Source organism: Trachypithecus francoisi, unplaced genomic scaffold (genome assembly GCF_009764315.1).
Source record: "Trachypithecus francoisi isolate TF-2019V2 unplaced genomic scaffold, Tfra_2.0 Lachesis_group10, whole genome shotgun sequence".
Classification (NCBI taxonomy): Eukaryota; Metazoa; Chordata; class Mammalia; order Primates; family Cercopithecidae; genus Trachypithecus; species Trachypithecus francoisi.
Window position 1 is genome coordinate 82,424,959 of NW_022681455.1, and position 137,829 is coordinate 82,562,787.

The window sequence follows — 137,829 nt, forward strand, 5'->3', positions numbered from 1 at the left end:
ATTTTTTGTAGAGATGAGGTCTCACTATGTTGTCCAGGCTGGTCTCGAACTCTTGGGCTCAAGTGATCCTCCTGCCATCAGCCTCCCAAAGTGCTAGCATCACAGGCGGGAGCCACCACATGCAGCCAGAGGTGGCCATTTTAGTTAGGGTGATCAGGGAAGGCCTCACTGAGGAGGTAACATCCGAACCGAGACCTCGGCTCAAAGCTTGGTGGAAAACACTTGGTTTTATACTTGGTGAAAAAGTAAGTGTGTGTTTAGTTTGGTTCAAAACTGCTATACTCTTTTTCCAGAGTGGCTATACCATTTCACATTTCCATCAACAAAATATGAGAAACCCAGTTTCTCCACATACTCACAAGCATTTGGTGTTAGCGTTCTCATTTTAGCCATTCCAAGAAGTGCATAGTGATGAAAGTGATTGTGGCTTTAATTTGTATTTCCCGAATAAATAGCTAATGATGTTTAACATCTTTTCATGCGCATATTGCCACCTGTGAGAGCAGTGAAATGTCCATTCATATCCTTTGTCCATTTTCTTTATTTCAAGTTCTGGGATACACGTGTAGGATGTGCAGGTTTGTTACATAGGTAAACGTCTGCCATGGTAGTTTGCTGCACACATCAACCCATCACCTAGGTATCAAGCCCAGCATGCATTAGCCACTCTTGCTAATGCTCTCCCTCCCCCCACCCAACCCCCACCCCACAGACCCCCAAGTATGTAGGTCCCCTCTCTGTGTCCATGTGTTCTCATTGTTCAGCTCCCACTTATAAGTGAGAACGTGTGGTGTTTAGCTTTCTGTTCTTGCATTAATTTGCTGAGGATAACGGCTTCTAGCTCTACCCATGTCCCTGCAAAGGACATGATCTCGTTCCTTTTTATGGCCGTAGAGTATTCCATGGTGTATATGTACCACATTTTCTTTATCCAGTCCATCATTGATGGGCATTTGGGTTGAGTCCATGGCTTTGCTATTTTGAATAGTGCTGCAATGAACATACTCGTGCATTTATCTTTGTAATAGAATGATTTATATTCGTTTAGGTATATACCCAGTAATGAGATTTATGGGTCAAATGGTATTTCTGGTTCTAGGTCTTTGAGGAATCACCACATTGTCTTCCACAATGGTTGAACTAATTTACATTGCCACCAACAGTGTAAAAGCATTCTACCTTCGGCCATTTTCAAACTGCATTGTCTGTTTTACAAAAATCACTCCAGCTGCTTTAAGGAGAATTAATTAATTAAAGAGCCGAGTCGACACTGTGGAAGTTCAGGAGAGGTGATGGGAGCTGGAACGGAGTGCTAGCGCTGGAGATGGAGAAAAAGGGGCACATTCTGGTATAGTCAGCACATTGGAAGTAGAGTTTACGGGACTTGCAGGAGGACACGAGAATCAAGGACTTCCAGGTTCCTGGCGTGTCCTTTACAGAGGGAGAAAAAGGTTTGGGGGAAGGGGAACCAAGGCTCTGGACATAAATCTGAATTGCCTGTCACCGTCCGGGTGGAGGTCACAGATAGAGCCTGATCTAGACACAGGCGGAGAGGAGAGGAGGGATTTCAAGGCGCTGGGAAGGGGAAAGGGGGGCCAGCAGGAAGCGGTGACTGGCTGAATAACAAAATGGGGGTGGGGACGTGCAAGTTTCAGACTCCGACTAACTACACGGGGACTTCGAAGCGCTCAGAAAAATGAAGCCGACCCGGCCCTGCCCCGAGGGACACTCCACGAGGGCGGAGGTGCAGGGAGGGCCCCGCCACAATTCGCTGTAACGCAAGCCAGGCTCGGGCGGAAGGGCGGCCGGAGCCGATCAAAGGCTGGCTCCGGGCAGGGGCAGCGAGGGAGCGAGGGGGAGCGCTCGGCAGGCCGGTGTCCTGGAGGAGGCAAAATTGGAGCAGGGCTTCCGAGGTCACGGAGAGGCGCCTGGGAAGACGTCTTAAGGATCCTCTTCGGGGCTTGAAACGCAGGAGTACTCCCAAACCCCGCGACCCAGCCAAGAAGAGCCGGGGCGGGGCCTGGGCCGGGGGCTGACTCGGGAATCTCCGGCCGAGGCTCGGCAATCCCTCATCCTCCGTCCGGGGCCTCCAGCCCGGGGCCGATCCGGAAACAGCCGAGCGGATCCGGAAACAGCCGAAAGGACCCGGAAGCGGTGAGCTCTGTCACCAGGGAGTGCGGGAATCCGCCGTTTGCTCTGAGGCAATGGCGGCAGCTGCGCCGGTGGCCGCGGACAACGACGAGCGGCGGCGGCGGCCGGGGGCTGGTACGTGAGGGGGCGTCCGTGCATGCAGAGGGCGGTGAAGCTGGGGGCGGGGCCGACCTAGACACCTGCGGATGGGGGGTGGAGAGGGGTGATGGAGGAAGGGGCGGGGCCTAGAGCTCTCGGCGAAGGGGGCGTGGCCCGGCCATTCAAGGGGTAGAGCCAGTGACAGGTGCGAGGTGGGGCCCGGTGAGGAAGGGGCGCGGCCATTGGGAGGGCGGGGCCAGGTTGGACTGAAGAGAGGATTGAGTGAAACTGGCCACCGCGAAGAGATGGAATGTAGGCAGCACCCGGCAGAGCGAGTGGAAAGGGGGCGGGGCAGGGGCGGGGCCAGGTGAGCGGGGCGGGCCCAGGTGAAGGCGGTCCCGGGTGAAGGCAACAGTACTAGGTTGCAGGACTTGCTAAGCCGGTAGGTGGCCTGGGGTGTTAAGAGATGGGAAGAGAAGCTTATCCCTGTCCCCCACAGCACTGGAGGACCCCCAGCCCCAGGAAGGGGCAAATGGTGAGGCCGAGTCAGGTGAGCTCAGCCGGCTTCGGGCTGAGCTGGCAGGCGCCCTGGCAGAAATGGAAACCATGAAGGCTGTGGCAGAGGTGAGCGAGAGCACGAAGGCCGAGGCTGTGGCTGCGGTGCAGCGGCAGTGCCAAGAGGAGGTGGCCTCGCTGCAGGCCATCCTGAAAGGTGAGACGGGGGAATCACCTAGACTCCCCATCAGCCCCATACTGGGGAGTGCATGACGAGAAAAGGATGAGGGGGCACAGATAAGCTGTGGGATAAGTTAGCAGGGCTGCCTAGCTCTGGGCATGCCTGTGGCCCGGAGGAAGGGCCGCCCTTTTAAAATTTGCATAGAAGCACTCCATGTGATAGCAGCAGCTCTGTCAGTTACAGCTAAGTTTAGCTCCCAGCTTCTATCTGTTGCCTTGCCCATGTCATTTCTTGTCCCTCACTGATGATTGATCAACCCTGAAGATGGGTGAGAAACTTCTCAGTTCCCCAGACCAACCTCATTTTAGTCTGGACTTCTGGGAAATAGAATCAGCCCTGGCCCAGTCTTTGTGAGTCTAATGCTCTGCTCTCTAGCCTTCCCCAGACACTCCCTCCTCCACCCCACGCCATGCACCAGCTTCCCTGCCTCCACCCCATGTTCTCTGTACTTGCTCCTCTGGCTCCAGAAGCCCCAGCTGCTCATCCTGTTTTCTACTCTCCTTCCTCTAGCAGAAGCCAGAGCCTCTGAAACAGATGTCAGAGCTGCCCCCGCTGCTCTGCCCCCGCTGCTCTGCCCCCGCTGCTCTGCCCCCGCTGCTCTGCCCCTGCTGTGGTGGGGCTCTTGTCAACTCTCTCCTGGACTTTTGTCCTAACTTTCTCATGGATCTCCCTCTATAGTCTGGCCTTGACGTTGGCTTCCAGAGTAAACTTCCTAAAATTCCCTTCCCACCATGCGATTTCCCTTTCTAACAGCCGCTCCTGGAGACTTCTCTGGGGCTGTATTGCCCACATTTCAGGATCCACGTGCCTGTGCAATGTAGATACATCCTTGTACAACTTACTCTGCTATTTACTCAGTATTTGTTCTTTAAATAGATCCACATTTTAAAATTTTACATACATTTATTAAGGGAAACTTGTTATCTCTTCTATATAAGAAAAACCAGGTGTGTCCTAAATAATAACAATAGCTAGCTTTTTTTTTTTTTTTCTTGAGTCAATAAGAGTTTCACTCTGTCGCCCAGGCTGGAGTGTGTCACATCCCGCTGGTGTGATCTCAGCTCACTGCAACCTCCAACTCCTGGGCTCATGTAGATCCTCCTACCTCAGCTTCCCAGGTGGCCGGGACTACAGGTGCATGCCACCATGCCTGGCTATTTTTTGTACTTTTTGTAGAAACAGGGTCTCACTATGTTACCCAGACTGGCCTTGAACTCCTGAGCTCAAATGATCTGCCGGCCTTGGCCTCCCAAAGTGCTGGGATTACAGGTGTGAGCCACCGCACCTGGCCAGGTAGCATGTTTTGAGCACTCACTGTGTGCCAGGCACTGAGCTAAATGCTTTATGAGTAACTAATCTTCATAACAAACTCTGTGAGGCAGGAACTATTATCCATCTCCATTTTACAGAGGAAGCTCTGCGGCCGGGAGAGGTTAAATAACTTGCCCAAGGTCATACAGCTGGAAAACAGCCAAGCAGCCTGACAGCTGAACTTTTTTTTTTTTTTTTTTTTTAAAGATAGAGTCTCACTCTGTTACCCAGGCTGGAGTGCAGTGTTGCGATCTCAGCTTACTGCAACCTCTGCCTCCCAGGTTCAAGCGATTCTCCTGCCTCAGCCTCCCAAGTAGCTGAGACTACAGGTGTGTGCCACCACGCCTGGCTAATTTTTTGGGTTTTTTTTTTTTTTTTTTGAGATGGAGTCTTGCTCGGTCACGCAGGCTGGAGTGCAGTGGCACGATCTTGGCTTACTGCAGGCTTCGCCTCCCAGGTTCACACCATTCTCCTGCCTCAGCCTCCCAGCTAGCTGGGACTACAGGCACCTGCCACCACGCCTGGCTAATTTTATTTTAATTTTATTTTTAGCAGAGATGGGGTTTTACCGTGTTAGCCAGGATGGTCTCGATCTCCTGAACTCATGATCCACCTGCCTTGGCCTCCCAAAGTGCTGGGATTACAGGCGTGGGCCACCACACCTGGCCCCATTTTTTGTATTTTTAGTAGAGATGGGGTTTCACTGTGTTAGCCAGGATGGTCTCGATCTCCTGACCTTGTGATCCACCCGCCTTGGCCTCCCAAAGTGCTGGGATTACAGGCGTGAGCCACTGCACCCGGCCCAGCTGAACCTTTACTTCTACTGTTAGTGCACGGTAATAGGTCAATCCCTATACAAACAAAAAATGACCAGATTCTACCAAAAATAAAACAAGTCCATGTTACTCAGGTAAGAGGATCAGTTGAGGTCAGGAGTTTGAAACCAGCCTGGGTACCAAAATGAGACCCTTAGCTGGGTATGGTGGCAAGTGCCTGTGGTCCCTGCTACTTGGGAGGGTGAGGTGGGAGGTTCGCTTGAGCCCAAGAGTTTAAGGCTGCAGTGAACTATGATTTCGCCACTGCACTCCAGCCTAGGTGACAGAGGGAGACCCTGACTCTCTTTTTTTTGTTTTCTTTTTTTGAGACAGAGTCCTGCTCTGTCACCCAGGCTGAAGTGCAGTGGCACAATCTCGGCTCACTGCAACCTCCGCCTCCTGGGTTCAAACAGTTCTCCTGCCTCAGCCTCCCAAGTAGCTGGGATTACAGGCGCCCACCACCACACCTCATTAAATTTTGTGTTAGTAGAGACAGGGTTTCACCATGTTGGCCAGGCTGGTCTCAAACTCCTGACCTCAGGTGATCTGCCCACCTCGGCCTCCCAAAGTGCTGGGATTACAGGTGTGAGCCACGGCGCCAGGCCCTGACTCCCTAACAACAACAACAAAAAAAAAGTCTATATTCTTTTTTTTTTTTTTTTTGAGACGGAGTCTCGCTCAGTCGCCCAGGTTGGAGTGCAGTGGCGCGATCCTGGCTCACTGCAAGCTCTGCCTCCTGGGTTCACGCCATTCTCCTGCCTCAGCCTCCCAAGTAGCTGGGAATACAAGCGCTTGCCGCCACGCCCGGCTAATTTTTTTGCATTTTTAGTAGAGACGGGGTTTCACCGTGTTAGCCAGGATGGTCTCGATCTCCTGACCTTGTGATCCGCCCATCTCGGCCTCCCAAAGTGCTGGGATTACAGGCTTGAGCCACCACGCCCGGCCAAAAAAGTCTATATTCTATCCAGCATCACCTCCATCTCCTGCTGACCTGTAGGATAAGTTCCAAACTTCTTGGCGTCACATGCAAGGCCCTGGGAGCCACCTACTGCCTCCTTTCCAGTGTCTCCTTGGGTGCTTTTGCTGTTCCAACACCTCCAACATACCTCACCATGCCGCAGCCATGCCAGCCGCTCTTCCGCTGCTCACACTGGTCCTGTTAAACTCATGCATCCTTTCCCTCCTTCACTGTCTACCACTGTCCTCTCCTGACTGGCCAGGCAGGCAGAGTGAGGGCTCCTTCCTCTGCGATCTCCAAGCCCAGGAAGGGTCCTCTCCTTTACCTCTTCCCATACTGCATCCTAACTATTGCCACAGCCGCCCTCTTCATTGGACTGTGAGTTCCCGGTGGCAGGCTTTGTGTTGGATTGATTTCTGCATTTCCAGAGTCCAGCTCAGAGTCTGATCCAACGTAAATATTTATGACTATGATTAAGGGCCGGGTGTGGTGGCTCATGCCTGTAATCCCAGCACTTTGGGAGGGTGAGAGGGGAAGATTGCTTGAGCTCAGGAGTTCCAGACCAGCCTGGGCAACATGGTGAGACCCCATCTCTACAAAAAATGCAAAAATTAGCCAAGCGTGCTAGGGTGTGCCTGTAGTCCCAGCTACTCGGGACACTGAGGTGGGAGGATTGCTTGAGCCCAGGAGGCTGAGGTTGCAGTGAGTCATGATTGCGACACTACACTTCAACCTGGGCGACAGAGTGAGACCCTTTCTCAAAAATTAAAAGAAATGAGGCTGGGAGCAGTGGCTCACACCTATAATCCCAGCACTTTGGGAGGCCAAGACAGGTGGACTGCTTGAGGTCAGGAGTTCAAGAGCAGCTTGGCCAACATCGCAAAACCCCATCTCTACTAAAATAGAAAAATTAGCTGGGTGTGGTGGTGGGCACCTGTAATCCCAGCTACATGGGAGGCTGAGGCAAAAGAATCGCTTGAACCCAGGAGACGGAGGTTGCAGTGACTGAGCCAAGATTGAACCACTGCACTCCAGCCTGGGTGACAGTGAGACTCTGTCTCAAAACAATAATAATAATAATCAAAAAAAATTCTTAGTGTTCTTAAATATTGACTGTTCCTGGTATATATTAATAGGAACAGTGTCACATCTTCTGTGTGTCTGAGAAAGGGCTGGACACCTTGCCTGTGTCATCTCATCTATTTTTATTTTTTATTTTTTTGTACACTATCTTAGATATGTCATCTCATTTAATCTGTAGCCACAAGAAGGATGATCCGTAGTTTCCCCATTTTGCACCTAAGGACACTGATGCACAGAGAGGCTGAGTGATTGCCCAGGTCAATTTCTGCAAAGCCTGCCATGGCAACCGCTATGGTAGATTGTCTCACAGAGTCAGTGCATCAAGAGTCCCCTGCTCGCCCACAGGCAGGGCCGGCTCATTGACCCTCCCTCTCCCCCACCAGACTCCATCAGTAGCTATGAAGCCCAGATCGCCGCCCTGAAGCAGGAGCGACAGCAGCAGCAGCAGCACTGTGAGGAGAAGGAGCGGGAACTGGGCCGCCTGAAGCAGCTGCTGTCCCGGGCCCACCCCCTGGACTCCCTGGAGAAGCAGATGGAAAAGGTTGGGGTTGGGATGGTTTCCCCACTGCCCTGGGATTTGGAAGGATGTTAAGGACTGTGGATGTCCCATTGCCTAGTCATGGGGTGCAGGGCACCCAGCAGTGATTCTAGGAATAGCACAGAGTTACCAGATGTTGTTGAGAGCTTGGCTCTATGCTCCATAGGGTCCTGGCTTGCCCCTTATTAGTGGGTGACCAAGTTGGCTTAGCTCCAAAATTAAGTTATGTAGAGGAAAGGAAACTTACACTTAAGGGTAACAAAAAAATTTCTTACTGTTATTAAATATTGACTGTTCCTGGTGAACATTACTGCTTGGTGATATATTGTTACCTCCTGGCTTGGTGCAGTGACTCACATCTGTAATCCCAACACTTTGGGAGGCCAAGGCAGGTGGATCACTTGAGGTCAGAAGTTCGAGACCAGCCTGGTCAACATGGTGAAGCCCTGTCTCTACTCAAAATACAAAAATCAGCCTGTAGCGCACACCTATAATCCCAGCTACTCAGGAGGTTGAGGCAGGAGGATCACTTGAACCCAGGAGGCAGAGGCTGCTGTGAGCTAAGATTATGCCACTGTACTCCAACCTGGGCAACAGAGCGAGACTTCGTCTTAAAAAAAAAAAGATGGCCGGGCACGGTGGCTCAAGCCTGTAATCCCAGCACTTTGGGAGGCCGAGGCGGGTGGATCACAAGGTCAGGAGATCGAGACCATCCTGGCTAACACGGTGAAACCCCGTCTCTACTAAAAAGTACAAAAAACTAGCCGGGCGAGGGGGCGGGCGCCTGTAGTCCCAGCTACTCGGGAGGCTGAGGCAGGAGAATGGCGTGAACCTGGGAGGCAGAGCTTGCAGTGAGCTGAGATCCGGCCACTGCACTCCAGCTTGGGCGACAGAGCGAGACTCCGTCTCAAAAAAAAAAAAAAAAAAAGATGCCTCTGATGCTTTAGGCACTGTGCTTAGTGCTTGACAGAGTTAGCCTCCCCAGTCCATTCCCTGTAAGGGAGATCTATTAGATCCATTTATCAGATGAGTATGGTAAGGCTCAGGGAAATTCAGTACTTCTCCTGTTTATGCACATAAAAGGGAATGGAGTTGAGATTTTACAATCTAAGCAGAAGCCTGACTCATGCTTATAATCCCAGCACTTTGGAAAGGCAAGGCAGGAGGATCACTTGAGGCCAGGAGCTTGAAGCTGCACTGAGCGATGATCTCACTACTGCACTCCAGCCTGGGCACCATAGCAAGATCCCATCTCTAAAAAATTTTTTTGTTAAATTAGCTGGGCATGGTGGTGCACACCTGTAGTCCCAGCTACTCAAGAGGCTGACATGGGAGGATCACTTGAGCCAGAAATCAAGCCTGCAGTGAGCTATGATCACATCACTGCACTCCAGCTTGGGTGACAGAGTAAGACCCTGTCTCTTAAAAAAAAAAGTCTAGGCAGGCTGTTTTTTTTTAACTGATTTATTTATTATTGAGAGAGTCTTGCTCTGTCACCCAGGCTGGAGAACAGTCGCGTGATCTCGACTCACTGCCACCTCTGCCTCCTGGGTTCAACTGATTCTCCTGCCTCAGCCTCCTGAGTAGCTAGAATTACAGGCACCTGCCACCATGCCCGGCTAAATTTTTTGTATTTTTAGTAGGGGTGGGGTTTCGCCGTGTTGGCCAGACTGGTCTCGAACTCCTGACCTCCAGTGATCGGCCTGCCTCCGCCTCCCAAAGTGCTGGGATTGCAGGCGTGAACCACCACGCCCGGCCCAGGCTGGTTCGAAAGTGTTCTTAATCTCTATGATATGTCACCTCCTTTATTATTGCTGTTATTAACAATTATAGGAAGCACATATTTATTATCACATGCTTCACCTTTCGAAGCAAATTTGCATTGTTACTTCATTTGATCCTACAGCAGACCTGTGAGATAGATACTTCAATTAATATTCTTATTTCATGCATAAGGAAACTGAGGCTCAGGGATGGTGTCAATTACCTAGTTAGAAAGACAAAGATGAAAACAGGAGCCCATGAAACAAAGACCTTCAAGCCACATCTTTCCAGCATCCGGGCTGCCCCGTGCATCCGGAATGTTCCTCAGGGAACACCTCAGCAGGTTGGTAAAGGACAGGGCCCCGCTCAATGAAAGCCACCCAACACAGTGAAGGGAGCATCAGGGCTGGGCATGGTGGCCCACACCTGTAATCCTAGCCCTTTAGGAGGTTGAGGTGGGCAGATCACTTGAGGTCAGGAGTTTGAGACCAGCCTGGCCAACATGGGGAAACCCTGTCTCTACTAAAAAAGTACCACAATTAGCCAGGCATGGTGTCGGGCACCTGTAATCCCAGCTACTCAGGAGACTGAGGCAAGAGAATCTCTTGAACCCAGGAGGCAGAGGTTGCAGTGAGCCGAGATCACACCACTGCACTCCAGCCTGGGCAGCAGAGCAAGATTCCATCTCAAAAAAGAAAAAGAGATTTGGAGGATTAAACTGAGCTTGCTTGAGAAGATTTCAAGTGATTCAAGGAGTGGAAAGGGCATGAACTAGAAGTGGGGAGTGCCGGGGACAGGGATGACTGGCAGATTTCTGCCTTGAACAGCTTGTGGCCAGCAGGGCCGTTCTCGCTGGCTGAGTGCTTGTGGCAGGAAGAGCAGCATCCCTGAGTGGTTTGTTTTGGATGTCTACGATTAGAGGAGCCTGTGGAACATATAAGTGGAGATATGTAGAGGCTGTTGTCTGTTCAACGTCAGCAGGATCCTAAGCTTGAAAAGAGATGGGAAAATATGGTCAGCTCTATGGTGGTGATGGGAGTGTGGGAGAACAAATCGATTAGGATGAAATTTGCCTGCATGTGATTGAAAACCCAAATTAACAGTGGCTTAAATGCGACATCTTTTTTTTTTTTTTTTTTTTGGGACAGAGTCTTGCTCTGTCGCCAGGCTGGAGTGCAGTGACACCATCTCAGCTCATTGCAACCTCCGCATCCCAGGTCCCGGTTCAAGCAGTTCTCCTGCCTCAGCCTCCCAAGTAGCTGGGATTAGAGGCACGCACCACCACACCCAGCTAATTTTTCTATTTTTAGTAGAGACAGGGTTTCACCATGTTGGCCAGGCTGGTCTTGAACTCCTGACCTTGTGATCCGCCCACCTTGGCCTCCCAAAGTGCTGGGATTACAGGCGTGAGCCACTGCACTTGGCCAGAAATTTTTTTTTTTTCGGAGATGGAGTATCACTCTGTTGCCCAGGCTGGAGTTCTGTGGTGCAATCTCGGCTCACTGCAACCTCTACCTCCCGTGTTCAAGCTATTCTCGTGCCTCAGTCTCCCTGAGTAGCTGGGATTACAGGTGCCCACTGCCATGCCCGGCTAATTTTGTATTTTTAGTACACACAGGGTTTTGCCGTGTTGGCCAGGCTGGTTTCAAACTCCTGACCTCAGGTGATCCATCCGCCTTGGCCTCCCAAAGTACTGGGATTACAGGCGTGAGCCACTGCACCTGGCTCAGAAATTTGTTTTTTCCTTCAAGTCCAGAGGTAGACATTTCAGGACTGGTAAGGCAGCTCGACAAGTTGTCAAGCAGGCTCCTTCTATATTGCTGTTTTGCCATAGGTAATATATTGCCTCATGGTCCAAGATGACTGCTTGAGTGCCAGCCATCATGTCCACATTCCAGCCAGCAAAAAGGAGGAGAAGGAGGAATAAAGAAAGGCACAACCTCTTCCTTTAAAGAGTTGTCCTAGGCCAGGCACAGTGGCTCACGCCTATAATCCTAGCACTTTGGGAGGCCGAGGCGAGCAGATCATTTGAGGCCGAGGTGGGTGGTCTCAGAAGTTCGAGACCAGCCTGGCCAACATGGTTAAACCCCCTTCTACTAAAAATACAAAAATATTAGCTGGGCGTGGTGGCATGCATCTGTAATTCTAGCTACTTGGGAGGCTGAGGCAGGAGAATTGCTTGAACCTGGGAGGTAGAGGTAGCAGTGAGAGGAGATAGTGCCATTGCACTCCAGCTTGGGCAACAAAAGTGACCTTTTTTTTTTTTTTTTGAGACGGAGTCTCGCTCTGTCCCCCAAGGCTGGAGTGCAGTGGCGTGATCTCGGCTCACTGCAAGCTTTGCCTCCCGGGTTCACGCCATTCTCCTGCCTCAGCCTCCTGAGTAGCTGGGACTACAGGCGCCCGCCACAGCGCCCGGCTAATTTTTTGTATTTTTAGTAGAGATGGGGTTTCACCATGGTCTCGATCTCCTGACCTTGTTATCCGCCTGCCTCGGCCTAAGAGTGAAACTTCTTATCAAAATAAATAAAAGTTGTCCTGGGCCAGGCATGGTGGCTCACACCTGTAATCCCAGCACTTTGGGAGGCCGAGGTGGGTGGTCTCAGGAGTTCAAGACCAGCCAGGCCAACATGGTGAAACCCCATCTCTACTAAAAATACAAAAATTAGCCGAGCGTGGTGGCGGGGTGCCTGTAATCCCAGCTACTCATGAGGCTGAGGCAAGAGAATTGCTTGAACCTAGAAGGCGGAGGTTGCAGTGAGTCGAGATCATGCCAGTCCTCTTTAGCCTGGGCAACAGAGTGAGACTCCATCTAAAAAAAATGTAATAATAATACAAATAAAGAGTTGTCCTGGAAGGTCCCCTTAGCTCATCTGTTTCTATCTCAGGAGCTGGAACTTAGCCAGATGATCTGTTTAGTTGCAAGGAAGTAGATAAATGTGGATGGTATTCTAGGATTTAGACCACATGCCCAACTAATAATGTGAGGTGCGCTGGACATTGGTGTAATCCCAACCCAGATGTTGGGAATTACACTTGTAATGCCAGCACCTTGGGAGGCTGAGGTGGGAGGATCACTTGAGTCCAGGAATTCAAAACCAGTCTGGACAACATAGCAATATCCTGTCTCCACAAAAAATATAAAAATTAGCCCATTGGTGCACATGCCTGTAGCCCCAGCTACTCAGGAAGCTGAGGCAGGAGGATGGCTTGAGTCCTGGAGATGTAGGCTACAGTGGGACGCGATTGCACCACTGCACTCCAGCCTGGGGAACGGAAAGAGAGCTCATCTCTTTTTTTTTTTTTTTTTTTTTTGAGACGGAGTCTTGCTCTGTCGCCCAGGCTAGAGTGCAGTGGCCAGATCTCAGCTCACTGCAAGCTCCGCCTCCCGGGTTTACGCCATTTTCCTGCCTCAGCCTCCCGAGTAGCTGGGACTACAGGCGCCTGCCACCTCGCCCGGCTAGTTTTTTGTATTTTTTAGTAGAGATGGGGTTTCACCGTGTTAGCCAGGATGGTCTCGATCTCCTGACCTAGTGATCTGCCCATCTCAGCCTCCCAAAGTGCTGGGATTACAGGCTTGAGCCACCGCGCCCGGACGAGAGCTCATCTCTTTAAAAAAGTTTTTCAAAAAGCCGGGTGCGGTGGCTCAAGCCTGTAATCCCAGCACTTTGGGAGGCTGAGGCTGGCGGATCACGAGGTCAGGAGTTCGACACCAGCCTGGCCAACATGGTGAAACCACGTCTCTACTAAAAATACAAAAATTAGCTGGGCATGGTGAAGCGTGCCTGTAATCCCAGCTACTGGGGAGGCTTAGGCAGGAGAATGGCTTGAACCCAGGAGGTGGAGGTAGCAGTGAGCCAAGATCGTGCCACTGCAGTCCAGCCTGGGTGATAGAGCAAGACTCCATCTCAAAAAAAAAAAAAGATAAAGTTCTATTACAAAAGGAAAAAATGGATATTGGGGAAGGAAGATATGGTGAGTGACAGGGCCACAGGAAGAAGTCGTGACCTTCATCCTTGCCCTTATGCCCTGGGGCAAGTCGTGGAAGCTTCTAGAGCCTCTGTGTTCTTATCTCTGGAATGATGGTAGACAGCACCTTCTAGGGAGGATTAGGAGAGCTGATGTGCTTGGAGAGGAAGCTCTGAACAGACCTGGGGCTTCAGCACTCGGGAGGGGGGAACTACTGCTGCCAAACGCCACTCCCTCCAGGCCCACGAGGACTCGGAGAAGCTGCGGGAGATCGTTCTGCCCATGGAGAAGGAGATCGAGGAGCTGAAGGCGAAGCTGCTGAGGGCCGAGGAGCTGATACAGGAGATCCAGGTGAGGGCGCGGCCAGGGGGCTCTGGGGAAGGAGGGGTGCCAGAGGACCCTGGCCCCCCAGCCTCTTCCCTGCCCCCTTCCCTAGAGACGTCCCCGGCATGCCCCTTCCCTGCACGACTCCACGGAGTTGCTGCCCCTGTCCCGGGACCCATCGCCCCCGCTGGAGCCTCTGGAGGAGCTGAGCGGAGATGGGGGTCCGGCAGCTGAGGCCTTCGCTCACAACTGCGATGACAGCGCCTCCATCTCCTCCTTCTCCCTTGGTGGTGGGGTCGGCAGCAGCTCCTCCCTGCCCCGCAGCCGCCAGGGCCTGAGCCCTGAACAGGAAGAGACGGCCTCGCTGGTGTCTACGGGCACCCTGGTTCCCGAGGGCATCTACCTGCCCCCTCCTGGCTACCAGCTTGTCCCAGACACCCAGTGGGAGCAGCTGCAGATGGAGGTGAGTGTTGTGGGCAGGGTGGTGGGGTGCGCCATCCCCCTCTCTGCTGGATGCTTCCCCTGCACCACCTGTGTTCAGACCCAGAGCTAGAGCCAGAGCTTCCACAGGGAGAAGAGAGGCCCCCCTCGTAGTGAAGGCAGGCAGATGTAAACATGCACAGGGGCCAGGTGCAGTGGCTCACACCTGCCATCCCAGCCACTCGGAAGCTGAGTGGGAAGATTGTTTGTGGCTAGGAGTTCAAGGCCAGTCTGGGCAACATAGTGAGACCCTGTCTCTTTACAAAAATTAAAAAAAAAAAAAAAAAAAAGCCAAGTGTGCACCTGTAGTCCCAGCTACTTGGGAGGCTGAGGCAGGAGGATCGCTTGAGCCCAGGAGATTGAGGCTGCAGTGAACCAAGATCGTGCCACCGCACTCCATCCTGGGTCACAGAGTGAGAACCTGTCTCAAAAAGAAAAGAAAAAAGAAAAGGCCGGGCGCAGTGGCTTATGTCTGTAATCCCAGCACTTTGGGAGGCCGAGGTGGGTGGATCATCTGAGGTCAGGAGTTCGAGACCAGCCTAGATAACATGGTGAAACCTCATCTCTACTAAGAATATAAAAATTAGCTGGGTGTGGTGGTGCATGCCCGTAATCCCGGCTACTCGTGAGGCTGAGGCAGGAGAATCGCTTGAACTGTGGAGGCGGAGGTTGCAGTGAGCCGAGATCCTGCCATTGCACTCCATCCTGGGCAACGAGAGTGAAACTCTGTCTCGAAATATAATAATAATAATAATAGTAATGTGATGCAAAAAAATGAATTGTACATTTCACATGGGTAAATTATATGGTAAAGAATTTATAACTCAGTAAAGGTGCTTTTAACAAAAATGCACATGGATGCATGGGGAAGACATTGTTACCAGGGAGATGCCCAGAAAAAAAACTAAACAGGGTTATGGGATAGAGACTGGCAGTGAGGGAAACTGACCTGGGTTCAGGCTGGAGCTGAGACCCAGATGGTAGGAGGAGGAGCTCTTAAAGGGCAGGCTGGGCATGGTGGCTCACTCCTGTAATCCTAGCACTTTGGGAGGCCGAGGCGGGCAGATCACCTGAGGTTGAGAGTTCAAGACGAGCCTGACCAACATGGAGACAGGCGTGGTGGCGCATGCCTGTAATCCCAGCTACTTGGGAGGCAGAGGCGGGAGAATCGCTTGAACCCAGGAGGTGGAAGTTGCAGTCAGCTGAGATCGCGCCATTGCACTCCAGCCTGGGCAACAAGAGAACAAGAGTGAAACTGTCGCAAAAAAAAAAAAAAAGACCAGGGCACAAGGACCTGTGAGTTCAAAGGCCCTGAGGATGGAGAGACCACAGTGTGTCTGAGGAACAGGAAGGCCACCGGGGAGGAGAGAAGAGGAGACCAGAAAGAAAGGCAGGACCACATGAGTCCGGCCTTGGGGGCTGATTGTGCATTGTGCATCTTAGGAGATGTAGGAAGCACCTGCAGGGTTAATTTTAAGCAAGGGGAAGCCTCCCAGCTCCAGGCTTTCAAAAGCTCACTTGGGGCCAGGTGCAGTGGTTCACGTGTGTAATCTCAGCACTTTGGGACGCTGAGGTGGGCGGAATGCTGGAACCCAGGAGTTTGAGATCAGCCTGGGCAACATGACGAAACCCTGTCCTACAAAAAAATACAAAAAAGTAGCTGGGTGCGGTGGCATGCCTGTGATCCAGGCTACTCTGGGAGGCTGAGGTGAGAGGATTGCTTGAGCCCAGGAGGTCGAGGTTACAGTGAGCCAAGATCGTGGACCACTGCACTCCAGCCTGGGTCACAGAGTGAGACCCCATCTCAAAAAAAAAAAAAAAAAAGAAAGCTTACTTAGGCATGTGTTGGGGTAGGGGCCACAGGAGAAGCTGAGAGGCTGGGACTGTGGTGTACGGGAAGGTGATACCTTGGACCAGGGGATGGCCACAGAAGACAGGAAGAAATGGGTGGATGTGGAATCCACTTTATTTTTTTTTAGATGGAGTCTCGCTCTGTCGCCCAGGCTGGAGTGCAGTGGCGCAGTCTCGGCTTACTGCAAGCTCTGCCTCCTGGGTTCATGCCATTCTCCTGCCTCAGCCTCCTGAGTAGCTGGGACTACGGGTGCCTGCCACCATGCCTGGCTAATTTTTTTGTATTTTTAGTAGAGACAGGGTTTCACCGTGTTAGCCAGGATGGTCTTGATCTCCTGACCTCGTGATCCGCTCACTTTGGCCTCCCAAAGTGCTGGGATTACAGGTGTGAGCCACCGCGCCCAGCCAGAATCCACTTTTTTTTAAAATGGAGTCCCGTCCTGTCACCCAGGCTGGAGTGCAGTGGCCCGATCTTGGCTCACTGCAACCTCTATCTTTCAGATTCAAGCGATTCTCCTGCCTCAGCCTCCCCAGTAGCTGGGATTACAGGGGCCTGCCACCACGTCCAGCTAATTTTTTTGTATTTTTAGTAGAGACTAGGTTTCACCATATTGGTCAGGCTGGTCTTGAACTCCCGACCTCGTGATCCGCCCACCTCAGCCTCCCAAAGTGGTGGGATTATAGATATGAGCCACCGTGCCCGGCCCTGTTTTTTTTTTTTTTTTGAGACAGAGTTTTACTCTGTCACCCAGGCTGGAGTGCAGTGGCGCGACCTCGGCTCCCTGCGACTTCTGCTTCTGGGTTTAAGTGATTCTCTTACCTCAGCTTCCCAAGTAGCTGAGATTATAGGTGTCCCACCACCACACCCAGCTAACTTTTTGTATTTTTAGTAGAGATGGAGTTTCACCATTTTGGCCTGGCTGGTTTTGAACGCCTTACCTCAAATGATCCGCCCGCCTCAGCCTCCCAAAGTGCTGGGATTACAGGCATGAGCCACTGCACCTGGCACTGTGGAATTCACTTTGGAGATGGACCCGGCAGGGCCTGCTGATGGGTGGGGAGTGAAGGGAGGAGAAAGGATGGCTGGGCCTGTAACTCGATGGACTGTGTGGATGAGGGCACCTCCCTGCAGAGGTGGGCCACGAGAAGTGTGGTGAGGGGGTCCTAAGTTCCCAGGAGATGCAGGCTGAAGGCAGGGTCTGTGGCAGGGCCGACAGCTACAGAAGGACCTGGAGAGCGTCAGCCGCGAGCGGGACGAGCTCCAAGAGGGCCTGAGACGGAGCAACGAGGACTGTGCCAAGCAGGTGGGTCCCTGCCGCCACTGCAGCCCCAGCCGGGCCTCTGGTTGCCTTCCGCCCCCTGACATCCCCCTGTCCTCACTTTCACCCTCCCTCCAACCCAGATGCAGGTGCTCCTGGCCCAGGTCCAGAACTCAGAGCAGCTGCTGCAGACCCTGCAGGGGACTGTGAGCCAGGCCCAGGAGCGGGTACAGCTGCAGATGGTGAGTACCTGGGAGCCCCGGGGAAGGAGGGTGAGGAGTCCAACAGGAATCAGTTGCGTGTGGTGGAAGGGGGCACGTGGGAAGTCAAGGCACCTGTCCTGTCTCCAGCTGCTCAGGCCGCACCCTGGAACTGGTGCCAGGTAGGTAAGAGGGTTTTGGGGCAGCTGGTGCCGTGGCCAGAACAGGGCCTTTGCAGCCACACAGAGCTGTTTGATCTTGAGCTAATCCCAGATTCCCAGCCTCTGTCTCACCATCTATAAAACTGACATAGTGGGGCCTAGTTTGCAGAGTCATGAGGATTAAAAGCAAATCTGGCTGGGCAAGGTGACTCATACCTGTAATCCTAGCACTTTGGGAGGCCTAGGCAGTTGGATCACCTGAGGTCAGGAGTTTGAGCCTGGCCAACACAGCAAAACCCCATTTCTACTTAGAATACAAAAATTAGCCAGGCATCGTGGTGGGCACCTGTAATCCCAGCTACTCAGGAGGCTGAGGCAGGAGAATCGCTTGAACCCAGGGACAGAGGTTGTAGTGAGCCAAGATCACACCATTGCACTTCAGCCTGGGTGAAAGAGCAAAACTCTGTCTCAAAGAAAAAAAAAAGCAAATCAGATGCTGACCAAGACTGGGGAGGAGACATACGTGATTGAACAGGGCCAGGTGTAGGGCAGGAGGGCAGTGGGCAGCCTGGAACCAGAGGTTCCTGCAAGGTGCTCCTGCCTCTGGGCTCTGCTGACTGTGGCCACCTAAGAACACAGGTTCACTGTTGCCAGATTTTCTGATTTTTCAAGAGAAACCAAAAATATGAATATTTGTGTATTGTCTCCTATTTTTTTTTTTTTTTTTTTTGGAGACAGAGTCTCGCTCTGTCGCCCAGGCTGGAGTGCAGTGGCCGGATCTCGGCTCACTGCAAGCTCCGCCCTCCGGGTTTACGCCATTCTCCTGCCTCAGCCTCCTGAGTAGCTGGGACTACAGGCGCCCGCCACCTCGCCCGGCTACTTTTTTGTATTTTTTAGTAGAGACGGGGTTTCACCGTGTTAGCCAGGATGGTCTCGATCTCCTGACCTAGTGATCCGCCTGTCTCGGCCTCCCAAAGTGCTGGGATTACAGGCTTGAGCCACCGCGCCCGGCTGTCTCCTATTTTTTTTAAAGAGTTGGTGTGTTGCTCAGCACCCAGGCTTGAGTGCAGTGGTACAATCATAGCTCACTGAAGCCTCAACTTGCTGGGCTCAAGCAGTCCTGCAGCCTCAGCCTCCTAAACAGCTGGGACTACAGGCTTACACCACCATGCCCAGCTAATTTATAAATGTTTTTTGTAGAGTTGGGGTCTCAGTATGTTGCTCAGGCTGGTCTCAAACTCCTGGCCTCAAGTGACCCTCCCACCTTGACCGCCCCCCTAGCCAGGATTATAGGTGTGTAGCACCACACCTGGCTTGTCTCTCAATTTTTAGAGTCGGCAACTACTTTAGGGTTTAAGAAATATATATGGGCTGGGCACAGTGGCTCACACCTGTAACCCCAGCACTTTGGGAGGCCGAGGCAGGTGGATCATCTGAGGTCAAGAGTTTGAGACCAGCCTGACCAACATGGTGAAACCCCTTCTAGTACAAATATTAGCCAAGCATGATGGTGGGCACCTGTAATTCCAGCTACTTGGAAGGCTGAAGCAGGAGAATCGCTTGAACCCGGGAGGTGGAGGTTGCAGTGAGCTGAGATCATGCCGTTGCACTCCAGCCTGGGTGACAGAGGGAGACTCTGTCTCAAAAAAACATTTTTTTTTAAATTTAAATGTATATATATTTAAATAAATGTGTATGTGTGTGTGTGTGTGTGTGTGTGTGTGTATGGACCAAATAAAATACCCAGCTTGGGCCCTGGCAGCAGCCTATAACCTGCGTGTTAGCAGGGACGGGGTGTCTGAAGAGCTTGGTAGCAAAAAGTGATCCTTCCTTGCTCAGGAGCAGAGGGGGCATGGGCTCTCTTGCTGTCAGTCTGGGAGGAGGGTTCAAGGAGGTTTGGCCTCCTACGGACTGGAGACGCCTGTCCTCTTCATTACTTTGTACTAACTGTCCATCCACAGGCAGAGCTGGTCACCACCCACAAGTGCCTGCACCACGAGGTAAAGCGGTTGAATGAGGAAAACCAAGGGCTCCGGGCCGAGCAGCAGCCATCCTCAGCCCCCCAGGGCCTGCAGCAGGAGCAGGGCGAGGAGGAATCACTGCCCAGTTCTGTGCCAGTAAGCCGAGTGTGGGCACTGAGAGCCTGGAGCCACCGTGAGGGCCCCTCCTCCCCAGGCAGAGCAGAGCATTGGTCGGGACCAGCCAGGGTGCTGTATATTTGCTTGGCCAACTCGTTTGCCTTCTCTAAGGCTCAGTTTCCTCATCTGCGAAATGGAACCATACACCCTTTCCAGCATTGGCATCAAAAGAAAATGAGTTAACAGAATGCTTGGCAGGAAGGAAGCAGTCATTTGGTTGGTTTGCTATTTTTAAGTGACACATGAGCCACAAGATTGAATTCATCATAATCTTTGGTTCATAGCAAGCTGCCATCATGGATCTATGTCTGGCCTTTGTCAACTTAATTTCTTTATAATATGGCTTATTAGCCAGGCATGATGGCTTACACCTGTAATCCTAGCACTTTGGGAGGCTGAGGTGGGCAAATCACTTGAGGTCAGGAATTTGAGACCAGCCTGGCCAACATGGTGAAACCCCATCTCTACTAAAAATACAAAAAAATTAGTCGGAGCCGGGCGCAGTGGCTCACGCCTGTAATCCCAGCACTTTGGGAAGCCAAGGTGGGTGGATCACCTGAGGTCAGGAGTTCGAGACCAGTCTGCCCAACATGGTGAAACCCCATCTCTACTAAAAATACAAAAATTAGCCTGGTGTGGTGGCGGGCACCTGTAATCCCAGCTACTTGGGAGGCTGGGGCTAGGGAATCGATTGAACCCAGGAGGCAGAGGTTGCGGTGAGCTGAGATTGCGCCATTGCACTCCAGCCTGGGCAACAAGAGCGAAACTCTGTCTTAAAAAAAAAAAAAAAGGCCGAGCGCGGTGGCTCAAGCCTGTAATCCCAGCACTTTGGGAGGCCGAGACGGGTGGATCACGAGGTCAGGAGATCGAGACCATCCTGGCTAACACGGTGAAACCCTGTCTCTACTAAAAAATACAAAAAAACTAGCTGGGCGAGGTGGCGGGCGCCTGTAGTCCCAGCTATTAGGGAGGCTGAGGCAGGAGAATGGTGTGAACCCGGGAGGCGGAGCTTACAGTGAGCTGAGATCCGGCCACTGCACTCCAGCCTGGGCCACAGAGCGAGACTCTGTCTCAAAAAAAAAAAAAAAAATTAGTTGGGCGTGGTAGTTCATGCCCATAATCCCAGCTACTCGGGAGGCTAAGGCAGAAGAATCACTTGAACCTGGGAGGTGGAAGTTGCAGTGAGCCAAGATGGCGCCACTGCACTCCAGCCTGGGCGACAGAGCAAGGCTCCATCTCAAAATAATAATATGGCTTATTAATAAATTGATTAGAAATAGATCACCTGGTGGCTGGGTACAGTGGCTCACGCCTATAATCACAGCAGTTTGGGAGGCTGAGGCAGGAGGATCATTTGAGCCCAGGAGTTCAAGACCAACCTGGGCAACAAAGCAAGATCCTGTCTCTACAAAAAACTAAAATAAAAGTATTAGCTGGGCTTGGTGGCTTGTGCCCATAGTCTCAGCTACTTAGGAGCCTGAGACAGGAGGATCACTCGAGCCCAGGAGTTCAAGATCAGCCTGGGCAACATAGTTGAGACCCCATCTCTACAAAAAATACAAAAATTAGCCGGGTGTGGTGGCCTCCACCTGTAGTCCCAGCAACTCAAGTGTCTGAGGCGGGACGCTTGATCCTAGGAGGTTGAGGCTACAGTGAGCTGTGATCGTGTCACTACACTCCAGCCTGGGCCACAGAGTGAGAGCCTGTCTCAGAAAAAAAAAAAGCAAAAGACAAAAAACAATAAAAAAGATCCCTGAGGCGCCCTCCCCACTCTGAGATCCGTCCGCTTCCAGGCACCTCCTCCCCATTCCTTGACTCTGCTTTGCCCTCGCGGTCTTCTTTGGTGGTGTTTTCATTACATGTATAGCGTGGTGCTTAACTTTCATTGTTCTTGAGTTTTACGAAAGGGTTTATTTTATTTTATTTTTAGAGACAGAGTCTTGCTCTGTCGCCCAGGCTGGAGTCTAGTGGCGCCAGCTCGACTCACTGTAACCTCCACCTCCTTGGTTCAAGCGATTCTCCTGCCTCAGCCTCCTGAGTAGCTGGGATTACAGGCACGGGCCACCAGCTGCCTTTTTGTTGTTGTTGTTGTTTGTTTTTGTTTCTGTTTGAGATGGAGTCTTGTTCTGTCGCCCTGGCTGGAGTGCAGTGGCACGATCTCAACTCACTGCAACCTCCGCCTCCTGGGTTCAAGTGATTCTTCTGCCTCAGCCTCTCGAGTAGCTGGGACTGACTACAGGCGCACACCACCACGCCCGGCTATTTTCTGTATTTTTAGTAGAAACAGAGTTTCACCATATTGGCCAGGCTGGTCTCGAACTCCTGACCTCGTGATCTGCTGGCCTCGGCTTCCCAAAGTGCTGGGATTACAGGCGTGAGCCACCGTGCCCGGCCTAATTTTTGTATTTTTAGTAGAGACGGGATTTCATCTTATTGGTTAGGCTGGTCTCAAACTCCTGACCTCACATGAGCCGCCCACCTTGGTCTCTCAAAGTAGTGAGATTACAGGTGTGAGCCCTCGCACCCGGCAAGGGGCTCTTGCTGTAAGTAATCTGCTGAACTTTCTGGTTGGGACTCTTCCTGAGCGCCCTCCACGGTGTGGGGCATGACCGTGTGTCCTGAGCTTCCTCCGCTGGGCCGGAGCGCGCCTATCCGCCTCCCAGACGATGGGCATTTTGGGGTCTTCCCTGCTTTAGCCATTTGCTTCCATCCTTCCTTCCTTCCCCGTTCCTCCCCACAATCCCCGTCTGGCTGATGGCCCCTGCCCTGCTGCCTTCCTGCCCCGGCCCAGCAGGTGACTCCTCGCGTCCCTTCCAGGAGCTGCAGCAGCTGCTGCGCCGCACGCGGCAGGAGGCGAGGGCCCGGCTGCAGGCCCAGGAACACGGGGCAGAGCGCCTGCGGATCGAGATTGTGACGCTGCGGGAGGCTCTGGAGGAGGAGACCGCAGCCAGGGCCAGCCTGGAGGGGCAGCTGAGGGTGCAGCGGGAGGACACAGGTGAGGGGAGGGGCACGAGCCCCCAGCCCCGGGCCCAGGGCCCCTGTCGGCCCTGCAAGGAGCCACCGGGGCTCCTTGGCAGCAGCGGGGAGGGGACACAGGCGGTGGTGCACCGCTGGCCTTGACCTCTCTCTCTTTCCTTCCCACAGAGGTGCTGGAGGGTGAGTGTGTGCTGGAGGTGATCTTGGGGCTCGCCCACCCCGGCTGGGCTAGGTGGGGAAAGGGAGGAGGCGTGGCCCTGACGTCTCGCCCTGCCCTGACTTCCCAGCCTCCCTGTGCAGCCTGAGGACGGAGATGGAGCGGGTGCAGCAAGAAGAGAGCAAGGTGAGGGGAAGGGCAGGGGGACTGGGAGGAAAGGGACCCTCCCCCACCCCTCCCGCCCTCTGTGTCTCCCTCAGGCCAGGTGGGAGGAAGCCCTGGGGCAATGGCTGGGCTTGGCCGAGCCAGACAGAGGAGGTTGGAGTCAGGAGCGGTGTAGAAGGGGCTACTGTGTTGGGAACTCCCGTGCTGCGGCCACACACCCTCCCATCTGGCCCAGGCTGAGCCAGGCCCAGCTCAGTGTGGTGTCTGTCCCCGCAGGCCCAGCTCCCAGACCTCTCAGAACAGAGGGCCAAGGTGCTGCGGCTGCAGGCAGAGCTGGAGACCAGTGAGCAGGTGCAGAGGGATTTCGTGCGACTGTCCCAGGCCCTTCAGGTACGGCCTGTCCCAGCCCTGCCGGACTGGCTGGCTCCAGTCCGGGTGACCTCTCCTGGGTCTTGCAAGGACAGTCCCCTGGTTAGGGGAGTCCTTTCTTCCTCCTGGGGCTGGCATGGTCCTGTCCTGAGCTATTGCTCAAAAAACCCTGAAACTCTCACGTGCACGTTGGTCAGTCACCTGAAGCCCTCAGTACAGGGCATGGTGGACGCTCAGGGCATTTGTGGCCTCAGCCCCACAGAGGTGGCCCCTGGGTCCACTGGTCCCAGGCCCTGCCCTTGGGGGCTAGCAGGTGGGGTAGAGGCTGCATTTCCCCACCAAGGCCGTCTGCTCCCCTCGTCTGACCGCACAGGTGCGCCTGGAGCGGATCCGCCAGGCAGAGACCCTGGAGCAGGTGCGCAGCATCATGGATGAGGCGCCACTCACGGACATCAGGGACATCAAGGACACCTGAGGGGGTCAGGGTGTCCCCACCCCCGCCCTGGGAAAGACGCCTTTCCCCACTCCAGAACTGTGAGGCCTGGCTCTGGGGTCTTGGGTGGCTTCTCCACCGTCCCTGAGCCTGGGGTTGAGGGGACTGATGGGGCCACCACTGCCCTACCCTCCAGGGCCTCCTCCCAGGGTGGCTGGGCCTCCTGCTCTCAGGGATTACACCTGGGTGAGGGGCCCAAGCCCCTCCTGGAACCAAAGGTGCAGGCTCAGGCCTGCGACTTTCTGGCTGCTGTGCTGCCTCCTGGGCTCCAGCCCTCCCCTGGCCCTAGCCCATCCCCTGCCCAGGGCACAGCTGAGCCATGGGGGCTAGGAGTCCCCATCAGAGGCAGTAAGGTGGGCCCTGGCCTGGGACAGGCAGCTGCCTTCTGGTCTGCATGACACTAAGACGTTTGTCCACAGCGGCGACCCACGCCTCCAAGCACGCACAGAAGCAAGGCCAGACTTTTCTGTCATTTATTTTCAATAAATAAGCAGCTCAGCGCAGTCAGTCGCCTTGTCCCTGCAAGCCCCTCGGGGTTGGGAAAGGGGATTTACAAGGTTGAGAGGGAGGTGGGTGGCCGAGGGGGAAGGAAAGGGAAGGGGTCGTGTTTATAAACAGACACATGACGGGGGTGTGGGGGACAGGACAGGGGTCTGTGCCACAGCTCTGCCTGAAGATGCGTCACTATCAGGGTGGGGAGGACAGGGCAAAAGGACGTTCACTTCCTTCTTTCATCTTCTGGATCTGGAAGGGGAAAGAGAAGGGATGAGGCGGACAGCGAGGTCCCTCCCAGGTGCATCTCCCAGGCACGTACTTACCTGGAGGCTCAGAAGCTTACCACCCCACCAGTTCCTCCCTTACTCACCTGTGTCCCCAGACACCCCACCCCCCCACTGCAGCCCCACAGCAGAGACAGCCCAGCACACAGCCAGCGCAACGCAGCGCAGCAGACGGGCCCAGAGGCTGGCACTGCCCAGGGCCTGGGAGCCGAACTGACACCCAGTGGGAGGCCAGCGGCCCACCCCGACTGGAAGCGCAGCAGCAGCAGCGGCAATGGCTCCAGGTGGAGCTGCGAGCGCAAGTGACCTTGGATGCGATGCGCAAGGGGCTGAGGGGCGCGGGTGGCAGGGGCACAGCAGCTGGGGTGAGGGCAAGAAGGGGGTGATACCTGTGACACGGGCTCAAAGAGATGGAGGAGGGGGAACGGTTATCCTATGGCCAGAGAGGACAAGAGGCACTGTTATCAAGGTGGGGAGGCAGTGTGGGGGCTGTGGGGGCTGAGGAGGCAGTGGGGCTGCCCTGGAGACGTGGCCCCTGCAGGTGCAGGGGGAACAGGTGGACACGGGTCCTGCCAGGGCTGAGGAACTTACCACCTGCAAAGTAGGGGGCGGGGTGGGGCAGGGGCAGCATGGAGGGAAGGGCTGTGGTGGAGCCAGGGCTTGGGGACAGAGAGGGCACTCCTTACCCTCTAGGTAGTTCCGAGCAATGAACTTGAGGATTTCGTCGAGCCCAATGACCGGCAGTGAGATCTTGAGGACCATGAGCCAGTGGGCGAGGTCCAGGGCCTGGAGCTTGAAGATCATCTGGGGCAGGGGACAAGCGTCCTCTCAGGAGCGGGTGGGCAGGGAGCCAGAGACTCGCACTGCCCAGCCCACTCCTACCAGCCTCCCACATCGGCATCCCTGGTGGGAGTGGTCATGCCGTGGGCTCCCCAGGGCTGGGGTGGGTGGCCCTGGGCGGAAGAAACCTCACCGGCAGGGGGTCAACGTAGAGGATGAGGAAGTGCAGGGACATGGAGAGGCAGATGGAGCCCACTAGCCAGATGTTCACCCAGGGTGGCATCCGCAGCAGGGACTGGTTCTCGGACAGGCTGCAGAGAGAAAGGGGAGGGAGAAGGCGCAGTGAGGAGGGAGGAGGCAGGTGGCACAGTGGAGGATAGGGGCAGTGGCCTCAGGGGAGGGTGGCAGGCATAGCCGGGGAGGGCCCACCTGTTGAGTGCGTTGCACATCTCGATGGTCACCAGCACGGACAAGGCCATGGTCATGGGCTCAGAGGCCTCGAAGACCTCACAGTCTATGCCCTCGAAGTGGGCGTTGTCCTCGGTGCACTGCATGAAGTGAGTCTGCAAGGAAGGTATGGGAGACTGAGGTCCAGGGCCACCTCCATGCCACCCTCCTGGTCCCCTCCTGCATCCCCGCACCCTCCTGGTCCCCTCCTCTGTGGCCTCCCCCTACCAGCTGGCTGTAGTTGACATGAGGCCCGTCCTCAGCGTACATGAACCACCAGGCAGCCGCTCCCACGGTGGCTGCACCCACATAGCCTGTGGTGGAGAGAGGGGAGTTGGGGGTTAGGGCTGGGGAGATGGGGGGCATCAAGGGTTGAGGGCCTCAAGTGGCCATGGACAGGCTGGCCAAGGAAGAAGACCCTCTCAGCACCTGCGTGGGGAAGCTGGTGTCCCAGAGAGGGGGTTAGTCCCGAGGGGTGGGGAGGATCAAGGAACCCCTCCAGCTCACCCCCGATTGCCATGTAGCGGAAGAAGAGCCAGCCACTGATGAGAGGCTCCTTGGGGCTCCGGGGGGGCCGGTCCATGATGTCCAGGTCTGGTGGGTTGAAGCCCAGGGCTGTGGCTGGGAGCCCGTCGGTCACCAAGTTCACCCACAGCAGCTGCACCGGGATCAGGGCCTCGGGCAGCCCCAGGGCAGCAGTCAGGAAGATGCTGTGGGAAGGAGGTGGTCACATCTCTGTCCTGCCTCCCAGACCTGCAGCCACCCCACCCTGACCCCGGCTTCCTTCTGGACGCCCACCCAGCTGCTCACCAGACCACCTCGCCCACGTTGGAGGAAATGAGGTAGCGGATGAACTGCTTCATGTTGTTATAGATGGCGCGGCCCTCCTCCACAGCAGCTACGATGGTGGAGAAGTTGTCGTCGGCCAGCACCATCTCAGAGGCAGTCTTGGCCACAGCAGTGCCAGATCCCATGGCAATGCCAATCTCGGCCTTCTTCAGGGCAGGGGCATCATTGACGCCATCACCTGTCTGAGGGAGGAGGAGGAGGTGGGCTTAGGGCACCTTCACACATCCCTCCTTTTTAAAAAAGTTTTCATTTTAGGGATGAGGTCTCACTGTGTTGCCCAGGCTGGTCTCGAACTCCTGGGTTCAAACAGTCCTCCTGCCTCAACCTCCCAAAGTATTGGGATTACAGGCATGAGCCACCACACCTGGCCAAAAGCTCAGTTTAGAACAAGATTGACACACTTTTTTTTTTTTGAAACTGAGTCTCACTCTGTCGCCCAGGCTGGAATGGAGTGGCGCAATCTCGGCTCACTGCAAACTCGGCTCACTGCAAACTCCGCCTCCCAGGTTCAAGCAGTTCTCTTGTCTCAGCCTCCTGAGTAACTGGACTACAGACACGTGCTACCATGCATGGCCAATTTTTGTATTTTTTGGTAGAGATGGGGTCTTGTCATGTTGGGCCAGGCTGGTCTCATCAACTCCTGACCTCAGGTGATCTGCCTGCCTCAGCCTCCTTAAGTTCTGGGATTACAGGCGTGAGCCGTTGTGCCTGGCTTTTTTTTTTTTTTTTTTTCTGAGACGGAGTCTCGCTCTGATGTCTAGGCTGGAGTGCAGTGGCGCCATCTCGGCTCACTGCAAGCTCCGCCTCCTGGATTCACGCCATTCTCCTGCCTCAGCCTCCCGAATAGCTGGGACTATAGGCGCCTGCCACCACGCCTGGCTAATTTTTTGTATTTTTAGTAGAGACAGGGTTTCACTGTGTTAGCCAGGATGGTCTCGATCTCCTGACCTCGTGATCTGCCTGCCTCGGTCTCCCAAAGTGCTGGGATTACAGGTGTGAGCCACTGCGCCCGGCCTTCATTTTTTTTTTTTTTTTTTTTTTTGAGAGAGGGTCTCACTCTGCTGCCCAGGCTGAAGTTCAGTAGTGCAGTCATAGCTCACTGCACCCTCAAACTACAGTGCTCAAGTGATCCTCCCACCTCAGGCTCCCAAGTAGCTAGGACCACAAACATGTGCCACTGTGAGGCTAAATTTATTTTTAAAGTTTTGTTTTAGTAGAGATGAGGTCTTGCTGTGTTGCCCAGGCTGGTCTCGAGCTCCTGACCTCAAGTGATCTGCCCATCTCAGCCTCCCAAAGTGCTAGGATTACAGGCCCAGCCCACATACCCTCCTTTAGACTCTTCCTTCAGGATCTGAATCCCCACCCTTCTTGCATCTTACCAGGGCCCTCCTGCCCTGGGCCCCATTCTCCCCAGCACAGTCATCTGGTCATCTCCATGAACACTAAGGCCCAGCCGCCTGGGGCCTCTCACCATGGCTGTGATCTCATCGAAGGACTGCAGGTACTCCACAATCTTGGACTTGTGCGAGGGCTCCACGCGGGCGAAGCAGCAGGCACGTCGGCAGGCTTCCCGCTGTTCAGGCAGAGGCAGGTCATCGAACTCTCGGCCCGTGTAGGCGCGATCGGCCACCTCCTCGTTCTCCCCAAAGATGCCAATTCGCCGGCAGATGGCAATGGCTGTGCCCTTGTTGTCCCCAGTGATCATGATCACCCGGATCCCAGCGTCACGGCACAGCTGGATGGAGCCCATGACCTCCTTGCGTGGAGGGTCCAGCATGCCCACCACGCCCACGAATGTCAGGTCCGTCTGGGGAGATACAGCAGAGAGCCACTGGTCAGATGGGGATCTGGAAAACTCCCCTGGAGGAAGCTGGTAGAGGGTAGGGATGGGGTGAAAGGTCAGGAAGTGGTGGTGGGGGACAGGAAGACTGAACCCTAGACTTGCGGCCTCAGGGCCTGGTGTCACACCTCAGTGGGGCCTTGGAAGCTCAGAGGCAGGAAATGTCTCATTCATCTAAGCACCTGCAGGTGCTGATGGTACCAGGCCCATCATGGGTCCAGATCATACTTTTTTTTTTTTTTTTTTTTTTTTTTTAGAGACAGGTATTGCTCTGTCCCTCAGGCTGGAGTGCAGTGGTGCAACAGAGTGATCATAGCTCACTGCAGCCTCAGTCTACCGGGCTCAAGCGATACTCCTACCTCACCCTCCCAAGTAGCTTGGACTACAGGCATGCACCACCGTGTCCAGCTAATTTTTTTTTTTTTTTTTAATTTTTAGTAGAGAAAGGATCTTGCTGTGTTGCCCAGGCTGGTCTCAAACTCCTGGGCTCAATAGATCCTCTGGCCTCAGCCTCCCAGTGTGCTGGGATTACAGGCATAAGCTACCATGCCCAGCCCAAATCGTGTCTCTTTCCTTTTTTTCTTTTTTGGCTTTTGAGATGGGCTCTTGCTCTGTCACCCAGCTGGAGTGCAATGGCAATGGCACGATCTCAGCTCACTGCAACCTCTGCCTCCCGAGTTCAGGCGATTCTCTGCCTCAGCCTCCTGAGTAGCTGGGATTACAAGTGCGCACCACCATGCCTGGCTAATTTTTTAATTTTATAGTACAGACTTGGTTTTACCATGTTGGCCAGGTTGGTCTCAAACTCCTGACCTCAAGTGATCTGCCGGCCTTGGCCTCCCAAAGTGCTGGCATTATAGGTGTGAGCCCTGATACGTGGCCCCCAAATTGTGTCTTTTTTTTTCGGGATGGAGTCTCGCTCTGTTGCCCAGGCTGGAGTGCAGTGGTGCAATCTCTGCACACTGCAACCTCCACCTCCTGGGTTCAAGCGATTCTCCTGCCTCAGCCTCTGGAGTAGCAGGGATTACAGGTGCCCACCACCACGCCAGGCTAATTTTTGTATTTTTAGTAGAGACGGAGTTTCACCATATTGGCCAGGCTGGTCTCAAACTCCTGACCTTGTGATCTGCCTGCCTTGGCCTCCCAAAATGCTGGGATTACAGACGTGAGCCACCACACCCAGCCAAAATGTGTCTTTCATAGAAAGAATGTTAACTGGAAGTGAGGTACTGCTTTCTGCTTTTGGCAGTGCCACTATGTGACCCACAACTTAAAAGAAATCCCCTGTATAAAATGAAAGGAGGAACTGGTGCCGTTCCGGGTGCTGGTCCAGTACAAGTAAGGAGTCTTTGCCAGAACACAGATCAATTGCCTCAAGACAGTCTCGCTACAGAAAACACAACAGCTGAACCCCCTATGTGCTCAGTGGCATTGGCTCATGTTCTGGTTCCAGTGGCTCACCTTGTCACCGAGCACAGATCACATTTAGAGTAACACTGGGCTAGACGATTACCAAGGTTCATTCTTTCTTTTTTTGTGTGTGTGTGTTTTTTTTCTATTTTGTTTTTAGAGACAGGGCCTTGTTTGTCATGCAGGCTGGAGTGCAGTGGTGTAATCATGGCTCACTGCAGCCTCCAACTCCTGGGATCAAGTGATCCTCCCACTTCAGGCTCCCCAGTAGCTGGGACTACAGGTGTGTGTCACCATGTCCAGTTCATCTCTTTTCTTTTAACATTTTTAAAAATTTATTTTACTTTTTACCCAGACCCCCATGAATTTAACCAGCTAATTAAAAAAAAAATTTTTTTTTTTTTGAGACAGAGTCTCGCTCTGTCGCCCAGGCTGGAGTGCAGTGGCGCGATCTCGGCTCACTGCAAGCTCCGCCTCCCGGGTTCACGCCATTCTCCTGCCTCAGCCTCTCGAGTAACTGGAACTACAGGCACCTGCCACCTCACCCGGCTAGATTTTTGTATTTTTTTTTTTTTTAGTAGAGACGGGGTTTCACCGTGTTAGCCAGGATGGTCTCGGTCTCCTCACCTCGTGATCTGCCCGTCTCGGCCTCCCAAAGTGCTGGGATTACAGGCTTGAGCCACCGCGCCAGGCCAAAAATTTTTTTTTTATAGAGATGGAGTCTCACTTCATTGCCCAGGCTGGTCTTAAACTCCTGGGCTCAAGTGCTGTTCCCACCTCAGCTTCCCAAATTGCTGAGATTACAGGTGTGAGCCATTGCACCTGGGCCTTCCAAGGTTCTTTGAAACTCTAGTGTCCTGTGATTCCATGGCCTGCACTAAGGAGCCATCGACTTGACTGACAAGGTAGGAAATGATCTGGGTGGTGGAGCTGTGAGTGGATGGCTGGGACCCGGCCCTTCACCAGCTTCATGAGAGTGGGAGGCTCCTTACCTCATATTCTAGGAACCTGGCAGAGTCATCCAGGATCATTTCCTCTCGCTTCGGGGGGGTGTCCCTTGTGGCCAGGGCCAAGCAGCGCAGGGTGTCCCGGCCAGTGCCCCACTCCTTGATCACTGCCATGATCTTCTCCTTCACTGGCCCCGTCAGTGGCACCCGGGTGGTGCCAACTCGCACATAGTTACAGCGGTCGATGACGCCCTCGGGGGCACCCTAGGAGACCAGAACAGCATTCAGAGACCACCACTTTCCTTCCAGGGCACAGTGACAGGGGCCAGGAGTAGGAAGAAGAGGGGGCTGAGGCGCATTCTGATTTCTGACCTTGACAAACATCTTGTTGCCCACAGCAGCCCGGGAAGATTTGGCTGGGGAGCAATAGACAGACATGGACTTCCTGTCTCGGGAGAACTCCAGGGTGAATTCCTTCTTCATTAGCTGGCGGATCACCTGGAGAGGAGACAGGGAGGAGAGACCAGGTCTCTTAAAAATGGTCAAAAAGAGGCCGGGCGTGGTGGCTCAAGCCTGTAATCCCAGCACTTTGGGAGGCCGAGACGGGCGGATCACGAGGTCAGGAGATCGAGACCATCCTGGCTAACACGGTGAAACCCCGTCTCTACTAAAATACAAAAAAAAAAAAAACTAGCCGGTCGAGGTGGCGGGTGCCTGTAGTCCCAGCTACTTGGGAGGCTGAGGCAGGAGAATGGCGTAAACCCGGGAGGCGGAGCTTGCAGTGAGCTGAGATCCAGCCACTGCACTCCAGTCCGGGCGACAGAGCGAGACTCCGCTTCAAAAAAAAAAAAAAAGGTCAAAAAGAATCTGGAGGTCAGAGCAGACCCCAAGCTAAGGCTGAGACGAATGCTAAGTCTGGTCCCTACAGCACAAAAGGAGAAGATCCCAAGGCTAGTGTTGCCATGGTGCTTCAGGGTCCCAGGTTAAAGTACAGGAGAAACAGGATGGCCTATTGTGGCACTGTCCCATAGAACTTTCATTATCAGCCAGGCGTGGTAGCTCATGCCTGTAATCCCAGCATTTTGGGAGGCTGAGGCGGGTGAATCACTTGAGGTCAGGATTTCGAGACCAGCCTGGCCAACAAGGTGAAACCCCATCTCTACTAAAAATACAGAAATTAGCCGGGCACAGGTTTCAGTGAGCCAAGATCACGCCATTGCACTCCAGCCTGTGTGACAAAGCAAGACTCCATCTCAGATAAAAGAAAAAAAACTTTCATTGTTTGCTTATTTTTATTTACTTATTTTTTCTTTAGAGACAGGGTCTTGGGCTGTCTCCCAGGCTGAAGTACAGTGACGTGATCATGGCCCACTGCAGCCTTGGCTCTGGCAATCCTCCTGCCTCAGCCTCCCAGCCAGCTGAGTAGCTGGGACCACAGGTGTATGCCACCACTCCAGGCTAATTTTAAAAAAGTATTTTAAAGATAGAGTCTCCCAGCCGGGCGTGGTGGCTCAAGCCTGTAATCCCAGCACTTTGGGAGGCCGAGACGGGTGGATCACGAGGTCAGGAGATCAAGACCATCCTGGCTAACCCGGTGAAACCCCGTCTCTACTAAAAATACAAAAAACTAGCCTGGTGAGGTGGCGGGCGCCTGTAGTCCCAGCTACTTGGGAGGCTGAGGCAGGAGAATGGCGTGAACCCGGGAGGCGGAGCTTGCCGTGAGCTGAGATCCAGCCACTGCACTCCAGCCCGGGCGACAGAGCAAGACTCTGTCTCAAAAAAAAAAAAAAAAAAAAAAAAAGATAGAGTCTCCCGGCCGGGCGTGGTGGCTCAAGCCTGTAATCTCAGCACTTTCGGAGGCCGAGACGGGCGGATCACGAGGTCAGGAGATCAAGACCATCCTAGCTAACCTGGTGAAACCCCGTCTCTACTAAAAATACAAAAAACTAGCCAGGTGAGGTGAAGGGCGCCTGTAGTCCCAGCTACTTGGGAGGCTTAGGCAGGAGAATGGCGTAAACCCGGGAGGCAGAGCTTGCAGTGAGCTGAGATCCGGCCACTGCACTCCAGCCTGGGTGACAGAGTGAGACTCTGTCTCAAAAAAAAAAAAAAAGATAGAGTCTCCCTATGTTGCCCAGCCTGGTTTCACTCCTGGCCTCAAGCAATCCTCTTGCCTTGGCCTCCGAAAGCATTGGGATTATAGGCATGAACCACCACACCTGGCCCTATAACTTTCAGTAATAATAGAAATGTTCTGTGATCTGCACTGTACAATTGGTACAACTGAGCAGTTGCTGTGGAGCATTGGAGGCGCTCTGTATGTTATTTAATTTGAATTAATTTTTATTTATTTATATTGAGATGGAGTCTTGCTCTGTTGCTCAGGCTGGAGTGCAGTGGCACAATCTTGGCTCACTACAACCTCTGCCTCTCAGGTTCGAGTCATTCTCCTGCCTTAGCCCCCCGAGTAGCTGGGATTTTAGGCACACGACACCACGTCCAGCTAATTTTTGTATTTTTTAGTAGTAGACCAACCTGACCAACATGGAGAACCCCCGTCTCTATTAAAAATACAGAATTAGCTGGGCGTGGTGGCACATGCCTGTAATCACAGCTACTCGGGAGGCTGAGGCAGGTGAATCACTTGAACCCGGGAGGCGGAGGTTTCGGTGAGCCGAGATCACACCATTGCACTCCAGCCTGGGCAACAAGAGGGAAACTCTGTCTCAAAAAAAAAAAAAAAAAAAAAAAAAAAAGAAGGCTGGGCGCAGTGGCTCACGCCTGTAATTCCAACACTTTGGGAGGCTGAGGCAGGCGGATCACAAGGTCAAGAGTTTGAGACCAGCCGGGTGCCGTGGCTCAAGCCTGTAATCCCAGCACTTTGGGAGGCCGAGACGGGCGGATCACAAGGTCAGGAGATCAAGACCATCCTGGCGAACACGGTGAAACCCCGTCTCCACTAAAAAAAAAAAAATACAAAAATCTAGCCGGGCGAGGTGGCGGGCACCTGTAGTCCCAGCTACTCGGGAGGCTGAGGCAGGAGAATGGCGTAAACCCAGGAGGCGGAGCTTGCAGTTGCTGAGATCCGGCCACTGCAGTCCAGCCTGGAGACAGAGCGAGACTCCGTCTTAAAAAAAAAAAAAAAAAAAGAGAGACCAGCCTGACCAACATGGTGAAACCCCATCTCTACTAAAAATACAAAAATTAATTGGTGTGGTGGCACATGCCTGTAATTCCAGCTACTCAGGAGGCTGAGGCAAGAGAATTGCTTGAACCTGGGAGGTGGAGGTTGCACTGAGCCAAGATCACCCTACTGCACTTCAGCCTGGGCAAAAGGAGAGAGACTGCGTCTCAAAAAAATAACCTCGTCTTTACTAAAATACAAAAAGTTAGCTGGGCGTGGTGGCTTGCATCTGTAATCCCAGCTACTAGGGAGGCTGAGGCGGGAGAATTGCTTGAACCTGGGAGGCGGAGGTTGTGGTGAGCTGAGATCGTGCCACTGTACTCCAGAATGGGTGACAGAGCAAGATTGTCTCAAAACAGACAAACAAAAAGAATGAAAGCCTTTTTCACCAAATGTATCATGGATACTTCTCCAAAAAATAAAACAAAAATAAAAGGAATAGAAAATCAATAGCCAGGAGAAATGGTGCATGCCTATAGCTTCATCTACTTGAAAGGCTGAGGCAGGAGGACCACTTGAGGCCAGGAGTTAAAGGCCGCAGTGCATTATGATCATACCTATGAATAGCCATTGTACTCCAGCCTGAGCGACAGGCCAAGACCCCATCTCAAAAATAAATAAATAAAAATGTATGTTTGCATTATAATTTATAAAATTTTTAAATTAATCCTCTATTGTAAGTATTTAAGTTGCTTTCAGTTTGTTTATTTTTAAGACAGGGTCTCCCTCTGTTGCCCAGGCTGCAGTGCAGTGGTGCAATCACTGCTCACTATAGCCTTGACCTCCTGGGCTCAAGCAGTCCTTGCACCTTAGCCTTCCTAGTAGCCAGAGGACAGTTTTTCACCACCACACCCAACTAATTTTTTTCTTTCTTTATCTTTTTTTTTTTGAGACGGAGTCTCGCTCTGTCGCCCAGGCTAGAGCACAGTGGCGTGATCTCAGCTCACTGCAAGCTCCGCCTCCCGGGTTCACGCCATTCTCCTGCCTCAGCCTCCTGAGTAGCTGGGACTGCAGACACCTGACACCACGCCCGGCTAATTTTTTGTATTTTTAGTAGAGATGGGGTTTCACCATGTTAGCCAGGATGGTCTCGATCTCCTGACCTCGTGATCCGTCCACCCCGGCCTCCCAAAGTGCCGGGATTACCGGCGTGAGCCCCCGCGCCCGGCCCTTTTGTTTGTTTGTTTGTTTGTAGAGATGGGGTCTCACTATGTTGCCTAGGCCGGTCTTGAACTCCTGGGCTCAAGTGATCCTCCCACCTCAGCCTCCCAGAACGCTGGAACTACAGGCGTGAGTCTCTGTGTCTTACCTGCTTTTTTGTTATATTAAATAAAGTAGCAATGAGCATTTTGCATATATAAAAAAAGAGAGAAAGAGAGAAATGTGGGGAATATAATTCACCAGAGAGAGGCGCTTAATGGAGACATTCAGCAAGTATCAATAGCAATAACTGGGAGTGACAGTCCCAGAAGTGGCCAGGTTCATCTGGGCAAGGAAAGGCTTTCCCTGTAGGTGCAGCAGCCACATTTCCTAAATCCAAAGTTAGGACTCATGATCTGCTGAAAACAAGTATGCTTCTAGAAACAAAGGGATAACAGATGAAGTTGGGGCTGCTCCTGGATGGGTCCCTTGTAGTTTCCGTGTCCAGCTTTGTCCACTTCAACTCAGGACACAGCAGGCAGAAGTGATCATAGATCCATCAAGGGCATAGCTGCCAGGCAGCCCCAGGGACAATGGGTCCCACCCACATCAGCCTGCGGAGAAGCTGCGGGGGGCCGTCCACTGCCTAGGTGGGGTCCCAGCACAGGCACTAGGCTCTACTCAGTCCAACCAGGGCCTCTGCCTTCCTCTGGTCTGTGCAGCATAGAGTGGAGATGGCCCTGTGGCAGGGGTTCTGCAGGCTCACCGAGTTGCAGGCGTTGGCTCTCTCCACCTTCGAGAGGTTTCTCACATCTGTGTTGAATACATTCATCTTCTCCACCAGGGTGGTGAGTGCTGTCTCGGTGGCCTCGCCAACCTTCTCATAGACACCTTTGGCCTGAGATGGGCAGAGGAGGAAGAGGAAGTCGGTGCCCCAGGCTCCCACCTGTCACACCCACCTTCCACCTAGTGTAAGAAGGAAGCAAACCACTGCCTCCCTTGCACGCTGGCAGAGGACTGGGTGTACTGGGTCCCCTTCCTCCAACCCTTTCCTCCTGGCCTTCAGAGGAGGCTCAGACTCTGAGCCAACTGGAAGGGGAAGGAGAGGTTACCTCGTTGAAGTCCAAGGAGGAGTCATTGCAGAGGGCACAGATGGTGGCCAGCTCCACCAGCCCGTCATACTGCCCTGGCCGGACTGGCTTATCATTCTTCAAGCTGGCAGCAGGGTCGGAGGAGGAAGGGACAGAGACAGTGGAGAAGAACAGGGAATGAGATGCGGAGAGGGCACAGGAAGAGCAGGCAGCAGAGGGTCAGGAAGGACAGTGGGGAGAGCCAACTTGGATATCAGGAGAGAACAAGCTCAGGGAGGAAGGGGAGAGTGAAAGGAAAGCAAAGCCACATGGAGGGCCCCAGGGAAAATGGGGGTGTGGGGAGGGGCATGAGGAGCTGGGGAGAAGTTGCCTGGGTGACTTACACCTCTCCCTCTGGAGCGTAAGTGGAGCCAGTGATGGAGAACTCATTCAGGAGGCAGATGTCCCCATCCACCTTATCAATGATAAACATCTGCAGGGGAGAAGGGCAGGCACACAGATGTCCACCTCTCCCCATGCCGAGGCGGGCACCTGCATCAAAGGAGGCCTATGCTGCCAACACCTACCCTCCCACCCTCCTACTCACCCCTCCCTGTCCCCCACCCCCCGTATACCCTACCCACTTCCCACCAAGCTGTTGCAATCATTCTCCATCAACAGCCTTAAAACAATCGTTACTGAGACTGGGCGAGGTGGCTCACACCTGTAATCCCAGCACTTTAGGAGGCTGAGGCGGGTGGATCACCTGGCAGGAGTTCAAGACCATCCTGGCCAACATGGTGAAACCCTGTCTCTACTAAAAATACAAAAATTAGCCAGGCGTGGTGGCACGTGCCTGTAATCCCAGCTACTCCGGAGGCTGAAGCAGGAGAATCGCTTGAAGCTGGGAGGCAGAGGTTACGGTGAGCCGGGATCATGCCATTGTACTCCAGCCTGGCAACAAGAGCCAAACTCTCAAAATAAAAATAAAAAGATAAAAATAAAACACACACACACAAACAAGAGTGACTGCAGGCTGTGCTGGAGCTTCTGTAGATCAGTTAATAAAATAAGATGGAACACAATAAGGTGTGGTGGGGACTGTGGCAAAGAGCCGACCTATTGGCACCTGGACCATCTATAGCTCCAGCTGCATGTGGCCAGATCTTCCAGTTTTGCAGGAAGAGCTAGAAATTCAGGTTACCTTCCTATGAAATCTCTTGACTTTTTCTTTCTTTCTTTCTTTTTTTTTTTTTTTTGAGACAGGTTCTTGCTCTGTTGCCCAGGCTAGAATACAGTGGTGTGATCATAGCTCATTGCAGCCTCAACCTCCCAGGCTCAAGTGATCCTCCCACCTCAGTCTACCCAAGTAGTTGGGGCCACAGGCACATGCCACCATGCCTGTCTCTCTCGCTCTCTCTCTCTTTTTTTTTTTTTTTTGGTAGAAATTTGGTCTCACTATGTTGCCCAGGCTGGTTTTGAACTCCTGGGCTCAAGTGATCTTCCTGCCTTGGCCTCCCAAAGTGCTGGGAGTACAGGTACCCACCATGATGCTGGGAGTACAGGCATGCCCAGCCTCCTGACTTTCAAAAATATGGGCAATTCTTTTTTTTTTTTGAGATGCAGTTTCACTCTTGTTGACCAGGCTAGTGCAATCTCAGCTCACTGCAACCACCGCCTCCCCGGTTCAAGTGATTCTCCTGCCTCAGCCTCCAGAGTAGCTGGGAGTACAGGCATGTACCACCACACCCAGTTAATGTTGTATTTTTAGTAGAGACAGAATTTCGCCATGTTGGCCAGGCTGGTCCCGAACTCCTGACCTCAGGTGATCCACTCACCTTGGCCTCCCAAAGTGCTGGGATTACAGGCGTGAGAATTCATTCATTTTTATGAAACACGACAGGAGCCAAGTCACACAAGTCTGTGGTCTGGCTTTGTGGCCTGTGCATTAGAGGGATGTGGAGAACGCAGTGCCCAGGAGGAGTGGCCTACCCTGAACCCTGGGCAAACGCAACAGAGACTGGGCTTTTCATTCCCGAGAAGGGAGATTGTTAAGATGCGTTCCAAGACAAAAAACTTCTGTGGTCAGAAAAAAACTTGGGAACCTCTGGGTTAAACAAAGCAGAATCCGTCTTCTTTACACAGTCAGCCTCCTCTAAGGCTTTCAAATACCAGCAGGTGTTGTGGGTCTCTCCCAGGAGCCAAGGTTACAGCCTTTCTCGCCCTGATCTGACCACACAGACCTCGCTTCTCAGAACAGCAATTTCTAGTTCATGGGTGTAGTCTTCCACAAAACTCTGTGTAGGGCAGGGGTTCTTGGCCTGAGGTCAGTGGAAGACCCCTCAAGGAGCCCAAGAACTGAGACAGCCAAGAAAAAAATGACAGCTTTTCTTGTTCTCAAGCTGACATTTGACATTTCCTTCCAGTTATGCATGTTGTCAACAGACCACATTAGTATTAGCAAAACCTGTGACTGTCACCAATTTAATCACAGATACTTTCCTCCTATCACATTACCACTGTTGCAGATCTCTCAAAATAGCATAATTTATGCTCACCACTGCTTCAACACTATGATAGTGCTTAGACCCACTGCAAGAACTCCCTATTTAATGCCTTAATAAAGAAGCATGTATGTTGCCAAATTACAAAGTTGTTTTTAAAATATTTGATAGAACTATATTTCACAATCATTGGTTTCCTCTGTAACCCTATGTATTTTTCATGTGTATTTTTATATTTTTTACTTTGTTATTTTCATTTTATTTTATTATTATTATTATTTGAGACAACGTCTCTCTCTGTTACCTAGGCTGGAGTGCAGTGGTGCAATCTCAGCTCACCGCAACCTCTGCCTCCTGGGTTCAAGCGATTCTCCTGCCTCAGCCTCCCAAGTAGCTGGGATTACAGGTGCCCACCACCATGCCCAGCTAATTTTTTGTATTTTTAGTAGAGCTGGGGTTTCACCATGTTGACCAAACTGACCTCAGGTAATCCGTCCGCCTTGGCCTCCCAAAGTGCTAGGATTACAGGTGTGAGCCACCGCATCTGGTTACTTGTTTTTTTTTTTTTTTTTGAGACAGAGTTTTGCTCTTGTTGCCTAGGCTAGAGTGCAATGGCACGATCTCGGCTCACCGCCTCTGCTTCCCAGGTTCAAGTGATTCTCCTGCCTCAGCCTCCCAAGTAGCTGGGACTACAGGCATGTGCCACCACGCCCAGCTAATTTTGTATTTTAGTAGAGACAGGGTTTCTCCATGTTGGTCAGGCTAGTCTCGAACTCCTGACCTCAGGTGATCTCACCTCGGCCTCCCAAAGTGCTGGGATTACAGGCGTGAGTCACTGTGCCTGGTCTTTTTAATTTTTTTTCGAGATGGAGTTTTGCTTTTGTTGCCCAGGCTGGGGTGCAATGGCGCGATCTCAGCTCACTGTAACCTCCACCTCCTGGGTTCAAGCGATTCTCCTGCCTCAGCCTCCTTAGTAGCTGGGACTACAAGCATCCGCCAACACACCCAGCTAATTTTTGTATTTTTAGTAGAGACGGGGTTTTGCCATGTTGGACAAGCTATCCTCGAAATTCTGACCTCAGGTGATCCACCTACCTTGGCCTCCCAAAGTGCTGGGATTACAGGCGTGAGCCACCGTGCCTGGCTTCCTATGTATTTTATTTTATTTTTTTTAGATGGAGTCTTGCTCTGTCGCCCAGGCTGGAGTGTGGTGGCACAATCTCGGCTCACTGCAAGCTCCACCTCCCAGGTTCACGCCGTTCTCCTGCCTCAGCCTCCCGAGTAGCTGGGACTACAGGCACCCGCCACCATGCCCAGCTAATTGTTTGTATTTTTAGTAGAGACGGGGTTTCACCGTGTTAGCCAGGATGTTCTCGATATCCTGATCTTGTGATTCGCCGGCCTCTGCCTCCCAAAGTGCTGGGATTACAGGCATGAGCTACAGTGCCCTGCCTCCTATGTATTTTTAAAATAGAATCCTGGCCAGACGCGGTGGCTCACTCCTGTAAACCAGCACTTTGGGAGGCCGAGGCAGGCAGATCATTTGAGGTCAGGAGTTAGAGACCAGCCTGGTCAACATGGCGAAATCCCGTCTCTACTAGAAATACAAAAATTAGCTGGGTGTGGTGGCGTGTGCCTATAGTCCCAGCTACTTGGGAGGCTGAGGAAGGAGAATTGCTTGAACCTGGGAGGTGGAGGTTGCAGTGAGCTGAGATTGTGCCACTGCACTCCAGCCTGGGTAACAGAGTGAGACTCCATCAAAAAAAAAAAAAAAAAAAAAAAAACAGAATCCTGTTTTATTTATTTTTTAATTTTCTATTTTATCTTTTTTTTTTTTTTTTTTTTTTTTTGAGACGGAGTCTTGCTCTGTCGCCCAGGCTGGAGTGCAGTGGCTGGATCTCAGCTCACTGCAAGCTCCGCCTCCCGGGTTTTAGGCCATTCTCCTGCCTCAGCCTCCCAAGTAACTGGGACTACAGGCGCCCGTCACCTCACCCAGCTAGTTTTTTGTATTTTTTTAGTAGAGACAGGGTTTCACCGTGTTAGCCAGGATGATCTCGATCTCCTGACCTCGTGATCCGCCCGTCTCGGCCTCCCAAAGTGCTGAGATTACAGGCTTGAGCCACCGCGCCCGGCCTCTATTTTATCTTTAAGAAGATGTGGTCTCACTGTGTTGACCAAGCTAGTCTAAAATTCCTGGGCTCAAACAATCCTTCTGCCTCAGCCTCCCTAAGTGCTAGGATTACAGGCATGAGCCACCATACCTGGCCCTATTTTATTTCATTTTTTGTGTGTGTGAGGGTCTCGCTCTGTCGTGCAGGCTGGAGTACAGTCATGTGATCACTGCTCACTGTAGCTTTGACCTCCTGGCTCAAGCAATCCTCTGGGTTCAAGTGATTCTCCTGCCTCAGCCACCTGAGTAGCTAGGACTACAAGTGCGCACCACCACATCGGGCTTTTTTTTTTTTTTTTTTTTGGTAGAGATGGACTCTTACTATGTTGCTTAGGCTGGTCTCGAACTCCTAGGCTCAAGTGATCCCCATCCTCCCACCTTGGCCTCCCAGAGAGATTACAGGCGTGAGCCACCACCCCCGGCCTGTTTTATTTTATTTTATTTTATTTTACTTCTTTTCATTTCATTTTATTATTTAAGACAGAGTCTTATTCTGTCACCCAGGCTGGAGTGCAGTGGAGCAATCTCGGCTCATTGCAACCTCTGCCTCCTGGGTTCAAGCGATTTTCCTGCCTCAGCCTCGCCAGTAGCTGGGATTACAGGCATACACCACCATGCCCAGCTACTTTTTGTATTTTTAGTAGAGATGGGGTTTCACCATGTTGGCCAGGCTCATCTCGAACTCCTGACCTCGTGATCTGCCCACCTTGGCCTCCCAAAGTGTTGGGATTACAGGCGTGAGCCATTGCGCCTGGCCTGTTTTATTAGTATGCATTTGAAATATCATCCTGAGAAGAGCTCAACTGCAAAGGGGTGTGAGGCACAGAAAAGATTAAGAGCCCCACTTTAGGAAATGCTGTTCACGGTCAGTGTTGGCAGGCTGGGCGGGCCCTGTCATGAGTGACCATTCAGGAGGGCCATCCACTTCACAGGCAGAAGTTTTGGGGCCACACAGACTTGAGTTTGAAACTCAACTCTGTAACTTATTAACTGTGCATCTTGGGGGAAGTCATGTAATCTCTGAGCCTTTTTCCTCTTCTAAAAAAAGGAAGTTAGATTGGGTGCTGTGGCTCACACCTATAATCCCAGTACTTTAGGAAGCCAAAGAGGGCACAACACTTGAGGCCAGGAGTTCAGGACCAGCCTGGCCAACATGGCGAACCCTGTCTCTATTGAAAATGCAAAAAAATTAGCCAGGCATGGTGGCAGACACCTGTAAGTCCCAGCTACTAGGGAGGCTGAGGCAGGTGAATCGCTTGAACCCAGGAGGCAGAGGTTGCAGTGAGCCAAGATCACACCACTGCACTCCAGCCTGGGTGACAGAGTGAGACCCTGCCTCAAAATCATAATAATTTTTTTAATTAAAAAAAATGGGCCGGGCGCGGTGGCTCAAGCCTGTAATCCCAGCACTTTGGGAGGCCGAGACGCGTGGATCACGAGGTCAGGAGATCGAGACCATCCTGGCTAACACGGTGAAACCCCGTCTCTACTAAAAAATACAAAAAACTAGCCGGCGAGATGGTGGGCACCTGTAGTCCCAGCTACTCGGGAGGCTGAGGCAGGAGAATGGCGTAAACCCGGGAGGCGGAGCTTGCAGTGAGCTGAGATCCGGCCACTGCACTCCAGCCCGGGTGACAGAGCAAGATTCTGTCTCAAAAAAAAAAAAAAAATGAAGTTAATGAGACCGTCCTCTGAATGGGCTATTGTGGGGGATGAGAGACAATGTGTGGTAGTGCCTGGTGCATGGATGGTGGTCGGAGTGAGCTGTCTGGCTGGAACACAAGGGTCCTCTCTGATCCCCTTCATGGCAGACAGGATGGTATTCTACTGCCCTTTGAGCATTTTGCAAGCCCAGATGAGAAGCCAGCAGTGATGAAGGGAGACATCTATCTTTGGAGGGCCCATTTTACCCCCACAGGCAGCCTTCTGACTGAGTGCGCTGCCCACACTGCTCCTGACCTTGCAGACAGACATCTGGTTGGTGGTGAGGGTGCCTGTCTTGTCGGAACAGATGACAGAGGTGCAGCCCAGGGTCTCTACGGAGGGCAAGCTCCTTACAATGGCATTCTTCTTTGCCATCCGGCGGGTACCCAGGGCCAGGCAGGTGGTGATGACTGCAGGAAGACCTGTGGGGAGGGAAGGAGGGCGTGAGGGAACCTGCAAGGGGAGGGAGGGTGTGGTCTATAGTCTGCTAAATAGTAGCCCCCAGCTGGGCACGTTGGTGCACACCTGTAATCCTAGCACTTTGGGAGGCTGAGGCGGGAGGATCGCTTGAGGCCAGGAATTTGAGACCAACCTGGGCAACACAGCGAGACTCCTCTGATAATATTTAAAAATTAGCTGGGCATGGTGGTGATTGCCTGTGGTACCAGCCACTTGGGAGGCTGGAACAAGAGGATTGTTTGAATCCAGGAGTTTGAGATTACAGTGAGTTATGATTGTGCTACCATGCTCCAGCCTGGGCAACAAGAGTGAGACCCTGTCTCTATTAAACAAACAAACAAACAAACAAACAATAATGGTCCCTAAAGATACCAGATCCTAATCCCTGGAGCCTGTAAATGTTACCTTACTTGGAAAAGGGGTCTTTGGACCAGGCGTGGTGGCTCATGCCTGTAACCCCAGCACTTTGGGAGGCTGAGGGGGGTGGATTGCTTGAGCCCAGAGTTTGAGACCAGCCTGGCCAACATGGTGAAACCCCGTCTCTACTGAAAACACAAAAATTAGCCAGGTATGGTGGCGTGCACCTGTAATCCCAGCTACTTGGGAGGCAGAGGCAGGAGAATCACTTGAACCCAGGAGGAAGAGGTTGCACTGAGCCGAGATTGCGCCACTGCACTCCAGCCTGGGTGACAGAGAGAGACTCGATCTCAAAAAAAAAAAAAAAAAAGAAAAAAAGGCTGGGCACAATGGCTCACGCCTGTAATCCCAGCACTTTGGAAGGCCGAGGCGGGCAGATCACGAGGTCAGGAGATTGAGACCATCCTGGCTAACACAGTGGAACCCGTCTCTACTAAAAACACAAAAAAATTAGCCAGGCGTGGTGGCGTGCGCCTGTAGTCCCAGCTGCTGGGGAGGCTGAGGCAGGAGAACCGCGTGAACCCGGGAGGCGGAGCTTACAGTGAGCCGAGATGGCGCCACTGCACACTAGCCTGGGCGACAGAGCAAGACTCCGTCTCAAGGCCGGGCGCGGTGGCTCAAGCCTGTAATCCCAGCACTTTGGGAGGCCGAGACGGGCGGATCACGAGGTCAGGAGATCGAGACCATCCTGGCTAACACAGTGAAACCCCGTCTCTACTAAAAATACAAAAACTAGCCGGGCGAGGTAGCGGGCGCCTGTAGTCCCAGCTACTCGGGAGGCTGAGGCAGGAGAATGGTGTAAACCCGGGAGGCGGAGCTTGCAGTGAGCTGAGATCCGGCCACTGCACTCCATTCCGGGCGACAGAGCGAGACTCCGCCTCAAAAAAAAAAAAAAAAAAAAAAGACTCCGTCTCAAAAAACAAAAAAGAAAAAAATAAAAGAAAGAAAGAAAGAAAGAAAGGAAAGGAGTCTTTGCAGATGGGATTGCAAATGGGAGGAGAAAAGAAAGGCTTCCGTACCTTCGGGGATGGCAGCCACAGCCAAGGCCACGGCAATCTTAAAGTAGTAGATGGCCCCGCGGATCCAGGAGCCCCCATGGACAGGGTCATTGAAGTGGCCAATGTTGATGAGCCAGACAGCCACACAGATGAGGGAGATGACTTTGGAGAGCTGCTCCCCAAACTCATCCAGCTTCTGCTGCAAAGGGGTCTTGTCCTGTTCTGTGGCAGCCATTTGGTCTCGGATTTTCCCAATCTCAGTGCTCACACCGGTGGTGGCCACAATGCCCAAGGCCTTGCCAGCTGCAATGTTGGTGCCCTGGGAAGGGAAAGAGGAGGCAGGGAATCAGGCAAGAGGTGACCTTCATGCCGCATCCCCCCACGCCATCTCTTCTCACACTGCCATGTTTCTCTCCAACCCAGGCACCTGGCTTGACTAAGCGTGTGACAGCTGGTCCCAGATTGCTCACCGAGAAAAGCATGTTCTTCTTGTCCTGGTTGACAGCTCGGGGGTCAGGAACGGGCTCCGTGTGCTTGATGACAGATACAGACTCGCCTGTGGAGAAGGGGCCAAGGGGTTTTCGGATGACATCATGTCCTTCTCCCAGGCTTCCCGCGCCTAACTCCCTGCTCAGCAGGACAGCTCCTGGTAAGGACCAAGTAGCCATCCTGGGGGATGTCTGGACTCTAGAAGAAGCCACTGAAGGCAGTTAGGAAGTCCATTGCTCCTTTTTTTTTTTTTTTTTTTTGAGACAGAGTTTCGATTTTGTCACCTAGGCTGGAGTGCAGTGTCAAGATCTCAGCTCATAGGCCGTGCGCTGTGGCTCAAGCCTGTAATGCCAGCACTTTGGGAGGCCGAGACGGGCGGATCACGAGGTCAGGAGATCGAGACCATCCTGGCTAACCCGGTGAAACCCCGTCTCTACTAAAAATACAAAAAAACTAGCCGGGCGAGGTGGCGGGCGCCTGTAGTCCCAGCTACTCGGGAGGCTGAGGCAGGAGAACGGCGTAAACCCAGGAGGCGGAGCTTGCAGTGAGCTGAGATCCGGCCACTGCACTCCAGCCTGGGCGACAGAGCGGGACTCCGTCTCAAAAAAAAAAAAAAAAAGAGATCTCAGCTCACTGTAACCTCTGCCTCCCAGGTTCAGGCAATTCTCCTGCCTCAGCCTCCCAAGTAGCTGGGATTACAGGCACGTGCCATCACACTTGCCTGATTATTTTTGTATTTTTAGTAGAGACAGGCTCTCACCATGTTGGCCAGGCTGGTCTCGAACTCCTGACCGCAAGTGATCTGCCCACCTCAGCCTCCCAAAGCGCTGGGATTACAGGTCACCGTGCCCGGCCAGAAGTCCACTGCTCTTAAAAAGACTTTGACCCGAGCCCAGCTTGACCACTAACAAGCTGTGTGACTTTGATCACCTAACTTCCATGTGCTCCTCTGTAAAATGGGGACAAGGACATGTATACTGCAAAACAGTATCTTGGGTAAAAATCAAATAAGTGGACATATTTGGAACCACACTTTCAACTGTCAAGCATGTTTCTGGGAAGAAGGGGGACCCACCCTTAGAACCATGCCTCTCTCACCCTAAGAGCAAGGGCTCAGCAGCAAGCCTGGGCCAGCCTAGCCCTTGACCCCTGGGACCATGGGGAATGTTTTCTGCCTCTTCTTCGCTTCTCCCTGCCAGTGCAGAAGCAGCAGCAGCTATGGTGGTTTTATAGAGACAGGGTCTTGCTCTGTTGCCCAGGCTAGAATGCAGTGGTGTGATCATAACTCACCACAACCTCAAACTCTTGGGCTCAAGTGATCCTCCCACCCCAGCCTCCCAAACAACTGGGACTACAGGTGTGCAGTACAATGCCTAACTAATTAAAGAAAAAAATTTGGCCGGGCGCGGTGGCTCAAGCCTGTAATCCCAGCACTTTGGGAGGCCGAGACGGGCGGATCACGAGGTCAGGAGATCGAGACCATCCTGGCTAACACGGTGAAACCCTGTCTCTACTAAAAAAATACAAAAAAAAAAAAAAAACTAACCGGGCGAGGTGGCAGGCACCTGTAGTCCCAGCTACTCGGGAGGCTGAGGCAGGAGAATGGCGTAAACCCGGGAGGCGGAGGCCGCAGTGAGCTGAGATCCAGCCACTGTACTCCAGCCCGGGTGACAGAGCGAGACTCCGTCTCAAAAAAAAAATAAATAAAATAAAGAAAAAAATTTATAGAGATGGGGTCTTGCTCTATTGTCCATGCTGGACTGCTGTGGTAATCATAGCTCACTGTGTCCTCAAGCTTCTGGGCATAGGCAATCCTCCCACCTCAGCCTCCCAAGTAGCTGGGACTACAGGTGCACATCACCACACCCAGCTAATTTTTAAAACATTTTTTATAGTGATGGGGTCTCGCTGTGTTGCCCAGGCTGGTCTCAAACTCCTGACCTGAAGTAATTCTCCTGCCTCAGCCCCCCAAAACACTGGGATTACAGGTATGAGCCACCATGCCCGGCCTAGCAGCCATGGTTTTCAGTGTATCTGAACCCCCTATCTTGTCCTAGAATCTCATGGCTCCTCCCTGGAGGATTTTTGAGGAGGCTGAAGGAGACAGGACAGTTCTCGAGGTGTGTGTGGCCTTATGTCCATGTGGAAGGGGTGGGCTTGCGGCTATCTAGAGAGTGGGCAACAGCGTCCAGCCTTCTCCCACTACCCGTCCCATTTCAGGCTTGGGACAGAATGGAAATGTCAAGCAGGCTGGACGCAGTGGGTGGCTCACACCTGTAATCCCAGCACTTTGGGAGGCTGAGGCAGGTAGATCACGAGGTCAGGAGTTCAAGCCCAGCCTGGCCAAGAAACCCTGTCTCTACTAAATAGAAACCCTGTCTCTACTAAATAGAAACCCTGTCTCTACTAAAAATACAAAAATTAGCCGAGTGTGATGGTGGACGCCTGTAATCCCAGCTACTCCAGAGGCTGAGGCAGGGAATTGCTTGAACCCGGGAGGCAGAGGTTGCAGTGAGCCAAAACTGTGACACTGCCCTCCAGCCTGGGTGACAGAGCAAGACTCCATCTCAAAAAATAAAAAAGAAAACGTCAAACAGTGCTGCCACTGCCATAGCCACTGCTAGTGAGCCAGGGGGAGGCCCCAGTGCTGGGTTTTTGTTTTTTGTCTTTTGCTTTTTTTTTTTTGAGATGGGGTCTTGCTCTTGTTGCCCAGGCTGGAGTGCAGTGACATGATCTTGGCTCACTGCAGCCTCAGCCTCCTGGGTTCATGCAATTCTACTGTGTCAGCCTCCTGAGTAGCTGGGACTACAGGTGCTCGCCACCATGCCTGGCTAATTTTTGTATTTTTTGGTAGAGACAGGGTTTCACCATGTTGGTCAGGCTGGTCTCTAACTCCTGACCTCAGGTGATCCGCCCACCTTGGCCTCCCAAAGTGCTGGGATTACAGGCATGAGCCACCTCGCCCAGCCTTTTGTTTGTATTTTGATAGAGACAGGGTTGCCCAGGAAGGAGTGCAGTGGTGTGATCACAGCTCACTGCAGCCTTGACCTCCTGTACCCAGGTGATCCTCCCGCCTCAGCATCCTGAGTAGTCAGGACTATAGGCACTCAACAACATGCCCAGCTAATTTTTAAAATTTTTTTTGTAGAGACAGGGTCTCTCTATGTTGCTCAGACAGTGAGGGTTCTCTGTCTTTCCACTCACCTCCCCCTTGTTGTCTCTTCCTCCCCACATCCCACCCCCATGCATCTTCCCACCCAGGCCAGCAGACCTGTCAGGATGGACTGGTCCACCCGCAGGGTGGTGGATTTGATGGCGAGGATTCGGATGTCTGCAGGGACTTTGTCTCCCACTGTGGAGAGAGTAGGGAAGAGGGAGGTCACTTGGGAATGGAATTTTCTTCCTTCCTAAGAAAAACCCAATCTGTGTCTGACTCATTCTCCTCATCCATCCTTCAGGTCTCAGGGAGGCTCCCAGGGCTTGCATCAGGCCCTTGGCATGAGCTCCTGAAGCTGGCAACCACCCATCGTGACACCCATCCCTCTGCCCCTGTGTCCATGGCGAGCTAGAGTCTCGTTCTGTTCTCAGGTTGTTCTTGAATTCCCACATCTCTTCCCACTCGCTGTGAGCCCTGAGAAGCGATGGGCAGGCATACTGCTCAGCACATAATACATGCTAAATAAATGCCCACTGAATGACTGGAGGGGAAATTAAGGACAGTCCAGCTGTAGGACAAGAAGCTAGAATTGAGAATGGGAGACAGGAGTGAGAAAGGCAAAGAGGAAAGGCAAGGAAAGAACTCAGGGAAAACAGGGTGTGTTAGAGAGAAGGGGTATTGGGGTGAGAGAATGAAGTGGACAGCCAGGAAAGGCAGGGAGAAATGGGAAAATATGGAAATTGAGATAATCAAGGGCAACCAAGAGAACAGTGGAGGGCAAGGCAGGAGAGGAGTGAGCGGAAGGTATGAGTGGGCAGGACTTAAGGCAGCAGGGGACGTAGGGTGGTCATGGAGGGGACCACATATCAGGAACCTGACAGCTCTGTCTGAGCATCTCAGGGAGGCAGGGAGGTGAGGAGCTGGGGAGAGTAAGCTGGCAACATGGACAAGACAGGACGGATGGGGCGAGAGAGAAGCGGGGCGTGAGCAGGAAATAGGTGTGGAGAAGTGGGGCGGGCAGCACAGGCTGGAGAGTGAATGGGTGGAGGTGAGGCCAGGGAGATGCACAGGTGGGTTGGCAGGCACATGGAAACCACCTTGGGGGCAGCTAGAGAGGTGGATGCCCAGCCAGACTCAGAGACCTTAGGAGGAGCCTAAGAACCTCCCAGGGCCGCTGCCTAAGTCCACACTGGTCCCACGGATGATACTGGGGACAGGATCCAATCGCTTTCCTTTCCCTCTGTTTCTAAGGCCCCCTCCTGTGCCAGAGGAAATGGACCCAGGAGGGAGGAGGGAGGTCGGGATGGAGTCAGGCGGGACGCCCTGTCACCCAAGCCCGTGTGATATTTATAGACATTCATGGCGCTGACTCCACGCTGTCACGGCGGTAATGGGGCGCCGGGGTCTTCGGCCTGCCCTCACTCCCTCTCCCCAGGCTCCCTGGGGTAGTGACTTGGGTGTCTGCTAGAGGGAAGGAGGCCTCAGAAGAGCCATTCCCCCTGGCAGGGGCCTGGAGCTTCAGGAAGGCCTGCTCAGGGCAAATATAAAAACCGCTGAAGGGGGCAGAATCCCAGTAATCTTAGCCACCCAGCCCCCACCCCTCCCTGGCCAGGCATTAAGTGTCCCTTGCCTCGGGCGGGGCCCTCCTTGAGCTCCCTCCTCCCCAGTCCCGTGCTCCGTGCAGGGCCTGAGTTTCCCTTACATGGCCGGGGGCTCGAGCCTTCGGCCTCCCTCCTCCCTTCTGCCCTCACTCCTTCCCCTTTGAGAGGCCTCAAGGGCACGGAGAGGTCAAGACTGAAAGCTGACCAAGCTTGGGGTGGGTGGAAGGAGGGGGAAGCCAGGCCCCGGGAGGGGGTGGAGACGGGGCCGTTGGCAGGGATGGGGTTCCACCTGTTGCCTGCAAGTGCTAGTGCAGGGTGAGAGGATGGAGAGCAGGGGGTCTGCCTGCAGCCTCAGGGACAGGACTGGCTGTTCCTGCTGAGACTCTGCTGGTGAAGGGGGGCCGTGGCCGGAGTGGCCTGGGATGACCTTCTGAGGAGTCGGAAAGAGAAGCAGACTCCACCATCCTCCTGGACACCGGGATCTGAGCCTGACCAGCCCCCAGCGTCTCCTAGGCCTCGGCCCCAAAGCTTCGCATCCTGGACCAGCCGTCCCTGTCACTCACCAGCCACCTCCACGATGTCCCCGGGGACGATGTCCCGAGCCTTGATCCTTTGCACTGCCTTGCGGTCAGCCCGGTAGACCTTCCCCATCTCTGGCTCATACTCCTTCAGGGCCTCGATGGCATTCTCTGCGTTCCGCTCCTGAGGAGACAGGGTGGAGGAGGCACGGTTATGTACAGGAGGCAGGGTTATGGAGTTGTGGCTTCTGGCACAGGGGAGGCAACAAAACCCCACACGGGCAGGGGTGTGTGTGTGTTGAGGAAACTGTCACCTACAGCTGAAAACAGGTGAGAGGGTTTTGGGGAGAGAACAAAGAAGAATCAAAGAAAGTCAGGCTGGGCGCGGTGACTCGCGCCTGTAATCCCAGCACTCTGGGAGACCGAGGCAGGTGGATCACTTGAGGTCAGGAGTTCAAGACCAGCCTGGACAACATGGTAAAACCCCATCTCTACCAAAAGTACAACAAAACAAAACAAACAAACAAACAAACAAAAAACAAAGCCTGGGGTAGTGGCACGTGCCTGTAATCCCAGCTACTTGGGAGGCTGAGGCAGGAGAATCACTAGAACCCGGGAGGCAGAGGTTGCTGTGAGCTGAGATCACACCACTGCACTCCAGCCTGGGTGACATAACAAGACCCTGTCTCAAAAAGAAAAATCTAAATAAAAAATCAAAGAAAATCAGAGGCTGCCCTGCAGATGTTGTCCTAGACCTGCCAGCACCACAGACACAGTGGCTCTGCTGTACCTGTAACACTGGGGCAAAGAGAAAGTGCTGTTTCTTCTTTTACTTTCTTTTTTTTTTTTTTTGAGACAAGGTCTCACTCTGTTGCCCATGCTGGAGTGCAATGCAATGGCACAATCTTGGCTCACTGCAACCTCCACCTCCCCGTTCAAGTGATTCTCCTGCCTCAGCCTTCTGAGTAGCTGGGATTACAGGAATCCGCCACCATGCCCAGCCAATTTTTGTATTTTTAGTAGAGATGGGGTTTTACCATGTTGGCCAGGCTACTCTTGAACTCCTGACCTCAAGTGATCTGCCTGCCTCGGCCTCCCAAAGTGAGAAAGTGGCTATTTCTATCCTCAGTGTTCAGAAACCAGTGAGCACCAAAAAATGGCTTATAGCCTGACATTTCTTAGAACCAAAGCAAGGTAGCATTTGGGTTTTCACTTTGGAAACGACCTAAAACAAAACAAAACAACAACAACAACAACAAAAACCAGGAAGCAGAGGACAGGACATGTAGAGGGTGGTCAGGTCAGAGGAAGAAGGAAATCAAGCTAGCGTCTATTGAATTCTTACTGCGTGCCAGGCACATCCATCATCTTAGTCGATTTCACACTGGATTGCTAGCCCCATTTTATGGATGAAGAAACTGAGGCTCAGAGGGATGAAGGAACTTGCTCAGGGTCACACAGCCAGGAAGTGACAGTGGGTCACAGTCTCCCACCTCTTCCCCACACTCCATCCCATTCCAGACCAGGGGATAGGACCACAGGAAGAGGCAAGTATGGGGGAGGTGATGGAGGAGGAGGAGACTGGAGGGAGGGTTGGCCTCTCCTTCAGTGTTGGGACATGAAGGGGTGAGGAAGGGTCAAAGCTAACCTGCCAAACCCCCACGATGGCATTGGCAATGAGGATCAAGAGGATGACAAAAGGTTCAACAAAGGCAGTGATGGTCTCTTCACCTTCCTCAAACCAGGCCAGCACCTGGAGAGCAGCGGAAAAGAGAATGACAGGTAATGAGGCACCGAAAGGGGTGGAGAAAGGAAGTGGCCCACTGCAGAGGGGAGAATTGCGCAGGAGCCAGCAGGGGGGCCGGGTATCGTGGGGGCGCTGTGGCCCCACATTCGTCTGAGGGTCTGTCCACCCACTGCAGGCCCTGCCACCGCCTTACTCAGCGGGATGGGCGCGCACAGACTTGCACCACTAGAGGGATTAGCTGGGAATGCTTTCAGGTTTCCCTGACCAAGCTGCTGGCTTAGAAGCGAAGCTCGGTCCAACTCCCTGCACAGCCACATCCATCCCCGAGAGGAAAAACCCTGTGGTCTTCGCAGGCCGTCTGACCCCCGCAGCCCTCCCCCTCGGCCAAGGCAGGGAAGCTCCGGTTTCACGAGGGAGCCAGAGCGGGGATAGGGTTACGGGGCCTCCTGCGTGCGCCCCGCCCCAGCTGTTGCCACCGCCAGGCAGCAGGCAAATGTCAAGGAGCAAATCTGAGAAGGGAGAGGAGAGGCCCTGCCAGCTTGTGCTTAAGGCGACGGGGCCTGCGTTCGGAAACCAAGGTACAGGCAAGCTTTCGTTGCCTCCAGAGGCCCCAGCAAGACTCATGCTGCAGAACAACCCGCGATACGCAGATGGACTGCGGGATGGGAAGTAGCCCCCAGGGCGGGAGAGGAGGCAGGGCCCTGGGGATGCCCCGCGGCGGTGGGGGGGGGGCTAGGAAGCGCGGGGAAGGGCTAGGGCCAGGCTGGGCGGGTGAGGCGAGGGATGCCAGTGCCCTCCCTCACTGGGCGCCGGGCTCCTTGGAGTCATCCTCGCACCGCCGCGCTTTCCCGCCACTAGGAGCCAGTCCTCTCGACCAATCAGCGTCAGGCGGCCGGGGAGGGCAGGGAAGGGGCGCCGGCGGGCGCGGGGATTGGTGGAACGGCCGCCTGCCCGGGGCATGCCGGGAGTGGCAGTGGCCCCTGAGCTGCAACCGGCATTGCTGCGGGACCCGGAGCCCGGGGCTCGGGGGGGTAACCCGAGCCCTCCAAGCTCTTGAAGCCGCGAGGGTGGCTTAGCTTCGGTGTTTTGGCTGAGAACACCCTTAAAGCTTAAAATAAAACCCGCCTGTGGGGTGCGGGGGAGGAGAGAGGAGGAAGCAAATCACACCCGCTGCTGCCCCCGAGCCCACTCCGTCTGTACAATTGGATGCTCGGGGCTCGGACGGGAGGATCCAGTGACTGCGAACCCCGCATTCACCCGATCCCAGCCTCACACCCCCAGCCAGCCCCCAGAGACCCTCCCACACTTACGAAGGAAATGCATGCGGCCAGGAGGAGGATCCGCACCAGGAGGTCTTCAAACTGCTCTATCACCAGCTCCCACAGGGTCTTCCCTGGGGGAGGAGGCAAGGGGAGGGCCCCGGGTTAAGGTCTAGGGGGTGAAGGTCTGGGATGGAGCGCCCTGGACTCCAGCCTTCAGTGAAGAGGCTCTAGGGTGGTGAGCAGGCAGCTTGGTGCCCAGAGAAGGGCTGAGAATCTCGCCTGGAGTCCAGAAACAGACTCCGCAAAGTGGGGAGCAGTTCAAGAGTTGGATGCTTCAAGGAGAAAGTGCCTGGGAGACTTCTGCCCTGGACAGGCTTCTAACCTTTAGGGAGGGAGATTTGCCTTTTGGGAAGGGGTATTTGCTCAAGGAATCTAAAGAAAAGGCAGGGAGGAGGGAGTGGGACGGGGCGGGGGAGAAGGGTGGTCATCTATGAGAGTCCAGGGATTTCAGTAACTTACCTTCCTCAGCAGGGAGCTCTACCCAGGAAAAAGAAGAAAAAGACAGATTCATTTGGGGTTCACCCTCATGCCCCCCACACCCAAGACTTTGTGACTAAGGTAAGAGAATCAGGCCACCTTGAGGTTCATCAAGGTCATCCCATTAAAACCTCCCAAAACTCTGGATCTCGGAACTCTGTTTTCTCAGTATCCTCTTACCCCTGCGAGCATTGGACAACGGCCCAGCTCTTCCTTAAGATACCCTGAAGGGAGAAACGCGTGCGTGCGTGTGCGTGTGTTTTGGGGGTGCAGGAGGGCATTAATTACCAGCCTCTCTTCCAAGGGACACTTACCATTGGGGCCGTATTTCTCCAGATTGCGCTTAACTTGGTCCGGGGTGAGGCCCGTGGTCTCACTCACCCCAAAATAGGCCAAACATTCCTCCGTGGTTTTAGCGTGAGCGGCCTCCATTGCGCTCCCTTCCTGGGGGCCGGGGCCGGTGTGTTCCTTCCAAGGGGTTCCCACTCGTGGGGGGTCTTCCTCAGTGTGTCCAACTGCCTGTCTGCCTGGGTTTCTTCTTTTTACTCTCCTGCTCCCTCCAGGTTTTTCTTCCTTCCACAAAGCTCTGACCCCCGTCCCACTTGAGCAGCCGGCCACCCCCCGGCCCCCGGCGGGTCCTTATGAGGGAGCAGGGGGGAGGCCGGGCTCCCCCCTCCTCCAGATCAGGGATTGGCTGGCTGAGACTCCAGCAGGAGGGGTCAGAAGAGAGATATTTCTGCTGACAGAGGGGGAACAGTGGGGCTGCAGCCTGAGATGTCACTCATGAGGGACGCAAAGGTAGCCCCAGCCCCAGGGAAGTGGGGTAGGGAGACTTCACTTTCTGTCATCTGCTACTGACCCCGCCACCCCATTGCCTCGACTTCCCCAGTTGCATTGGATTTCCCATTCCAAACTCATCCCCCCAGTTCTTCCCTGAGCCCTCTTCCATCCCCGGCCTCACCTGTCCCTTTCCTCACACCCGCTTCCTGCCTCATCTGCCCGGAGCCTGTTTCCATTGCCGCAGTCTCCTTCCTCCTCACCTGCTTCGCTGAAGGAGTAGCAGAGATACCCCAAGCCTTTGGGGGACTGATGAAGGGAGACATCTTTTGGGGGCTAGAGGAAATGGCTCCTAGAGGGACAAGGGGAAGTGAAGAGGGGAGAGAGTCAAGGGGACAGGGCCGAAGATGGTAACCCTACCCTAGGGAGGGGTTGCCACAGCCATCAACAAGGGATTTAGTGTCCAGGCCCTGGTGAGCACTGCCTGTCTCTCCCCAAAACTGCCCCCCCTTCCCCATCGCTCTAACTCAGCCTCTGGGAACAGAGCCCTCAGGGCCGCCCCATCCTGGATAGGGAATCCCCACCCCCCCCAAGAAAATGGGACACCAAGGCAGCCAAGTAACCCAAGAGGCTACAGAATGTGCTGATGGCAGAGGGGGAGGGGTAACTGTCTCAGGATGGGGGCAGGGGTCACCCCAAGTCATGCACTGAGGGTCACCTCATCCCACACTGTGCTCTAATCCATGGGGTTTCCATGGCCAGCCCCAGAGGCCTGTGGTCTGTGCTGCACTCTGCCCTGCTGCATCTGCCCATGAGGGGAACAGGATCAGGCCCATGCTGTGTGTGCCGAGGAGCTGGGCAGGCCCCACAGAAAGGTGTCGGGGCCTGGGGAAGCCAGACCAAGAAGGGGTTCCAGATCAAAGGAATGGGGAAGGGTGGACTTCTGGGGACAGGTCTGGGGGAAATGAGGACAGATTAGACCTAGGGGGAGAGGGAGCAGAGACACAGAGTAACCAGGGTCGGAGGGAAGTCTGAGGAGCAGTGGGGAAGAGGGACAGCAGGGAGCCAGGTGGGCGGGGACCCCGGCGCTGGGTGCAAAGCCACAAGTTGTTGCTGAACACTGGCCTTGGTGTCAGCTTCCTCAGAGAAGCAGCTGCTTTGAGCTGCTCCTCCCCACCCCTGCTCCAGGATGGGGGCGTCTCTTGGTTACCACCAGGGCAGCAGCTGAAGGAGCTAAGGGAGGGTACCGTGGTGCAGGAAGGGGAGGACAGGCAGGCAGAGGCTGCATGAGAGTCAGTGTGAAAGGTCGGTGAGGGGAAGGGGCCTGGTGCCCTGGGCTCAAGTCCATCCTCCGTCTAGGCCTGTTTCCTGAAATGAGCAGAGGCGTGTGGACTTCCTAAGTGTGGCTTCTTAAGGCTGCTTTCCATTCTGGGGCTCAAACACCGAGGCAGAGGACAGAATAGGAGACAGCAGAGCAAAGAAAAGGGAGGCCTCCACTTTTGGGGAGGGGGATGGCAGCAGGGGTGGATGGAACTTGAGGGTTCAGCCTCCCAGATGCATCTCTTCTGCCTGAACTTGGGGGAGGCGCGGCCTCCTGGGTGAGTTGAGGACAAGGCGTTCCTTCCCGCCTCCTTTTCACAGTTCCAACAAACCCCTCCCCTGAAGCAGAGTCCTGCTGTGACCTGAGGGGAGTGGGGGACAGTGGGCTGAATTGAGGGTGCAGGAGGGTATTAATTAGCAGTCTCTCTTCCAAGGGACACAGCCCCCAGCACCTCCACACAGCCCAGCACCCACCATCTCCGCTGGACTCAGACTCACACCCGCCAAGGCTTTTGGCGCTGGCCGGTGTCTCCCCACCAGCACCTGGAGGAGTGACAGGGGCTACTGTCTTACAGCAGTGGGAATGCCCAAACATGGAGAGGGGCAGACGGAGAGATGGGCAGCTTCAAGGGAGTTAAGAGCCTGAGACAGAGGGCAGGGGGCAGGCTTGGCAGCACATTCCTGCCAACAGGCCTTTAAGGTTATTCATTTCTACCTCCCCCAGCTTCCCAGAGGGGGAAATAAGCCAGGGAGGAAAAGCCATCCGCCAGGAGTGCGGAAGGGCCACCCTCGGGGAGGCTGCGGATGTGAACTGCCATGGAGGGAGGCTGAGCCAGAGGCGCCCTTGGGGATCCCTTCCCATAGGGGTCTCCAAGCCCAGGGATGGAAAGTGATCCTCCTATCACACCTGAGGGCTGGAGCTAAAAGCATGGGGCACGGAGACAGCCTGGCCAGTCCCTGATGAGTGCAGAACTCTGGTTTAACCATCTGTAAAGAAAGTCTTAGAGCGAAAGTCTCTCAGGCCCCAACAGCCAAGATGTGCCGGTCTGAGAAGTGGGTGGGTGTCCCCGTCCCCCTCCCCTGCCCATCTTTGAAAGGCAGGTCCCTGGCAGGGCTGGGGGAGGGGAGCCTCAGAGCACCAGTTGCTGCTGGAAGATTAGGAGGGGATCAGGCCCTGCTTACCCCAGGGCGCCACAGCCTTCGCTGGTCATCTCACTAAGAACACAGCACCCGGCTCTCCAAAGCTTCCCCCACTTTCAAGGCTGGTCCTATCCCCAGTCTCCTGAGGCCAAGGTTTGGGGAGCCCCAGGAATTAGAGTAAGCAGGAGAGCCAGCAGGCTTCCCTCAGCTAGCCCCCCGCCTGGGTGGCCTGGAAACCCAGCTGTCTCCTGTCCATCTCCCGACAGGACACAAGGCCCAGAATAGCAAGGTCATGAGCGTGGGTAGGGCCTCCTGGAGGTGGGGGCTGAGGCTGAGGGGCATGAGGGTGTGGGCTCCATGCTGCCTGGGCGGGGGAGTGAGGCAGGATGCTGAAAGGCAGAGCTGGACAGTGGGGAAGGGAGAGGGACTAGCTCAGCGGGTGGGATTCTTCAGCCCTAGGCCCCTCCTTGTTGGCACCCACTGCTCCCAGAGCTGGGAAGCCCAGGGGTGCCCTCTGTTGGAGGGCACAGCCGCGGATCAGGAAGACTGATTCCAACAGCAGAGCCTGTGTTTAATGGGGTGGAGGGGTGTGCCACAATGTGGGTGGTGTTATAAACTCAAATGCCCACAAGGCCAGGCCTCCCAGGGAGCAAAGTGAGCTGGTGGGGATGGGGCAGATGTGGAAGTGGACCTGCACCACTGGATCTTCTGATTTTCAAGAGAAGCCAGTGATTTTTTTTTTTTTTTTTATACAGAGTCTCGCTCTGTTGCCCAGGCTGGAGTGCAGCGGCGTGAGCTCCACTCACCGCAACCTCCACCTCGTGGGTTTAAGAGATTCTCCTGCCTCAGCCTCCTGACTAGCTGGGACTACAGGTGCATGCCACCATGCCCGGCTATTTTTTTTTTTTTTTTTTTTTTGAGACAGTTTTGCTCTTGTTGCCCAGGTTGGAGTGCAATGGTGCCATCTCGTCTCACAGCAACCTCCGCCTCCTGGGCTCAAGCCATTCTCCTGCCTCAGCCTCCTGAGTAGCTGGTATTACAGGCGCACACCACCACGCCCAGCTAATTGTTGGTATTTTTAGTAGAGACAGGGTTTCTCCATGTTGGTCAGGCTGGTCTCGAACTCCTGACCTCAGGTGATCCACCCACCTCGGCCTCCCAAAGTGCTGGGATTATAGGCGTGAGCCACTGCGCCCGGCCTGTGATCTGAATTTTTAATGTGAAACTCAAATGGACACCATGTCCAGGCCAAGCAAACCATGTCAGCAGATGAAACTTCATATGTCACAGATGAGGATGCTCAGGCCCAGCGTAGCTACGCCTTGCCCAGGCCAGTGAGTAGCAAAACCAGGACAGAAGCCAATGCTCTCTGCCGTCCACCCTCCAGCCTGGCTCTGAGAAGGGGGGCATCGGGCCCCTCTGCAACTGCCACATTAATCTCCCAGCACAGCCACCGTGTCCCCCATCTCTCGCTGCCAGCTCTCTCTAGGGTAGGAAGCCATAACTCAGGAAGGGCCGCTGGAGATCCCTATGCCTGCCATTCACAGCACCGTCCCATGACAAGAACTCACAGGAGACCCCAAGAGCATCATTTAGCACTCCACAAACAAGGCTGTCAGAGACAGGGATGGCACCGAAAGCACAGCACTGCATAGTGACAGGGACTCAGCCTGGGCCAGCCCTCTGGCCTGTGGGCACTGAGTGAGCCGCCTTCCCAACCCAAATGCCCCAGTCCCCACAGCAAACACTGGCCATAGGCATCACGATAGAACCGAGATAAACCTTTTTATTTATTTATGCTTCTCCATTTTGTTTAAAACAACAACAACAACCACCTTAATATAACTGACAGCCCTTCCCCCTCACCCTGCCTCGGGCTGGGGGTGGTTAATGGGGAAATGGCCCCCAGGGTGGGGCTGACCAGAAGAGCCCCTCAAGGAGCTCATAGAGCCCAAATCCCCCGCCCTGGGGAGGGGACCTGTAGTGTGTGACGGGAGCCTCTCTTGAGCCTCTGCTTGTACCATCGAAGATGCCCTTGGCCGACAAGGGTCAGGAAGCATGGGGGAGGGATTTTGGCCTCCTCTGACCCTACTCAGCCCAATCTCACGAGCAGGGCTGGGGGGCTTAGAAAGGGTGGAGTGGGTGGGGTCGGCTCATACGAAGGAGTACTGGTTGTTAATGGCCCTGGGGTGGCCCCCTTCCTCTCCATCACCCCCTAGTGGTGACTGCTGCAGCTGCACCATTGGGGGCACCCCCGCCTCCCCACCAGACCCAGCGCCCTGGGCCTCCGAGCCTGGGGCTATGGCCTCTTCCAATTCAACCACGGGGACCAGCTCAACCACGGGGACCAGCTCTTCCGGGACCCCTCCACCGCCCGCTTTCTCTTTCTCTTGCCTCTCTTTGGCTGCTGCGGCTGCTGCTGCCGCCACTTCTGGCGCCCTCGACGCCTCTTCTGCCCCAGGCTGTGGGGGATCTGTCCATGAAGGGGGTTCAGGGGGCTGGGGTGGGTCATGGGAGGTGTTCGGTTCTGGATAGGAATGGTAAGAAAACAGACCAATTGTGGGAGGCAGGTGAGCTCCTGCCGCAGCCTCCCCTTCACTCTGCCCTCCAGGAGCGTGGCTGTCTCCCCACATCCCATCTCCTGAGCAACCCCCCATCCATGGAAGATGGATCATGGGCGGTGGTGAGAGGAGGACCACACTTACACACAGTCACTCGCTCCGAAGGGCATGAGGGTGCAGGAGGCATCGGGGTGGCATCCATCTCCCTCGCACACCCCCGCATGGCTCCCAGCCTGCTCCCGGCCTGGGGGGAGGGGCAACGTGGGGACAGATGGGACGGTGGGGCAGGGGAAAGGGAGAGATCAGACAGGGACATGAGACATTGAGGGAGGAGGGAGGGGGATCAGACCGAGCGACCCCGGGAAGGGCAGGCCCAAGGCCAGGCTGCAATGGCGGGCAAAGACGAGGCCAGGATGGGTCCAGGAGACAGACAGACAATGGAACAGAGGATCCGATGGAATGGGGATGCGCCCGCCCACCTCTCAGCTGCCGCCCCGGCTCCAGCCAGGAGCCTTCTGCCTTCCTCTGTCCTATCAGCGTATTTCTTTCCCTTCCAAACCCCCAGGCACAGCAGCCTCCTCTACCCTGCTCTCCCAAGCAAAGCTTCTCCTTGTCATAGCCCCCCCACCCCATCTTTCTGGCACACACACCTCACTTCTTGGGTGCACGGGCACCTCCTCCCCTGCAGACCTGCTCTGCTCACCCTGCTGTCGCTGGGAGGATGGGACATAGCTGACAAGGACAACATCACTGGAGCCTCCTGACTCCAGAGGGATGGGGTGCACCCGGAAGTGCTCGAGCATATCGAAAATGGACTGGAACCACAGGTGCTGGACCCGGCACTGACCCTCCTCATTCAGCGACAAACGCAGGTGCTGAGGGCAGGACAGGTGAGGTGAGGTAGGAGGCAAAGACCCTGCCAGGTACAAACCCCCTCCCCCGGCAGCACTCCGCCACCCCACCGCCAACTCCGCACAGAACAGAGCCTTTCCTGGAGGGTGGCTCACCTTGGCCTTGCCCTGGAAGTTGAAGGTGAGGACGTATTCACCCCGCCTTGTCTCACTCTGGCGCACCAGGAAGACACCGTGGGAGCCAGTGCCGCCAGTCAGCACCAACTGTGCAGCCTTGAGCCGAGAGAGCATCCCGTGGAACCAAGGATACCCCGAGAGGGGCTGGTCCCCCTCACCGCCCTCTGGCTCCCCCTGGAACAGGAAGGACCCTTCAGGAAGGAGAGAGGGAGGGAAACCAGGGTGTCAGGGCAGCCTCCCCCATCCTGGGAGAAAAAAGCCTTGCCTTCCCCTCGAGGCGCCTGCTCCCCACATGCGTCCCCAACTCCCCTGGGCCAGCTCCCTCGGGATCCCAGGAGAGGTGGTCAGGCCTGGAGACATGCACACTCACACCTCCGGTACCTGTGGCTGTTTCCGGAGTGTCCAAGGGAGGGTAGGGGGCTGAGAGAGGATGAACTGTCCCTGCGGGGGGTCCCTCTTCAATGGGGATGCGGGGGGGCAATTCTGGGGGAAGCAGTTCCATCGAGTCAAAATGGGAGGCGGCAATGGAGGCAGAGCTGGGGGAGATGGACGCCGAGGGGCGGTCTGAGAGGCCCCCGTATGCCCCTGGAAAGAAAAAGGGCAAAGCTGAGAACCCAAGAAACTCCTCTTCTTAAGGACTGTCCTGGGCCCATTTCCTCACCAGTAGTCTACCCTGTGTGCAGTCGCTGGCCAAGATGCCAAACAGCTCTGTGGGTAGTGGCCCCTGATGCTTTTACCAATGGCTCCCAACTGATGCTTCCTGTGCTGCTGAGGAACTGCAGTTATTGCAAGGAGGTCCTAATGTCCAAATGTGTCTCTTTTTCTGAATCAACAGCTGAGAGACTATTGCAGAAATGGAGGGTAGAATGTCTTAAATATATACATACGTGTTTTTGTAGAGAAGGGGTCTCTCTATATGTTAGCCCAGGTCGGCCCTGAGTTCCTGGACTCAAGTGATCTGCCCACCTCAGCTCTGGGGTCACAGGCGTAAGCCACCATGCCCAGCTGCCTCAAATATTTTGACATTCAAAAGGAGTCCTGGGCCGGGCGTGGTGGCTCACACCTGTAATCCCAGCACTTTGGGAGGTTGAGGTGGGAGGATCACTTGAGGTTAGGAGTTCGAGAGCAGCCTAGACAACATGGTGAAACACCGTCTCTACTAAAAATACAAAAATTAGCTGGACATGGTGTGCATACCTGTAATCCCAGCTACTTGGGAGGCTGAAGCAGGAGAATTGCTTGAACCCAGGAGGCGGAGGTTGCAGTGAGCCGAGATTGTTTCACTGCGCTGCAGCCTGGGTGACAGAGCAAGACTCTGTCTCAAAACACACACACACGGAATTCTGGCTGGACACAGTGGCTCACGCCTGTAATCCCAGCCCTTTGGGAGGCTGAGGTGTAAGAATGACTTGAGCCCAGGAGTTCAAGACCAGTTTAGGCAACATGGTGAGACCCTCTTACAAAAAAAAAAATTAGCTAGGTGTGGTGGTGGCGGCACACGCCTGTGGTCCCAGCAACTTGAGCGGCTGAGGCAGGAAGATGGCTTGAGCCAGGGAGGTCAAGGCTGCAGGAAGCTGTGATTGCACCACTGCACTCCAGCCTGGGAGACAGAGCGAGACCCTATCTCAAAAACAAAAACAATAATTTTTAAAAATAAAAAAAAATTTTTTTTTTTTTTTTTGAGAGCGGAGTCTCACTGTGTCGCCCAGGCTGGAGTGCAGTGGCGCGATCTTGGCTCACTGCAAGCTCCGCCTCCCGGGTTCCCGCCATTCTCCCGCCTCAGCCTCCGAGTAGCTGGGACTACAGGCGCCCGCCACCGCGCCCGGCTAGTTTTTTGTATTTTTAGTAGAGACGGGGTTTCACCGTGTTAGCCAGGAGGGTCTCGATCTCCTGACCTCGTGATCCACCCGCCTCGGCCTCCCAAAGTGCTGGGATTACAGGCTTGAGCCACCGCTCCCGACCAAAAATAAAAAAATTTTTAAAACACACAAGCAAAAAAAAAAAAGTGTCTTTTGTTGAACTATAGGACAAAGCCCCCTAACTCTAGGAGGCATCAAAGATGCTCCTTCTATTACTCCCCCAACCCACACCAACTTGATTTTTACCTTACCTTGTATTCATGTCTCTTCCACTTTAACCCAATTATCCCATCCAATTTGTCCCCATATCCTTGGCCCTCCCCGCAGGTCTCTGCTCTTGCCCTTTGCGTCCCCAGGCATGTCCTCTCCTCTCCTCGGCGTCGCAGTCCGTCTCTCCCACCTTCCTCTGCTCTCTTCCTCCCCTGAGCTCCCAACGTGCTTCTTGCTTGTGCTGCTCAGGGGACACTAAGCTTTCTACAGGGAATGATGTGAACCCAGCTGAAAACCTCGAGGACAAGGAGCTCATCTCAGGCATCCTAGCTACCCCATCCTGGCCCGGGACACAGCGCAGGGCCAGGTATGCACTAGGGGCATCCTCCAAGTCTGTCCAATGGGCAGGCCACAAATGTCACAGGCAGGCAGTGCTCAGAACACAGGCATGTGGTGCACAGACAGCATGGCTTGGGAGACAGGGTGGCACAGCCCCTGTCTTCCTCAGTGACCCTCAGGTGTCCTCTCCCTGGTCTTAGCTACTGAGATCTGATGAGATGCAAGGTCCACTCTAGATCTAAGATTCCATGATTCATGTGTTCATTCACTGAATACAGCCTGTGTGCTAGGCACTATGCAGCTAGAACTCAGAACAGAGGGTCAGCAGAAAAGGCTATAGTGGAGGCCTAATCTGGAGATATGAGTTGGGACCAGGCAACACATCTTTGTGTGTATGTGTGTGTAGGTTGGGCATACAAAAAGTACAGAGTCAAGAGAAAATGTAGTTGCCCCTGACAGACACAGAGATGCAGAGTAAGAGCAAAACAAAGATTTCTACGAAGTATTCCAGAAGCTTGGAGAAAACAACCATTATTTCCAGCTAGAGTGCTGGCCGGCAGGAAACTGACTGAAAAAGTGACAAGGCTGGGCGCAGAAGGCTGGCTAAGGTTTGCTTGGGGCCTGCGTGGGGTCGCGATGATTCTAAACAGCAAACTGTGGCTGTGTTCAGGGACAAAAGGCCAACATTTGGTGGGGTTGGGGTGGGGCATCTGGAAAACAGGGATGGGGGCACAGTAGAGTCTGGAGAGGTCATGGCGCCTGACAGCAGGGGCCCCGACGGCAGGTTCTGAGGCTCCGAGCTCTCTAAGGCTCCACCCTTACCCTGCGACAGGCGGTCATTGCTCTCGCTGGGTCCAAGCAGCAGGTCCTGGCTGGGTAGACTCTCCGAGTGATTCAGGCAGGACAGCTCCAGGCTGTCTGTGTTCTCCCTTGTAAGGAATGAGGTCCCAGGGGCCAGAGGGAGGGTCATGGGGCGGGGACTGGTAGTAGGGCAGGGTCTGCAGAGACAGGGAAGATGGTGCTGGGAGGAAAGTCACCAGGTAAGAGGCGCGAGGCTGCTCCCCAACCCCACCCTATGTCCCTCAGCGACGGAAGTCAGGCTCCTCACCCTGGGCTCAGGCATTCTTGGATGTCAGACACCCAGGCCTTCACATGCTGGGCGTCCACTGTCTCCAGGATATACTCAGAGGGACCTTCTACCTACAGAGACGAGACGACGCCTCAGCTTGGGCAGGGGCAGGGAGGCGGCTTAATCCACACCTAATGAGAGCAATGTATGTAGGATGTCTAAAAACAAGATGCATTCCAATTCTTTCTGGAGGCCGGGTACAGCAGCCCACACCTGTAATCCCAGCACTTTGGAGGCCCAGGAGGGCGGATCACAAGGTCAAGAGTTCGAGACCAGCCTGGCCAATATGGTGAAACCACGTCTCTACTAAATACAAAAATTAGCCAGGCATGGTGGCAGGTGCCTGCAGTCCCAGCTATTCAGGAGGCTAAGACAAGAGAATCGTTTGAACCCAGGAGGTGGAGGTTGCAGTGAGCCAAGATCATGCCACTTCAACTCCAGCCTGGGCAACAGAGTGAAACACTGTCTCAAAAAAATAAAAAATAAAAATAAAATAAAATAAAATAGGCCTGGTGTGCTGGCTCACACCTATAATCCCAGCACTTTGGGAGGCTGAGGTGGGCAGATCATGAGGTCAGGAGATCGAGACCATCCTGGCTAACATGGTGAAACCCTGCCTCTAATAAAAATACAAAAAATTAGCTGGGCATGGTGGCGGGCGCCAGTAGTCCCAGCTACTGGGGAGGCTGAGGCAGGAGAATGGCGTGAACCCGGGAGGCAGAGCTTGTAATGAGCTGAGATCGCACCACTGCACTCCAGCCTGGGCGACAGAGCGAGACTCCGTCTCAAAAATAAAAAATAAAAAAATAAAATAAAATAGGCCGGGCGCGGTGGCTCAAGCCTGTAATCCCAGCACTTTGGGAGGCCGAGACGGGCGGATCACGAGGTCAGGAGATCGAGACCATCCTGGCTAACCTGGTGAAACCCCGTCTCTACTAAAAAATACAAAAAACTAGCCGGGCAAGGTGGCGGGCGCCTGTAGTCCCAGCTACTCGGGCGGCTGAGGCAGGAGAATGGCGTAAACCCGGAAGGCGGAGCTTGCAGTGAGCTGAGATCCGGCCACTGCACTCCAGCCTGGGCGACAGAGCGAGACTCTGTCTCAAAAAAAATAAAAAATAAAAAATAAAAAATAAAATAAAATAAAGTAAGGCCAGGCACAGTGGCTCAGGCCTGTGATCCCAACACTTTGGGAGGCCAAGGGGGTGGATCACTTGAGGCCAGTTCGAAACCAGCCTGCCCAACATGGCAAAACCCCATCTCTGCTAAACATACAAAAAAATTAGCCGGGGCCAGGCGTGGTGGCTCAAGCCTGTAATCCCAGCACTTTGGGAGGCCGAGACAGGCGGATCACGAGGTCAGGAGATCGAGACCATCCTGGCTAATACGGTGAAACCCCGTCTCTACTAAAAAATACAAAAAAAAAACTAGCCGGGCGAGGTGGCGGGCGCCTGTAGTCCCAGCTACTCGGGAGGCTGAGGCAGGAGAATGGCGTAAACCCGGGAGGCGGAGCTTGCAGTGAGCTGAGATCCGGTCACTGCACTCCAGCCCGGGCGACAGAGCGAGACTCCGTCTCAAAAAAAAAAAAAAAAAAAAAAAATTAGCCGGGCATACTGGTGCACGCCTGTAATCCCAGCTACTCAGGTGACTGAGGCATGAGAATCACTTGAACCTGGGAGGCAAAGGTTGCAGTGAGCCAAGATCGCGCCGCTGCACTCCAGCCTGGGCGGCAGAGTGAGGCTCTGTCTCAAACGTAAGTAAATAATAAAATTAGCCAGGCATGGTGTCACATGCCCGTAGTCCCAGCTCCTTAGGGGCTGAGGCAGGAAGATCACTTGAGCCCAAGAGTTCGAGGCTACACCAGACTACAGTGAGCTATGATCAGCCTAGGCAAAAGAGGGAGACCCTGTCTCTCGAAAACCACAACAAGGCCGGGTGCGGTGGCTCAAGCCTGTAATCCCAGCACTTTGGGAGGCCGAGACGGGCGGATCACAAGGTCAGGAGATCAAGACCATCCTGGCTAACACAGTGAAACCCTGTCTCTACTAAAAACTACAAAAAACTAGCCGGGCGAGGTGGCGGGCGCCTGTAGTCCCAGCTACTCGGGAGGCTGAGGCAGGAGAATGGCGTGAGCCTGGGAGGCGGAGCTTGCAGTGAGCTGAGATCCGGCCACTGCACTCCAGCCTGGGCGACAGAGCAAGACTCCGTCTCAAAAAATAAATAAATAAATAAATAAAACCACAACAAAAACCCCACCGTTCTCTTTGAAGTGGAGGCATTATTCTTGAGTAAGAACATTTCCCTGTCTTCCCCTATCCCAGAAAAGCTGCAGCCCCAGGGACACACTCTCAAGGCACTGGACACATATACATACCTCCTTTCAGCGACGCCACTTGCTTAAATGCGCTGAGGGCTTTCTCCTTAACACACTTAAGCACTGCCGGTGGGTGGGAAGTTGAATTCCTACCTTAACCACAAACGTATTCTCCCGGTCAGGCATCTCCAGGGCTGTGGTTGTCCGGACGTCTGTGATAGAAGAGCAGGGGATGCTGAGTCGGGGCCGAGAGGCCTAGGTCAGGAGAAAGAAATAGATCCGGGTGTTTGGTTTGCAAAGACCACCCTTCCCTTCCCTCTAGACATTCATCTTTCCTTCTACATCTTCGGGAAGTTAGACTAAAGGCAGCCACACTGCTTTCTCAGTCCTGCCCACAGCTGCTAAGAGAGCCAGGAGCCAGCTTTACAAACAAAAAGTGAGCGATGCCAGGGCCGTGGGTTGGTAAACCCCAGAGCTTATCTACAGGGCTGTGACCACTCTGAGCACTCTCTCCCTCGCTCCCAGTCACCCACCCTCCATGGGGCCTCACCTTGGGCGGTACAAAGAACTCCAGGCGACTTCCTCCTCCTCCTTCTCCTTCACTTCGAAGCAGCAGGCGACACTTCTGCCACTGAGGCTGCCCTCCTCCCCCTGAAGGAGGCCCAGCCGCCCCTCCTCCCCGGCCCACTCCGGCTGGGTCAGGGGCTGCCTCCTCAGCCCCCATGAAACTCAGCAGCTCTTCCCTCTGCACCATCCCTGCTCCATCCTTCAAGGCGCCCCCGCCCCGACTGAGTCTCAGCCTCTCAAAACGGTGAGTCCATCTTTCCCCAGGGGACGGTCCATCACTGCCCAGTCCCCTACCAATCGTCCCAGCCCCGCCAGAGGAGTTGGAGTTGCTGTTTCCACCTAAGACTGGGGGACCTGATGAGGTCTCCAGGGGCCCAGCCGAAGAGGGAGGGTCAACGGTCCCCCGCCACTGCAGGATGCCACGGACTGAGCCTCGGACGGAGCGACCCACTGAGCGCAGGGAGAAGCGCTTCTTGAGCTTCGGCTTGGAGGAGGTTGTAGAGGAGGAAGAGACTGAGGAAGGGAGGGGGCCGGCCAGGTCCTCAGATGATCGAGAAGGGCCCAGCACAGCCAGGGGCCCACCCACCCTGCAGCTCTCAAGGGACAGGTCATGTGGCGAGATCTCCGCACCAGGGCTCAGGGGAGCCAGGATGGGTGGCGACAGGGAGCCAGAGGCCCGGGCCACCTCAGCTTCAAAGTGCTGCAGGAAGAGCTCAGCAAAACGGCGGGAGAAGGCAGCCTCAGCCCCAGGCCCCGCATATTGGGGGTGGGAGGCCAGGTAGAGGCGAAAACGGCGGGCAAAGTCCAGAGCCGCAGCCCGGGCGTGGGACTCACAGAACTCCCGCCAACTAGGGGGCGGGGGTGGGGGCAGCGGGGGAGACGAGGGGGAGGCCCCGTCCTCTGGGGAAGGGGCACCATTCATGATGGGCCCCAGGAGGTGGAGAGGGGGAGCCTGCGGGGCACAAAGAGGGAGGCAGCCAGAAGATGAGGGGTGGGCGGCAGCAGCTGCGGAAGGAAGAGAGAGGCACACACGAGGGTCACTGCTGAGGGCGTACTGGGGGCTGCATCCCACCCCCAGCCAGAGATGCTCATCCCTACTTCAGACTCCACAGAGAGCAATGGGGAAGGAAGCCCAACACCTCCCTTCCCTCTCCCAGCACCCCGCAGGCCCCAGCCAACTGGCTCCCAACAGCCTGCCCCAGCCTGCCGCGTTTGCCCCCAATTTCCTTAGCTTTGGATCCAGCGGTAGAGGGCTTTGGAGCACCTTCCCTTTAAAAAAGAGAACTTTTCCACATCACCCCCCTTCTCTACATCGGATCCTCCAATATTCATGTCACACTTCCCATGAGCCATTTTCGAGGCTCCCTCTTGGTTATCTTACCTTTCCCTGTGAGAGGTTTCAAAGACCCCTCGAACAGATGAGGAAACCGAAGCTCAGAAGTTTCAGAACTTCAAGTCTACTATTTTCCCTACTCCACAGTCCCTGTCCCCAGGGACCAGCTGGGCCAGCCTCAGCCATAGCACCTCACCGCCCTAGCTCGCAGGGGGCTAGAGGGGAGCTGGGACTCTAGACCTTAGAGAGCCTGCCTCACACATCTTAGGGTCCAGCTCTTCGAAGGGGGCCGATTCACTGAGGATGGATGCATGACGGACCAAAACAGTAATTGTCTCGAAAGCTGACCCCAGAGTCCAGCACACACGCACTGCGTGAAGGAGATTTGAAATAGCTGCAGCCCACTTCTTTGGTATCCCTTCAGTATGGGGCCAGAGGCCGCAAGGGCCCCAGAGGAGCAACTAGGTTGGGTCAGGTCAAGTCTTTGCTGGCCTCACGTAAACAAAACATCACAGGGAGACCTGGGGCCCTAGGATTTTTCACCTTCCTCTTCTCCCACTGGGGAGTATGCCCTAAAAGCAGGTTAGTCTTCTGGTTAAAGCCATGGACTAGAGTCAGACCAGGGCTGAAATCACCTTATGAGTGCCCAGTCCAGCCACCTTATGAGCGATGTTATCTTGAACAAACCTACGTCCTCTCTGAGCCTCCGTTTTTGTATCTGTTAAACAGAGCTCATGATCCCTCCCCCCTCGAAATGTTGAGAGAATTACGTGGAATGGGTTATGTCAGCGCTGAATGCAAAGTAAGCATCCACTAAACGACTGCCATTGTTACTATCTTCATGTGGGAGAAAAACATTATAGTTCCAATTTTCTAAAAGAGAAATTAGAGATAGCAGGAGCCCTCTCAAGGTCTTACAACTAGAAAGTGGCAGAACTGGGTGTGGAATTTACAACCCTTGGCTCTTTTGTTAGCGCTCCTCCCCCCACGCAATACTGGAAAGTGACAGTCCCAGGACTGGGGCCAGGACAGCTCAGGAAAGTATTCCCAAACCCTCAGCGACCTCAGACTCCTGTTCAAACCTACAGCCAGGCTGTAAGTCGGCGAACCCTCCCCTTCCTCCTGGGCCTCGACCCTACAAGCTCAGATGGCTCCAACCGCAGGGACAACTCCAAACCAACGAGAAAGAGTCAGGAGATGCAGGAGTCATGGAGCACGGGGGAACCCAGCCAAGAGGTGCAGAACAATCTCCAGCCAGCGGCCACCTCCGCTCACACAGGCCCACCCAACCCTCTGCACCGCAGACAGACCCAGCCCCCTTCAGGCCCGCTGACCCTGCGGCTCCTAAGCTGGTGACTCAGTTTCTCTTCTGCCAGGCAGGACTCAGTTTCCCGGTGCACCTGCTTCCTGGCTCAGTTCTGATATTTCCCGAAGGGCGGGTGGTGGAGGGTGCAGGCTCCGCTCTTGGCTCGGACCCTCCGGGCCCGGTGGTCCATCCACTCCGACCCGACCCTACTCCCTGGACACCCCCCAGCCGCCCATTCTCCGGGGCCGCATCCGCCTCGGGACCAGCCCTGTCTGCTGCACTCTCCGGGGCCGAGTGCCCCTCCAGCCCCCGGCCCTCCACGCCCACCCCCACCCAAGGATCCTCTCGGGCGCCAGGGCCGGGTCGCGGAGAGGGAAGAGGCACTTGAAGAGGGGGGTTCCGGTTCCGGTCCCACCTGCATCTCGGTCCCCGCGGTTAGCTCCGGCGGCAGCGGCGACTCCCGCTCCCTCGCCCCCACCCACTACGCGACGAGGGCCCAGCCCGGTTCCGCGCAGGCGCCAGGACCCCCTTTCCCGTCGCTGACGGAAGCGACCATAGAGAAGAGCGGCGGGAGGGAAAGGCACCTCCATACTTACTTCCGCCATTCTCCCACTGGGCGCCGACCCCGAGAGACCGAAGACGGTGTGAATCTTGTAGGGCTTCAGTGCCTTCTCCAGTTGCACCTAAAAGCAGCCACAGACGCGGCGGGGGAAGGGCTTGGATCCCACCAGAGCGTCCTCCCGGAGGAAATTCGGGACAAAGGGGCGATGTAGACCATAGAGAAGCCGCCTTAGGGGATAGAGTCCCAGGGCCCGGCTGAGGGCTAGAGTAGCCGCCGAGCACCGGAAACCAGCGAGATGATGAGGCTGTGTGAACGGCCCGCTGCAGCCTAGAGCGCCGGCCCTGCTGCGGAGGGGCACGCGGACAACGCCCCCAAGGAGCTGAGCGGGGGAAGAAGCGGCTGACCTTGGGGCGGCCCTGTGGGGAGGCGGAGCCTGAACTTAACGACCTTGGTTTATCTGAGGAGAGGCAGGCGGTCGGGGAGTTTGTATCTCTGAAACTGGAGATGAAGATCGGGGGTAGAAATGAGATCAGGGCCGGGCGCGGTGGCTCACGCCTGTAATCCCTGCACTTTGGGAGGTCGAGGCCGGTGGATCACGAGGTCAGGAGTTCGAGACCAGCCTGGCCAACATAGTGAAACCCTGTTTCTACTAAAAATACAAAAGTTAGCCGGGCGTGGTGGCGCGCGCCTGTAGTCCCAGCGCCTCGGGAGGCCGAGGCAGGAGAATAGCTTGAACCCAGGAGGTAGAGATTGCGGTGAGCCGAGATGGCGCCAGGGCACTCCAGCCGGGCAACAGAGCTAGACTCCCTATCAAAAAAAAAAAAAAGAATTAATGAGGTCAGGGCCGGGCACGGTGATCACTTGAGGTCAGGAGTTTGAGACCAGCCTGACCAACATGGTGAAACCCCCGTCTGTACTAAAAATACAAAAAAATTAGCTGGGCGTGGTGGCAGGCGCCTGTAATCCCAGCTACTTGGGAGCAGGCTGAGGCAGGAGAATCGCTTGAACCCGGAAGGCGGAAGTTGCAGTGAGCCAAGACTGCCATTGCAATCCAGCCTGGGCAAAAGAGCGAGACTGTCTCAAAAATAGTAAAAACAGTAATAATGAGGTCAATTTCAGAGGTGCTTTTGGGGCATCTGTGGGCATGTAGTCTGGAGATCAGAAGAGACATCAAGGCCAGTTAGAGAAATCGAGAACAATTAAAGTATGGAGGGTAGTCGAAAGCATGAGCACAGTGAGATCCTCCACCCATCCAGTCTTTCATTGACCCGGCTCCAGCTGGCCTAAACAATAAAGGAAGCTATGGCCCAAGTAATCGAAAAGTCCAGAGCAGACAGATTCCAGACAGGTGAACACAGGGGCCAGAAGAGATCAGGAACCTGTAGCTCACCATCTCTGGTTCTGCCTTCTCCGTGCATTAGGCTTCACCCTCAGGCAGGCTCTCCTCTCTCAGTGGCAAAATGGCTTTTTGTAGCTCCAAGCTTGAACCCTAATAGCTTAGCAACTCTCCTAGAAGAAGCATGCCTCTTTTCTGAGATTCCCAATGAAATTTCCAGAACTGAGTAGCTGATTGGATCAAGTGCCCATCCTGGAACACGAAGACAAATAACCCAAGAGGGGAAGATGGATAAATATCCTGACTCACCTAAGAATGTTCAAAGATGGCTGGGCGTGGTGGCTCACGCTTGTAATCCCAACACTTTGGGATGCCGAGGCGGGCGGATCACGAGATCAGGAGTTCAAGACCATCCTGGCCAACATAGTGAAATCCCACCTCTACTAAAACTACAAAAATTAGCCGGGCATGGTGGCACATGCCTGTAATCCCAGCTACTTGGGAGGCTGAGGCAGGAGAATCACTTGAACCCAGGAGGCAGAGGCTGTGGTGAGCCAAAATCATCCCACTGCACTCTGGCCTGGGCAATAGAGCGAGACTCCATCTCAAAAAAAAAAAAAAAAAAAAAGGCTGGGCACGGTGGCTCGCACCTGTAACCCCAGCACTTTGGGAGGCTGAGGCAGGCAGATCACGAGGTCAGGAGATCGAGACCATCCTGGCTAACATGGTGAAACCCTGTCTCTACTAAAAATACAAAAAATTAGCCAGGCATGGTGTTGGGCGCCTGTGAGAATGGCATGAACCTGGGAGGCGGACCTTGCAGTGAGCGAGATCGTACCACTGCGACAGAGCAAGACTCCGTCTCAAAAAAAAAAAAAAATGCCGAGCGTGGTGGCTCCTGTAATCAATCCCAGCACTTTGGGAGGCTGTGGTGGGCAGATCACTTGAGGTCAGGAGTTTGAGACCAGCCTGGCCAATATGGCGAAACCTCGTCTCTACCAAAAATACAAAAATTAGCTGGTGTGGTGGCATGTGCTTGAAATACCAGCTACTTGGGAGGCTGAGGCAGGAGAATCACTTGAACGTGGGAGGCGGAGGTTGCAGTCAGCCAAGATCGTGCCACTGCATTCTAGCCTGGGCAACAGAGCAAGACTCTGTCTTAAAAAAAAAAAATTCCAGAAGTGGGAGGAAAGATGTGGAGAGATGTTCTACACAGTTTGGCTGAAAAGGGAAGGAGAGAGATAAGGCACATTGTAAGTATGAGAAGGTAGAAAGGTTTGCTTGTTTGTTTCTATCTTGAGGAAGATCTGATTTTGTTGGAAATGTTAAGGGGAAAGGAATCAGTAGGGAGGATGTTCGCTGAAGGAGCAAGGTTGCGGGGAAGGTTGGTGGGGACGTTACCCAGGGCCCAGGTTAAGTCAAGGCATTACGGCCAGGCGCGGTGGCTCAAGCCTGTAATCCCAGCACTTTGGGAGGCCGAGACGGGCGGATCACGAGGTCAGGAGATCGAGACCATCCTGACTAACACGGTGAAACCCTGTCTCTACTAAAAAATACAAAAAACTAGCCGGGCGAGGTGGCGGACGCCTGTAGTCCCAGCTACTCGGGAGACTGAGGCAGGAGAATGGCGTAAACCTGGGAGGCGGAGCTTGCAGTGAGCTGAGATCCGGCCACTGCACTCCAGCCTAGGCGACAGAGCGAGACTCTGTCTCAAAAAAAAAAAAAAAAGTCAAGGCATTAATATGAAGGGGAGAAACCTTCTTCCTCAAAAGCAGGGATGTAAAACTCGGGATGCTTTCTGCTATAACTGCTAGAAACCCTAATTTCAGCTAACTTAAACATGAAAAGAGAGGGGTCTATTGGCTTAAATAATTGAAAAATCAGAGATAGAATGACTTTAGGCATGGCTGGAGCCTAAGGCTCAAACAATGTTGATTTGAACTTGGTCTCAGTCTCTTTTAGTTCTGCTTTTCCCAGGACTTAGTTTCTTTTTCTTTTTCTTTTTTTTTTTCCTGATACAGGGTCTTGCTCTGTCACCTGGGCTGGAGTGCAATGGTACAATCATAGCTTACTGCAGCTTCGAACTCCTGGGCTGAAGCGATCCTCTCACCTCAGCCTCCCCAGTAGCTGGGACCACAGGCGTGACCCACCACGCCTGGCTCCCTGGACTGTCTTCATTCTCAGGCAGGTTGTCTTCTCGTAGGTAGCAAAATAGCCAAGCCTCATTCTACCAGCTTAAACAACCCTGGCAGAAAGAGTATAGCTTTCCCCATAGCTCCAGCAAATAAAATAGGGCTGTCTCATCAGCCCAGCTTTCATCACCCAATGATCTTCTGTCATTTAATAAAGAATTTATCTGTTGGGTACTAGGCTTAATACCTGGGTGATGATATGTACAATAAACCCCCATGACAGGTGTCTATCTATATAATAAACCTTCACATGTACCCCCAAACCTAAAATAAAAAATAAGCTGGGCATGGTGGCTCACGCCTGTAACCCCAGCACTTTAGGAGGCTAGGCAAATCACCTGAGGCCGGGAGTTCGAGACCAGCCTGGGCAACATGGTGAAACCCCATCTCTACAACAAATACAAAAAAATTAGCCAGGTGTGGTGGCCCATGCCTGTAATCCCAGCTACTCAGGAGGCTGAGGGACGAGAATGGCTTGAACTAGGGAGGCAGAGGTTGCAGTGAGCCAAGATCATGCACAGCAAGATCCTGTCTCTAAAAAAAAAAACAAATGATTTTTTTTTTTTTGAGAAACAGTCTCTCTGTGTTACCTGGGCTGGAGTACAGTGGTATAATCTCAGCTCACTGCAAACTCTGCTTCCTGGGTTCAAGTGATTCTCATGCCTCAGCCTCCCGAATAGCTGAGATTACAGGCGTGCGCCACCAGGCCTGGCTAATTTTTGTATTTTTAGCAGAGACGGGGATTCGCCTATTAGTGAAGCTGGTCTCGAACTCCCAGCCTCAAGTGATCTGCCCGACTTGGCCTCCCAAAGTGCTGGGATTACAAGCATGAGCCACTGTGCCCAGCCAAATAAATAAAAATTTTTTTTTTTTTTGAGACGGAGTCTCGCTCTGTCACCCAGGCTGGAGTGCAGTGGCTGGATCTCAGCTCACTGCAAGCTCCGCCTCCCGGGTTTACGCCATTCTCCTGCCTCAGCCTCCCAAGTAGCTGGGACTACAGGCGCCCGCCACCTCACACACGGCTAGTTTTTTGTATTTTTTAGTAGAGACGGGGTTTCACCGTGTTAGTCAGGATGGTCTCGATCTCCTGACCTCGTGATCCGCCCGTCTCGGCCTCCCAAAGTGCTGGGATTACAGGCTTGAGCCACCGTGCCCGGCCTATAAATAAAATTTTAAAAAGAATTTGGCTGGTCTTTGTCCCAGGTTCCTGGTATAGAGCTTCCAAAACACTTGGAAATTCCTGAGTCATAGAAATGTCTGTTATTCATAAGTTCCTTATGTAACAACTGAGTTTTTTTGTTTGTTTGAGATGGGGGTCTCACTGTCTCCCAGGGTGGAGTCCAGAGGCCCGATCTTGGCTCCCACTGCAACCTCCACCTCCAGGGTTCAAGCCACTCTCCCGCCTCAACTTCCCAAGTAGCTGGGATTGCAGGCATGGGCCACCACACCCAGCTAATCTTTGTATTTTTAGGAGAGAGAGGGTTTCGCCATGTTGGCCAGGCTGCTCTCAAACTCCTAACCTCAGGTGAGCCACCCACACCTGCCTCCCAAAATGCTGGGATTACAGGCGTGAGCCACTGTGCCCAGCTCACACCTGAGTATTTGCTAATGAGGTGACTCATGGCAGGCCCTCAGTAGCTTCAGGATGGGGTCTGGTCACCAGAAAGACCAACCCTGTGATTAGAGGGTTGCGATTTTGAGCCAGCCCAACCCCCAGGGAGGGGAGGGGGCCCAAGGATAAGACCAATCACATGGCTAGTGATTTACTAATAAGAACTCCGGACACAAACTCAGTGGGTGTTCTGGTCAGCAAATGCATTGATGTGCTGGGAGGTGACATGCCCTGCTTCCACAGGGGAGAGGGCACGGGAGCTTGGTGGCCCGCTCTCCCGGTGTGTCTCTTCATTGGCTGGCCCTGCTTTGTATTCTTTGTAAAGCTGTAATCCCAAGTGTCGTGCTTTCCTGCGTTCTATGAGTCATTGTTTTTATTTAAGTAAAATATACATGTGTAATTTACATCTTTACCATTTTTAAGTGTACAGTTCGGTGGTAATAAATACATTTATATTATTTTTTGCCTCTTCACCCCCCCCTCCCCATTATGAGCCATTCTTCTGAACTTCTGAACCTGATGGGGGACAGTGTGGCCTCCTCTGGGAAGCCATGCATGGGTGGTCCACCTAGGCCACCTCTCAACTACCTTTTTGTTTTTTTGAGACGGAGTCTCACTCTGTCACCCAGGCTGGAGTGCAGTAGTACAATCTCGGCTCACTGCAACCTCCACCTCCCAGGTTCAAGCAATTCTCCTGCCTTAGCCTCCCAAGTAGCTGGGATTACAGGTGTGCACCACCACGTCCAACTAATTTTTGTATTTTTAGTACAGACGAGGTTTCACCATGTTGGCCAGGCTGATCTCGAACTCCTGATCTCAAGTGATCCGCCCACCTTGGCCTCCCAAAGCGATGGGAGTACAGGTGTAAGCCACCATGCCCAGCCTCAAATACCTTTTACTTAGTAGCTTTTGTGTGACATTCACCAAGTGCTTCCAGTTGTGATGTCTCCCATCGCATCAGAGTGACATGGGTGTGACGGGAGCCCTGGGTTTGGAAGCACACTCAGGGTTGGCATGCAGGGACCTGGGGAGGCAGGGGGCAGAGCAGAAGTTGGTGCAGTGGTCCACAAGAGGGCTGATGCTGGCCTGGCTATGGTGATGTAATGGGGTTGGTGCCAAGGGATTTAACCAGAGAGACTTCCCAGGCTCTTGGGAAGAGTGAAGAGTGAAGGATGCCTTTGAGTTTCCACTGAGGAAGGATTTATTCAGTGGCACCAAGGACAGTGTGATGGGACCTAGTCCTTAATGTGCCACTAAGTTCCTAACTAGCACAGTACTCATTTCCATTGCACCAGACCCCATCCTCCTCTTAGAAGTTTTAGAGCTACAAGAAATCTTAGAGATCATCGTATGATTTTTTTTTTTTTTTTTTTTTTTTTTGAGGCGGAGTCTCGCTCTGTCTCCCGGACTGGAGTGCAGTGGCCGGATCTCAGCTCACTGCAAGCTCCGCCTCCCGGGTTTACGCCATTCTCCTGCCTCAGCCTCCCGAGTAGCTGGGACTACAGGCGCCCGCCACCTCGCCCAGCTAGTTTTTGTATTTTTGGTAGAGACGGGGTTTCACCGTGTTAGCCAGGATGGTCTCGATCTCCTGACCTCGTGATCCACCCGTCTCGGCCTCCCAAAGTGCTGGGATTACAGGCTTGAGCCACCGCGCCCGGCCCATCGTATGATTTAACCTCCACCCCAATTTGTAGATAATAAAGCTGAGGGCCAAGAAGGTACAGCGACTCATCTTTATTTATAAAAATGAACATGAATACAAAATTTGCTTTCCATTGAACACCTCAGGAAACTTACTAAGCCCAAGCAAATGCTCAACTGAAATGATTCAATAAATAATTCCTCCAACAAATACTGATTCACTTAAGCATTAGGCATTGTGTTTTTTTGTTTTGTTTTGTTTTGTTTTTGAGACAGAGTCTCACACTGTTGCCTGGACTGGAGTACAGTGGCGTGATCTGGGCTCACTGCAATCTCCGCCTCCGGGTTCAAGTGATTCTCCTGCCCCAGCCTCCCAAGTAGTTGGGATTACAGGCGCCCACCATCACCCCCAGCTTTTTTTTTTTAATTTATTTTTAGTACAGACAGGGTTTCACCATGTTGTCCAGGCTGGTCTTGAACTCCTGACCTTGTGATTCACCCACCTTGGTCTCCTAAAGTGCTGGGATTACAGGTGTGAGCCACCGCACCCGTCCTTTTATACTCTTAAGAACAATGCCAGCTGGGCGCAGCGGCTCACGCCTGTAATCCCAGCACATTGGAAGGCCGAGGCAGGCAGATCACGAGGTCAGGAGATCAAGAACATCCTGATTATTGTAGTAGAATAACATCCTGGGGTTTTAGTAGAAACCCCGTCTCTACTAAAAACATACACAAAAAAATTAGCCGGGCATGGTGGTGGGCTCCTGAAGTCCCAGTTATTCGGGAGGTTGAGGCAAGAGAATGGCGTGAACCTGGGAGGCAGAGCTTGCAGTGAGCCGAGATCACACCACTGCACTCCAGCCTGGGCAACAGAGCAAGATTCTGTCTCAAAAATAAAAAATAAAAAATAAAATAAATAAATAAATAAATAAAAGTAAGTTCTTGGCCGGGCGCGGTGGCTCATGCCTGTAATCCCAGCACTTTGGGAGGCCGAGGCGGGCGGATCACAAGGTCAGGAGATCGAGATCATCCTGGCTAACACGGTGAAACCCCGTTTCTACTAAAAATAGAAAAATTAGCCGGGCATGGTGGCAGGCGCCTGTAGTCCCAGCTACTTGGGAGGCTGAGGCAGGAGAATGCCATGAATCCGGGAGGCGGAGCTTGCAGTGAGCCGAGATCGCGCCACTGTACTCCAGCCTGGGTGACAGAGCCAGACTCTGTCTCAAAAAAAAAAAAAAAAAAAAGTAAGTTCTTACTGCCATGAGCTGGTGAGATGGGAAGAAAACAAGCAAACTAGAAAGATAATTTTGGGCATATAGATGCTATGAAGAAAATCAAGGTAGAAACAATCATGGGGGCCGGGTGCAGTGGCTCACGCCTATACTCCCAGCAATTTGGGAGGCAGAGACGGGCAGATCACTTGAGGCCAGGAGTTCAAGACCAGCCTGGCCAACATGGTGAAACCCCCTGTCTTTAAAATACAAAATTAGCCAGGTATGGTGGCACTTGCCTGTAATCCCAGCTACTTGGGAAGCTGAGGCATGAGTGTTGCCTGAACCTAGGAGGCGGAGGTTGCAGTAAGCCGAGATCACCCCATTGCACTCCAGCCTGTGTGATGGAGTGAGACTCTGTCTCAACAATAAAAAAAGAAACAATCATGGAATGTTTGCAAAATGAAAGGGGGGCCAGTGTGGGCCAGGCATGGTGTCTCACACCTGTAAGCTACCTTCAGAGGCCAAGGTGGGCAGATCACCTGAAGCCAGGAGTTTGAGACCAGCCTGGCCAACATGGTGAAACCCCGTCTCTACTAAAAATACAAAAAGTAGCAGGGTGTGGTAGCAGTCATCTGTAATCCCAGCTACTCTGGAGGCTAAGGCAGGAGAATCGCTTGAACCCGGGAGGTGGAGGTTGCAGTGAGCTGAGATTGTGCCACTGCACTCCAGCCTGGGCGACAGAGGGAGACTCTGTCTCAAAACAAAAACAAAAATGAAGGCCCAGTGTGGCCAGGGGAGTGAAGGAAATGAAAGTTGTACTATATGGGTTCAAAGAGGTGGACAGAGGGGCCAGATTATACAGGCCTTGTGGGACACACGGAGAATTTTATTGTCATTATTATTTTGAGACAGGGTCTCCTTCTGTTACCCAGGCAAAAGTCCAGTGGCTTGAGCACAACTCAGTGCAACCTTGAACTCCCAGGCTGAATTGATCCTCCTGCCTTAGCCTTCCAAGTAGTTGGGACTCCAGGGGTGCACTACCACGCCCAGCTAATTTTTCTACTTCTTGTAGAGACGGGGTCTTGCCATGTTGCCCAGGCTAGTCTCAAACTCTCGGGCTCAAGCAATCCACCCTCCTTGGCCTCCTAAAGTGCTGGGATTACATACAGGCATAAGCCGCCATACTTGGCCTTATTATTTTTTTAATAACAGTTTTATTGAGATATAATTCACCTATCATGATTGAGATACAAATCGCCCATTTAAAGTAGGAACTTGGATTTTATTCCAAGTGCAGTGAGGAGTCATTTAGGGAGGATTCATTTATGGTCAATATTTTATTTATATTATTATTTTTTTTTTTTTATTTTTATTTTTTTTGAGACGGAGTCTCGCTCTGTCGCCCAGGCTGGAGTGCAGTGGCCAGATCTCAGCTCACTGCAAGCTCCGCCTCCCGGTTTTACGCCATTCTCCTGCCTCAGCCTCCCGAGTAGCTGGGACTACAGGCGCCCGCCACCTCGCCCAGCTAGTTTTTTTGTATTTTTTAGTAGAGACGGGGTTTCACCATGTTAGCCAGGATGGTCTCGATCTCCTGACCTCGTGATCCGCCCGTCTCGGCCTCCCAAAGTGCTGGGATTACAGGCTTGAGCCACCGCGCCCGGCCTATTATTATTGTTAAGACAGGATCTTGCCCTGTCACCCATGCTGAAATGCAGTGGTGTGATCACGGCTCATTGCAGCCTGGACTTCCTGGGCTCAAGTGATCCTCCCGCCCCAGCCTTCCACAGAGCTGGAACTACAGGTGCTTGCCACCATGCCCTGCTAATTTTTCAAATTTTTTGTAGAGATGGAGTCTCACTACGTTGCCCACACTAGTCTTGGAACTCCTGGGCTCAAGTTATCTTCCCACCTTGGCCCCACAAAGTGCTGGGACGATACACATTTTAAAGACTGATCTGGCCAGGCGCGGTGACTCAAGCCTGTAATCCCACCATTTTGGGAGGCCGAGACGGGCGGATCACAAGGTCAGGAGATCGAGACCATCCTGGCTAACATGGTGAAACCCCGTCTCTACTAAAAAAATACAAAAAACTAGCTGGGCGTGGTGACGGGCGCTTGTAGTCCCAGCTACTTGGGAGGCTGAGGCAGGAGAATGGTGTAAACCCGGAAGGCGGAGCTTGCAGTGAGTTGAGATCCGGCCACTGCACTCCAGCCTGGGCGACAGAGCGACTCCCTCTCAAAAAAAATAAATAAAAACTGATCTGGATGCTGCATGGAGAATGGATGTGAAAGATACTGGGGGCTGGGCATAATGGTTCACGTCTGAAATCCCAGCATTTTGGGAAGCTAAGGTGGGAGGCTTGCTTGAGCCAGAAATTTGAAATTTGTTTGAGCCCAGAAATTTGAAACTAGCCTGGGCAACATAGGGAGACCCCATCTCTACAAAAAAAAAAAAAAAAAAAGGGGGTGTGTGGGCGCCAGACATGGTGGCTCATGCCTGTAATCTCAGCACTTTGGGGAGGCTGAGGTGGGTGGATCATGAGGTCAGGAGTTCGAGACCAGCCTGGCCAGCATGGTGAAACCTTGTCTGTACTAAAACTACAAAAAATTAGTTGGGCATGGTGGCGCACGCCTGTAGTCCCAGCTACTTGGGAGGCTGAGGCAGAAGAATTGCTTGAACCCGGCAGGCAGAGGTTGCATGTTGCAGTGCCCGACCAATATATGTATTTTTCATTTTTTAATTTTTTTTTTTTTTTTTTTTTTTGAGGCGGAGTCTCGCTCTGTCGCCCAGGCTGGAGTGCAGTGGCCGGATCTCAGCTCACTGCAAGCTCCGCCTCCCGGGTTTACGCCATTCTCCTGCCTCAGCCTCCCAAGTAGCTGGGACTACAGGCGCCCGCCGCCTCGCCCGGCTAGTTTTTTGTATTTTTAGTAGAGACGGGGTTTCACCATGTTCGCCAGGATGGTCTTGATCTCCTGACCTCGTGATCCGCCCGTCTCAGCCTCCCAAAGTGCTGGGATTACAGGCTTGAGCCACCGCGCCCGGCCATTTTTTAATTTTTTTTAGAGTCTTGCTCTGTCGCCCAGGTTGGAGTGCAGTGGCACAATCTCGGCTCACTGTAACCTTAGCCTCCTGGGTTCAAGCGATTCTTCTCCCTCAGCCTCCCGAGTAGCTGGGGCCACAGGTGTGCACCACCACACTCGGCTATTTTTTGTATTTTTAGTAAGACAGAGTTTCACCATGTTGGTCAGATTGGTCTTGAACTCCTGACCTTGTGATCCACCTGCCTCAGCCTCCCAAAGTGCTGGGATTACAGGCATGAGCCACCGTGCCTGGTCTTTTTTTTGAGACGGAATCTCACTCTGTCACCCAGGCCGGAGTGCAGTGATGCGATCTCAGCTCACTGCAAGCTCCGCCTCCTGGGTTCATGCCATTCTCCTGCCTCAGCCTCCTGAGTAGCTGGGACTACAGGCGCCTGCCCCCATGCCCAGCTAATTTTTTGTATTTTTTAGTGGAGGCGGGGTTTCACCATGTTAGCCAGGATGGTCTTGATCCCCTGACTTCGTGATCCGCCTGCCTTGGCCCCCCAAAATGCTGGGATTACAGGCGTGAGCCGCCTGGCCCCAATACATGTAATTTTTTTTAAAAAAGAAGAAGGCCAGGTGCACTGGCTCATGCCTGTAAGTAATCCTAGCACTTTGGGAGGTTGAGGCGGGTGGATCAGAAGGTCAGGAGTTCGAGACCAGCCTGGCCAACACGGTGAAACTCCATCTCTACTAAAAATACGAAAAAATTACCCAGGCGTGGTGGCAGGTGCCTACAATCCCAGCTACTCTGGAGGCTGAGGCAGGAGAACCGCTTGAACCCGGGAGGCAGAGGTTACAGTGAGCCGAGATCATGCCATTGCACTCCAGCCTGGGTGACAGAGCAAGACTTCATCTTGGGAAAAAAAAAGAAGAAGAAAGGCATTGGGAAACAGAACAGAAGCCAGGAGACCCACTGGAGAGCTCCTGAGTCAGTAACCTGGATGAGAGATGATCCCGATTGAACCAGTGTTGACAGAGATAGTGAGACGTGGTCACCCTGAGGATTCCATTTGGAGAATCAGAACTGGGGAGGGGCGTAGGTGTGGGGAGAGGGGAGGGGAGAACAGCGGTGCCCCATGTTCACATGTATAAGGAGAGTGGGAGGAAGTGGAGAGTCCTGTTTTGGATTTTTTTTTTTTTTTTGAGATGGAGTCTTGCTGCGTCGGTAGGCTGGAGTGCAGCAGTGCGACCTTGGCACACTGCAACCTCCACCTCCTAAGTTCGAGCAAGTCTCCTTCCTCAGCCTCCCGAGTAGCTGGGACTACAGGCAAGTGCCACCTGCCCAGCTAATTTTTGTATTTTTTTAGTAGAGACATGTTTCACCATGTTGGCCAGGATGGTCTCAATCACTTGACCTCGTGATCCACACACCTTGGCCTCTCAAAGTGCTGGGATTGCAGGCACCATGTCTGGCCCTTTTATTTTTCAGACGGAGTCTCGCTCTGCCGCCCAGGCTGGAGTGCAGTGGTGTGCTCTCGGCTCACTGTAACCTCTGTCTCCTGGGTTCAAGTGATTCTCCTGTTTCAGCCTCCCAAGTAGCTGGGACTATGGGCGTGTGCCACCACCCCCGGCTAATTTTTTGTATTTTTAGTAGAGATGGGGTTTCACCATGTTAGCCATGATGGTCTGTCTCCTGACCTCGTGATCTGCCCACCTCGGCCTCCCAAAGTTCTGAGATTACAGGCATGAGCCACCACACCTGGCCCTTTTTGTTTTAGAGACATGGTCTGGCACTGTTACACAGGCTGGAGTGCAGTAGTGCTATCATTGCTCACTGCAGCCTCAAATTCCTGGGTTCAAGTGATCATCCTGTCTCAGCCTCCCTAGTAACTGGGATTATACAAGCATGTGCTGCCATATCTGGCTAATTTTTTTATTTTTATGTTTGTAGAGAAAAGGTCTATTTTGCCCAGGCTGGTCTCGAACTCCTGGTCTCAAGCAATAGCAGAAGTGGTTTCAGTGCCCCCAGCAGTAGCTATTACAGATGAGTCTAAATCCTGGCATATAGCGTTTGATGGTAGTGACAGTAGCAGCAGTTTTCTTATCAGGTCAGATCAGTTCTATGGCTTGGAATTATCCAGCTTGCACCACAATTCTGTAAGCTGCCTAATACCCTTAACAAATCCCTCTTCTGCTTAACCCAGCCAATGTAAAATCTGTTATCTGTAAATCAAGACTTCTGACTGAGCCATTCACTAATACAGAGGATGCTACGGTCAACAGCTCTGGAAAAAATTTTCTCCCTTTGGGTTCTTTTCTGAACACCGTGTTTCTCAAACTCTAGCCATTCGTTCACTACCTTCCAAAAAATTTGCCATATATTCATACCACCCATAATAGTTTTTGTTTTATTTTACTTTTGAGACAGAGTCTCGCTCTGTCACCCAGGCTGAGTGCGATGGCATGATATTGGCTTACTGCAACCTCCACCTCCTGGGGTCAAGCAATTCTCCTGCCTCAGCCTCCTGAGTAGCTGAGATTACAGGCGTGCACCATGCCCAGCTAATTTTGTATTTTTAGTAGAGACGGGGTTGCACCATGTTGGCCAGGCTGGTCTCGAACTCCTGGCCTCAAGTGATCCACCCACCTCGACCTCCCAAAGTGCTGGGATTAAGGGAAGAGACCACCCCTCACATTGTCTTATGCCCAATTTCTGCCTCCAAAGAAAGAAGTAAAAACTAAAAGGCAGAAATGAAATCCACAGGCAGACAGCCTGGCACCACATCCTGGGTCTAGCAGTTAAAGATCGACCCCTGACCTAATTGGTTATGTTATCTATAGATTACAGACACTGTACAGAAATGCACTGTGAAAATCCCTATCTTGTTTTGTTGCGATCTAATTACTGGTACATGCAGCCCCCAGTCACGTACCCCCTGCTTGCTCAATCAATCATGACCCTCTCACATGCACCCCCTTAGAGTTGTGAGCCCTTTAAAGGGACAGGAATTGCCCACTCGGGGAGCTCGGCTCTTGAGACAGGAGTCTTGCCGATGCCCACAGCCGAATAAACCCCTTCCTTCTTTAACTAGGTGTCTGAAGAGTTTTGTCTGCAGCTCATCCTGCTACAGGATTATAGGTGTGAGCCATTGCACCCAGTGCACCCATAATATTATCTACCGAACAGTATTCTTTTAAGTTGATTTGTTTTTTAAAACATGATTATTTACTTATGCCAGTTTTTTTTTCAAGCTAATACACATTAAAATAAATATAGCACCACAATGGCCAGGCGCAGTGGCTCACGCCTGTAATCCCAGCACTTTGGGAGGCCCAGGCAGGCAGATCACGAGATCAGGAGATCGAGAGCATCCTGGCTAACCTGGTGAAACCCCGTCTCTACCAAAAACACAAAAAATGAGCCGGGCATTGTGGCAGGCACCTGTAGTCCCAGCTACTCGACAGGAGAATGGAGTGAACCCGGGAGGTGGAGGTTGCAGTGAGTCGAGATCGCACCACTGCACTCCAGCCTGGGCGACAGATAGAGGCTCCGTCTCAAAAAAAAAAAAAAAAAAAAAAAATTATATATATATATATCACCACAAAAACAGAAACCATTAATTCAAATACCACTCCCAAAAGACTCACAACTTGCTAGTGGCCAATAGTGTCTTAGGATAAATTCCTTCTAGGAGTGCAGTGACTTAGGTACAGAGTAGAAGCAAAGAAAACCCTTTTAGGCTGGGCACGGTGGCTCATGCCTGTAATCCCAGTACTTTGAGAGGCCAAGGTGGGCGGGCCGCTTGGGCCCCGGTGTTGGAGACCAGTCTGGCCAACGTGGTGAAACCCCATCTCTACAAAAAACACAAAAATTAGCCAGGCGTGGTGGTGTATGCCTGTAATTCCAGCTACTCGGGAGGTTGAGGTGAGAGGATGGTTTGAGCCTGAGGAGGCTGAAGCTGCAGTGAGCTGTGACTGCCCCACTATGCTCCAGCCTAGGAGACACACAGCAAGGCTCTGCCAAAAAAAACAAAAACAAAAACAAAACTCGTTTATACTACACACGATACCAGCCTTTCCTAAGCAGAGCTGATTGATTGGAGGGCCAGGAGAAGTCTTAGCAAGTTCTTCACTTTATCTGAGCATAAAATGCTAGTTAAATTATATACAGTCTGGCCGGGCATGGCGGCCCACATCTATAATCCCAGCATTTTGGGAGGCCGAGGTGGGCGGATCACTTGAGTTCGGGAGTTCAAGACCAGCCTGGCCAATATGGCGAAACCCCTTCTCTACTAAAAATACAAAAATTAGCTGGGCGTGGTGGCAAGCGCCTGTAATCCCAGCTACTAGGGGCGCTGAGGCAGGAGAATCACTTGAACCCAGCAGATGGAGGTTGCAGTGAGCCAAGATCGTGCCACTGCACTCCAGCTGGGCAAAAGAGTGAGACACTGTCTCAAAAGAAAAAATATATATATATATGCTACAGTGCAGTGTGCACGCTTTTTGGGGTTTAGCGGTGTTGGATTCCTTAATCACCCTGACCATCAGTTTTCATATCTGCAAAATGGGGAAATAATAGATCCTACTACCCAGGGTAGCACTGGGAGCGCTGATGGTGAAACAATATGAATGCCTGAACATCATAAAGCTCTAGTTCAGAGTTTCTCAAACTTCTCTGAGTTTTCATTAAAAAAATTTTTTTTGGAGACAGTCTCGCTGTCACCCAGGGTGGAGTGCAGTATGGCATGATCTCAGCTCACTGCAACCTCCGCCTCCCGGGTGCAAGCAATTATTCTGCCTTAGCCTCCCAAGTAGCTGGGACTACAGGCACACACCGCGAAGTCCAGCTAATTTTTTGTATTTTAGTAGAGACGGGGTTTCACCATGTTGCCCAAGCTGTTCTCGAACTCCTCCTGAACTCAGGCAATCTGCCCACCTCGGCCTCCTAAAGTACTAGGATTACAGGTGTGAGCTACCACGCCCAGCCAAAAAAATTTTATAGAGATGGGGTTTTTCTTGGCCGGGCGTGGTGGCTCACGCCTGTAGTCCCAGCACTTTGGGAGGCCACGATGGGTGGACCACTTGAGGTCAGGAGTTCGAGAGCAGTCTGGCCAACGTGGTGAAACCCCGTCTGTACTAAAAACACTAAAATTAGCTGGGCGTGGTGGCACACGCCTGAAGTCCCAGCTACTCAGGAGGCTGAGGTGGGAGAATTGCTTCAACTCGGGAGGTGGAGGTTGCAGTGAGCCAAGATCGCCTCATTGCACTCCAGCCTGGGCGACAGAGTGAGACTCTGTCTCAAAAAAAAAAAAAAGAGATAGGGTTTTTCTCTGTCACTCAGAGTGGGGTGCAGTGTCACGACCATACCTCACCATAGCCTTGAACTCCTGAGCTCAGGCCATCGTTCTGCCTCAGCCTCCTGAGTAGGAGGGGCTACAGGTGCACGCTACTGTGCCTGGCTAATTTAAAAACTTTTTTTTTTTTTTTTTTTTTTGAGACGGAGTCTCGCTCTGTCGCCCAGGCTGGAGTGCAGTGGCCGGATCTCAGCTCACTGCAAGCTCCACCTCCCGGGTTCACGCCATTCTCCTGCCTCAGCCTCCCGAGTAGCTGGGACTACAGGCGCCCACCACCTCGCCCGGCTAGTTTTTTTGTATTTTTTAGTAGAGACGGGGTTTCACCGTGTTAGTCAGGATGGTCTCGATCTCCTGACCTCGTGATCCGCCCGTCTCGGCCTCCCAAAGTGCTGGGATTACAGGCTTGAGCCACCGCGCCCGGCCTAAAAACTTTTTTTTGTAGAGATAGTCTCCTAATCTGCCCAGGATGGTCTTGAACTCCTGGCTTCAAACCATCCTCCCACCTCAGCCTCCCAAAGTGCTGGGACTATAGGCATGAGCCACTATGCCCAGCCTCCTCTGAGTTTTGGAAGGGTGTTTGTTACATAGCTTCCCAGTCTGTGCATAGACTCCATGGAATCATATCTCCAGGGGAGGAATTAGGGAATCTTTGAAACAAACACTGTCCACTGAGTCTCAGGATCTGATGAGTTCCGAAACATAAATCAGGGTTAAGCAACCACAATTAACACTTTGGAGTGCCATGTGGAAGCTGCCATGAGATGATGGATGTTGAAGTTAAGGGACATTGACTACCCTTGCACTCATTCATTCAACGTTCACTGCATGCTCCACTCTGTTAGGTGCTGGGGCCACAGACAGAATAAAGCAGACTCAGGCTGCCCTTAAAGGCTCCCCTATCTGGCTCCTCATCTGCAAAATTAGATGGGTGGGGCGATGCCCAAAGGAATTGCTCCTTAGGCTGCTGAGGGGCTACAGGGGTGGGCAGCGAAGCTGTCTGTCTCTTGTGGGCTCTGGCCCTGTGAGGTTTAGCAGTACAGGGTCTCCGCAAGCTGCCTGACCTCACAGGGCCCAACCTTGACTCCTACCCAGTTAATCTCCTCTCAGGGCCAGAGGTCAGGCTCTCCCTATGAAGTGGGTACTACTATTCCCATTTTACAGATTAGAAAACAAAGCCTCAGCGGAGAGAGAGGTCACACTTCACCCCATCCCCGAAAGGCGTCCAGGACCTGGTCCCCTACCTCCAGCTGCGGCAGAAGGGGCCAGATATCTCGCAAGACCCGGGTAGCGAGTCGGACTCCAGAGGACTCGGGGTCTCTCTCTGCCGGGCCCAGTTGGTTCCTGAGCAGTCGGAGCCGCAGCTGCCTCCCCGAGCCCGAGCCCCTCCCTCCGGGTCCGGCCTAGCCCGCCTGACTCCCATGCTGAGCACCTCCACAGCCCGTCGCCCTGACAACTAGTACGCCCATGAGCCTTCGCGGCGCCGGTGCTTTAGGGGACGCTCCCCAGTGCCCCCCACCCGACCGCCAGAGAGAACTACGTTGCCCCTCAGCCCGTGAGGCCCGAGTGGTGGAAACCCTCTCGATCATTCTCCGCCCCCGAGACACCAGCCCCCTCCATGACGTCTTCGACCGCGCGCCAGACGTCGGCGGAGACGGCCATAGACACTGGCGGCTAGAGGGGCCCGGACTTGCCCTCCCAGTCCTTACTTCCGTCGGAAGTGCGTTCCTGCGGCAAGCGCCCTTCCTCTGTTGCACGCTCGGGCTCCTGGGCCTCGTTCCCCGGTTCCCGGGTCGCAAGTATGACCACAATGGCGGCAGCCACCCTGCTGCGCGCGATGCCCCACTTCAGCGGTGAGGGGTCGGGGAGGGCGATGGCGGCCCAGGAACACTTTGGGGGTGTGGGAGGTGGCTGGGTTCGGTCTGACCCCTGCCCTGCCTGACTCCCAAGCTTCGGTCCCGGCAGGTCTCGCCACCGGGACCTTCCTGCTGCAGGGTCTGTTGAGGCCGCTTAAGACTCCGGCATTGCCTCTCTTGTGCCGCGGCCTGGCCGTGGAGGTCAAGAAGACTTACGTGCGCGACAAGCCACATGTGAATGTGGGTACCATCGGCCATGTGGACCACGGCAAGACCACGCTCACTGCAGCCATCACGAAGAGTGAGTGGGGTTGAGGCGTCCAGTAGCGCCCTATCTACTGATGGGACCTGCAGCCAGGGAGGCAAGGCTAGCAGAGTGCCTGCTGGAGGTGTTTACTGTGGCTCCACGAGCAGAGGCTGTACCCTAAAGAAGTCACAGGGCAGACCCTTAAGGCCCCCTAACATTTCGTTCTGACCCACAGTTCTCTCTGCTAGAAGAGTTAGAGATTGGAGGAGGTTATGTATTTAGGTGGGAGGGTTCAGGGGCGTGGTCTAAGCTCTGCCTCTAGCACTGAAACTGTAGCTGAGAAGTGTGTTCTCTTCCTCCTTTAGTTCTAGCCGAGGGAGGTGGGGCTAAATTCAAGAAGTACGAGGAGATTGACAATGCCCCGGAGGAGCGAGCTCGGGGTATCACCATCAATGCGGCCCATGTGGAATATAGCACTGCCGCCCGCCACTACGCCCACACAGACTGCCCGGGTCATGCAGATTATGTTAAGGTGAGGGTTGCTGCGACACTGGAGACAGGGCCAGAAGCTGCCTCTTGTCAGGATAAATGTTAGGCTTGTGGGGAGGAGATTAAAATATTCAGTGTTTGAATATGAGATGGCAGGTTTGTGGCCATGGCCACTCAGAATGGGTGATGAGGAGATAATAGAGAAAGGTGGGCCTGAGATTCTAACTGCTACACTTGCCTAGATGGATGTGGACTGAAGAGCTCATTGAACTTGGCTGTTTCCTCTCCTCCTCCTCCCCAGAATATGATCACAGGCACTGCACCCCTTGACGGCTGCATCCTAGTTGTAGCAGCCAATGACGGCCCCATGCCCCAGACCCGAGAGCACTTACTACTGGCCAGACAGGTACTCAGAGCCTGGGTAAAGGTGCAGAGGGGAAGAGTGGGGAGTTGGGCCCCTCTGGATACTGTCCCTGTCTCTCTGCTGTCTACAGATTGGGGTGGAGCATGTGGTGGTGTATGTGAACAAGGCTGATGCTGTCCAGGACTCTGAGATGGTGGAGCTGGTGGAGCTGGAGATCCGGGAGCTGCTCACCGAGTTTGGCTATAAAGGGGAGGAGACCCCAGTCATCGTAGGCTCTGCTCTCTGTGCCCTTGAGGTGAAGGCCGGGTCAGGCAGGGTGGCTGCTGCAGAGGGTGGGGCTAGATGGGCACCCAGAGCTCTGCTTTGTGTCTGGGAAGTGGCTCTTGATAATCGAGGGGAGTAGAATTGGGATTTCAGAGTCCTGTCGCTTCCCCTCAACAGGGTCGGGACCCTGAATTAGGCCTGAAGTCTGTGCAGAAGCTGCTGGATGCTGTGGACACTTACATCCCAGTGCCCACCCGGGACCTGGAGAAGCCTTTCCTGCTGCCTGTAGAGGGGGTGTTCTCCGTCCCTGGTGAGGACTCTGCCTGTTCCCACGCACTCTCTCTAGCAGCAGCCTAGCTCGGGATCCCTGATGTCCTGTCTTATTGCCTCTCAGGCCGTGGCACTGTGGTGACAGGTACGCTAGAGCGTGGCATTTTAAAGAAGGGAGACGAGTGTGAGCTCCTAGGACACAGCAAGAACATCCGCACTGTGGTGACAGGTACGGGAAGCCTGACTGCAGGGTGGCCTTACCCCAGCAGATCCCTTGTGCCTTCCCTCCATCTCACATTCACCTTCCTTCTCCCCACTCCTTTTCCCCTTCCCTCCTAGGCATTGAGATGTTCCATAAGAACCTGGAGAGGGCCGAGGCCGGAGATAACCTCGGGGCCCTGGTTCGAGGCTTGAAGCGGGAGGACTTGCGGCGGGGCCTGGTCATGGTCAAGCCGGGTTCCATCAAGCCCCACCAGAAGGTGGAGGCCCAGGTGAGGGCTCCAGGTGACGGTGGGCAGAGCTGAGCCAAGCTGTCCCCAGCATTCCAGCCGAGCCCATCTCACCCTCATTGCTCACTCTCCTCCAGGTTTACATCCTCAGCAAGGAGGAAGGTGGCCGCCACAAGCCCTTTGTGTCCCACTTCATGCCTGTCATGTTCTCCCTGACTTGGGACATGGCCTGTCGGGTTATCCTACCCCCAGAGAAGGTACGGTGGGTGGGAGGAATGTAGGGTGGAGGGAGCACTTTTTATATCACCTTTGCTTCACTCATAGTTCCAAAGATACACTGTGACAACCCAAGTGACTTTATTTCCTTAGGTGGAAAGGGGCTGCTTGCCACTGCTAGAGAAGGGGCATGGCCCATGGACTTAGGGGTGGGAGTCCTCATCCAGTGTGCCCTAAGCTGAAGCAGGTTAAAAGCTTAGCTCTGCCAGCATGTACCCACAGAAAGATTTCCTAGAAAAGGTCTCTTCTTTCTGAGAGTTTCACTATATATGAAAGCTCAGGAAGTCCTGTGACCAAGAAACCTTCATAACTCACAACTTCTAGACATTTTTTTCTCAAGAACATACCATAGTAACACTCATCACTGGTCTCTTTCATGTTTTCCTGTTTCAATATGCTGTTTGCATCTGCCTGACAGCCTGGGATGGATGACGCTGTCCCCAGGCAGAACCATTCCCCTGCTGCATTCTCCCATGACTCTTAACCTCCGAGGTACCCAAAAAAAACTTAAGGAATGAAGGCATCCTGGAGGCCACGCATGATCCTTCTCTTCCTACTCTAGGAGCTTGCCATGCCAGGGGAGGACCTGAAGTTCAACCTAATCTTGCGGCAGCCAATGATCTTGGAGAAAGGCCAGCGTTTCACCCTGCGAGATGGCAACCGGACTATTGGCACCGGTCTAGTCACCGACACGCTGGCCATGACTGAGGAGGAGAAGAACATCAAGTGGGGTTGAGTGCAGACCTCTGCTCAGCTTCCCTTGCGTTTAAGTCCTATTCTAGCCAGGGCTCCCTCATGACACAGGCTGCAACCCAGCAGAGGGCAGCTAGGTGGACATTTCCCCTGGTTGAAAAGGTTGGCCTGCCTGACTGGGGAGGTCAGTAAACTTCTGTGAATAGTAAGCCAGCCTGTGTCCTGTGTCCTTTGTGTGAATTGGAGAGGATAGGGGAGGACAAAAAGGGTGTTGAACCCCAGACAGATGTGGAGCTTGTGAGATCCCAGAGCAATTTTAACGGAGAAATCAAGTCCAGTGAGCTTAGTGATTGCCTAGACACGGTAGGATACCGTTGAATAGCCTCCTGGGAGATACTGGGAAAGAATGTTCTATCACTCTGGAGCCAGTATGGCCTCAGCTCAGGCGCCAAACCCACCTTGTTTCCTCGGAATACTAAGTGAATGTCTAGTGTCCATTCACGTTCTATGGGAATGGGGACCGGACAGGTATATCTCAGATGCTGTAGGTTTGCTTCCAGACCACCACAATAAAGCAGGTCACAAATTTTTTGGTTTCTCAGTGAAGTTATGTTTATATTATAGTTGACCCTTGAACAATGCAGGGGTTAGGGGTGCCAGCCCCCCTCCATGTAGCCACAAATCTACATATAGTTTGTTTTTGAGATGTTGCCAGCTTTGCACAGTGGCAGTATCATAGCCAATGACTCCATGATGACTTGAAATATAATCAGCATTGGCAATTTTCGACGGTCTCTATGGGGAGGCTGAACAAAGGGAAAAAAGGAAATACAGGGTCTCACTGTCACCCAGGCTGGGTGTGCGGTGGCACCATCCTAGCTCATTGCAGCCTCAGACTCCTGGGCTCAACCTTGGTCTTCCAAACTGCTGGGATTAGAGGTGTAAACTACCGTGTCCAGCTCCTGACATATAACTTGACTACCCCAAAACGTAACTAGTAACCTGCTGCCAGCCAGAAGCCTCACTGATAGCATGCAAAAGCATACTTTGTGTGTTATAAGTATTATATACTGTATTCTTCAAACTAGAGAAAGTGTTAAGAAAATCATAAGGAAAATATATTCCCTATCAAGTGGAAGTGGATCATCATAAAGGCCCTCATTGCTTCACGTTTCTTAGGAGGAGGCCAAAGGGAGATAGGCAGACTCGGTGTAACCTGTATTTGAAAAAATTCACATGTAAGTGGACCTGTGCAGTTTGAACCCCTGGTCACTCAAGGGTTAACTGTACACTATATTAAATGTGTAATGTCTAAGAAAACTTTTATTTAAAAATACTTGAGCCAAGGCTGGGCACGGTGGCTCACGCCTGTAATCCTAGCACTTTGTGAGGCCAAGGCGGGCAGATCACCTGAGGTCAGGAGTTTGAGACCAGCCTGGCCAACATAGTGAAACCCTGTCTCTAAGGCCGGGCGCGGTGGCTCAAGCCTGTAATCCCAGCACTTTGGGAGGCCGAGACGGGTGGATCACGAGGTCAGGAGATCGAGACCATCCTGGCTAATACGGTGAAACCCCGTCTCTACTAAAAAAATACAAAAAACTAGCCGGGCGCGGTGGCGGGCGCCTGTAGTCCCAGCTACTCCGGAGGCTGAGGCAGGAGAATGGCGTGAACCCGGGAGGCGGAGCTTGCAATGAGCTGAGATCCGCCACTGCACTCCAGCCTGGGTGACAGAGCGAGACTCCACCTCAAAAAAAAAAAAAAAAAAAAAAAAGAAACCCTGTCTCTAATAAAAATACAAAAAAATAAGCCGGGCATGCTGGCAGGTGCCTGTAATCCCAGCTATTTGGGAGGCTGAGGCAGGAGAATCACTTGAACTTGGGAGGTGGAGGTTGCAGTGAGCCAAGATCGCACCATCGCACTCCAGCCTAGGGAACAAGAGCAAAACTCCATCTCAAAAAAAAAAAAAAAAAGCTCGAGCTGAGATTGCGCCATTGCACTCCAGCCTGGGTGACAGAGCGAGACTCGTCTCAAAAAAAAAAGAGAAAAGCTTTAGACCAGGAGGCCGAGGCGGAGACATCACGAGGTCAGGAGATCGAGCCTATCTTGGCCAATATGGTGAAACCCCCTCTCTACTAAAAATACAAAAAAATTAGCTGGGCGTGGTGGAGTATGCCTGTAGTCTCAGCTACTCAGGAGGCCGAGGAAGAAGAATCACTTGAACCCGGGAGGTGGAGGTTGCAGTGAGCCTAGATAGCACCACTGCACTCCAGCCTGGAGACAAGGTGAGACTCTGTCTCAAAAAAATAAAAAATAAAAACATAAAATTAAGAAAAGAGGCCATGGCCGGGCGCGGTGGCTCAAGCCTGCAATCCCAGCACTTTGAGAGGCCGAGACGGGCGGATCACGAGGTCAGGAGATCGAGACCATCCTGGCTAACATGGCGAAATCCCGTCTCTATTAAAAATACAAAAAATTAGCCGGGCGAGGTGGCGGGCGCCTGTGGTCCCAGCTACTCAGGAGGCTGAGGTGGGAGAATGGCGTGAACCCGGGAGGCGGAGGTTGCAGTGAGCTGAGATCCGGCCACTGCACTCCAGCCTGGGCGACAGAGCAAGACTCCGTCTCCAAAAAAAAAAAAAAAGAAAAAAAAGAAAAGAGGCCATGTGTGGTGCCTCACACCTATAATCCCAGCATTTTGGGAGGTCAAGGCAGGCCTTGGCACTTGAGGCCAGGAGTTTCAGAGCAGCCTGGGCAACATGGCAAAACCCCATCTCTACTAAAATATAAAAATTAGCCAGGCAGGCCGGGCACGGTGGCTCACGCTTGCAACCCCAGCACTTTGGGAGGCCGCGGCAGGCAGATCACCTGAGGTCAGGAGTTTGAGACCAGCCTGGCCATTATGGTGAAACCCCGTCTCTACTAAAAGTAAAGAAAATTAGCCGGGTGTGGTGGCGGGCGCCTGTGATCCCAGCTACTTGGGAGGCTGAGGCAGGAGAATCACTTGAACCCGGGAGGCAGAGGTTGCAGTGAGCCAAGATTGTGCCACTGCACTCCAGCCTGGGTGACAGAGTGAGACTCTGTCTCAAAAAAAAAAAAGAAAGAAAAATTAAATTAAAAAAAAGAATAAAGAAAATGACCACTTCTCTAATATGCAGGGAATAAACTATGAGTGGATTTTCAAAACCTTGGGAGTGATGACTGGCAAGGATGCCAACACCAAGTAAAGCAAGGCTCGGCAGAGGTTAACAGGCACCCCTATCACAAATGCATCCTGACAAATGAATACACACCCAGGATGGCTAAGATCAGCTCTCAGAAGGGAGGGCTCTTGGGCCCAATTTAAGAGCTGTTTCGAGAAAATGCAAAACCTGATCTTTGACTCCAGAACAGAGGCAAACTAAGGGAAGCGGGTGAGAGCAGAGGAAGAGGGAAGAACTTTGCAAAAGAACTGTCCAATGACAGGGCAGATTTGTCTTCTCAGTGCTCAAGGCAAGGCTGCCAAAAGCTGCCAAGGGGAATTTCTGGCTGGCTGAAGGCTAAGTTCCCTTCCAACTTTTGAGATTTCTGCTCAAAGATAGTAAACATACAGTAGTCTCTGCCCTTATCCCTGGTTTCAGTTATCCACTGTCAACCTGGTCTGATTATTTCTGGAATTTTTTCTTTTCTTTTTTATTTTTTTTGAGACCGTCTCGCTCTGTCACCCAGGCTGGAGTACAGTGGCACGATCTCGGCCCACTGCAACCTCTGCATCCTGGGTTCGAGTGATTCTCCTGCCTCAGCCTCCAAGTAGCTGGGATTACAGGCACCACCACCATGCCCAGCTAAGTTTTTATTTCTAGTAGAGATAGCATCTCACCATGTTGGCCAAGCTGATCTCAAACTCCTGACCTCAAATAATACACCTTCTTCGGCCTCCCAAAGTATGAGATTACAGGGGAACCACTGCACCCAGCTGGACTTTTTTTTTTTTTTCTCAGACAGAGTCTCGCTCTGTTGCCAGGCTGGAGTGCAGTGGCATGATCTCTGCTCACTGCAGCCTCAAGCCATTCTCCTGCCTCAGCCTCCCGAGTAGCTGGGACGACAGGGACGTGCCACGATGCCCAGCTAATTTTTGTATTTTTAGTAGAGACAGGGTTTCACCATGTTGGCCAGGATGCTCTCGATCTCTTGACCTCATGAACCACCCACCTCGGCCTCCCAAAGTGCTAGGATTACAGGTGTTAGCCACCGCGCCTGGCCTGGAATTTTCTATTTAACAGTTCAGATTTTAAGTGGAGCACCATTCTGAGTAGTATGATGAAATATTTTGCCATCCTGCTCCATCCATCCTGTCAGGACGTGAACCATCCCTTTGCCTGTTAGTCACTTTAGTAGCCGTGCTGGTTATCAGACTGATCGTTACAGCACTGCAATGATTTGTGTTCAAGTAACCCTTATTTACTCAGTGATGGCCCCGAAGCACAAGAGTATTGTGCCTAATTTAGAAACTAAACCTCATCATAGAAATAGGAAAAAACATAGTATACATAAGGTTTGGTACTATAGGCATCCACTGGGGATCTCAGATCACACCGCCCACAGATACGTGTGGAGTGCTGTACAATCTGCAGTCCTTCCAGAAAGCATCAAAATGACTACTCAGCTGGGCGTGGTGGCTCACACCTGTAATCCCCAGCACTTTGGGAGGCCGAGGCAGAACTGCTTGAGCCCAGGAGTTCAAGACCAGCCTGGCCAACATAATGAGACTCCGTCTCTTAAAAAAAAAAAAAAAAATTGAAAGATTCCTCAGTAATACTTGTCATATTTCACAGTAGATACCCATCTCTCCAGCTGCACTTCAAACATCCTGAGCCCAGCTGAAGCCTTGCAGCTCCTGCATCACCTCACATCCACCTGCTGAGTGCTCTTGGGACTCCAACTCCGCCCATTTTTAGCATCCAAGTGGCTACCACATAAAATCCTTTTTTTATTTTTTATTTTTACCTCTTTAATAACCCCTTTTCTCCTCCCCACCATGCACACCTATTACCAAGTTCCAAATCTGCATACACTGGGATTCTTCCCCAATACTGTAGCCTTCACTCTTCCTGTCCTGGTCTTAGCCAGCTTTCTCTGGCTTTGGTGAGAGCTGAAACACCCCAGTCTACCACCGAACACCAGCCACTTCCTTAAAATCCTGGAAAGGTGAAATCACCTCCATTTTATAGACAAGGAAACCAAGATCAGGTCTTCGAAAAAATTCCCAACCTCCTTGAAAAACTACCTCCTCTGGAGCCTGATGTCATTTCCACATCCCATGCTTCAATCTTCTTGTCCCACCAATAATGCCTGATTTCGCTCCTGCTCCCCAGTAAGCCCAGTTCCCAACCAATCCTTTCCCCTCTTCTCCCACTAACAGCTTCACCTTTACAGCTCTCATCCACAATGTCAGCTGCGCATCCATCAGGACTTTAATTACCATAAACATTCACCCATCAACATAAAGAGGTGTATGTAATTCATGAGATACTCCTATTAGAAATGAAACTTTAAATCACACCTTGAGATGAGGCCAAGTTCAAGGTGAGAAAATAGTCACTAGACAGCTGGGTGAGCTATCTACGTAGCAGTTCCAGAGCGAGCCAGGGACAGCACCCTCAGGAACTGTCACTGCACAGTCCCATCCCAGGAAGGGGACTCCCATCTCATGTACCATCTGGTCACCCAGAACCTCAGTCATCAACTACGTAACTTCACAACATCAAGTCTGGAACCCACCTTCAAATCAATGGCACAAGACCCTGATCTGGCTCCCCATCATCCTAGATTTCAAAAACTGGTCACCATTTTTTTTTTTTTTTTTTTTTGAGACGGAGTCTCGCTCTGTCGCCCAGGCTGGAGTGCAGTGGCCGGATCTCAGCTCACTGCAAGCTCCACCTCCCGGGTTTACGCCATTCTCCTGCCTCAGCCTCCCAAGTAGCTGGGACTACAGGCGCCCGCCAACTCGCCCGGCTAGTTTTTTGTATTTTTTTGAGACGGGGTTTCGCCGTGTTAGCTAGGTTGGTCTCGATCTCCTGACCTCGCGATCCACCCGTCTCGGCCTCCCAAAGTGCTGGGATTACAGGCTTGAGCCACCGCGCCCGGCAGGTCACCATTTTTTGAGTCTTGCTCTGTCACCAGGCTGGAGTGCAATGGAGTGATCTCAGCTCACTGCAACCTCTGCCTCCCGGGTTTAAGTGATTCTACTGCCTCAGCCTCCCAAGAAGCTGGGATTACAGGGATGTCCCATCAAGCCTGGCTAATTTTTGTATTTTTAGTAGAGACGGGGTTTCACCAAGTTGGCCAGGATGGTCTCTATCTCATATTGACTTGGTGATCTGCCCGCCTCGGCCTCCCAAAGTGCTGAGATCACAGGTGTGAGCCACCATGGCCGGCCACTGGACACCATTTTTACATGGAAGGAACGGGTGACAATGAGCACCTACCAATGCCACAAAAGACTGACAGCTGTCACCCCACTCTAGTCTCCGAGGAAACTCCAGGCAGGTTAAGTTAGTTTAAAATTTTATTTTTTTTTATTTATTTTTTAATATTTTTATGTAATAAAAAGTAAAAGTCCTTGTCCAGCCATCCTCGTGGGGCATCTGTCTGTCTCTCACACAGGTCACTCAAGTTAATGGGAAAGAAAGAACAGGGGGCCCAAGTCTGAAGTTATAAATAATAGAAAATAAAAGATCTTCCGTCTCCAGCGGGGAACAGATGAGAGGATGGGAGGGCAAGACTGGGTGGGGACGGGCAGGGGCAGAGCAGGAACCCCCCACCCCTGCTGGACCCTGGCCCTGCCCTCTGTGAGGCCCCTCCCATTCAAGGTGCTTGGCAGGAATTCCCCAGCTCCCCCGGGGGGAATGGGGGGATGGGGGGCTGGGAGTGGTCCGAGCTGCTGGGGGAAGAGACATAGATCACTCTTCCCTCCACTCATGGAGGTCTCAGGTCGCGGCCAGGACAATCTTCAGTTCCCCGGGGGGTGGAAGGGGAGCTGCTGGGAGGGATGAGATTGAACTGGTTGGAGGGGAAAGAGAAGAGAGCAGGAGCATTAGAACCCAAGCAGCTGTCCCTTCCTCCAATGCCGTCCAGTGGGGGCGTGGGGGTGTGTCTGGGAAGGAGCGGCCTCCTCAAGGTGTCTCGGGGGCTGTCAGAAGCACAGGTCAATCGCTGTTTCCCAGTAAGCCAGAGCCCTCACTCATGTGCCCAGCTCAGCCCCCCACACCCCAGTCTGGCCCTGTCTGCTGCACTGACCTTACCTCGGCTAAGTCAGGAGACAGTCGGGGTCACTGAGAGCTGGGGAGGCAGTGGGGAGGGGGGCTGCTGGATCACAACTGAGCGAGGACGGAGGGAAGCAAAGGACAGAGCCAGGAGCAAGCCCCTGGCGGCGGCGACTGTGGCTTCTGCCCACCCTACATACTTCACAGACAGGTGCAGGTCGGCGGGCGCCCTGTGGGACAGCCCTGCCTCCAAGACCCCTCACTCCCCACCCAGAACCCGTGCATCCTGCCCCACCTGCAGCCCCTCAGCTCTTCCATGCCAAATTCCCCCAGCTAATGAGAACTCACGAATCCTGTCATCGGCTCCTCCTGGAAATCCAGGCGCCTGGCCAGGCTGCTCACCTTGGGGGTGTCCGATGTAGGGGTAGGGTGAGGGTGTGGAAGCTGAGAGTGCAGGCACCCCACTCTGGGGCACCGCGCCTTGGGGGGGCCCCCCATGACTCTGGGGTGGGTGCAGCAGCATCACCTGGGGCGGGTGGGGAGCCCCAGGGTGAGGGGGCGGGGCTGCTGTGATTCCAGTTTGGACATGGGCCTGTGGAGAACAAAAAAGCAGCAGGGAAGACCACAGAATCCTGAGACAGACTCTGAGAGCCAGAGTTAGGGAGCACTATGGCAAGGGTAGCACCAGGGTCTTGGGAATGGGATGACCCCCATGGCAGATGAGCCCTGGCAAACAGACCCAGAAGTGGGACAGCTGGGCTCTTACCTGGGTAACATGGGCCATGTTGGTGAAGCCGTGGGGCAGCTGCTGGTGGTGGATGGCATACACAGCGGCTGGCTGGGGGAAGCTGCTCTGAGGGGACTGGGCAGAAGGTCCCGGTGGCAGAGAGGGCGGTGTGCCTGTCAGGGCCCCTGGGTGGTACAGATTCTGCTGTGGCTGTCCACTGCCCAGGTGTGGGGCCTGCCCCGCCTGATGCTGTTGGGGAGGGGAAGGTTGAGTGCCACCCAAGCCAGCAACTCACTGGCCCCTGGTCCTCACCACTCAGAAATGACCCCTAGCTCTATCCCACTCTTCCAGCCACCCATTCCTGCACCCCGACCACTCAGCACCCCCCGCAGCAGGCACCTGGACAGGACTGGGGGCCGCATGCTGGGACTGCGGCTGGCTTCCAGTAGGCGTGGTAGCCGGCTGCGGCTGGTGGGCATGGAGCTGCGTGGCATGGTGTGGGTAGGACTGGTGAACAGTGGCTGCAGCAGGAAGGAGGGAGAACCAGTGCTGAGCACACCAGAGGGGGCTGGCACACAGCCCAGAGCAGAGGGACCAGGCGTAGGACTCACCATAAAGGGCTTGGGGGGTGGGCTGCTCTGCAGAAGGGTACTGAGGGGTAGAGGATGACACGATGGCCTGGGGATGGCTGCCCGACGTCAGCATGCGTGGGTTGCTCTGAAGCATGGGGGCAAACACCGGCTGGCAGGACAGAGAGGAGTGGTTGGCACAGCCGCCAGGTGGGAAGATGTCCTTCTGCCAGTCACTGCGTGCACAGCACCGCTTGGGCCTCCTCACAATCAATCACCCTATTGATTCAACATTCACAACGATCCCACCCAGCAGACACTATTTCCTCTACACTTCACAAACACACATGTCCAATGCCTTGTTACAGGTCCCATCAGAGCCACGGCTCAAGCCCAAGTCTGACGACACCAATCCCACCCACAATGCTGCCTGCTGCCCCCAGCCAGCTCCCAAGTCTCTGGAGAAAATGGGATCCCTAGCAGAGGCCCTGGATCCTCACTGCCCTCCTGGGCTGCAGTCACCTGTGAGGGGTAGTGGGCCATGGGCTGCATCATGGCAGGCTGGCCTGGGAACTGCTGAGGGTTGTAGGGGATGTAGGAAGAATAGGGTGTGGCAGCCACCAGAGGTGGGCCAGCAGCCGCGGCGGCCTGCATCATTGGCGGGGCTGAAGCTGGCTGGTGTTGGTCTGAGCGCTGCGGGGGCAGGGAGCCTGGAGGAGGAGGAAGAGAGCAGAGATCAAGCTCCACCTGCCAGCAGGCCCTTGGCAGCCTCACCGCCTGCCCCTCCTAGACCTGCTCACCTTTTGCTCCCCGGTACTTGCCCTGTTGCCCAGGCACTGAATTGGATACAGGATATGGATACATCTGAGGTGCCTGGGGATGAGGACACAGATGAGGCTGAATGACTTGCTCACGAGTGCCCAGAATAGGCCTGACCTGGTCCCTCAATCAGCCCAACCAAATCCCACCCCGATAACCCTGGGCCCAGCCAGTCTCTCTGCACACCTGCACAGCTGGTCCCATGTGGATCTGAGGTATGTAGGAGATGTACTGGGGGCTGTATAGCCCACTCTGGCCTGCTGTCAGCACCGGGATGGAGGGAGTTGAATGAGTCCGGGGCCCCGGAGAAGTTGGGGTACTGGTGGATTTATTCTGCAAAAAACAAGGGAGGACAATTTTATTTTGTATCTTCCCCTCTACTCCTGGCCGTGCCTAGAGTAGTAACAGCTAACATTCATTAAATGCTGGGTACCAAACACATTCTGCACTTATCTTGATAAAGCCTTGCATTAAACCCTATGAGGAAATGAGCATTCTCAAGTTACAGGTGAGACAGAGAATGTAAATGAAGTCCAAGATCACAAACCTTCCAAATACAGGGGCTCAAGCCAAGTCAGCTGGCCTCTGTTCATGACTAACCCACTCCAGTACTCCCTCAGTCAAATGCCAAGAACAAAAGAAAAGCCCGTTAACCCCTCATCAGACTCACTGGGATCCCTGATCACCCAACCCTGGAGACCTGTGTCCATTTTCCCCAAGCCAGCCCCAAAGTTGCCATCCTTACATTTTTATGACATCTCCTCACACTGCCTGCCAGGCAAGTGGTCCTAGAAGTGAAGTGCTCCCCCTATTCATCTATAAGCACTGCCCAAGTCTCCCCACAGAAACCAAAGTCCACTTTCTCCCGTCCCAGCTCACCACAGACAGCAGAGGCTTTGTAGGATTGAACTCCTTAGCGTTAGGGTTCAACGTTGATTTCTTTACTTGTCTGTGAGAGAAAATACAGTAAATCTTCACGGCTTGCTCCCATCTCTCCTGCCACCCTCCCAGAGCCCCACTCCGCTCCACTTACTCAGCAACAGGGCCCTCATCCTTGTCTTCTCCCTTGATGAGGCCCACCGGGGGGCTGCCAGTTTGGCTTGGGCAAGGTGGTGGGGGCTGCTCTGGCCCCTCAGTGCCTCCTGCTGGTGCCAGGGGTGGTTTGTCCTCCTTATCCGATACGGACTCTGTCTTGGAGGAGACGGGAGACCCCATGGGCTCCGAAGTCAACAGACCATCAACCTCCTTCTCCTTTCCTTTGGGCTCCTCCTTTAAGATCCGGGGAGGAAAAGGATCCAGGCTGTTCTCAGGGGAGCTACTGGGCTGAAGCTAGAAGGGAGAAATACACACAGTCCAGTATGACCCAGACCCTAGGCCCGGCTTTCTTCTTTCATCCTTTCTTGATCTCATCTCTTTGACCCCCACCCAGTCCTTTGCCTCGTCTATGAACCACTCCCAACCCCTTTACCCTGCTAATATACCAGCTCACTTCCACAGTTCTCTCACCTTAAACTGGGCCCCAAACTTTCTCAGTTCTTCCAGTTGGAATCGTTTCTGTTCATTCTGAAGACCAGGGACTATGAGAAAACAATCAAAAAGAAGAAAATACAAAACATTCTTTCTCCAAGGTGGCTACACAGTGCCAACAGAACAAAGAACAAGGAAGCAAAGAAAAAAGAGAAACTCTTGAGAATTACAGAAGTGAAATTACAATCCAAGGGCTGATAGACATTGCCTCTGATTTCCAACAAACTTCCTAACTGAAATACTCTCCCCTAGAAAAAGGAGCATTAACCCTCAGCAGAAAAAAAAAAAAAAACCACCCTCACCTTTCCCAGCTATTCGAGCCAGCTCCTGGGGCTCCAGAGTTCTCCCAGGTTCCTTGGTAGAGAGTTCTTTTACTGTGTAAGGAGAGAGAAATGCCTAAAGGTCCTTCTGTCCAGAACCACAAATCACACTAAATATGCATTAATGGCACTCAAACACCTAGCTCTTACCATCTGTGGGGGCCAGGGAGATCTTTGGAGAAGCTGGGGAAATGGAGCCCACTCCAGGATCTGAGACTGATGAGGTCACAGGGATGGAGGCTGAAGAGGTTGGCACTGCTGAACCAATGGGAGGCTCAGGACAGGAAGCTGAGATTGGGGCAGGAGCAGCAGACTTGGGAGAACGCGGGGGATATATCCGGCCCACTGGAAGAAAAGGGGGAGCTGTAGGATGGTTACTGCTAAGTCAACAGCAGCAAATACAAGGACCTTACTCAAAACAGCAAGAAATTTTACACACTATACAACCAGAGTCACCAACTTAAATGTCTAGAAGGTCAAGGCAGGTAACATAACCAGGTAAACGGCCTCATGGGCATCATCGGTGACTGGAATGCTTAAAGGGGTGGCTGGGATTCTGTCCCAGTCAACTTGAGCTATGCAGCAAGGCAAGCTCAGTTGGTAGAACTTCCTGTAATTCAAAATAAACTACATATTTTCTATGGCTTCTATTGTTTTATTTATGTAGAGATAGGGTATCGCTCTGTTCCCCAGACTGGAGTGCAACGGTGTGATGCCATCTCACTGCAACCTCAGCCTCCTGGGCTCAAGCGATTCCCCCCACCTCAGCCTCTCAAGTAGCTGGGAGCACAGGTGCACGCCATCATGCCTAGCTAATCAATCTTTTTATTTTTTGCAGAGGGGTTTTGCCATGTTGCCCAGGCTGGTCTTGAACTCCTGGGCTCAAGCAATCTGCCTGCCTCAGACTGTTTTAAAAATTAGCAACTGGCAGGATGCGGTGGCTCACGCCTGTAATCCCAGCACTCTGGGAGGTGCGGTGGGCAGATATCGAGGTCAGGAGTTCGAGATCAGCCTGGCCAACATAGTAAAACCCTGCTTCTACTAAACATACAAAAAATTTAGCCAGACGTGGTGGCGGGCGCCTGTAATCCCAGCTACTTGGGAGGCTGAGGCAGGAGAATCACTTGAATCCGGGAGGTGGAGGTTGCGGTGAGCCAAGATGGCGCTACTGCACTCCAGCCCAGGTGACAGTGCGAGACTCCGTCTCAAAAAACAAATAAACCAAAAAAAAAAACCCAGAAAAGTTAGCAACTGATTCAAATCTAAACAAAGGATGTCTGCCAAGCAGACACAACTCATGAATTGCCAGGCTGAGATTTCTGCAGTAGGGAAATTAAAAAACTATTTCCTAATATGACTAAATCCCAAATGCCCAAAATATCTATCTTAAAATTATCTCCCATTCCAGCATTGTAACAACTGAACATATTTGCATCTCTTTACAAATTTCCATCCGTTTCTTCATCCAACACTACTAAAGCTTTACCTGCAGGAGGAGGTGGAACAGAAGTTTCTCCAGAAGGCCTATTACTGGGTGAAGACAGAGTCTTGGCACCTCTCAGAGGCCGCTGTGCCTTTGGGGACATGCGGGAAGGGCCTGTGTTTTTTTTTTTAAAGATGAAGAAAACGTCAGAGGAGGCAGACAACCTATTATATTCCCACCGATGCAGTGTCATTCCAACTCCCCCAAACCCCTCCAGTTACCCTCCTACCTCCTCGGCATCCCCTTACCTGCCCTGCCCCTCAAAGTCACCTCATAACTCACCTCCATTGATACCACGGGCCTCAGAACCTGGGCCAGGGCTGCTATTCTCCAGATGGTGAGGGCCACGAGGTGGCAAAGAGCTAAGGCCAGGACGACCGCCCCGAGAGCTGCTGCATCGAACTCCTCCCCGGGGACCTTCCCGGACTCGCTGAGGCAGAGGGATATACTTCCCCTCCCTGAGGAAAGAGTTCAAATAAGGCCAGGTGGTCACGAAACCCACGTTTTAGAAAGATGAAGCTGGCCGGGCGTGGTGGCTCAAGCCTGTAATCCCAGTACTTTGGGAGGCCGAGACGGGCGGATCACGAGGTCAGGAGATCGAGACCATCCTGGCTAACCCGGTGAAACCCTGTCTCTACTAAAAAATACAAAAAACTAGCCAGGCAAGGTGGCGGGCACCTGTAATCCCAGCTACTCGGGAGGCTGAGGCAGGAGAATGGTGTAAAAACTCGGGACGCGGAGCTGGCAGTGAGCTGAGATCCGGCCACTGCACTCCAGCCTGAGCGACAGAGCAAGACTCCGTCTCAAAAAAAAAAAAAAAAAAAAAAAAAAAGAAAGATGAAGCCATTTCTTCTTCTAAAGTCTCTCCCTTCTGCCCCCAAACACACATACACTGCCTGGCTCCAGCACTATTCCACTTGAAGATCTGCCCCAGTTTAATGTTCTATGGCTACAGACTTATGACCTTATGTGACATCAACTCTGAGCCAACCAACCTGGCCAATGCTCCACAATTCTACGACTCCTGACCTATGACAAAGTTAGAATCACACCATAGTTCCTGGGACAGTTTTTTTTTTTTTTTTTTGAGACAGAGTCTCGCTCTGTCCCCCTGGCTAGAGTGCAGTGGTGTGATCTCGGCTCACTGCAAGCTCTGCCTCCCGGGTTCCCGCCATTCTCCTGCCTCAGCCTCCCAAGTAGCTGGGACTACAGGCGCCTGCCACCGTGCCCGGCTAATTTTTTGTATTTTTAGTAGAGACGGCGTTTCACCGTGGTCTCGATCTCCTGACCTTGTGATCCGCCCGCTTCGGCCTCCCAAAGTGCTGGGATTACAGGTGTGAGCCACTGTGCCTGGCCTCAGGGATAGTTTTTATAAGACACAAGTAATGTAGTTATATTTCACTTTTTTTTTTTTTTTGAGACGGAGTCTCGTTCTGTCACCCAGGCTGGAGTGCAGTGGCGCAATCTTGGCTCACTGCAAGCTCCGCCTCCCGGGTTCACGCCATTCTCCTGCCTCAGCCTCCTGAGTAGCTGGGACTACAGGCGCCCGCCACCTCGCCCGGCTAGTTTTTCGTATTTTTTAGTAGAGACGGGGTTTCACCGTGTTAGCCAGGCTGGTCTCGATCTCCTGACCTCGTGATCCGCCCGTCTTGGCCTCCCAAAGTGCTGGGATTACAGGCTTGAGCCACCGCGCCCGGCCTTGTATTTCACTTTTATTTTTTATTTTTTTATTATTATTATTTTTTTTTTGAGACGGAGTCTTGCTCTGTCGCCCAGGCTGGAGTGCAGTGGCCAGATCTCAGCTCACTGCAAGCTCCGCCTCCGGGTTCACGCCATTCTCCTGCCTCAGCCTCCTGAGTAGCTGGGACTACAGGCGCCCGCCACCTCGCCCGGCTAGTTTTTCGTATTTTTTAGTAGAGACGGGGTTTCACCGTGTTAGCCAGGCTGGTCTCGATCTCCTGACCTCGTGATCCGCCCGTCTTGGCCTCCCAAAGTGCTGGGATTACAGGCTTGAGCCACCGCGCCCGGCCTTGTATTTCACTTTTATTTTTTATTTTTTTATTATTATTATTTTTTTTTTGAGACGGAGTCTTGCTCTGTCGCCCAGGCTGGAGTGCAGTGGCCAGATCTCAGCTCACTGCAAGCTCCGCCTCCCGGGTTCACGCCATTCTCCTGCCTCAGCCTCCGGAGTAGCTGGGACTACAGGCGCCCGCCACCTCGCCCGGCTAGTTTTTTTTTGTATTTTTAGTAGAGACAGGGTTTCACCGTGTTAGCCAGGATGGTCTCGATCTCCTGACCTCGTGATCCACCCGTCTCGGCCTCCCCAAGTGCTGGGATTACAGGCTTGAGCCACCGCGCCCGGCCGTATTTCACTTTTATAAGAAGAAATAACACATATATAAAAATGAATACAAAGAAAAAGGGAACGTAAACCAAAATTTTGCGATTTTTTTTTAAATCTACAAGCTTCAGCTTTGTTACTCAGCTTTTGTACTTTGGGCAAATTACATAATCTCCCTTTACTTCAGCCTCCTAAACCTGTGTATGACATTTCACATGGTCGCAGGTCGCAAGACTTAAACCACAGCACCCATCAACTCTGGGCCCAGGTCCCAGGACATTCCCGGAAGCCCCAATTAGTCCTGGCTGTTCACGACAGTCACCTGGATGCCAAGCTGGGGCTCTCTCGCCCCGAGCCCTGCCGCTGGACCGCACTGTGCTTCTCCTCTTCAGTGCGCCCATCATCGTTCTCCATGGCGATCCGCAGGCGGTACTGGGGGCTTGATTCAATCTCTCGAGCCAACTGGGCCGCACGCAGCTCTCGCTGACGAAATTCTTCTGAGTTGTCCTTTTCTAGGGGCACCCTGAGACAGCACCCACAGACCACCACCATCCCAGTGCCAGGGGACAAAAGAGGAAAAAAAGAAAAACATTTCAACAAGTCCAATCATCAGTTCAGGCACGTAAGTATTTCTTTTTTTTTTTTTTTCTGAGACAAGTGTCTCGCTCTGTCGCCCAGGCTGGAGTGCAGTGGCACGATCTCGGCTCACTGCAAGCTCTGCCTCCCGGGTTCACACCATTCTCTTGCCTCAGCCTCCCGAGTAGCTGGGACTACAGGCACCCGCCACCACGCCCGGCTACTTTTTTTGTATTTTTAGTAGAGACGGGTTTTCACCATGTTAGCCAGGATGGTCTCGATCTCCTGACCTCGTGATTCACCCGCCTCAGTCTCCCAAAGTGCTGGGATTACAGGCATGAGCCACCATGCTCGGCCAGTATTTAATCCTTTCAACTCAACATCTGGGTAACGGGCACCAACTACGTCCCAGGTAGAGCACCAAGGCTTATCTGGGAATGTCAGGAGCACTTACGTGCTTAAAATCTTTGAGGGAGGCTGGGTGTGGTGGCTCACACCTGTAATCCCAGCACTTTGGGAGGCCGAGGTGGGCAGATCACGAGGTAAGGAGATCAAGACCATCCTGGCTAACACAGTGAAACCCCGTCTCTACTACAAATACAAAAAAATTAGCCAGGCATGGTGGCGGGCGCCTGTAGTCCCAGCTACTTGGGAGGCTGAGGCAGGAGAATGGCGTGAACCCGGGAGGTGGAGCTTGCACTGAGCTGAGACTGCACCACTGCACTTCAGCCTGGGTGATACAGCAAGACTCCATCTCAAAAACAAAACAAAACAAAACAAAACCTTTGAGGGAATAGTTCCACAAGGCAGAGTAGGAGCAGGGGCAGTGACCCTGGACACCCAGAGAAAAAGGAGCAAAAACTATGTTCTACCTGGAAAACTGTCTTCACTTAGTGACCCCATATCACCAACACATCACCTGGAGAGCACCAAGACACTCACGTATAAGAGGAAAGACTGCTATCATAGGTGGTCTTCACACCGTAGTTCTCCTCATTAAACTTGAACATTTCATTGGGGTCCCATCCATTGGACTGGGGAAGGAGAAAGCAGGTTTTAAAATCCAGCAAGAAAAGCAACATTGACAAGTCACTTCCCTTCCATCAGATTAAAAACTCCAAGATGTGACCAAATTGGCTGGGCACAGTGGCTGAAACCTGTAATCCCAGTAGTCTGGGAAGCTGAGGCAGGACGATCTCCTGAGGCCAGGAGTTTAAGGCCAACCTGGGCAACACAGCAAAAGCCCATCTCTACAAAAAAATAATGAAACAGGTGGGTGTGGTGGTGCATGCCTGGGGTCCTAGTTACTCACTACTCAGGAGACTGAGAGAGGATCACTTGAGCCCAGGAGTTTGAGGCTGCAGTGAACTATTATGGCACCACTGTACTCAGGTCTGGGCGACTGGCTGGGCGTGGTGGCTCATGCTTGTAACCCCAGCACTTTGGGAGGTGGGTGGATCACCTGAGGTCAGAAGTTTGAGATCAACCTGACCAGTATGGTGAAATCCCATCTCTAGTAAAAACAAAAAATTAGCCATCCGTGGTGGCGCATGCCTGCAGTCCGGCCGGGCTGAGGCAGGAGAATCGCTTGAACCTGGGAGGCAGAGGTTGCAGTGAGCTGAGATCGAGCCACTGCACTCCAGCCTCCAGCCTGGTTGACAGAGCAAGACCCTGTCTCAAACAAAAAACAAAACAAAACAAAAAACAGCTGGGCGCGGTGGCTCAAGCCTGTAATCCCAGCACTTTGGGAGGCCGAGATGGGCGGATCACAAGGTCAGGAGATCGAGACCATCCTGGCTAATACGGTGAAACCCCGTCTCTACTAAAGAATACAAAAAACTAGCCGGGCGACGAGGCGGGCGCCTGTAGTCCCAGCTACTTGGGAGGCGGAGGCAGGAGAATGGCGTGAACCTGGGAGGCGGAGCTTGCAGTGAGCTGAGATCCGGCCACCGCACTCCAGCCTGGGCGACAGAGCCAGACTCCGTCTCAAAAAAAAACAACAACAACAACAACAACAACAACAACAAAAACCCGGGCAACAGAGCAAGATTCTGTCTCAAAAATAAATAAATGAGTGAAAAAAATAAGGATGTGGCCGGCAAAAGTAATCAACTAACAATTGTAATTACTAACTGCAATTTTTTTTTTTTTTGCGACAGAGTTTCATTCTTGCTGCCCAGGCTGGAGTGCAATGGCACCATCTTGGCTCACCGCAACCTCCATCTCCTGGGTTCAAGCGATTCTCTTGCCTCAACCTCGCCAGTAGCTAGGATTACAGCATGTGCCACCACGCCCAGCTAATTTTGTATTTTTAGTAGAGATGGGATTTCTCCATATCGGTCAGGTTGGTCTCAAACTCCCAACCTCAGGTGATCCACCTGCCTTGGCCTCCCAAAGTGCTGGGATTACTGGCGTGAGCCACTGATCCCGACCTGCAACTGTTAATAATTACTAACAATTGCAGCAGAAATTAGCGGTAACTAGTAAACCTGAAAAGTCATAAGATCTAAGAAGTCTATTTCCAAGACATCCCAGAAAAATTCTGGCACATGTGCATAGGGAATACAAGTTCTTAAAGTCCAGCAAGGTACTATTTTTAGTAGCAAAATAATGGAAACAAAATGCAGATGAGTAAGGAAAAGGACAAACACAATTTGCTGTGTATACATACGTGTGTGAATATAAAGAAAACATTACACAACAATAAAAGCAAAGAACTAGATCTATGTATCACCATGAGAAGTTCGAAAAGGCAAAAAAAGCGAATTCTTGTACAAACCAAACATAACAAAGCAATAAGGTATTCATTCACAAGACATTTGTTTCTCAACAGACATTCTCGCTATGATGCCCAGGCTGGAGCACAGTGGCCATTCACAAGTTCACTCGTAGTGCACCAAAGCCTGAAATGATTCTCCTACCTCAGCCTGAGTAGCTGGGACTACAGGTGTGGGACCACCATGCTCAGCTCTATTCATGAGCGGTTTTTTTTTGTTTTTTTTTTGAGATAGCCTCACTCTGTCATTCAGACTGGAGTCCAGTGGCACAATCTCAGCTCACTGCAGCCTCAAACTCCTGGGCTCAAGTGATCCTCCTGCCTTGGCTTCCTAGGTAGCTGGGACTACAGGAATGAGCCACTGTGCTCAGCCTCATGAGAGATTTTAAATGTCTCAGAGTAGCTGATTTTGGGAAGAGAAATGGGTCTACGCAGCAATCTATACTTTTTGTTATGTTGAAAAATAATGTGATGCAAATGCTAGGAATGGTTAATTATAGATAGTAAGAAAATAAGTTGATGTTTTGGTTTTTTTTTGACAGGGTCCAGTCAGGCTGGAGTGCAGTGGTATGATCACTGGGCTCAAGTGATCCTCCCACCTCAGCCTCCCAAGTAGCTGGGATTACAGGTACATGCCACCAAACCTTGCTAGCTTTTATATATCTTGTTGCAACAGGGTTTTGCCATGTTGCCCGTGCTGGTCTCGAACTCCTTGACTCGAGTGACCCACCGGCCTTGGCCTACCAAAGTGCTGGGATTACAAGCATAAGCCACGGCACCCAGGTAAGAATAGGTATTTTTACTTTGCTATTTTCTATACCTTTTTATTTGTTATGTGACCACCTTCAACGGGCAACAGTAAATATTTCCCTCCCGCCTCAAATGAACCTCACTGTCGACAACCCATTCTGTCTGTCAAGCTCCCAGGTTCTCAGGGGAGGAGGCTATACCATGTCGGACTCGAGGTCGTAGTCGTCGCTGTTGCTGTCACCTCCCTCCCAGCGCTGAAGCACCTTCTCTTTGTGTTCCCCATTCACTTTCGAGTTCATGGCAATGGCTGAATCGGTGAACTTGTCTTTGGGGGCAGAGGTGAAGATCAGCAGTCAGGCCCTACTTCACAGACTTCTTTCCAATAACCCCCAACCCCACTCCCCGTGAGTAGTAGTTCAGAAACAAAAAGTTTGAGAAGCCCAGAGTACGTGTGCCTGTGTGTCAGCACGGCCAGGGGGTGGGGAGACAACAGAAGAAAAGTATAAGAAGTCTATCAAGATTATGATTCCAAAGAAAAAAGAAATTAAAAACCAACAAAGAAAATATGAAGAACTACAACACGGGCTGGAATTTATTCCATTATATATTAAACATCAAGACATATTTTTAAGAAGAAAAATCCACCCACCTCACTCAGAAAAAGTAAGAAAAGGCATTAAGGCAAAAAAAAAAAAAAAAAGAAACCAAACACATCACCTTGTTCCACCTGCACACAAACTGCCCTCTGTCCTCTATGCACAGAGTAGGTCTGAAGTAAGAGCCTAGGACAATACCTTTAGTAGCGTAGTTGAAGTCAACATTTCGGAAGTGCACGAGCATGACATCACTTGGCTTAAACACCATGGTGTCCACAATGTCCTCCCGGCGAGGGCCACCTGCTGGCTCAGATGCTTTCCGGTGCACAGCATCCACTGCTAGTTCAAACTACAAACACCCCATTCCCCACACCCACGGGTCAGTTTCAAGAAATGTGAAGGCAAAAATAGGACTGGATTTCTCTTACCCTTCCTGAACTTTTCACAACACTACATCCTCAATACGCTTGGAACCAAGTGCATTGTTTTCTCAACATCAGCCACAGGACTTAGCAAAAGTCTCACAAAAATTTAAACTTAAATACTTTAACGTAAAAGTACCCAGCCCTCAAATGTGTCTTTTTTCCCTGCAGCACTATTCAGCACAGGCTCACAGAAACAACTAAAGGCATACTCTGACATCACCCAATTGACACCTTCAATCAGTCTATTTCACTCTCCTACTCTGCAACTCCAAAAATAATCAAATTTGAGTACACTGACCTTTGAGCTTAGCGTCTTGAAGATACCCTCATAGGTGGTACCATTTTTCACCTTTACATCACAAGTGGAGCCCTGGCAGAGGGGGAAAAAGAAGAATGTCTCCAGAAAGTAGATGCATTAAGTTCCTTAAACAACCCAGGGGTTAAGTACCAACTTACCACAACAGCTGTAAGGAAATGCAGCATTCTGGAATTGTTGTAGACGCCTTCAAACACCTGTCAGTTAACATAGGAGGGAGAATTAAAGGAGTAATCAGTCAACACCTCACTGTCTTTTCTAAATGCCCGCACTCTATTCATTCTGCTTTGTGTGTGCTGAGCCCACAGCCCTCCTGAGTACATTAGACTCTATCGAGACCTAATGTGCTCTGTATTTCCACATTATGCATCTTTTAGGTCCATGTAGCTTAAAAAGGGTGGGAGAAGACACTCACAGGTGACTGTGGGGGTCCCTTTCCTGTGCTCTGTCCCCTACAAGAGAAGAAAACAAGAAATTATGTCTGTTCAAGCCCTCTTAGACCACTATGAAATTGATGTTAAATCCTAGAAGTATATATACCACCTGATGCTGATTCAGACTACAAAATCGTTAGTAAGATTTTTCTTTTCTATTTTGTTTTTTTTTGAGACAGGGTCTCCGTCTGTTACCCAGGCTGGGGTGCAGTGGTACCATCTCAGCTCACTGCAGCCTCAACTTCCCAGGCTCAAGCGATCTTCCTGTCTCAGCCTCTCAAGTGGCTGGGAGTATAGGTGCACACCAGCACTCCTGGCTTTTTTTTTTTTTTTTTTTTTAATTTTTAGTAGAGATGGGATTTCCTATCTGTGTTGCCCAGGCTGGTCTCGATCTCCTGGGCTCAAGGGATCCTCCCACCTTTGCCTCCTAAAGTGCTGGCATTACAGGCGTGAGCCACTGTGCCCGGCCAATAAATAAGATTTTCCAAATTCTCACCTTGTAGAGGAAGAAAGAAATAGACGTTAAAAAGCCAGCAAACACATTTCCTCCAAATGCCAGCAAAAAAGATCTCAGTCAACAATGGTTGTCAATTGTTCTAAGAACCAACGAGAGAGAGGCTAGGGCTGCAGGCTACCAACACATCAATGCTACAGTATTAACCAAAAACCCACCCCAGCTGTGTGGGCAAAAGCTCCAGGAGTGCAGCTTCGGAACTACCTGGCTCAAGCATATTACCTCGCAAACAGAAAAGACAATCATTTTCAGCAGCCTGACGCCTCAAACTGTGGAAGGAGGGGTATCCCCTCCACACCCCATCCCCTCGACCTCATGACTCATTCAGCCCGTTACCCACTCTGCGGGGGTCACCAATCGCCAGGTAACCCTGCTTGTCGCTGGCTGATGTAACCGGCGGTTGAAGAGGGCGAAGAGGGGGCCGCTGGCAGGGCTGGGGGACAGCGCAGCCGCAAAAGCCATCCACCGGGAGGCCTCGCCCGCTCTGCGCCTGCGCACTAAAGCCCACGGGCCTTTTCGAACCCCCAGCTCCCGCGATCAGAGCCCACTGCGCCTGCGTGTGCCGCCACTATTAATTCCATTAACGCACAAGCGCGCACAGGAAAAACTGAGCAGGGCCTCCACTACTCATGGACCGCCACCAGACGAGCCCCTCCACGAACCAGCCCCTGCCCTAGGTGTTCCCGCGGCGCGCGAATGCCCGGGTCATGAGACCTAGCATCCACGCGCACGTACGGGAAGGGGGCGCGCGCGCCAGAGGCTCCCGGGCCGCAATCCTCCCAGTCATCCCTCCTTCCGTCCCCCCGCCCACCTCGCTCCCCTCCTACTGGCCAGACCGGGAAGGGGGAAGCAGCAACCCTCTCCCAAGTCCCTCCCTCCCCATTGGCCAAACTGTGGGCCGCGCGCCCCCCTCCATTGGCTACGGCCGGGGACCCCTTCCCGCAGCAGACTCCCCATTGGCTGAAGCCAGGGACCGCGAGACCCTTCGTGGTAATGGAACCGGGGACCCCGATCAGCTCCTCGCCCCCCCCAACTCCCCGATCCGACGGCGCCGGCGGGATGCGCCCCGCCTCCCCTGTAGGCCGGGGCTGCGAGCCCTGACTAGGCCCCGAGAGCCGAGCGCGGCCCCTCAGTGCTTCGGTGACCGCCCGGGGACCCTTTCCCTCCCACCTGCTCGGACCTGAGGGGGCCCTCCCCCAGCTTCACCGGGACTCCCCACCCAGCCGGTGCCCCTCACGGTGCCGGGTTGGGGTCTGCCCCGCCGGAACCGAGCCGCCGCCTCCAGGTGGCCGCAGGTCCCTCACCCGGAGCCCACCCTCCTCACCTGGCGCTGCCGATGGCGGCGGCCCCTGGTCTCTCCTGGTGCTGCTGCGGCGGCGGCGGCGGCGGCGCCGCCAAGATGCCTTCGGCTCCCCGGCGGAGCCCGCTCCCGGTAGCGGCCACAGGCCCTAGGCAGGGGGAGGCGGCCGCTGGAGGCCCGGGAGGAGCCGCGGAGGTGGCCAGCGGCCCCGGGAGGCCGCCGTTGGGAGGGCTGGTGCCCCCGGGGGGCCGGCGGGCCACGGCCTGTTGCGTGGGGGGCGGCTGCTGGGGCTGGGAGGGCTGTTGTGGCGGCTGAGGCTTCAACATGATGGCAGCGTCCGGAAGGGGAATTAGAGGGAAGGGAGGGAGAGAGGGGGCCGGGGCTGGGGCCCCGCTGGAGAGCGCGGGAAGCGTGGGGGACCGGGCAGCCGGGGCCCGCCGTTGGCGGGCGGGGGGAGCCCCGCGGTGTCGGGGGTGGAGAGAGAAGACCGCGGTGCGAGGAAGCGCCGCGAGGCGGAAGGGGAGGGGGTCTCGCGGGCTGGAAAGCGAGAGGGCGCGAGCCGGGCTGGCGCGCGTGCGCGTCGCCGGGGCGCGGAGAGGGAGGAGCGCGCGGGCGGGAGCTCCCGGGGGGAGGGGCGGCAGGAGCGAGCGGCGGCGCGAGGTGCCGCGCACACCGGCGCGGTTAGCTCCCGGCGGGAGAGAGGGAGAGAATCAAGTCGGTGAACCTCGCACCCCTAGCCCTGGGAGTGGGTAAGGAGCGGCGCGGGCGCTCACGCGCGCCAAGGATTTAGGGTCTCAAGGTCTCAAACCGCCTTAGAAGCCGGCGGCCGCTGTCGCTTCACAATGAGCGTGTGAGGCGCTGGGGGAGGAGCCGAAGACGCCAGAGGAAGGGCCGGCCGCTCCGCCCACGCCGGCGCTGCGTCTCGATGCCTCCGCGGGAGTGTGGCGGCACGTCGTGCGTGAGGCTCTTCCGCCACCTGGGGGCCCGTGGGCGGAGCCTTAAGTGCCAAAATATCTCCGGGACTGGACCACCCGAGCGACTGCGCTTTTAGGCAGGTGGTAGGTTTCGCAAGGAGCTAACCCCCCACCCTGTTTAAGTAACAGACTGATGAGCATTAAAGTGATTCGTTTGAGCGTGTTGATCTTTGCAGATGAGTTTACGTCTCGTACTAAATTATTTTAAATTTTTGTGATTTTGACCTAACTTGTTTCTCTGTCCCCGAGAATGAATCTTTAAACTGTAGTAACAAAGACTGAAGGCCAAAGTTCCGAGTTCAAAATCCTCCACCCAACCCTGCATTGAAGGCAGCTTCGTTCATTCAAAATGAGTTGGGCGTTGGGGTATTCAGTTAGTTGTTTTGGACAAAAGGCACAGGGCATTACGAGAGCAAATGGGAGTGACACCTAATCTTAATCCAGTTTTGGGCAACTAGATAACGGACAAGAGGGCTGGGCGCGGTGGCTCACACCTGTGATCCTAACACTTTGGGAGTCCGAGGCAGAAAGATCGTTTAAGGCCAGGAGTTTGAGACCAGCCTGGGCAACAAAGTGAGACTTCGTCTCTACAAAAAATAAATTTTAAATTATTTAAAAAAAAAAAACTGCTAAGAGGGTAGGGAGATGGGTTTCTAAGCAGGGGAATAGGATATGACAAACTAAGAAAAACCCAGCTTGTCCTAAGCATAAAATTAAAGGGGGAAAGAGGTAGATAACCTGGGATCAGGTTTTAAAGGCTCCCAGGTCTTGTAAGAGACCTGGACATTATCCTCAAAGCAGTGGGGAACTTATTTAAGAAAGTGAAAAGAGGCTGGACATGGTGGCTCAGGCCTGTAATCCCAGTACTTTGGGAGCTTTGAGGTCAGGAGTTTGAGACCAGCCTGGTCAACATGGTGAAACCCTGTCTCTACTAAAAATGCAAAAATTAGCTAGGCGTGGTGATGCGTGCCTGTAATCTCAGCTACTCAGGAGGCTGAGGCAGGAGAATCATGAACCCAGGAGGCGGAGGTTGCCGTGAGCCCAGATTGCACCACTGCACTCCAGCCTGGGTGACAGAGCAAGACTCCTTCCCCCCAAAACAAACAAACAAAAAACAAGTGAAAAGTCAGATTTGCATTTTTAAAGGTTTACTCTTTGCAACATGGAGAATGGAGTGGAGCTGTTACATTCATGTGGTCTTAATCCCAGCGAAATTCTCAATGTCTCAGTCTCTTTGCTCTAAATATTAGCATTTGAACTCTTCCCAGCCCCTCTGCACCAAACACATGCACAACTAGCTACGACACTGCCTTACTCTTCGGGTAATAGACCTTCGCCCTGCCTCACTCCTGCCTTCAGATGTGCTAGTTTCCCCTCCTATGTGCTCGTGCTTGTGTTTGTTTTTGAGATGGAGTTTCATTCTTATTTCCTAGGCTGGAGTGCAATGGCACAATCTGGGCTCACCACAAACTCTGCCTCCCAGGTTCAAGCGTTTCTCCTGCCTCAGCCTCTTGAGTAGCTGTGATTACAGGCATGCGCCACCACCACACCTGGCTAATTTTGTATTTTTAGTGGAGACGGGGTTTCTCCATGTTGGTCAGGCTGGTCTTGAACTCCCGACCTCAGGTGATCCACCCGCCTCAGCCTCCCAAAGTGCTGGGATTACAAGCATGAGCCACCACGCCCAGCCCAAATGCTGTTTTAAAGGCCATCATGTCTCCTGGGTTCCCTAACACAGTTCAGCTTTTTCCTGGCATTACCTGGACCACCTGGGGCCATGACACGTCTCTACCCTCATTGACAATTGTGAGCACTGAGTGCTCTAACCCTCTTCCATCTACCCCATGCGGCTCCACACTCAAATTCTGAGTTTTAAGCCCCATGAAACTTCTTTCTCCATAGCTTGCCTTGCCCTTGCTAGTGGCAGCTAATTCGCATGGGGTCTACAGCAGCCTCAATTCTTGCCTTCTCAGAAGAAAGAATTCCACCAAGGAGCATAAGGCAGAGGGAGAGACAGGCAAGTTTTAGAGCAGGAATGAACGTTTATTAAAAAATTTTAGAGCAGGAATGAAAGGAAGTAAAGTACACTTGGAAGAGGGCCAAGTGAATGACTTGACAGATTCAAGTCCCTGGTTTGACCTTTGACTTGGCGTTCCATACGTTGGCATGCTTCCAGGCGTTTAGGGTTTGCATCTCTTCTCCCCTGATTCTTACCTTGGCGTGGGCTGTCCACATGCACAGTGGCCTGCCAGCACTTGGAGGGGCCACAAGCACAGTGTGTTCAGTATACTGAAGTTGTGCACATGCCTACTTGAGGCAGTCTTCCCTTATGGGTCTAGCATTCCTGGAGGAAGGGCATGTACCATTAAACTGCGCCATTTTGCCTCTTGGTGCACTTCCCCAACTTCTGAGATCTTATTGAGAAGCTGTTGATCACCAGTTTCAAGTGTTTTCCATCTATTGAGAGACTGCCTTTCCCCGGTGCTGGCTGCAACCAATTACTATTTTAGAGACAAGTTTAACAACCACCTGACCATCACCTGATGGTTGCCTGACATTCCTGGTAGTGGGGTTGGGGCAGCACTCCTGCCCGGCTCATGTCTCACTAGCTACCTACTGTAACACCCTTATTCAACTCTTCCATACAAGCACTGTTCACATAGAATTCTCTAACAATTCTCTACTTTCTCGTTCTTCAAGCCCAAGTATCAGTTATTTGGAACATCCTGTATTACTGAGTCCCTCCTCTGAGCTCCCAGAGCAGTGTATGTTTTTGTTTATATTTGTCTCACCTTTCTTTTGGAATTTGAGGTCATAAAGGGCATTTCTCTATCCCTCATGCCTAGCTCAGTGGCGGGCACCCACCCCCTCACTAAGTCGTTGAGGTAACAACGGGAATGTTGTCTTATCGTGTGCAATTTAAAAATTTTATCACTATGGCGGGACTCAGTGGCTCACACCTGTAATCCCAGCACTTTGGGAGGCCGAGGCGGTCAGATTACCTGAGGTCAGGAGTTCAAGACCAGCCTGGCCAACATGATAAAACCCCGTTTCGGGCCGGGCGCGGTGGCTCAAGCCTGTAATCCCAGCACTTTGGGAGGCCGAGACGGGCGGATCACGAGGTCAGGAGATCGAGACCATCCTGGCTAACACGGTGAAACCCCGTCTCTACTAAAAAAATACAAAACTAGCCGGGCGAGATGGCGGGCGCCTGTAGTCCCAGCTACTCGGGAGGCTGAGGCGAGAGAATGGCGAAAACCCGGGAGGCAGAGCTTGCAGTGAGCTGAGATCCGGCCACTGCACTCCAGCCTGGGCGACAGAGCGAGACTCCGTCTCAAAAAAAAAAAAAAAAAAAAAAACCCCGTTTCTACTAAAAATACAAAAATTAGCTGGGCATGGCGGCAGGTGCCTGTAATCCCAGTTACTTAGAAGGCTTGAGGCAGGATAACTGCTTGAAGCCGGGAGGCGGAGGTTGCCGTGAGCCAAGGTCACACCATTGCACTCCAGTCTGGGGAACAAGAACGAGACTTCGTCTAGAAAAAAAAAATGTATCACTATGATTAAATATGGAGTGATTTTCAGGGTACAATTTTTTTTTCTTTTTTTTTTTTTTTGAGATGGAGTCTTGCTCTGTCACCCAGGCTGGAGTGCACTATCTCAGCTCACTGCAACCTCCACCTCCCGGGTTCAAGCGATTCTCCTGCCTCAGCCTCCCAAATAGCTGGGACTACAGGCACCTGCCACCACGCCCGGATAATTTTCGTATTTTTAGTAGAGATGGGGTTTCACCATATTGGCCAGGCTGCTCTCAAGTTCCTGACCTTGTGATCCACCCTCCTCGGCCTCCCAAAGTGTTGGGATTACAGGCATGAGCCACCTCGCCCAGCCTTCAGGGTACAATATTATGTAAAGAAAGCAAACTTCGCTGGGCGCAGTGGCTCATACCTGTAATCCCAGCACTTTGGGCGGCCAAGGTGGGTGGATCGCGAGGTCAGGAGTTCGCGACTAGCTTGGCCAATATGGTGAAACCCCGTCTCTACTAATAATACAAAAATTAGCTGGGTGTGGTGGCTCGCGCCTATAGTCCCAGCTACTCGGGAGCCTGAGGCAGAAGAATCGCTTGAACCCGGGAGGTGGAGGTTGCAGTGAGCTGAGATCATGCCACTGCACTCCAGCCTGGACGACAGAGCCAGACTCCATCTCAAAAAAAAAAAAAAAAAAAGGTACTGTGCTACCTTTTGTATAAGGAAGAAGGGGAAATATGAAAACATAAATGTATCTGCAGGTTTTTACCAAAAAAAAAACAAGTGTAAACCATAAACTAATCACATTGGTTACCTGTGATTGGGGGGTTAGGGGAAAATGAGGAATGCTTGAGCTCAGGAGGTCCTGGCTGCAGTAAGCCGTGATCTCGCCACTGCACTCCAGCCTGAATGACAGATCCAGACCCTATCTCAAAATAAAAACAAGACAGTATGGGGAAAATTGATACATTTGGAATATAGACTACAAAGTATTGCATCCATGATAAATTTCCTGAATGTGTTATGACTCTGCTGGAGATACGGAAGGATGTATTCTTTCCTGTGGTTGTTAAGACAGGGTCTTACTCTGTCACCCAGGCTGGAATGCAGCAGTGGGGTCTTGGCTCAATGCAGCCTCCATTTCCCAGGCTCAAGAGGTCCTCCCACCTCAGTCTCCCAAGTAGTTGTGACTAGAACTATAGGTGTGCACCACCATGCCCAGCTAATCTTTTTTTTTTTTTTTGGTAAAGATGGGGTTTTGCTGTGTTGCCCATGCTGGTCTTGAACTGCTGGCCTCAAGCTATCCACCTGCCTCTGCCTCCCAAAGTGTTGGGATCACAGGTATGAGCCTGCCTGGCCAGGGTGTTTTTTTGTTTTCTGAGACAGAGTCTCCCTCCCTCTTGTCGTCTAGGCTAGAGTGCAGTGGTGAGATGCCAGCTCACTGCAACCTCCGTCTCCTGGGTTCAAGTGATTCTCCTGCCTCAGCCTCCTGAGTAACTGGGATTACAGGCATGTGCCACCATGCCTGGCTAATTTTGTATTTTTAGTAGAGACGGGGTTTCTCCATGTTAGTCAGGCTGGTCTTGAACTCCTGATCTCAGGTGATCCACCTGCCTCAGCCTCCCAAAATGCTGGTATTACAAGTGTGAGCCACTGCACCTGGCCTAATTTTTGTATTTTTAGTACATACGGAGTTTCGCCACCTTAGCCAGGCTGACCTCAAGTGATTTGCCCGCCTTGGCCTCCCAAAGTGCTGGGATTACAGGCGTGAGCCACCAAGCCCAGCCCAAGGTATATTCTTAGTAAATATACAAAGAAGTATGATGGGGCAAGGGAGTGTGATAGATGCAACCTACTCAAATGTTTCCAAAAGGCCAGGTGCAGTGGCTTATGCCTGTAATCCCAGCACTTTGGGAGGCTGAGGTGGGTGGATCACTTGAGGTCAGGAGCTCGAGACCAGCCTGGCCAACATGGTGAAACCCCATATCTACTAAAAACACAAAATTAGCTGGCCGTGGTGGTGCACGCCTGTAATCCCAGCTACTCGGGAGGCTGAGGCAGGAGAATCGCTTGAACCCGGGACACGGAGGTTGCAGTGAGCCAAGATCGTGCCATTGCACTCCAGCCTGGGCAAAAAGAATGAAACTCCGTGTCAAAAAAAAAAAGAGGCCGGGTGCGGTGGCTCAAGCCTGTAATCCCAGCACTTTGGGAGGCCGAGACGGGCGGATCACGAGGTCAGGAGATCGAGACCATCCTAGCTATCATGGTGAAACCCCATCTCTACTAAAAAAAAAAAAAAAAAAAAAAAACTAGCCGGGCGAGGTGGCGGGCGCCTGTAGTCCCAGCTACTCGGAGGCTGAGGCAGGAGAATGGTGTAAACCCGGGAGGCGGAGCTTGCAGTGAGCTGAGATCCGGCCACTGCACTCCAGCCTGGCGACAGAGCCAGACTCCGTCTCAAAAAAAAAAAAAAAAAGAATTTGCGCATAAATAGTAAAAAGTTCAAAGCTTTTGGAAATAAAACATAAAAATAGTAAAATTTTGCCAGGTGCGGTGGCTCATGCTTGTAATCCCAGCACTTTGGGAGGCCGAGGCAGGCAGATCACGAGGTCAGGAGATTGAGACCATCTTGTCTAACATGGTGAAACCCCGTCTCTACTAAAAATACCAAAAACTTAGCTGGGCATGGTGGTGGGCGCCTGTAGTCCCAGCTATTCAGGAGGCTGAGGCAGGAGAATGGCATTAACCCAGGAAGCAGAGCTTGCAGTGAGTCAAGACTGTGCCACTGCACTCCAGCCTGGGCGACAGAGCAAGACTCTGTCTCAGAAAAAAAAAAAAAGTAAAAATTGTCTAGGCGCAGTGGCTCACACCTGTAATCCCAGCATTTTGGGAGGCTGAGGCAGGTGGATCACTTGAGGTAAGGAGTTCAAGACCAGCCTGGCCAACATGGTGAAACCCTGTCTCTACTAAAAATACAAAAATTAGCCGGGCCTGGTGGCGGGCGCCGGTAATCCCAGCTACTTGGGAGGCTGAGGCAGGAGAAATCGCTTGAGCCTGGGAGGTGGCCAGAGGTTGCAGTGAGCTGAGATCATGCCACTGCACTCCAGCCTGTGCGACAGGTGGAGACTCCATCTCAAAACAAAAACAAAACAAAACAAAAAAAACACAGATGAATGCATAAAGAAAATGTGGTACATATATGTAATGGAGTACTATTCAGCCATAAAAAAGAATGAGATCTTGTCATTTGTGACAACATGAATGGAACTCGAGGTCATGATGCTAAGTGAAATAAGATGGACACAGAAACAAGCTTCCAAAGTTTTCACTTATTTGTGGGAGCCAAAAATGAAAAACAGTTGAACTCCTGGAGACAGAGAGTAGAAGGATGGTTACCAGAGATTGGGAAGGGTAGTGGAGGAGGGGAAGGCAGAATGGTTAATGCATACAGAAATATAATTAGATAGAATAGCCGGGCGCGGTGGCTCAAGCCTGTAATCCCAGCACTTTGGGAGGCCGAGACGGGTGGATCACAAGGTCAGGAGATAGAGACCATCCTGGCTAACACGGTGAAACCCCGTCTCTACTAAGAATACAAAAAACTAGCCGGGTGAGGTGGCGGGCACCTGTAGTCCCAGCCGCTCGGGAGGCTGAGGCAGGAGAATGGCGTGAAACCGGGAGGCGGAGCTTGCAGTGAGCCGAGATCCGGCCACTGCACTCCAGCCTGGGTGACAGAGCGAGACTCCATCTCAAAAAAAAAAAAGAAATATAATTAGATAGAATAAATAAGATCTAGTATTTGTTTGTAATGACTTCTGGATTAAGCATTTTAAAAAAGATCTTAGCTGGGTGTGGTGGTGGATGCCTGTAGTCCCAGCTACTCGGGAGGATGAGGCAGGAGGATTGCTTGAGCCTGCTGGGAGGTCAAGCCTGCAGTGAGCAGAGATCACGTCACTGCACTCCAGCCTGGGTAACACAGACAGACCCTGTCAAAAAAAAAAAAAAGATTAAAAAAATTACTTGATAGCACAACAGGGTGACTACAGTCAACAATAATTTATTGTACATTTAAAAATAACTAAAAGAGGGCCGGGCGTGGTGGCTCACGCCTGTCATCCCAGCACTTTGGGAGGCCGAGGTGGGTGGATCACTTGAGGTCAGGCGTTTGAGACCAGCCTGGCCCACATGGTGAAACCCCCTCATTACTAAAAATACAAAAATCAGCCAGGTGTGGTGGCGGGTGCCTGTAATCCCAGCTACTCAGGAGGCTGAGGCAAGAGAATCGCTTAAACCCGGGAGGTGGAGGTTGCAGTGAGCCGAGATCGCACCACTGCACTCCAGCCTGGGTGACAAGAACGAAACTCCACCTCAAAAAAAAAAAAAGGTCCAGGCATGGTGACTCACACCTGTAATCCCAGCATTTTGGGAGGCTGAGGCAGGTGGATCACCTGAGGTCGGGAGTTCGAGACCAGCCTGACCAACATGGAGAAACCCCGTCTCTATTAAAAAATATGTAAAAATTAGCCAGGCATGGTGGCACAAGCCTGTAATCCCAGCTACTCGGGAGGCTGAGGCAGGAGAATCACTTGAACCCAGGAGGCAGAGGTTGTGGTGAGCTGAGATTGCACCATTGCACTCCAGCCGGGGGGACAAGAGTGAAACTCCGTCTCAAAAAAAAAAAAAAAAAAAGGCTGGGTGGGGTGGCTTATACCTGTAATCCCAGCACTTTGGGAGGTGGGCGGATCACGAGGTCAGGAGATCAAGACCATCCTGGCCAACATGGTGAAACCCTGTCTCTAGGGCCGGGCGCGGTGGCTCAAGCCTGTAATCCCAGCACTTTGGGAGGCCGAGACGGGCGGATCACGAGGTCAGGAGATCGAGACCATCCTGGCTAACACGGTGAAACCCCGTCTCTACTAAAAATACAAAAAACTAGCCGGGCGAGGTGGCGGGCGCCTGTAGTCCCAGCTACTCCGGAGGCTGAGACAGGAGAATGGCGTAAACCCGGGAGGCGGAGCTTGCAGTGAGCTGAGATCCGGCCACTGCACTCCAGCCTGGGTGGCAGAGCAAGACTCCGTCTCAAAAAAAAAAAAAAAAAAAGAAACCCTGTCTCTATTAAAAGTACAAAAAAAAAAAAAAATTAGCTGGGTGTGGTGGCGTGTGCCTGTAAACCCAGCTACTTGGGAGACTGAGGCACGAGAATCGCATGAACCTGGGAGGCAGAGATTGCAGTGAGCCAAGATCGCGCCACTGCACTCCATCCTGGTGACAGAGACTCTGTCTAAAAAAAAAAAAAAATTAGCCAGGCGTGGTGGTCAGCTACTTGGGAGGCTGAGGCACAAGAATCGCTTGAACCCGGAAGGTGGAGGTTGCATGAGCTACTGCACTCTAGCCTGGACGACAGAGTGAGAGTCTGTCTCAAAAAAAAAAAAAAAAAAAAAAAAGGCTGGGTGCAGTGGCTCACACCTATAATCCCAGCACTTTGGGAGGCCAAGGCAGGCAGATCACGAGGTCAGGAGATCGAGACCATCCTGGCTAACACGGTGAAACCCCATCTCTACTAAAAATACAAAAAATTAGCCGGGCGTGGTGGCGGGTGCCTGTAGTCCCAGCTACTCGGGAGGCTGAGTAAGGAGAATGGCATGAACCTGGGAGGCAGAGCTTGCAGTGAGCTGAGATCGTGCCACTGCACTCCAGCCTGGGCAACAGAGACTCCATCTCAAAAAAAACAAAAAAACAGAAGAATGAGATCTAATATCTCTCCTTGATTCTGACTTGTATTCTGGCTGTAAGGGAAAAAGCACTACATAATGGTCTCTCATTAAGACAGCAGTATTGGCCAGGCGCGGTGGCTCAAGCCTGTAATCCCAGCACTTTGGGAGGCCGAGATGGGCGGGTCACGAGGTCAGGAGATTGAGACCATCCTGGCTAACATGGTGAAACCCCGTCTCTACTAAAAAACACACACACAAAAAAACTAGCCGGGCGAGGTGGCCGGCGCCTGTAGTCCCAGCTACTCGGGAGGCTGAGGCAGAAGAATGGCGTGAACCCGGGAGGCGGAGCTTGCAGTGAGCTGACGTCTGGCCAATGCACTCCAGCCTGGGCAGCAGAGCGAGACTCCGTCTCAAAAAAAAAAAAAAAAAAAAAAGACAGCAGTGTTGGCCAGGTGCGGTGGCTCACACTTGTAATTCCAGCGCTTTGGGAGGCCTAGGCAGGCACATCACCCCCAGGTCAGGAGTTCAAGACCAGCCTGACCAACATGGAGAAACCTTGTCTCTACTAAAATACAAAATTAGCCAGGCGTGGTGGAGCATGCCTGTAATCCCAACTACTTGGGAGGCTGAGGCTGCAGTATCGCTTGAACCTGGGAGGCGGAGGTTGCAGTGAGCCGAGATCGTGCCATTGCCCTCTAGACTGGGCAACAAGAGTGAGACCCTCTCTCAAGAAAAAAAAAAAAAAAGATAGTAGTGTGCATGCTATAAAAAAGAATTCCAGGCTCTGTGCGGGAGAAAAACCCAAACCATTCTTTCTGGGGTGTGGTCTCTAAAGTGATTCCTTAACCGCGTGGGCAGTGGCATGATCTCGGCTCACTGCAACCTTCACCTCCCAGATTCAAGTGATTCTCCTGCCTCAGCCTCCAGAGTAGCTGGTATTACAGGCATGCGCCACCACGCCCGGCTAATTTTTGTATTTTTAGTAGAGACAGGGGTTTCATTGTGTTAGCCAGGATGGTCTTGAACTCCTGACCTCATGATCCGCCCGCCTTGGCCTCCCAAAGCGATGGGATTACAGGCGTGAGCCACCGCGCCCGGCCCTCTGGTTAACTGTCTTGACAGGAAGTGGAAGTTCCAGGGACTTTCCCTTAGCCCTTTCCACCATGATTCTCTCACTCCATGGGTGGGAGAGCCAGTGTGGGATTTGTCAATTGCCATTGAGGGTTATTCTTATTATACTCTCAGAAATTTGGAAATAACCACAGGGTGGGACCATAGAACAACTGAGCCCTCTGTGAGTTGGTGTGAGTTGGGGCTGAGCTAAGACTCCGTCTAGCACCTGACCATCTGTCTTTAAGCCCCTGCTTTTAGTGATGAGCCACAGTGGCATTTTTTTTTCTTTGTTTGTTTGTTTTTGAGACAGAGTGTCGCTCTGTCGCCCAGGCTGCAGTGCAGTGGCCAGATCTCAGCTCACTGTAAGCTCCGCCTCCTGGGTTTACGCCATTCTCCTGCCTCAGCCTCCCACTGAGTAGCTGGGACCACAGGCACCCGCCACCTCGCCCGGCTAGTTTTTTTGTATTTTTTAGTAGAGACAGGGTTTCACCGTGTTAGCCAGGATGGTCTCGATCTCCTGACCTCGTGATCCGCCCGTCTCGGCCTCCCAAAGTGCTGGGATTACAGGCTTGAGCCACCACGCCCGGCCCCACAGTGGCATTTTGGATCCTCAGAAATTGGCATTAATTCAGAGCCAATGTCTAGGAATCCTCAAAAGGTCTGGGTATTTTCTTCTCCCTGATGCACACTCTAGTAAACAGGGCATAGTTCCTCTCTCAGGGAGAACCAACCTTCTCTCCAATTAAGTGACTCCTCTGGATCTATGCTGACTTCGGTCTAAAATCTGGGCGAGAGACTACGACTCTTTATTGTGGCAACTCAACTTAGGTTTTTGGCTACTAGAGCAAGATTTTTTTTTTTTTTTTTTTTTTTTTTTGAGATGGAGTCTCGCTCTATCAACCAGGCAGGAGTACAGTGGTGTGATCTTGGTTCACTGCAACCTCCGCCTCCCGGGCTCAAGCAATTCTCTTCCCTCAGCCTCCTGAGTAGCTGGGACTATAGGTGCATGCCACCACACTTGGCTAATTTTTGGATTCTTAATAGAGATGGGGTTTCACCATGTTGGCCAGGCTGGTCTCGAACTCCTGACCTCAGGTGATCTACCTGCCTCAGCTTCCCAAAGTGCTGGGATTACAGGTGTGAGCCACTGTGCCCAGCTTTTTTTTTTTTTTTTTTTTTTTTTTTGACAAGGTCTTGCTCTGTTGCTCCGGCTGGAGTGCACTGGTGCAATTATAGCTCACTGCAGCCTCGGACTCCTGGGCTCAAGCCATCCTCCCGCCTCAGCCTTCAGAGTTGCTGGGACTACAAGTGTGCACAACCACGCCCAGCTAACTAAAAAAAAAACTTTTTTTGGTAAAGACATGGTCTCACAATATTACCCAAGCTAGTCTCAAACTCCTGGCCTCAAGCAAATCTTCCTGCCACAGCCTCCCAAAGTGCTGGGATTATAGGCATAAGCCACTGTGTCCAGCCAGAATTTGATGTTTTGACATATATTTTAATTTATACCTGTGAAGTCATTACCACAATCATGATAGTGAATGTATGCATCACCCAGAAGTCTCCTTGTGACTGTAATCTCTCCCACCTGCCCCTCTTTGACCCCTCACACCCAAGAAACCACTGATCTGCTTTCTGTCAACATAAGTTGATTTGCATTTTCTTTTTCTTTCTTTTCGAGACAGAGTTTTGCTCTTGTCACCCAGGCTGGAGTGCAATGGCGCAGTCTCAGCTCACTGCAACCTCTGCCTCCCGGGTTCAAACAACTCTCCTGCCTCAGCCTCCTGAGTAGCTGGGATTACAGACATCCGCTACGACGCCCAGGTAATTTTTGTATTTTTAGTAGAGATGGGGTTTCACCACGTTGGCCAGGCTGCTCTCGAACTCCTGACCTAAAGTGATCTGCCCCCCTCAGCCTCCCAAAGTGCTGGGATTACAGGTGTGAGCCACCATGCCCGACCCGATTTGCATTTTCTAGAGCAGGGGTTGGCAAATGTTTTTTGTAAAGGGCCAAATAGTAAAAATTTTAGGTGTCGTACGACAACAGATAAATATTAGTATATTATGGCCGGGCGCAGTGGCTCACGCCTGTAATCCCAGCACTTTGGGAGGCTGAGGAGGGCAGATCATGAGGTCAAGAGATCGAGACCATCCTGGCCAACAAGGTGAAACCCCATCTGTTAAAAATATAAGGCCGGGCACGGTGGCTCAAGCCTGTAATCCCAGCACTTTGGGAGGCCGAGACGGGCGGATCACAAGGTCAGGAGATCGAGACCATCCTGGCTAACACGGTGAAACCCTGTCTCTACTAAAAAATACAAAAAACTAGCCGGTGGACATCTTGCTCTTTGTTTTAACTTTTGATATGATGGGCTGTGTATAAGGCAGCTTGACATCGTTTGTTATTCAAACAATATACCATCAACAAAGTTACTTTACAGCAGCATATGTTAAACATATAAGTGCTGTTTTGCCTTATAATTTTAGGTTGAATTATTAAGAGAGATTATCACGGCTGCTTCAAAAGCTAGCTACCAAAGCCTCTCAGTGTTTGATAGCAGTGGTTATGTGTGGGTCTTCTTTTTTTTTTTTTTTTGAGACGGAGTCTCGCTCTCTTGCCCAGGCTGGAGTGCAATGGCGTGATCTAGGCTCACTGCAACTTCCAACCTCCCGGGTTCAAGCGATTCTCCTGCCTCAGCCTCCAGAGTAGCTGGGACAACAGGCACATGCCACCACGCCTGGCTAATTTTTTGTATTTTTAGTAGAGACGCAGTTTCACCGTGTTAGCCAGTATGGTCCTCAAGTGATCTGCCCACCTCAGCCTCAGAAAGTGCTGGTATTACAGGCGTGAGCCACTGCACCTGGCCTGGTTCTTATTTAGAAAAATTTCAGGCTGGTTGCAGTGGCTCACGTCTGTAATACCAGCAATCTGGGAGGCCAAAGCTGGTGGATTACCTGAGGTCAGGAGTTCCCAGCCTGGCCAACACAGTGAAACCCCATCTTTACTAAAAATACAAAAAAAATTAGCCGGGTGTGGTGGTGGGCACCTGTAATCCCAGCTACTTGGGAGGCTGAGGCAGGAAAATCCCTTGGACCCAGGAGGCAGAGATTGCAGTGAGCCAGGCTGGAGTGCAGTGGTGCACAGAATGAGACTCAGTCTCAAAAAAACAAAAAAAAAAAAAAAAAAGAAAAGGAAAAATATTTTCCATCTCAGCCCGGAGTTAAAAACCATATGGCTGTGTGTGGTGGCTCATACGTATAACCTCAGCACTTTGGGAGGCCGACACAGACAGATTGCTTGAGCCCAGGAGTTCAAGACCAGCCCAGGCAACATGGCAAAATCCTGTCTCTGCAAAAAAATGCAAAAACTAGCCAGGCGTGGTGGCACATGCCTGTAGTCCCAGTGACTTAGGAGGCTGAGATGCAAGGGTCGCCTGAGCATGAGAGGCAGAGGTTGCAGTGAGCCAAGATCACACAACTGCACTCCAACTTGGGTGACAGAGTGACACCCTGTCTCAACAAAACAAAACAAAAACATAAAATTTAGCACGGCCAACACATCAAACTGCTATATGACACTGCAAGTCAGAATATTCAGCTTGTATTTCTAACAAAAATGTATGGAACTAATCACAGTTAAGTCCACACAAGCAAATGAAGTTCACAATTGACAGTACTGGTTCAATATCTTATGACAGATTCAAAAATGTCTGCAGAGTACCTACTGATGAATCATACAGTTAATAACCATAGGCTTTTTTCTTTTGAGATGGAGTCTCGCTTGTCACTCAGGCTAGAGTGCAGTGGCGCGATCTCTGTTCACTGCCTCCCAGGTACAAGCAATTCTCCTGCTTCACCCTCCCGAGTAGCTGGGATCACAGGTGTGTCCACCATGGCCGGCTACATTTTGTATTTTTAGTAGAGACGGGGTTTCATCATGTTGGCCAGGCTGGTCTCAAACTCTTGACCTTGTGATCCGCCTGCCTCGGCCTCCTAGAGTGCTGGGATTACAGGTGTGAGCCACTCTGCCCGGCCCAGATATTATTATTGTTTTTGTTACTTATTATTGCAAAGATTCTCTCCCAATTTATGGCTTATCTTTTCACAGCTGGAGTGCAGTGATATGATCTCTGCTCACTGAAACTTCTGCCTCCACGGTTCAGGTGATTCTCCCACCTCAGTCTCCTGAGTAGCTGGCATTACAGGTGCCCACCACCACGCCAAGCTAATTTTTATAGTTTGAGACTGGGTTTCACCATGTTGGCCAGGCTGGTCTCGAACTCGTGACCTCAAGTGATCCTCCTGCCTTGGCCTCCCAAAATGCTGGCATTACAGGCGTGAGCCACCGTGCCCAGCCTAGCCCACATACATTTTAGAAACAGTATATTGATTTGTATTCTACTCCCTTTCTAAAATCACTTATCAGTTCTTGGAACATTTTTGTAGCTTTCATTGGATATTCTACACATAGACGATCATGTCCTCTGTGAAAAAAGACAGTTTTACTTCTGCCTGGGAGGGGAAATTGTCTGTTTCTCCATCTTGGAAGCAGGATTCCTCCACACAATTACGTTTTTGTTTTCCACTTTCAGCAAAATCAGTCTTTTGGCTACAAGAAATAATCGATACTTTCGGGGCTTACCGGGGAATATTCCTGGTTCCCAGATTGTGACATGCGCTGAGAGTTTAAGGACCCAAGTTTCTTGTTTTTTTTTTTTTTTTTTTTTTTTTTTTTTTTTTGGTGCGATGGAGTCTTGCTCTGTCACCAGGCTGGAGTGCAACGGCGCAATCTCGGCTCACTGCAACCTCCGCCTCCCAGGTTCAAGCAATTCTCCTGCCTCAGTCTCCTGAGTAGCTGGGACTACAGATGTGTGCCACCACACCCAGTTAATTTTTTAGTAGAGATAGGGTTTCACCATGTTGGCTAGGATGGTCTTGCTCTCCGGACCTCGTGATCCACCTGCCTTCGCCTTCCAAAGTGCTGGGATTACAGGCGTGAGCCACCATGCCCAGCCAAGCTTGTGGTTTTCTTTCTGGAAGTGACGCAGTGCACTGAGAAGAATCCATCCCACACCACGGCCCTTACAGTCATCGTTATTGACATCACAGTCAAGTACAGCAGCCACTTGGGCTCCCGGGGCATGCGCTGGAGTTGGTACTTCATAAAGACAAGCCGTAGGTGACAGTCTGATTAACTCGATGCCACAACACATCACAGATTACTAACGTCCAATTCCCATTCCCTTGGAGCTCAGACAAAGCTCAAACCCAAGGGCATGGACAGACCAGTCCCCAAATGCTATCCTTGTGGATCTATCTCCAGGCAGCCCTCTTGTACTAATGCTGCATCGATCGGGATCCAGTCACAAGGCGGAAACCAGAGTCATTTAAACAGGGAAGTTTTAACAGAAGAACAATGAACTATTTACAGGGGATTGCAACTAAGTGTGAATCAAAGAGAACTCTAAAAAACACCCACACGGCCAGGCGCGGTGGCTCACGCCTGTAATCCCAGCACTTTGAGAGGCTGAGACAGGCAGATCACGAACGAGGTCGGGAGTTCAAGACCAGCCTGGCCAATGTAGTGAAACTCCATCTCTCCTAAAAATATAAAACTTAGCTGGGTGTGGTGGCACGCATCTGTAGTCCCAGCTACCCGGGAGGGTGAGGCAGGAGAATCGCTTGAACCCAGGAGGCAGAGGTTGCAGTGAGCCAAGATCACACCACTGCACTCCCGCCTGGGTGACAGAGGGAGACTCTGTCTCAAAAAACAAAACAAAACACACACACACAAACAACCACCACCACCAAAAAAACACCCAAAGAGTGAGGGAGGGAGCCCAGAGAAAGAACAAACCTGGAAGTGGGTAGCCTTGTTAAGGCTGGGGCTCAGATCTCACTGGAGAGAGGTGGCTGCAGCCCATTGGAAGGTGAGGTTGGCTGGGTTGCCACAGGTCACAGCTGGTCCGCAACCAGCTGGTCAAGGCTGGTGGCCAGGGGACCACAAGCAGAAACCCCTCCTACTGGGGTGCTGGGGTGCCAAGGTTGACAGGCTGGGAACCAGGCCCTGGGGCCGGCAGGCAGGAAGTTGAATGCCACTGTGTGTCTGGTGCAGGGCTGCCTGCCATAGGGCAGGGTGGGGGGCCGGTGTCGGGGGTGGGGGGGTGGGGGGGGTGGGGGGGGTGGGAGAGAGGAGGAACTAGGACAAGCCCCTTCCTCCTGTAGCGTCCCTCCGGCGCCCTCTACTGGCAAAGAAGAAATGTTTGCCAGTTCCACATCTGGTAGCAAGCGGGGCAATGAATGGATTTGGAGCTGGGAGGCAACAGATAGAAAACTGGCACTAGTACGTGCTCACGGTAAAAAAAAAAAAAAAAAAAAAGGAAAGGCAAGTCTTGTTTCTCTCTCTCTTTCTTTCTTTATTATTTTGAGAGAGGTTCTTGCTCTGTCACCTAGGCTGGAGTGCAGTGACATGATCTGGGTTCACTGCAGCCTCGAACTCCTGGGCTCAAGTAATCCTCCCACCTCAGCCTCTCAAGTAGCTAGGACTACAGGTGTGTACCACCATGCCCATCTAATGTTTATTTATTTGTTTATTTATTTATTGTAAAGATGAGGGCCTCACTATGTTGCCCTGGCTTGTCTTGAACTCCTGGGCTCAAGCTGTCTTCCCACCTTGGCCTCTCAAAGTGTTGAGATTCTAGGTTTGAGCCACCACACCTGGCCGCAGTTTCATTTCAGAATGTCCTTGTTGAAGCAGTAAAAATGATCAATTTTATTAAATCTCAACCGTTGAATATATTTCTTCTTAATATTCTGTGTGTCAAAATGAGAAGAATGGATAAAGTGTTTAGATTAATCGTAAATCCAATGGTTACCTCTGGAAAGGCTCTCAGAGATGGAGTTGTGGGATGAACCAGCCACCACCTGTCATGGAACACCATTTACACAAGGAAGAACCAAGAACAACTATTATTATTTTGAGACGGAGTCTCACTCCGTCGCCCAGGATAGAGTGCAGTGGCGCGATCTCGGCTCACTGCAACATCTGTCTCCCGAATTCAAGCATTTTCATGCCTCAGCATCCCAAGTAGCTGGGATTACAACAAGCACGCGCCACCACGCCCGGTTAATTTTGTATTTTTAGTAGAGACAGGGTTTCTCCCTGTTAGGCTGGTCTCAAACTGCCGACCTCAGGTGATTCACCTGCCTCAGCCTCCCAAAGTGCTGGGATTACAGGCATGAGCTACCGTGCCCAGCCAGATGGACTATTATTAATAGACACTTCCTGGCCGGGTGCGGTGGCTCACGCCTGTAATCCCAGCACTTTGGGAGGCTGAGATGGGCAGACCATGAGGTCAAGAGATGGAGACCATCCTGGCCAACATGGTGAAAACCAGTCTCTACTAAAAATACAGAAAATTAGCTGGGTGTGGTGGCACGCACCTGTAGTCACAGCTACTTGGGAGGCTGAGGCAGGAGAACTGCTTGAATCTGGGAGGCAGAGGTTGCAGTGAGCCAAGATTGCGCCACTGCACTCCAGCCTGGTGACAAAGTGAGACTCCGTCTCAAAAAAAAAAAAAAAAAAAAAAGAATAGAACAAAATAAAGTAAAATAAAACACTTCCATCCATTTGTCTGAGACCTTCTATCTCATATGCAGGCAATTCTGGGAGAGGTTGGGGTTACAAGGAAGTTGAGGGCAATAGTGAGAAGAACCTAAAAACTTAGGAGTGGTTATTCCCAAGAACTGTCATCTTGTGGACAAAGGAGGGTTGAAGAAATAGAGCCTCTGATTCTATTTTATTTTAATTTATTTTATTTATTTATTTTTTGAGACGGAGTCTCGCTCTGTCGCCCAGGCTGGAGTGCAGTGGCCGGATCTCAGCTCACTGCAAGCTCCGCCTCCTGGGTTTACGCCATTCTCCTGCCTCAGCCTCCTGAGTAGCTGGGACTACAGGCGCCCACCACCTCGCCCGGCTAGGTTTTTGTATTTTTTTAGTAGAGACGAGGTTTCACCATGTTAGCCAGGATGGTCTCGATCTCCTGACCTCGTGATCCGCCCGTCTCAGCCTCCCAAAGTGCTGGGATTACAGGCTTGAGCCACCGCGCCCAGCCCTTTGATTCTATTTTAAAAGGCTCAGGGAGGTCGAGCGAGGTAGCTCATACCTGTAATCCCAGCACTCTGGGAGGCCGAGGTGGGAGGATCACCTGAGGTCAGGAGTTCGAGACCAGCCTGGCCAATATGGCAAAACCCCATCTCTACTAAAAATACAAAAATTAGAGCCAGGCGCAATGGTTCATTCCCGTAATGCCAGCACTTTGGGAGGCCAAGACGGGCAGATCACCTGAGGTTGGGAGTTTGAGATCAGCCTGACCAACATGGAGAAATCCCATCTCTACTAAAAATACAAAACTAGCCGGGTGTGGTGGCACATGCCTGTAATCCAAGCTACTCTGGGGGCTGAGGCAGGAGAATCACTTGAACCTGGGAGGCGGAGGTTGTGGTGAGCTGAGATAGTGCCAATGCACTCTAGCTTGGGCAACAAGACCAAAACTCCATTTCAAAAAAAAAAAATTAGCTGGGTGTGGTGATGCACGCCTGTAATCCCAGCTACTAGGGAGGCTGAGGCAGGAGAACCATTTGAACCTGGGAGGCGGAGGCTGCAGTAAGCCAAGATCATGCCACTGCACTCCAGCCTGGGTGACAGAGCCAGACTCAGTCTCAAAAAAAAAAAAAAAAAAAAAAAAGTGGGGGGCTTGGGAAAAGTGATGAGAGAAACCTGAGGTCTGACAGGTGCATGGGGAAGTCTCACCTGTGACCCAGAAGAGGGTCTTGCTGTGTTGCTCTGTGTTTCGTAGGACATGCTGCATTAAAAAAAAAAAATTTTTTTTAAATTATTATTTTCTTGAGATGGAGTCTTGCTCTGTCGCTCAGGCTGGAGTGCAGTGGTGCAATCTCGGCTCAATGCAACCTCTGCCTCCCGGGTTCAAGGGATTCTCTTGCCTCAGCCTCCCAAGTAGCTAAGACTACAGGTGTCTGCTGCCATACCCGGCTAATTTTTGTATTTTTAGTAGAGATGGGGTTTCGCCATGTTGACCAGGCTGGTCTTGAACTCCCGAGCTCAGGTGATTCAGCCACCTTGGCCTCCCAAAGTGCTGAGGTTAAAGGCATGAGCCACCCACTGTGCCCGGCCATATTATTATTTTTTGAGATGGGGTGTTGCTTTGTTGCCCAGGCTGGAGTGCAGTAGCTTGATCACAGCTCACTGCAGCCTCACCCCTCCAGATTCAAGCAATCCTCCCACCTCAGCCTCCTGAGTAGCTGGTACTATAGCACGTTCCACCACACCCTGCTAATTTTTTGTAAAGGTGAGGTCTCTCTATGTTGCCAAGGCTGGTCTCGAACTCCTTGGCTAAAGCCATCCTCCCACCTTGGCCTCCCAAAGTGCTGGGATTATAGATGTAAGCCACCGAGCCTGGTCTCCCAGCTTTTATTTTAGATTCAGGGAGGCGTGTGTGGCTTCGTTACCCACGTATACTGCATGATGCTAAAGTCTGGGCTATGAATGATCCTGTCATCCAGGTAGTGAGCATAATACCCAGTGGTTTTTCAACTCTTCCTCTCCACTGTCCTTCCCCACTCTAGGAGGCCCCGGTGTCTATTGTTCCCATCTTTATGTCCATGTGTGTATTCATTTTTTTTTTTTTTTTGAGATGGAGTTGAGCTCTGTCACCCAGGCTGAAGTGCAATCGTGCAATCTCGGCTCACTGCAACCTCCACCTCCCGGGTTCAAGCGATTCTTCTGCCTCAGCCGCTCGAGTAGCTGGGATTACAGGCACCCGCCATCATGCCTGGCTAATTTTTGTATTTTTGTAGAGACAGAGTTTCACCATGTTGGCCAGGCTGATCTTGAACTCCTGACCTAGATGACCTGCCTGCCTCAGCCTCCCAAAGTGCTGGGATCATAGATGAGAGCCACCGCGCCTGGCCATGTGTACTCAATGTTTAGATCTCATTTATAAGTGAGAACACGCAGTCCTTGGTTTTCTGTTCCTGGGTTAATTTGCTTAGGATAATGACCTCCAGCTGCATCCATGCTGGAGCGAAGAACATGATTTCATTCGTGTTTGTGGCTGGGTGTGCAGCATTCTTTCACTGCTGACTGAGCATCAGCAGGGAAGCATTGCCTTGGGAACAGAACTTGATGGGAGGCCTCCTTGGGACCTCTCTTCTCCTCCACCTCCTCCTCACTCTCCTCCTTCCTGAGACTCTGTCTCAGGAAAAAAAAAAAAAAGTATTTTATCCATGAAAAAGTTGGATTTATTCCTGGAATGCACAGATATTTTAATACATGAAAATTAATCAATGTCATATACCACATTAATAGAATAAAGGGAAAAAACATAATTGTCTCAGCTGATGCAGAAAAAGTATTTGGCAAAATCCAATACTCTTTCAAGATTTTAAAAAAACACTCAGCCCGGCACAGTGGCTCATGCCTGTAACCCTAGTACTTTGGGAGGCCGAGGCAGGTGGATCGCTGGAGCTCAGGAGTTCAAGACCAGCCTTGGCAACATGGCAAAACCGTGTCTCTACCAAAAGCAAAAATTAAGCTGGGCATGGTGGTGCATGCCTGTAGTCCCAGCTACTTGGGAGGCTGAGGTGGGAGGATGGCTTGAACCCAGAAGGTGGAGGCTGCAGGGGGCCATTATCAGGCCATTGTACTCCAGCCTGGGTGAGAGAACCAGACCCAAAATAAAACTAGAACTAGAAGAATTTTCCTCAACATGGTAAAGGCCATACATGAAAAACAGAGTTAACATCATATTCAATGATGAAAGACTGAAAATTTTCCCCGTAAGATCAGGAACAAAACAAGAACAACCACTTTGGCCACTTCTGTTTAACATAGTACTGGAATTTTTAGCCAGAGAAATTAAGCAAGAAAAATAAGTAAAAAGTACCCGAATTGGAAAGGAAAAAGTAAAATTATCTGTACTTGCAGATGACATGATCTTTTTTTTTTTTTTTTTTTTGAGGCGGAGTCTCGCTCTGTCGCCCGGGCTGGAGTGCAGTGGCCGGATCTCAGCTCACTGCAAGCTCCGCCTTCCGGGTTTACGCCATTCTCCTGCCTCAGCCTCCCGAGTAGCTGGGACTATAGGCGCCCGCCACGTCGCCCGGCTAGTTTTTTGTATTTTTTTTAGTAGAGACGGGGTTTCACCGTGTTAGCCAGGATGGTCTCGATCTGCTGACCTCGTGATCCGCCCGTCTCGGCCTCCCAAAGTGCTGGGATTACAGGCTTGAGCCACCGCGCCCGGCCTGACATGATCTTATAAGAACATAAGGTTGGCTGGGCGCGGTGGCTCAAGCCTGTAATCCCACCACTTTGGGAGGCCGAGACGGGCGGATCACGAGGTCAGGAGATTGAGACCATCCTGGTTAACACGGTGAAACCCCGTCTCTACTAAAAAATACAAAAAACTAGCCAGGCGAGGTGGCGGGCGCCTGTAGTCCCAGCTACTCGGGAGGCTGAGGCAGGAGAATGGCGTAAACCCAGGAGGCGGAGCTTGCAGTGAGCTGAGATCCGGCCACTGCACTCCAGCCTGGGTGACAGAGCAAGACTCCATCTCAAAAAAAAAAAAAAAAAAAGAACATAAAGTTTATATACACACACAACTATTAGAGTTAATAAATGAATTCAACAAAGTTGCAGTATACAAAGTCAACACACAAAAATCAGTTGCGTTTCTTTACAGTAATGCTGAATAATCCCAAAGAGAAATTAAGAAAACAACTCTATTTAAAATACCATGCGGCCGGGTGCGATGGCTGACACCTGTAATCGCAGCACTTTGGGAGGCCAAGGCGGGCGGGTCACCTGAGGTCAGGAATTCAAGAACAACATGACCAACATGGAGAAACTCTGTCTCTACTAAAAATACAAATAAAATTAGCTGGGCGTGGTAGTGCATGCCTGTAATCCCAGCTACTTGGAAGGCTGAGGCAAGATAATTGCTTGAACCCGGAAGGCGGAGGTTGCGGTGAGCCGAGATTGCGCCACTCAACTCCAGCCTGGGCAATGAGAGCAAAACTAGAT

At 52.5% G+C, this 137,829-nt stretch overlaps 5 protein-coding genes across 36 annotated transcripts; 2 read left to right on the top strand and 3 right to left on the bottom strand.

Annotated features, from left to right (window-relative positions):
* The first annotated feature begins 1,622 nt into the window (after positions 1-1,622).
* Positions 1,623-24,476, top strand: RABEP2 (rabaptin, RAB GTPase binding effector protein 2). Of its 3 annotated transcripts, none has more exons than XM_033217942.1 (13): positions 1,623-2,265; positions 2,729-2,941; positions 7,516-7,673; positions 13,641-13,751; positions 13,837-14,187; positions 17,264-17,359; positions 17,458-17,556; positions 19,637-19,792; positions 22,631-22,808; positions 22,958-22,969; positions 23,077-23,132; positions 23,388-23,501; positions 23,854-24,476. In XM_033217942.1, exons 1-13 carry the CDS (start codon positions 2,205-2,207, stop codon positions 23,953-23,955), a joined length of 1,707 nt encoding a protein of 568 aa, XP_033073833.1. In that variant the 5' UTR covers positions 1,623-2,204; the 3' UTR covers positions 23,956-24,476. The 3 variants fall into 3 exon arrangements, with proteins under 3 accessions (XP_033073833.1, XP_033073835.1, XP_033073834.1); XM_033217943.1 differs by lacking the exon at positions 1,623-2,265 and adding an exon at positions 2,449-2,541; XM_033217944.1 differs by lacking the exon at positions 23,854-24,476 and having other exon boundaries at positions 1,891-2,265; positions 23,090-23,132; positions 23,388-23,479.
* On the bottom strand, positions 24,431-55,199 carry ATP2A1 (ATPase sarcoplasmic/endoplasmic reticulum Ca2+ transporting 1). 2 transcript variants are annotated; one of them, XM_033217941.1, is made up of 23 exons: positions 54,294-55,199; positions 53,962-53,979; positions 53,491-53,573; positions 52,082-52,186; positions 50,479-50,617; positions 48,429-48,509; positions 45,139-45,224; positions 44,690-44,987; positions 43,050-43,216; positions 36,821-36,909; positions 36,459-36,561; positions 36,113-36,244; positions 31,398-31,523; positions 31,071-31,289; positions 28,300-28,635; positions 26,790-27,010; positions 26,487-26,689; positions 26,208-26,293; positions 25,962-26,095; positions 25,726-25,843; positions 25,439-25,556; positions 25,142-25,185; positions 24,431-24,717 (listed from the first exon to the last, which is right to left on the bottom strand). In XM_033217941.1, exons 1-22 carry the CDS (start codon positions 54,409-54,411, stop codon positions 25,181-25,183), a joined length of 2,985 nt encoding a protein of 994 aa, XP_033073832.1. In that variant the 5' UTR covers positions 54,412-55,199; the 3' UTR covers positions 24,431-24,717; positions 25,142-25,180. The 2 variants fall into 2 exon arrangements, with proteins under 2 accessions (XP_033073832.1, XP_033073831.1); XM_033217940.1 differs by lacking the exon at positions 25,142-25,185.
* A 3,777-nt stretch (positions 55,200-58,976) lies between these two features.
* Positions 58,977-70,937, bottom strand: SH2B1 (SH2B adaptor protein 1). 6 transcript variants are annotated; one of them, XM_033217946.1, is made up of 10 exons: positions 70,275-70,448; positions 67,204-68,225; positions 66,807-66,908; positions 64,322-64,413; positions 64,036-64,211; positions 61,187-61,390; positions 60,785-60,996; positions 60,481-60,652; positions 59,922-60,021; positions 58,977-59,743 (listed from the first exon to the last, which is right to left on the bottom strand). In XM_033217946.1, exons 2-10 carry the CDS (start codon positions 68,140-68,142, stop codon positions 59,725-59,727), a joined length of 2,016 nt encoding a protein of 671 aa, XP_033073837.1. In that variant the 5' UTR covers positions 68,143-68,225; positions 70,275-70,448; the 3' UTR covers positions 58,977-59,724. The 6 variants fall into 6 exon arrangements, with proteins under 6 accessions (XP_033073837.1, XP_033073836.1, XP_033073841.1 ...); XM_033217945.1 differs by having other exon boundaries at positions 58,980-59,743; positions 60,428-60,652; XM_033217947.1 differs by lacking the exon at positions 70,275-70,448 and adding an exon at positions 70,456-70,937 and having other exon boundaries at positions 58,981-59,743; positions 60,428-60,652.
* A 16,897-nt stretch (positions 70,938-87,834) lies between these two features.
* Positions 87,835-92,285, top strand: TUFM (Tu translation elongation factor, mitochondrial). Of its 2 annotated transcripts, none has more exons than XM_033217951.1 (10): positions 87,835-88,644; positions 88,757-88,948; positions 89,260-89,426; positions 89,685-89,789; positions 89,878-90,042; positions 90,189-90,321; positions 90,406-90,510; positions 90,621-90,772; positions 90,868-90,987; positions 91,569-92,285. In XM_033217951.1, exons 1-10 carry the CDS (start codon positions 88,593-88,595, stop codon positions 91,740-91,742), a joined length of 1,365 nt encoding a protein of 454 aa, XP_033073842.1. In that variant the 5' UTR covers positions 87,835-88,592; the 3' UTR covers positions 91,743-92,285. The 2 variants fall into 2 exon arrangements, with proteins under 2 accessions (XP_033073842.1, XP_033073843.1); XM_033217952.1 differs by having other exon boundaries at positions 90,406-90,426; positions 91,569-91,912.
* A 5,937-nt stretch (positions 92,286-98,222) lies between these two features.
* ATXN2L (ataxin 2 like) lies at positions 98,223-114,990 on the bottom strand. 23 transcript variants are annotated; one of them, XM_033217973.1, is made up of 24 exons: positions 114,435-114,990; positions 112,578-112,614; positions 112,303-112,359; positions 112,145-112,216; positions 111,620-111,770; positions 111,026-111,150; positions 108,242-108,333; positions 107,046-107,246; positions 104,665-104,840; positions 104,386-104,496; positions 103,050-103,262; positions 102,882-102,953; positions 102,559-102,629; positions 102,086-102,381; positions 101,932-102,001; positions 101,239-101,385; positions 101,034-101,106; positions 100,756-100,943; positions 100,276-100,405; positions 100,064-100,185; positions 99,704-99,913; positions 99,340-99,529; positions 98,977-99,013; positions 98,223-98,711 (listed from the first exon to the last, which is right to left on the bottom strand). In XM_033217973.1, the coding sequence occupies exons 1-23, from the start codon at positions 114,734-114,736 to the stop codon at positions 98,982-98,984; spliced, it is 3,138 nt and encodes a 1,045-aa protein (XP_033073864.1). In that variant the 5' UTR covers positions 114,737-114,990; the 3' UTR covers positions 98,223-98,711; positions 98,977-98,981. The 23 variants fall into 23 exon arrangements, 22 of the variants coding, with proteins under 22 accessions (XP_033073864.1, XP_033073863.1, XP_033073857.1 ...); XM_033217972.1 differs by having other exon boundaries at positions 98,223-98,734; XM_033217966.1 differs by having other exon boundaries at positions 99,286-99,529.
* Positions 114,991-137,829: the final 22,839 nt, after the last annotated feature.

Excerpts from the sequence above, each read along its gene's own strand:
- ATXN2L (XM_033217955.1), bottom strand. The coding sequence starts at position 114,736 with ATGTTGAAGCCTCAGCCGCCACAACAGCCCTCCCAGCCCCAGCAGCCG. Across the intron at positions 104,497-104,664 it reads GGCCCGTGGTATCAATGGAG|GCCCTTCCCGCATGTCCCCA; the intron begins GTGAGTTATGAG and ends AAAAAAACACAG. Across the intron at positions 99,137-99,285 it reads AGGAGCCGATGACAGGATTC|TATGTAGGGTGGGCAGAAGC; the intron begins GTGAGTTCTCAT and ends CTGTCTGTGAAG.
- SH2B1 (XM_033217945.1), bottom strand. The coding sequence starts at position 68,142 with ATGAATGGTGCCCCTTCCCCAGAGGACGGGGCCTCCCCCTCGTCTCCC. Across the intron at positions 60,997-61,186 it reads CACTCCGGAAACAGCCACAG|GGTCCTTCCTGTTCCAGGGG; the intron begins GTACCGGAGGTG and ends TCCTTCCTGAAG. Across the intron at positions 60,022-60,427 it reads CCGTGCACCCAAGAAGTGAG|GCCGGGAGCAGGCTGGGAGC; the intron begins GTGTGTGTGCCA and ends CCCTCCCCCCAG.
- TUFM (XM_033217951.1), top strand. The coding sequence starts at position 88,593 with ATGACCACAATGGCGGCAGCCACCCTGCTGCGCGCGATGCCCCACTTC. Across the intron at positions 89,790-89,877 it reads ACTTACTACTGGCCAGACAG|ATTGGGGTGGAGCATGTGGT; the intron begins GTACTCAGAGCC and ends TGCTGTCTACAG. Across the intron at positions 90,773-90,867 it reads ACCAGAAGGTGGAGGCCCAG|GTTTACATCCTCAGCAAGGA; the intron begins GTGAGGGCTCCA and ends ACTCTCCTCCAG.
- RABEP2 (XM_033217942.1), top strand. The coding sequence starts at position 2,205 with ATGGCGGCAGCTGCGCCGGTGGCCGCGGACAACGACGAGCGGCGGCGG. Across the intron at positions 13,752-13,836 it reads AGCTGATACAGGAGATCCAG|AGACGTCCCCGGCATGCCCC; the intron begins GTGAGGGCGCGG and ends CCCCTTCCCTAG. Across the intron at positions 14,188-17,263 it reads GGGAGCAGCTGCAGATGGAG|GGCCGACAGCTACAGAAGGA; the intron begins GTGAGTGTTGTG and ends GGTCTGTGGCAG.
- ATP2A1 (XM_033217940.1), bottom strand. The coding sequence starts at position 54,411 with ATGGAGGCCGCTCACGCTAAAACCACGGAGGAATGTTTGGCCTATTTT. Across the intron at positions 31,524-36,112 it reads GAGCCAACGCCTGCAACTCG|GTGATCCGCCAGCTAATGAA; the intron begins GTGAGCCTGCAG and ends TCTCCTCTCCAG. Across the intron at positions 24,718-25,438 it reads TGCTCGGAACTACCTAGAGG|ATCCAGAAGATGAAAGAAGG; the intron begins GTAAGGAGTGCC and ends TTCCCCTTCCAG.